This window comes from Lontra canadensis, unplaced genomic scaffold (genome assembly GCF_010015895.1).
Source record: "Lontra canadensis isolate GAN:19392208 unplaced genomic scaffold, GSC_riverotter_1.0 scaffold28, whole genome shotgun sequence".
In the NCBI taxonomy this organism is placed as follows: domain Eukaryota; kingdom Metazoa; phylum Chordata; class Mammalia; order Carnivora; family Mustelidae; genus Lontra; species Lontra canadensis.
This window is the reverse complement of record NW_022631022.1, coordinates 1012282-1134177: the sequence shown is the minus strand read 5'-3', so window position 1 is coordinate 1134177 and position 121896 is coordinate 1012282. Positions and strand designations below refer to the sequence as shown.

Here is a 121896-nt window from a genome sequence, read left to right as displayed (position 1 = left end):
ATGGTGGACAGGTCCCTTCTCAACATTTCGAGAGAATGGGAGAGCAGGAGGAGCCCCACATCTGTCTCCTTTCCTTCAGAGAAAAGAGGTTGGCTCCCCAGGACATGCCCTGACCACAGAATGGGATGACAGCACCTTGGTTGTTTTCAATCACTGTATTTTTTTTTTTTTATTTTAAAAAATATTTACGACAGTAAAGGTCGTACTATGTGACCAGGGTACAGATGCCTTTGATGCATCCCCCTTTCATTTTTACCTCAAAACAAGATTAAGGCATAAATTACTCGCTGGGCACCAGGCGTGCCTGTTGTCCTCAAGGCGCCGTCATTGGTGGTACCACTTGTCCCATGGGCCAGCGGATCAGACATTTGCCACTGAGGTTGCACAGACTCGGGTGTCCCTACACCAGCTTTAGCCAGTGCATTCCAGAGAGACCCCTCAGCAGTGCCGGCCCTTCTCTCTTGCATGGTGGGTGGAAGGGAGGGACGGGAGGCTGTGTGTGTGTGTGCGTGTGTGTGTGTGTACACGCACACGCAGGGAGGTGGGTGACACAGGGAGGGGAGGCTCCGCACCGCTGCCCCTGCTGCCAGGCGGCACATTGGGCCAGGCAGGCTGGAAGACCAAGTGCGGATGCGGGACTCGGAGTGTGTGGTGCTCGGGCTCCGGCTGGGTACTAGGAACAAAAGCAGCTGGCAGGGCAGGGGCTGTGGGGGTGTGGAGAGCCCATTTGCCTCCCCATCTCGGGGTGGGTGCCCCATGTTCTGCGTTCCAGCTACTTGTCCGACACAGTCTCCGCAACCCAGAGTCCTCCTTCATTCCTGGCCCGCAGCTGTCACCATCGAGCCCAGGGGACCCTGGTTTATTCAGGGGCAGCTCCAGGGACCTAGCTCCTGTCTGCAGAAGATGAGAGCGGGACCTGGTGCCTGGGGCAGTGCAGGGGGGTGGGAGGACAGCACAGAATGCAGATCTGCTGCGCCGGTCCCCCCCACCCCCCGGGGTCCTACTGGGACTGGAGGCCTGAAGTGTGCAGAGTAGGTTTGCATGGCAGTCTTCCTCTCCCAGTTTCTTCTGAGGATGGGACAGGCCAGTAGGAATTCCTAGCACCTTAGTGGCAGAGGCGCAAATGCCCCCACAGAGCCTGGCGGAGGCTTTGGTGGGCCATGTGACGGGCCCCTCTAAATCACCAGGGCTCTGTGTTGGAGGTGCCTGGGCCTCCCAGTAGAGTAGTCCCTCCTAAAACTGGCTTGAGTTCCTTTCAGAGGGTGTAGGCTTGGTCTCTCAGGAGATGAGGTCAAGTGCAAAGCGAGCTGGCATCTTCTCCACCCCAGCTCAGCGGGCCCTGGGCCTGGGCCTGCACGCTGCCTGGACCGGCATCCTGGCCCTCATCGACTCGCAGCCTCCTCTGAGACTCACTCCAGCGCTTTGGGGTTGGGGTCCAGGCCAGGCTCCCTCCTGCGCTTGGCACTTTTAAAGAAGCCGAGCTGTGGGCAGCAAAGGTAGAAGAAGTCTCAGGGGTGGGCCCGGTGGGCAAGGCCTGTCTCCCCTCCCTGCTTTCCCTTCATTAACCCTCCCAAGGCTCCTTCCCGAATACCTCAGCTAACACCAAGAACCCCCCAACCCCCAATCCAGCAGGACTCCCTTGGTGGACCACAATGGGCCCCTGAATTGGTGGTGGTGATGGGGGGGGTGTCTACAATGGAGTGCATGAAGCCTGGGTCAGGAGGCTAGAAGTTGTGCTGTATGACCCTGCCCCAGTCAACACCCCTCTCTGGGCCTCCCTTGCCTCATAGAATTCCAGAACCATAATAGGTTCTCCACCTGCTGCTCAAACACAGAGAAGACTTTGGGAGGCTTGTGAGCAGCATGGAGAAATTTTGTTGGAGAAATTTTGTGTTTCTGTGTGCTTGCTTCTTTTTCTGATAAGAGACCTAGCTTTCATCAAGTTCCTAAAGGGACCCACAGAAGGGTCAGAGCCACAGGCTGCAGGTCCCCTGGTGGCACTAGCCAAGCTGTCTGCTGTGGTGAGAGGGGCAGGCTTCGGTAGCAGGCAAGTTCTGGGGAGGAGGCTGGGTGGGTGCCAGCTCTCACGGGGAGGAGAATGTAGGGACCAGCACCAGAGCCCAGAGGTTAGAGCCCCTGGCCTGGGCCCCCCACCTGCTGCTTTCCCCATCACCTGCCCACTGGGACCTCACCTTCCATAGTGCCAGGACCAGCAGGGCCAGCAGCAGGAGGCCCCCCAGGGTGCTGCCTACAATGATCCAGATGGGGATCTGCGAGTCTTCTTGCTTGGAGATCTCGAATGTGATCTGCAAGGGGAGGAGGGCGCCAGGTCCACAGCATGACTGTTCTGGGGCCCCGGCGTGGGGGGCCAACCAGGGGGGGGGCGTGGGGATAGCTAGCGCCCAGGAGGATCTGCTGGAGGGATGGGTGGCACCTGGCCGGCAGAGGCTCCAGAGCACCCCACCCTTGCACAACAGACACGGGAGTTAAGGGACCCAGGTGATCCTACCTCCTCTTTGAGACACTTTCTGCCTTTGGCCTTGGGCCACTCTCCACTCCCCTTGGATTCTCCCACCACGTGGGCTACTTTTTCTTATTTTCTCTGCTGCTTCTTCATCGCCTCCCCAGCTTCTAAATTTTGATGTGCCCTGTGGCTCTATCCTTGGACTTCTGCTTTACCTATAGTCACTTCCTGGTGAGCTCGGGGCCTTCTTCCCCACTTGGCACAGTGGGCCCAGGGCCCTTGGTGCCTTTAGGGGGCCCCAAAACTGTTCTAATTTCTTTTAAAATTAGAAGAAGAAAAAATATAACCTTGCTTGGATTATGTTTGTCTTTATATGGACACTGTCATAAAATAATGATTTACATTACGTTTTTAAGGAGGAAGGGGCTCCGAAGGCAAAAGGGCTCAGGGCCAGAAGAGGGCCTAACTCTTCCCAACGTGGGGCTTTACCATCTCTCCGCTGACTGCTGTCACATTTCTCCCTTCTACCTGGCCTCTCTGGTAAATTCCAGACTCATATCCTCCATCTTCCCAGCCTACTTGGCATCTTTAACAGGTTCCCAAACAGACTCTTGATCCCACTCCTCACCCTCAAACCTCTTCCTTCACTGCCTTCCCACGGAAGCGAAAGGCAGCACTGTCCTTCCTAGCTTTGCTCAGCTAAGAAGCTCCGGGCTCGGCCCTGACTCTTACCTTCACGGCCACATGGACTCCAGCCAAATCTGGCCATTCGACCTTTGAAGCACCACAACTATGGCCAGTCTTCTTCCCTCCAGGGCTACTTCCTTGGACCCAGCACCCTCCTTTTAGCATTGGAAACCATAAGAACCTGCTTACTGCCTCCCAGCCTCCTCATTGCCCTCTGTAGTCTGTTCTCGGCATGGCAGCCGGAGGAAGGCAGACTTACTCTCCTCCACTCTGTGTCTGCAGCTCAGAGTGGAAAGTAAGAGTCCCCGTCCTGGCCCGCAAGGCCCTACACTCTCCAGCTCTGCTCACCTCCCTAGCCCTGTCTCCTCCTCTCCCCATCGCTCTCTCCACTCCAGCCCTCTAGCTACCTGGCCTCCAACAAGTCAAGCACACACTCATTGCAGGGTCTTGGTCTTGCTGTCCCTTCTGCTGGGCTGATAGCGATGAGATACCCCCCTTCTTCACGCTCTCTCTCTGATGTCAGTTTATCTGGGAGGCTCTTCCCAATCTCCTTGTATAAAACAGCACCCTGTCCCCCCAGTCTCCACCCTTTTGTGCCTATTGTTTTTCCGGGCACAGCTTTATCACCACTCGGCATTGATATATTCCCGTGTCTTGCCATCCTGCCCATCTAGAACGTCTGCTCCAGGGGAACAGGGCTTTATCTGTGTTGGTCACTGTTATGTGTTCAGTGGCCGGGACAGAGGAGGCGCTCAGGCAACATGGCAGGGGACTGAATGTGTGACACCACCCCTACCTACCCACCCCCAGTGGCGGCTCAGGGGAGCCCTGGCTTGGCCACCCACTCCCTGTTCAACTTCAAGCCAGTCACGGCCCCCTCTCCGCCTTAACCTGCCACAGCCTCAGTTTCCATATCTAAAAAATAGGAGTGGTCATACCTCACAGCACTTTGAGGAGTGAGCCAGAGTGCATGCCCAGGGTCTGTTACAGTGCCTGGGCCTGAGTCACAGCTCAACAAAGGGCAGGCGAGTGCCTTTTATGTTCTCTTTCAACCCAAGAGGGCTGGGACCTTCCCCTCCCCGCCCCCGGAGCTAGCTCACAGCTAAGCCAACAGGGCCTTCAGTTCTGGGTTGCTGCATTTCTAAGAGAAGTGAGGCATCCGGAGAGGCTCAGAGGGATTTCTGGGGGGAGGTGGGAGTGGAAGGAGAAGGAGAATTCACTTAGAAACTATGGACTAGTGTAGAGAGAGGGGTCGTGTGTGTGTGGGGGGGGGGTGGGCATTGGGGGTGCCTGTACAACGCCTCCTCTCTCGGTTGCCTGCAGAATTCTGACATACCTCTTGAGATTCGGTTCAAGTGGACTGTCTCCAGAAAACTTCTCCCGGACATCCCTTCCTCTGACTGCCCCCCCCAAGCCCAGCACCTGCACTCGCCCCCAGATCAGAGCCATGCTATGTTATCTTCATCCCCCTTGTCTGCTTAAGTCATCTCCGTATCCCCTGGGGGCCCGAGTCATAGGAGGAACACCCACCAAATGTCAGATGAAGGAACAAACTGCTCCTTTGGTGGGTCCCCTGCTCCTGCTCCCCCTCTGCCTGGCAGCCCCCCACCCGGCTTGCGAGTGGTGTTTGTGTGTTTGATTAAGGTCTGGCTTCCTGTCCATGCCTGAATTGGGTCTCCAGCATCCCCCTGGGTGTGGCGCTGGGGGTTCACTTGGCATCTAGTATGAGAACCACTCACAAGGATTGCAGGCCACGGCCGGTGTGGGGATGTGGCCAGTGGAGGGCAGCAGTGTCCCATGTCCCAAGCCCCACTCCAAAGGACTGGGCTTTTCTTCAAGATCCAACTTCTCATTTTCTTAGGAGAGCACTGTATGAAGCCTCACCCTCTTCTGGGGGCCCTGATTCTAGACAGTCTGGACAGTCTGGCCTGTAACATCCAGTTTTAGCCAATTCACAGAGTCCCAGTACAGAGACATCTCGCTTCCCTTGTTCTTCACGAACTTAGTTCACACCAACTTCTAAAGCCTGCTATGTGCATTTCCTTGTATTTGGGGTGAGGATGGATGGGGAAGAGAGGGATGGATGGTCATTCTAGGCTGCTAGCCTGCCTCACTGTTGGTGGATCCAATCAATGAGTTCCCCCACCAAGACCCCCAACCTCTAGAGGTAGGCAGGCGTGAGACCTAGTCCTTTCCTCTAGTGCAGAATACCCACACTCCCCTCCTTCCTCTGATTCCACGGGGCTGCTGTGGTATAGAACCTGGTGCTCTCGAGGTCACTGGGCTAATGCCTACTTTTGGCCCCATCCCTGCTCATGCCCCAACAGCCTGTTTGTCTTGCTTCTCTCCTGTCTTCTGATGCTGCACTAACTGCAGATCGGTCCACCTCTCTCCTGCAGGAACACGCGAGCACAGAGCATAGGAAGCTCTAGGGAGAGGGGCAACCCCTTCCCTAGCTGGTCTGGCTCAGGCTGAGGCCTGCAGGGTTCCCGGGGGCTCACCTGGCGGCTGGGATCCTCCTCGCGGAAGATGAAGGGACTGTGGAACTGCCTCTGCAGGGCTGCATTGACCGTGATCTTCATCAGCTTGTACTTGAGCTGTATAATCAGAGGTCTTGTCAGAAGCCAACCCTTCCCCTGCGGGGAGACACCCCGGCACCCACCACCTTCCCTTGCTTCCTTGGGGTCTAGCTCAGGAGCTCTACTTACTGCTTTTAGGGACCTCAACCACAGGTTCCCCAGCAGATGGAAATTGATCTCCTGGTTGGGGGCCAGCCTCACGTTGCAGTTGATGGAAACTACATCAGAGTTGCTGTGATTCTGAAAGAGGAGGCGGGTCTTGGGGTGAGCGACTGGGCTCCAGGGGAGCAAGGGAGGCATCTGGCCTAGCCACGCCCAAGAATGTGAGCAGGGCCTTGGGCCATCAGACAGATGGCTGAGCCCAAGTTTGGCTCCTGTGAGGGGGGAGGGGCAGAGGATGGGGATGAGAAGAGGTGGGGGGTGGGGGGACACATGGGCTGCGGGTGCCAGGCGATGGCTGGAGGACGAGGTAAGGACGGTATAGCCTATGCTGGTCGAGGTTGTGGGTAATCACGTGTATTCTAGGAGCAGAACTTGGATTTGACCTTAGGGAGCCTATAAATGTCATCGCCGGACAAACAGATTAAAGGAGACCTTGTATGATTACTGTAACAGAGGCAGAGAAAGCATTTTAGGAAATCCAAGTTCTGTTTCCGATAAAAACTCCCAAGGAATTTCCTGAATCTGAATATAGGGTGTTTATATGTGTGTGTGTGTGTGTGTGTGTCTATATATATATATATATATATATATATATATAACTACAGCAAGTATCATATTTAATAATGAAAAACTTAAAAACAATTTAAAAAAAAAATCAAGTTCAAGACAAGACTGTCATCATTTCTATTTCCCGCTGCCCTGGAGGTCCTAGCCAGAGCCAGAAGATGAGAAAAACAGTTTGTAAGGATTGAATGGTAACACTCACACTATTATTGTTTACAGATGATCCCGTTCAACAGAAAACCCAAAGAAATCGTCAAATTATCAGATTTTATTAGGTTAAACTTGTTTGTGTCCCTCTCTTTCAGCCCCTGAAACAATCCCCCCTCCCCAGCCCCCTAGGCCCAGTCTTCAGGAAAGTACACTACACTCAAAATGCTTGGTGTGAGGGGCTCATTTGCGGAAATCAAACCAGAACAACCAATATGTTAGTTTTGGGAAGAACAGTGAAAGCAATCAGAAACTGCTATCTGGAGCAGGGGCAGCCCTGGGAGCAAAAAGCTGGGGACAAGCAGGTGTCTCAGGGAGGGCTTTGGGAGGTGACGTGAGCTGCCCTCCATCCCCAGGGACAGGGAGGACCCAGCTGCTGGGGTCAAAGTCTCCAATACAAGCCAAGGAGGTCCTGGCCTTCAGAGCCTTGCTGGGTCTGGGCTTCCCTTTCCCTTTGCTCATCCGTATCCTGCTGCCCTTTAAGGCAGAGGTGCCAGGCCACGATCCCTGTTCCTTTCCTGGTGGTTGTCTGCTCCCCTCCTCTCTCTCTTGACACCTGTCACAGCCTCGTCCCCTGGCTCCTCTGGCATTCACTCTATGTGTCCTGAGAGATGGTGAGCTCATTAAGAGCAAGAAGTATATTTCTTCATTCTGTTTCCTCTTGGTTTGAGGCTCGAGGCCCAGCCCCTGGGTAAGGAGGACACTCACCAGCTGTGGGGCTCGGGTCAGGTCTTCCTCCGTCGGGGCATGTCGGTACTCAGTGCTGTTTCCCCAGATGTTACAGGACGTGTTCACCTGCACCAGGGCCACACACAACCGGCCTCACCACCAGCTCTGGCCCAATCAGCATCCCAGAGATGCTCCATTCTCCTTCTCTGCCCCGTGAAGGCCCTGCTGGTCTGGGGCCGGGGAGGAGGAGCTGAGGTCTGAGGACTTGGGGACACCCCTAGGGGTAGGTCTGTCGCCTACTGGTCCCCTCCCTTGAGCAGGCTCCCAAGGGCTCTGGTACCTGGTCAGTAAGGAAGTCCTTCAGCATCAGCAGGCGGTTGCCCCCTCTGGTGGCGATGGGGACGGTGATCTTCATCATTACTCCGTGGATGGGGAACAAGCCCAAGTTTTGGATCTGTGACCAGAGAGAGGAGGAGTCAGTACTTCCAGCAGCAGCTGCAGGAGAGGGGAGTGGAGGACGAGGTCCATGGAGGTGAGCCACCCATCAGGTTGGGAATTAGGCCCCTCAAGCCCCTGGCATATATGCTCTGCCAAATCACCGCAGGGGCTGTGTGCACAAATGTGCGTGGAAGCACCCAAGGGTCTGGGCTCCTGGAGGCCAAAGACAAGCCAGTGGGGGCCATGAGGCTGGAAAGCAAGGTCACTTCCATTCCCAGGCTCTCCTGGCTGTGGGGATTTTGTAGCCTAGTGTCGCTGGCCACCCTGGGCTGAGGTCAGGGAGGAGATGGTGAGAGTTGAGTCATTCATTAATGAAGGCTGTAACTGGTGAGCGAGTCCTAGCCGTGACATGGCTGGTGTCAGAGTGGCAGTGACTCCAAGCAGGGTTCCAGAATCAGAGAGGCCGGTCTCTGACCCAGAGCTTCAAGCATCTACCAGCTGGGTTGGCCTCAGGCAGTCGCTAGACCCCTCCTGGAAGAGCCACCTGGATACCAGCATGTCTGATACATGGTTTCCAGCGTCAGCCTGCCCTGAGCTCTCACGCAGGGTTTAGGGGTGGGGGTGGGGCATGGAGCCCACTGGGCAGACTGCTCGAATGCCTCCTCATCCCCCTTCTTGCTCCTTCCTTACACGGGTACAGAGACGAATGCCACATTTCCCAGCCTCCCTAGGTAACTGGCAGTGTGAGGAACTGCCAAGGAGTTTCTTTAGGAGGGAGGGGACTGCTCTTCTCCCCTTCCTCCTTCCTGGGATGAGAGTGTGATGGCCGGAGCTGCAACTGTATTGGGCAATGAGGTGAACTTAAGAGGCTGATAGTGGCATGTCAAGGACGGTGGAGCAGACAGAAGACCCAATCCTGAATGATTTTATGAAGCTGCCAACCCTGGACTTCTTTTATGGAGAGAATAAACTCTGGTCCATTTAGGCCACTTGTATTTAAAAATATTTTTTTAAATATAGGCAACCACACCTAACCTTCAATGATACATCCTCCCAGTCCAGCCCCATTCTTTTCTTCTCTTTTAAGATTTATTTATTTTTATTTGAGTCGGGGGAGAGGGGAAGAGGGAGAGAGAGGATCTTAAGCAGATTCCCCACTGACCACAGAGCCCCGTTTGGGGCTCGATCTCACGACCCTGAGATCATGACCTGAACTGAGATCAAGAGTCAGCTGCTTGGGGCATCTGGGTGGCTCAGTGTGTTAAAGCCTCTGCCTTTGGCTCAGGTCTTGATCCCAGGGTCCTGGGATCGAGCCCCACATGGGGGGGGGTCTCTGCTCAGCAGGGAGCCTGCTTCCCCCCCCTTCTGCCTACTTGTGATCTCTGTCAAATAAATAAATAAAATCTTAAAAAAAAAGTCAGCTGCTTAAGAGACTGAGCCCCAATCTGCACCCCCCATTATTTTCTAGATAAGGACTGAGAGGCCCAGAGAGGGCAAGGAACTTGCCTAAAATCGCACAGTGAGTGGGTAACAGGTCTGGGGCTGAATCCCAGGCACTTGCAATGATTCCAGACTCCTCCCCACCCCAAGGGGAACCCTCAGCTCTTGTCCTTTCCTCTGCCTGGCTCTCTGCCAGCCTTACCTTGAAGACACAGCTGAAGGGAGGCCCAAGGCCATCGTACCTCTCCAGTGAGCTGTTGGGCTTGACCTCATAGTGGCTCAGGCTGCTGCCCCTGCAGGGACAGAGGACAGGGCCGCTGTGAGCTCAGGCAGTGTTGGCTTGCTGAATAAATGCATGACAGAGGGCATGGGCATGTGCCTGGCTCCCCTAGACCACAGGAAAGAGGTTTTCTCTGGTGTCCCTCAGGACGGGGAGGACTGTGTTGGGAAGGGTTCTGAGCCTCAGCAGGAATGCATGCCGAGATCACTCAGCAAAGGCCGCCTCATGTGGGGGATGGGCATGAGCCCAGAGAGCTGGTCATTGGCCATCCCTGCCCTTGGGGGCCATTCCTGGCCTCTCAGCCCAAGGGCACGGCCTCTTTAGAGCATGAACTCGCCCGCTTTGCCCTGTTCCAGTGTCCGACAGTGGCCACGGGAGGGCCTGAGCCTGCTTTCTGTGTGGTTGCAAGTCCGACTTCTCCAACCGCCTAGGGGCTCCCAGGGGACAGGGCTGGCTGGTGGGAGCACTTTGCCCTGTGAGGAGGTGGGTTCTCATACTTTCTCTGTGGAGAGTTGCTGGTCCAAGGTGGTAATGAAAAGCAGATGAACTTTTAGTAGGTTTTATGACTATTTTAAAATCCTCTGAGACCAGGCTCCCGTTATCACCTGCACTGGGGGTGGACATCTCCCATGCGCCCCCCACTCCCCGAGGCAGGAGCTCCCTGGAGGCCAGCTTTGTATCTCCTTCTACCCCTTGCCCAGCATGGCTGAGGGGGCTGCCCTCTCCAAGTCCTCAGGGACAACCCCCAACTCACAGTCCCTCGGTACTGCAGCCTGGCCCCTGTGACCTCTGGTCCTATACGGATCCCCCCCAGAGGGTACCCCGTCTTAGGCCTCACTTCTCTCGGGCCTCCCCCAGCCTGTCCCCCCCATCCCCCGACCTGGTGAAGAGGACATCAGCCTCATATTTGAGGTGGAAGCGCAGGAGGGCCGTGTTGTCTTCCTTGGTGCTCTCCTCCTCATCGCTGTCACTGCAAGGAGAGTCGTGCGGGGCGATCAGGAGCAGGCCAGGGGGCCTTCCACCAGCCGAGCCGGCTCCCCGTGTGGGCTCATTGCAGCCCCTTCAGATGGGCAAAGCAACTAACAGGTGAGGAAAGGAAGGCTCAGAGAGGCTGTGTGAACTTCCCAAGGACACACAGTGTGTAACTATAGCAACTGGGAGAGGGACACTGATTTTTTGTTCTACTCCTTCTCCGGTATTCTTTCTGTCCTGGACTTCTCTCCTCTCCAACATTTTTCCATTTTAAAAGACCTTCCTTCCCTTACTCTGTGAGGATGACCCCTGCTTTGCTATCGTCAGGGGCTGCTGTGAGGCCAGATGATTACATGTACAGTGCTTTGTAATTGAAGGTTTTAAAAACAGCTCCAGAGCAATGGTAAGGGTTTGCTATTTCTCTCCGAGCTGCGCGAGGATGGAGAAGGCAGCAGGTGGGCCCCCGAGGTCGGGACAGGAGCACAGGGGACAGCAGCGAGCAGAGTCTAGCGAGGGCGGAAGGAGCAGGTGAGGCCCAGACCTGCCAGCGGTGAGCCGGATCTCCAGGTGGTGTAGGAAGATGGATTTGCTGAACTCAAAATCCAGCCGGAAAGCCACCTGCGAGGAAGAGGTCCAGTTGCTGGAGCTGGGTGTCTGGGAATTGCAGGTCTGGGCATGGCCAGCCCGCCACTCCCTGCCCCTGCCCTTGTCCCCCCCGGGTGGGGGAGTGAGTGGGTAGCTGTTGCCTGGGGTGCCTGGAGAACCAGGTGTCAGAGTGATGTGAGCTGAGCTCGGGACCTGGGGACACAGCCACAGACAACAGCTCCTCTGATGGGGTTTCTTGGCTAAGGGACCAGCCGTTCTCCCCTTTGACTTCCTTTTTGTTTTCAACTACAGGCAACTAGAAGGCAGCAGGTCCAATTTCAGGATCCTGTGGGAATTCCTGGGTGGGGAACTTGATGGCGGGAAGGGGAGGTGGCCATCCCCATGAACCACAGGGTGCAGGGCTGGAAGCCAGCGGGAGGACTGCCTCAGCGGCCCCTTCTTCCTATGTGCGATAGGGAGAGGCCAGCAGAAGGGTGAAGGCTGCCTCAGGCACCCAGCAGTTCAATAAGGCACCTGCCTCCTGGTCCAGCGGTCCTCCCACCACTCCGATGGTCCGGTCCTGTGCTTCCCTTGGCCTTGGCCCAGGACTGTAGCCTGTGACCTCTGACCCTCCTAGCCACCTCCCCGACTCTGGGGACATTACAGGGGCTTTGCCCAGACCTCATGTTCTTCCCAGATCTGCTTCATGGGGTTTCCCAAGGAGACCTTGGGGCCTCATTCTTGACTTGTGTCCCAGTAGGGAGGCAAGGATTCCCCTTCTCTCCCGCAGCCTTGCAGATCCCGATCCTGGGAACAATCTGTCACTCTCCCTGACTCTTGCCTCAAGCTCCCTTCTGTCTGATTCCAGCTCTACAAGTAGCCTAGTCTCAGTTGGGTCTTTTCTTGTTCCAGAACCTTCAGTGGCTACCCAGTGCCCCGTAGAGATGGACAAATGCTACGTGATCTGGAGTCTGGAATCTGGGGATTCTCCTTCCTGGGGAATTTGCTTCTCCCCTCACACACCCTACCCACTTTCCACTTGTCCTTTTAAGCACAGGATAAGTGCTCACAAAACATTAATTTTTCTCCCAATCTCTCCCTGTGCACATAATAGGTTGAGAGAGGCTGGACTTGGGAAAAGTGTGTTAGGATAAAGGATAAAGGGATAACTGGCCAGGAGGTGGTGGGAGAGTGGTGGGTAGGAGTGGTGGCGTGCCCCTGAGGTGAAGGAGCCTGGATGCTCTCTTGGGGGTGGGCTGGCTAGTTAGGTCCTGTGAGTGTCATTTCCTGGGAGAAAAAAACTAGCATACTTAAAAGCCATGCTCAGGCTTCTCCATCCCTCCCCCACTCTCCCCTCTGTTCATTTCCATTTCCCTTGCCTCCCTAGTGCCTCCCAGTACCCACCCGGTCCCGCCCCCACACTGCCCCCAGCCTCAACCTTGGCCTTGGCCCTGAAGAAGGGGTAGCTGACATTGCAGACTTTCTTGTGGAGTCTCCTCTCCTCGTTCACACACTCGATGCTGCCATCTGAGTCGTCCTGGGGGAGGGTGGGGAGCACCGTGGTCAGCTGTTAGGAGGGCCAGAGACCTGGGCCTGGGGACCACCCATGCACCCCACCAGAGCTGTACCACAGACCTTGGAAGGAAGCTGGGACCCCAGCGGCCCTGGAGACACGGGAGGCAGTGGCTTTGAGGGGGAATCACAGCCCGGCTCCTGGGCCTCTCTGAGCTGGGGCCCTGCTGGGCAAGCACCGGGGTCCCCTCCGCTAGGGTCCTGAGGGAGGGGACTCCCCCACAGCGCTCTACCTTGACATTGCTGGGTGGCTGTGTGTCCTTGTGTGTATCTTTGGGCATGCATATGCACATGTGGACGGAAAGGCATGTCTGTGTAGACTCCACTTGTGTGTGCCCTGTGGCAGGCACAAGGAACAGGTGGGTTTCCTTGGATACACAGGAAGGTCTGTGTGCTTTTGCTTGTGTGTGTATGAAGTGCACATGATCAGACTAACACATCTGTGACTGGCTGGGCGGGAGTGCTTCCTCCTCTAGCGTTCCCCTTGGCTGGATGGTAGGATGGAGGGCAGCCTAGGGAGAGGAGTGCTGGTCTCCCAGCTGTGAGCAGCTCCTGGGCTGGGGCTGGATGGGCGGAGCCAGGTTGTGGGCTATCCCTACACACACACACACACACACACACACACGCGCCCTCCCCACTCCCCCCCCAACCCCCGCTGCATGTGTGGATGCAGCCCTTTCTAGAACACACTGCCCACTTCTCTTTGCCCTCCTCAGTTCTCAAAGTCCTTTTGTGCTACAGACACAAAATCCCACGAAGACTGCCCCCTGGGCTTATGAATAGGCATGGCACTGTAGTGTCTGGACCAGGGAAGTAGTGAAAGGTGGATGTGGGTTTGGGGCCCTGTTTCCCTAAGTACCCCAATTCAGACAGATGCCAAAATCTCTGGGCGGGACAGGACTTGGAAGGAGGGCCATCACATGGGCTGCCCATCTTCACTTGGGGTTGCAGGGGGCTTGGCTGTGGGCCCCAGCCCCGGGCCTGATGGAGGGACTGCCTGGCAGAGACAGAGGGGTCCCGTTTCTGCCCCACCCAGCACTCAGGGCTCTACACGGATGCTCTGAGATCCTTGGGGGCAGAGACTGTCTGAGGGGAGCTGGGACCGCCCCCCCCCACATGACAGTGATGTCCTGGGTTGAGTCAGTGATCCTGTCTCAGGGACTTCTCTGGGCTCGAGCCCTGCAGAGTTCAGGGTCACCACAGGCCAACACTCAGGCCCTGTGAATTCCCTCGGAACGCATGCAGGGCCATGCTGGGGAGCTGTGTGGGGCTGGGGGAGCCCATGTGGCCTTCTGGGGCTTCGGGAAGGCCCTTCAGGCATGTGACATGAGGACAAAGCCCTGCCCTGAAGTGCAGGCCCAGGAACCCCTCTGCCACTTACTAGCTGTGTGGTCCTGGTCAGGCCCCGTCCACCCCTCTGTGCCTCAGTCTCTGGCATAATAGGAAATGTTAAAGTTTGGAATAACCTGTTCCAGTTCTTGCGAAAAGGGCCCTTTTGAGAAAGCCTGAAGGATGAACTGTGGGCAAGGGGCTGTATTAGCTGGTGTGCACCCGTGTGGGGTGTGTGTGGCTGTGCGTGTGTACGCACATGTGTGTGTGTCCCTAATGAGGGCCAAGGACACGGGCTAAAGGACATTCCTCCCCACACTCGGGAAGGGCTCAGACCCCCCTCTCCCAGTGGCTCTCCCCCTGCTGCACGCTGACCTTGCCCGCAATGCTTTCAAAGCATGCTGATGTGGGCGTGGCCCCAGACCAGACCTGGTTGAACCTCTGGGAGAAGCCTGGCCACAGGGATCTGTAAGCTCCCTGGCTGTAACGTGCAGCCCACCAGTCGCCTTGGCTGAATGCTCCCTTCCTGCCTCTGCCCTTAGCCTCAGGCAGGCCAGGCCCCTAATTGAGGTCTTACCTTTTGGATCAAGCTGGCAAACTGCAGGTTTGTTGACTGCGAAATATTTAGGACTGTGCTGTAGGCATTTTCGCCTCTGTTCTCCAGCATGGCCTCCACAGCAACCCGCCGGCGTGTGCTCTCGATGATGAAGACCGTGGTGTCGAAGGACAGCGTGTAGGCAGAGCAGTCTTGCGTGGTCTTGCCCAGGACCCTCTGGCAGTACTCCCTGTGGGACAGAGCCCACACGGGGCTAGGCACATGGAATGGGGAGGGCGGGGCCAGGCCTCCCTGCTCTCCTCAACGTCTTTCCCTTTGGCTTTGGCTACCAGGAAGCTCAGAGCTAAATGAAGAGACTATCTTGATGAGTAGCCTGGATGGCCAGACGGTTTGCTTCTTCATCCTTCTACAGGGTTTGTCTGTGTTATTTCTACTTATTGTATATGTTTTCTAGCTCAGTCATATCACAGTTGGGTAAAGGTAGAGGATGGATTACTTGAAAATAAATTATATAAATTTTAAAGAGGACATTTTTCATTATATTTCCTTGTTACTACTACTTTATTTTTTTTTTCTTCCAGTAGATTGTGGGCACCCTGCTCATCCATCTGCTTTGTCTCCTTAGCTCAAGCAGTCCATCACTGGGCCCACAGGTCACCTAGTTGGGGGCTAGGAGCGTGAGCAACCAGGATCACTGGTCCTAGTCTCCACCTTTCATCTGTTTGGTGGTAAAGACTCCAAAGAAAGGATTCCTTTTCCTAAATGAAGTTTGAGGAGTTTGGATAGATGAGTACTTTTCATTTTGCAAAGGAAGTAACTGAGGCCCAGAGAGGGAAGGGACGTGCCTGAAGTCACACAGGAATTAGAGGCAGAGCCTGGGCTAGACCCAGGCTCCACGTTCTGTGTTTGAGCCATGCTGCCTCCAAGAACGATATGCAGGCAGCACTCAGGGCTTGGGGAGCCCCAGATCTACTCGCAGGGGAAGGAAAGGAGTCAGGGCAGGGGCAGGGAGGAGCCAACTCACATGGCCGTGGGCAGGTCACTGCGGGCATCCAGCAGGAGGTCAGGGACACAGTGCTCGTCCTCATTGCAGCCGTTCCAGAAGGGCACCTGTGCCAGGGAAAGTCAGGGCGGGGTGGCTGGTTGGTTGTCTTTGCTGCCAACGGGCCCTCACCCCCATAGCACGCCGGCTCCCCTCTCCACCACACTAGACATGGGCTTCGTCTTCTCTGCCCTCCTCACAGACGCCACCCCGCTGTTTCTCCTGCTTTTGCACAGGTACTCCCTTCTTTAAAACATGGCTCCAAACTCAGCAGCTCCTGGGTCTCCTTCATGAAGTTCTCAGCTAAGCTCAGAATACCCACACCCACCCAGCAGGTTTTTAAGGATCGTCTGTGTTGCGGGCAAGGTCTTAGGTACTGGCGGTACAGGATGAGGAAGACACAGCTTCCGCTCTCAGCTCGTGGGGAGGAGTGCTGGATAAATAATTATAGTGTGAAATGTGCAAAAAAAAAAAATTAGAAATCTGTGTGTGGAAAAGAGAGGCAGAGGGGAGGAAACAATCATTTTGGCCTGTACATGGTCAGAGAAGCCTTCAGGGAAGAGACAGTAGGTCAGCATTCTGAAGGATGACCACGTTAGCTGGGTGACCAGGGAGATGGAGAAGTCGGGGGGAAGGACGAGCCTGTGCAAAGGTCTGAGGCATGAAGCAGCATGGTGAGTTTGGGAAATGCTGGGTGGTTTAGCATTGCTGCATTTGGGGATGGGGAGGATGGAAAGATGAGTGGAGTCAGTTCTTCTAGGGCCTTGGGCTTTCTTTGCAGGTGACAGGAATCACTGACTGCTGTAGGCAGGGGAGTATCCCGTCAGACCTGCATGCTGAAGGCTCGCTGTGGCCGCTGTGGGTGGATGGACTGGAGGGATCAAGGCTAGAGTCAGGGAGACCACTGAGGAGGCTGCTTCAGTGTTCAGGCAAGAGATGATGATGGTGTTGGGGGATACAGTTGTGGAGAGGAGACAACAAGTTAGGACTGCCAGAGGTGGTGTCCATAGGACCTGGAGTTCATCAGCACTAAGGGGCCAAAGGGCCCAGGACAAGTCCCTTTTTAGTGTCTGGAAGGAGGGCTGCACCATTCATTTATAAACGGAGGGGTGAAGTTGAGTTTGGTTCTTTGGTCCTGTAGTCCTTCCGGGTCCAAGTGCTCAGCGAGCAGGTTAGCGTTCAGGTTGGGAGCCGAGGAGTACAACTGTCCCTCCCAAGGGTACAGCGGAAACCCAGGGGAGGGGAAACCAAGCCCGCACAGATCTGAAATTCATGGACCTTTCTCAAAGGTGAGCCCCTGAGCCTCACCCACATCCACCTGCAGCCCCCAGCTGCCGCATTGCACGGTGGATTTGCAGCTAAAAGCAGAGAGGCAGCAGAGCCATACAAAGGAGGGCGGAGGGAGGCCATCCAGTAGTGGGACGTAGTGGAAAACACTGGTCACCCCCAGGTGCCTCACTGAACCCTAGTACCCACGTTCACCTCGGCGACTTCAAGTCTCCGATAAGATGCCCAGACGCCCACCCAGCCTCCTGCCTACAAAGGGTGCAAACTGTCCTATCACCTTCAGAACATTTCCATCCGATTGATTAAAAGGAATAATTAATGTGATAAGCAGCTGCTACACTCAATTATGTGGAACAGCTCATCCTCCAGGAAGCGAGATACTGCAGGGCTGTACCAGAGCTGGGCGCCGAGCGGACGCTAACTAAAAATTTGCAGAAGAGAGCTCGGCAGAATGTCTCTCATGTGCTAGAAATGGGGAGAGGTTAGAAATCCAGATTAACAAGATTTTTTTCTTTTCTTTTCTTTTTTTTTTTTTTTTAGAAATTTAGCTGCTATCTGAAGCCCTTGATAATAGGACCCAGATTATTCCTCCTTTTTTAATTTTTTTTCTCTTTACACATTCTCTTCAGCCTGCCTCTCTCGCTGCCGTCCCTTGGTCATATCGTCAGCTCTCCCGGAGTGGAAGGTCACTCTTCCCGTCCCCGCTTATCTGAATCTAGTCTATTCCTCAGGGTCTGGCTGAAAGCCGCCCTCTCCGGGAAGTCTTCCTGGCTTGTCCTCTGGTTGCTCAGCGACAGACACCTCCTCTGAGCTCACTCCTGTCTTCGCCCTGGCCTCCAGCCCTAACTGGTAGCCTGCACTGGGATTGTCAGTGTGGGGCGGAGTGAGCCTTCCGCATCCATCTGCAACATGGGCTTCGACTCACTCGTGGATCGCCTGGCAGATTCTGGTTCATTCGCCCTAGTGTCTCTGTAATTACTGCGGCGGGGAGCAGTAGTGACTCACGCACCCGTCACTGACGACGTCTCCATCTCAGCCAGTCCATTCCCCCCCTTCTCGAACTGCATGAGACAGCCTCTCTTATACGTGAGGGGTGCGGAATCAGGAGAAAAGAGGGAAGGCGTGAGGGTCGGGGGCTGGGCAGTGGGGTCTGGGAGGGCAGGGAAGGCGGGGGTGAATGGGAGCAGAGAGGGGATTTCGGAAGACTTGCTGCTCCTCAAGGTTCGGGAATTAGATATTGATTTCATGAATTTCGCCTGCTCTCCTAGCACAGTTCAGGCAGAAATAAACCGTGAATTGCAGGTGGGAGGAGCGTGTGAGTGTTCTATACCAGAAAGTTCCGATGCCACTAGAGCGAGGGATCAGGAACTGTGGTTGAGAGGGACAGACCCAGCTGCAGGGCAGGCTCTGGGTGGCTGACTCCCATGCTCTGGGCCCCAGTGCCTTCACTTGCTCCTGAGGGAAGCAGGTGATCGAGCCCTAAGATCCCTTCTGGTTCTGTGATTCTCCAGGACTGTCCTGGTCTCGCCCTATGCTGGAGATACGGGGGATCCTCGAACAGGAAAGGCCCCGTCCTTTCCCTCAGTGTGTTCCCAGCAGTAGGGGAAGGAGTCCTTTGTACCTGGGGCCCTCTGGATCTGGGCTTCGGGGAGGAGGTGGGGGTGGGGAATGGAGAGCCCAGGTTGTGTGCCCTGTGCTGGGGGATGTACCGAGACTCGGAGGGTGGTGGGCCAGCCATCGTCCAGCACGGGGCCATGGTCGGGATCCTCCAGGGAGTACTCTACCGAGAAGGTCACTGGCTTCACGTAGTCAGCGGTGTCCTGTGTGGGAGGAGATGAGGACAGGGTGAGGGGGCACGGAGCACCTGTTTCTGGGCCAGGACCATGAGAGAAAACTGCTACGTCCCGCAGGCGGGAGGGCAGCCTCCCTGCCAGTCTCAGGGTGAGGCCAGGATGGAGAAGCACGCTGGGTGGCTGGAGGTTCAGCAAGGCCCCGCTCAGCCTTCAAGGCTGGGCACCCATCCCCCGGCGCCTCGGCCTCTGGGGGCCCAGGCAGCCCCCACCCTCCTGTGTGCACAGCCCACTTCTTCTCGCATGGCATTTGAACTATCTCTGTGTGCCGGCCTCCCCATTCTTCAGGAGCTTGGAGGCCTAGCCGCAGCACTGTGACAGGGTTCATGGGTGTACCGAGTCAATGAATGAACAAATGTGTGAGCAAAACTGGGGCTGTTCGGCTGGGTCCAGGTGCGGAGGGTAAAGAAGGGGATGCTTAGAAATGCCTACAAAATCTCCCCCATGGAACCCGAATCCTGATGTGACTGGCTTCTTTGTATCAAGGCAGTGGCTCTCCAACTTGAACTTGTGTCAGAATCCTGAGGGGGGCCCCGGCAACACACTGAGGGCTGAGCCCACCCCCAGAACTCTTGATTTGGTGGGTCTGGTGTGGGGCTTGAAAACATGCATTTCTGGGGCACCTGGGTGGCTCAGTTGGTTGGGCGTCTGCCTTCGGTTCAGGTCATCATTCTGGGGTCCTGGGATTGAGCCCCATGTGGGACTCCCTGCTCAGTGGGAAGTCTGCTTCTCCCTCTTCCTCTGCCCTGCCCCCCATGCTTGTGCCCTCTCTCTTTCTCTCTTACATGAATAAAATCTTTAAAAAAGAAAGAAAGAAAGAAACCACGCATTTCCAACAAGTTCCCATGTGATGGGGCTGCTGCTGCTGGTCTGGGGGACCACACTTTGCGAACCGGTACACGAACACATCAGAGGGGACCCCATATTAACTGACAGGAGGACTTCCCACATCTGTTCATTTTTCTGACTTTTGCCCTTTGAACTAAAGGGGGCAGGAGGGGGCTCTGAGTGCCCCCTGCTTGTGTCTCCAAGGCCAGAGCTGTGGCCTAGGTATCTGGAGTTTCTGGATGGGGCAAACTTCTCATCTCTTCCTTATCCATGAAACCAGGCACCAGGCCCCTGCTGCTTCTCCACCTCTGCCAGGCGGGCCATAGTCGGTTCCTTCTCCTGGCTCGCCCCCACCAGGGGCCTGTCTTACCTCCACTTTAGCCAACGCCTGCTTCCATCCCCTCCAACCACGGCCCCGCTGGCTGACCCCTGTTTCCTCTGTGAGACCTCACCGAGCCCACCTCCTGCCTCAGATCTCACCCCCTGCTAAAGGAATAGTGGGCATCTGAGTGCTGGGGAAGAAGGGAGTTCGGAGAGGGTACCATAGGATACCGTGTCTCAGTAGCCTTTTCTCTGGGGTGTGAGTATGGCGCGGCCAAGGTCCAGGACTCTGCACCCTGGCCGGGCCTCCTGAGGTCTGCTGGGGGCTCGGAACCAGCCTGGTGCCCGCTGAGCTCTCTGGCTCTTCCGTGGCAATTCCTCCTCTAGCTCTGTGGCCCTTCCTGTGGGAGCTTGCTCCCGGCTGGTGGGGCTGCTGTGTGTCAAGCTCACCAGGACATGGAAGTTGATCCGCTCACAGTGTTCCTGGCCCGAGTAGAGCAGGACGGCTCTGTTGGTGTACCGGTCCCCGCCCTCGTCGAGGTGGGCCCGTGGTGCGTATCGCCTCTCATCCATGGTAGCATTGTACTTGATGCCTGCAGGAGGGAGAGGGCGAAAGCAGGAAGGTGGAGCCACGGGGCCATCCGAGACTCCTGGCCCGTCTTCTAAGAGAGCCTCCTGAAAGCCAGCCTCCTCCAGGAAGCCCTCTAGGCTGGTCTGGGAAAACTGCTCTTCTCCCCTCAAGAGGCCTAGTATGGGTGGGAAACTCCCATGCAGAGCGCGAGTGATGCAGTGAGAAAGGAGAAAAAGAAGGAGCCAAAGAGAAGAGAGGCAGAAGCAGGAATGAGTGAAGAGGGGCCTGATTGCGAAGGGAGAGAGAAAGAGGAAGAAATACAGGAGAAAGGAACATGGTGGGAGAGGAGATAGGATGAGGGGCCAGGGCGTTGCCCTCATTTGAGCCCCCGCTGGAGGGCTAGGCCTCCCCAGCTCTCCTTTCCTTCACTTTCCTGGGTTATCCTGTCAGGCCTGGCTCAGAGCCTCCACAAGCCACAGTTCCCTCCCCACGGCTCCTCGAACCCAAGACTCCATTCTGGGATTTAAGGCCTGCAGACTCCTTGCTTTCAATGGGGCTGATCTTTTGCTACAACCAGGAAAGGCTTCGTCCCTTTGCCTGGACCCCGCCAGCCCTCTAGGTGTGCCAGGTTCTGGCATCTTTCTCCTTTTTCAGGTAGAAGGGAAAGAAGACCACAGCCGCCCAGACTGGCCTTTTTCTCTCTCCCACTCCCACCCCCACCCCTCAGGTGGGCCCTGCTCCTTGACTAAAAAAATTTGGAAATTGCAGTTTCCTGCCCCGGGGCCCAGTCTGGTCCCAGAACCTGCAGCCATCACTTCGTGGGGCTGCGTGGGCCCAGGGCTGCCTCCTGGGGTGGAAGGGATGATCTTCAGAAGGACACGTCCTACTGCAGCCAGGAGCCCACTCTGAGCCATTACCAGGGCGACTGGGGGCATGTCTAACTGACCCTCCCTTTTCCTGCTCCCTCTCCTGGATCGGACACTTCCTCTGACTCCAGGCTGCCCAGTATGCTCCACAGCTCCCAGTTCCCTGTTCCGATGGAAACTTTTCTCCCCAACTATTTCCTTCTTCCCCAGGCCTCTCCTTTGTTGGTCACAGCGGCTCACGGCCACCCTCACCCTGGCACGCTGTTCCCTTTTGGCTCCTTGGAATTAGATCAGCAAGTGCGGTCATCAGGGTGCGACCCGGCCCTTAAAGCTCATTTCAGCAGAAGCCCAGGTTTTGAAGCAGAGCAATGCCAAAGTCTGCGGGGAGACTGGGGCTCGGGGCTGGGCAGGGTGGGGGCTGGTTTACCGACTGTGTCTGTTTCGAAATGGGGTGCCAGGAAGACAGGCGTGAAACAGAGGAAGGCGGCCAGGCAGGTGGCATCCCTGCTGCTGCGTTTGCAGTCCCTGTGGAAGATGTTGATCTTGGACGGCTCGAAGTGGAGACTGGCATTGATCTGAACCACCGGACGGGACCTGGAGTGGAAGAACAAGTAGTTGGGGAGTGGGGCGCTCCACTGCCCCGGGGACCCAGAGATGGGGGAGGGGAAAAAGGGGGTCCCGCAGATGGAAATGGAATCTGAAGACCTTTGGGGAAGGGCAGAGAGGGGCCCCAGATATTATACTATAGGGCAAAAAAGTGCCAGGTGGGTGGAGGGCAGCCCCAAAGGCCAGCCCTTCATTATGTCCTCACAGCTGTACTCGGAGCAGACCACACCGACCTCCTTGTGTCTCCCCATTCCATCCCTGGACATTCATTAGAATAATGGGGAGAGTTTCAAAAAATCCCGATGCCCAGTTTGCCCTCCAGGTCAAATCAAATCAGAATTGGCATCCACCTGTCTGAAGGCCGTGCTTCTCAAATTTTAATGTTTGCACATCTCCGGGGCCATGGGGGGGGGGGGGGGGGGGGCGGCGGAAGCAGATCTTTAAAATGCAGACCCTGACCCCATAGGTGGGCACAGATGCTGCATTTCCAGTAAACCCTCAGTGAGACGCTTGTTCTTGGTCCAGGACCACCCTTAGAAGAGCAAGGTGTTAAAGCTCCCTGGGGATTGCAATGTGCAGCCGAAGTCGAGGACCACGCCCTGTCCTAGAGAATCCCCACCTATCCACCCGACACCACCCCATTCAAATTTATTCTTCTATGGGTGTAAGAAAAACAGAATCAGAGAAGGAAGTGTACTGCCACTCCAAACCAGGCTTTTATATAAAAAGAAGCAGGTGTAGTGTGATTTAGAATGTGTCCAAATTTTCACACTGACATCTGTCCTGATGTTTTGCTCCCTGCGTGAGGGGGCTGGTGCCTCCTCCTTGCTCTGTGTGGGGTCTCGGATCTGAGTCTCAGCTCCACTGGTTCCTCAGGGCCCTTGGGCAGGTCCCAAGAGCTCTCTGAGGGGGATGTGGGAATCGAAGGAGGTCAGTGAGGGGGGCCCTTTGACAGTGTAGAGAGCTGTATAAGCATAAAAGCTTCTATCGGTGGTTCTCAAACTTGGCTGCCTAGAAATTCTGGGTTAAGTGGTCAGGGTAAAGCCTGGGCTACAAGCCTTTGCAAATCTCCCCAGTGTGGGACAACATGGGAGGACCTAGAGGGTATGATGCTAAGTGAAATGAGTCAGACAGAGAAAGACAAATACCATATGATTTCACTTATTTGTGAAAAAAATCTAAAATCTAAAAAAACCTAAAAAAATCTAAAACCCGAAATAAATGAATAAACAAACAGAAAGCAGAATCAGACCTATAAACACGGAGAACAAGCCAAAGGTTCCCAGAGGGGAAGGGGTGGGAGGATGGGCAAAAATTGTGACGATGTGTGTGTGTGTGTGTGTGTGTGTGTGGTACCCGCTTCCAGCTGTGGAATGTGGAAATCTGGGAATGGAAGGCACTGCATAAAGGACAGAGTCAGTGATACTGTAACAGCATATGGTGACAGATGGAAGCTACAGTTAACATATAAACCTGTTGAATCACCATGCTCTACGAAACTAACAGAACATGAACATCACCTATACTCAAATAAAAAGAAAGGGGAAAAAAAGGAGAAAAATTTCGCACCCGACTGCAGTGGGGCAGTCTGAGATCCATGGGGTTTGAGCACAGAACCCTTCTGGAGGGTTCTGGCCCACAATTTCATCACACACTAAGGTAGCACTTAGGTTGAGACCTCAAAATCTAGAGCTTGGATGGGTCCTTTGTGCCAAAGTGATTCTTTTGGGGTATGCTTCTTTCCTGTAAAGGACACAGTTTCTGTGTCACCCTACTGACCGGTTAGGCCATGTCTACCTCGTACCCTGGATCCTGGGCAGCTGTCTTGCTTCCTGGCTGTTGGAACCGTCATCGGGAATACCTTTCCCACCCACGCTGCTCTTGCCGCTGTCACCTCCAAAGATCCACGAGCCCCTACATACGCAGCAGACCTTCAGAGCGAGGCCGTGGGCCCAGTGTGTGGTAGCTCAGTGCTGCCTTTAGAGGCCTGGGGACACCACAGGGGATAGAGGGACTCCCCAGACACACTGCTCTCCCTCTTCCCCTACAATGGTCTGTTGCAAGAAGCCAGGGTGTGTCCCGCCTTGCGGGAGATCAAGGGAGCAAGCAGCAGTGTGAAGGTGAGGCCCCGGCTGGCTCAGGGATGCCCCCACTCACACCTCTCCTCTTTTTTCCTCCAGAACCCCTGCCCCCATCTCTGCCTCAGGGCCCAGACTCCTCCCAGAGTGTTACACATGCGCTCCAGTCTTGGGCTCTGTTTTCTAGGGAACCCGGGCTAAGGCATCTCCCAACTGCGCTGTGATGTTTTTGACACTGCAAGCATGTCCACTCCTTCGCTCTCCCTGTGAAGTCGTGGGACACTTTGGTTTCATGCCTTTTTAAAGTCGTATGAAAAATACGACTGTGCTTATATAAACTTACCTGCGGTGGGCAAAGATTAGTAGGGGGGAAGAATTAGCCCCAATGCTAATAGCGGTAATGTTACGCTGATGAAACCCTGAATGATTTTTTCGTTATTTTATCATGTTTCTTTAAGTTATTGGATTTATAATGAAAAATAGCTCATCAACATACATGAAAAGTTAAACAGTTTTTGGCTTAAAAAGTAGCCAACACATCCCATAGTAAAATACAGCGACTTTTAGAAAGCTTTTTTTTTTTTTTAAAGGGCTATAGACTTTAATTGTAAAGAAAACCCCTGCATGCAGATATATGGCAAAGATCTGATGGAATGGTACAGAGATGAGGCCCTGAAAAAGGAAACGAGGAGTCCCGAGGGGTTTAGGGGAAAGAGATCCCTGTATGGCAGGAACATTCTGCCACACTTGGGGAGAAGGAGGATCTGTCCGGCCGAGAAGAATATTCTCAGCCTGACCCTTTAAAGAGCCTGGAAAGCTGAAGCGGAAGAAATGCCCTAACAGCCAGCACTTTTAGGCCAAATTCTAAGAGGGACTTTTGGACACCAGATTGCTCTAAAATCTTAGAATGCTGTTGGGAAGAGGGATTTGCACTCCAAAGCCATGTACGAGTGATTCCACAGAAAGGAAATGTGTCATCACGAGAGGACAAAAACAGGGTGGGTTGGGTTGACAATGATTGAAGAAAGGGACAAAGGTCCTAAAGGCTGTCTCTAAAACCCAGTGTCCATCATGACCCTCAGAAGAGCCCGAGAGCCAAGAGAAGCAGGAGAACCAACCACAAAATGACAGCGTTGCCCAGAGAGCCCACCGCCAGGTCGACGAGCCCATCCTCGTTGAGGTCCAGCTGCCCGTGGATGCTGCAGCCAAAATACTGGAGGCCCAGAGCCAGGTCAGAGGCAGCGATTCTCTGCAGGACATAGGAGGAGAAAGCTGGAGACTGCATTGTTAGCACAGGGTGGGGCAGGGCCACCCTCAGGGAAGCTACGATTGGGAGCATTGGAGAGAGCCCATTTGGAACCATTGGAACCATTGGGAAACTTTCCCAGCCCAAAGTTATCTCCTCTCCTGGTTTGTGATGGCACCGACCCTCCAGTCATCCTTTCAGATTAAGAAATTGTGTCTTAAAAGGGATCATCATTAAGGGTATGTCCGTGTTCCTTGGCAGACCCCCCTCGCATCTCTGACCGTGCTGTCTTACAAGAAAATATGTATGCAAAAATGATGACCTCAAGAGCATGGGACCTGAGATGGGTCCCTCTTGAGGGAAGCAGGGTGCGTGAGGGGCTGTAGGGAGATTCTGGTCCCCAGGGGTTTCATTGTTGCCGGGGAGACAAAGTCAAGCAGGGAGAGGGTGCCCACAGGGGTGATGGTAAAGTCACCCATCCCGAAGACAAAAGCACCCATTTCAAAATCCCGACTTGAGGCAAGTAGAGAGCTAGGACAGACTGGAATCCTTTCCTGCCGAAGGACACAGAAGAGATCCCCGCACGGGATGCCCCAGCCCAGCGGCCAGGACCCCTGGTCTTACCTGCTTCGGCGTCTTCAGGAGGCTGGCTTGGAAGCCGTGGAAGATGTAGATGGCTCCTCTGTGGTTGTCCTCCAGAGGGGCTCCCACCACCACGTCGTTGTAGGAGTCCTGATTGAGGTCCCGAACGGAGGCGATGGAGGAGCCGAATCGGGCATTCTGGTAGTTGCAGGAATCCTTCAGCGTCCCGTTAGAAACAAACCGGTTCTGCAACACCAGGGTGGGACAAGGCTCAGCTTGTCTCCACCCCATTTTCCCCCTGGAGTTCCCCTCTCTGGCTTCCTTAAGCACGGCGACAGAGGAGGGTCCTGCTGTCCCTGGCCTGGCTCTGCGGCGGGCAGGTGCTGGCCTCTCTGGGGTAGCCCTGTTTCCCTCATGGACTCCCAAGTGAAAGCCGGGGTGAGGCGCCCCTCCCCCGCCCCAGTACCTGTCTCAGGTTGTAGACGTACACTCGGCCTTGCTCTCGGCCTTCACTGAAGTACATGGGGGCGCCCACCAGCAGGACATCGGTCATCCCATCGCCGTTGATGTCCACCGAGGTGATCTCACTCCCGTAGTAAGAGCCTATCTAGAGCACAGGGATGGGAAAGTGCAGTGGGCTGGAATGTGCGGGGAGCTGGGGACACTCTTCCCCTCAGAATCAGAGTGAGCAAAGAGGAAGGTCCTCCCCTTCTCATACCCCACTCCCCTTCTCTCCCATGGAACAGACTCACCTGTTTTCACCTGGTCCCACCTTGCCCTCTTTTCTCCTTCTGTCATCCACCCCTCCCCCCTTCTTTCTTTCCATTGGTAAATTGTCTTGATTACCATTTGTTCTGTTTGTGAGCAACAAACTTGTGACAAAAATGAGCAAAATCAGAAAACAGTATGAAGAAGATAAAAGTCACCCATTGTCCCAACATCCTACTGGAACTCCCGTGAACGTCTGAGTGCATTTTTGTCTAGTCTGTTTTGTCCAGGGTGTGTGGGGCTTGTTGGTGTGTGTGTACACGGTTTTACTTGTACAATTGAGGATCGTAATATTTGTATAGCTTGATTTTTTAAATCAAGCAATGGATCATGAACAGTGTCTTCCTGATGTGTTATATTTTTTCCTACAAGCTGATCATCGGTGGTTCTGCGATATTTCAAACCACACACAGGCCACGTGTGCATAATCAATCCTCTAGTGGGACATTTGGCTCGTTTCAATGTTTAATGTTACGAAGAACTTTGGGATTAGCACCTCAGACAGGGAACTGTGGTTTCTTTTTAGCATTGAGCACTCACTAGGCTCCTCTCCCCCCTCGGGTGCCATGCCCCCCACTTCACTGAGGGTGCCAACCACTTGTTCAATCTGAAACCTGAGGGTCCTCCATGGTCCCACTGCCACCTCTCCCACCAGCAGCCCTTCCTGGTGTGCACCAGACTTGTCCTGAGTCTGCTTACTTCCCTCCTCTGAGGCTTCTTCCCCAGGTGAGGCGTCTCCCAAAGGACACCCTGCCTCACCCTCCAGTCCACCCCAGTGGGCAGCCAGAGTGACCTCTAGCAGCTGACTGCACCACTCCCTTGCTCTCAAAGAGGGTGCGGGGGGATGTCCAAATTCTTCAGCCTGACCCTGTTGGACCTGCCTCCATCCCCCATTAGCCTCTGTGTCCCCCCGCCACCCGCCCCAGGCTCCCATACTCTCTCTGGACATTCCCAGTGATTTCTCCAAAGCCCCAGGCCCTGGCTGGGTTCCAGGCTTCCCTCTGTACATACTTCTCTCTTGTCTGCCCTCCTATCCCCTTCTTCCTGCCTAATAATGTCTATCATCCTCAAGTCGCTTCCTGTTAGACTCCCGCCCTGCCCCGCCCTGCCTGAGATGGGTCCCCCTCCTCGATGCTCTCCGCAGCCCCATACCAGCACCTGCTCCCCCCACGGAGAGTGGGCACTGTGCCTGCTGTGTCCCCTCCAGGCCTGGGTATGATCATAATATAATAAATATAATAAATGTTTTTTGGACCAGTGGGTCACTGGGGAAGGATAAAGGAGCCCTTTCCACGGACGAGCCCCATGTGACACACTTTACAGCCTCAGTTGGCTTGTGTGAGTCCCTTGCTACCTTAGGAGAGATCACTGTCCTCATTTCACAGGGAACTGAAGCTCAGTGAATCTGAGTCACTTGGCCAAGGTCAGAGGCTGACTACAGCTGAACTGAGTTGAAACTCCGGTCTGATACCCAAGCCTGTGACACTGCCTCCCCCAGCTGCCTCCTGGCTTGGGGTGCTTTCAGGAGAAATCTATCTGCAAGTATTAAAAGCTTTTAACTGAGGAGTGAGATAGAAACACAGAAAAGAGGAAAACGGAAATCTCAGCCTGGGGGTGGGTGCGGAAAGAGCTATCCCTACCTAAGGTAATTAAGAGGCAGACAGAGAGCAAGTAAGGGAGGAGGGAAGGAGTTCTTTTGTCTAACTATGTGGCCTCAGCTATGTGGGTCACAGAGATTTGGAATCTACTTAATTTAGCTGCCTTCAGCACTGCAGTTTCTCGTTCGGATGTTGGAGGAGGAACCGGGCAGTAAAAATGTCATAAATTCATCAACAAATTCCCTCCAGCTCTCAAGGTCTAGCTTTGGATTCCCAGAAGAGCCTGCCCCAGGCACAGTGTGGGCAAGGAGGCATGGAGGCCCGGGGACAGAGCAGGGTGCTGGTCTGCCAGTGCCCTGGAGACGGGAACAATGGCCTCCTACAGCTGGAGGGATTTAGGTTAGACCCCGTGAGGACCTTGTCCTCACAAGGGCAGTAAAAGGTGCAGGAGACAGGTCTGTTCCTGGCCCTGCAGAGCCAAGGGTGAGCTGAGAGTGGTGGTAAGGGCCTGGCTGGGGCCTAGCTCAGGCCCAGGGGACCACAGATGCTGAGTGCTGCCAGGTGGGGTGTGTGTGTGTATGTGTGTGTGTGTATGTGTGTGTGTGTGTCTGCGTGCGTGCGCACGTGTGCACACATGCACTAGTTTTGAGGTTATCAAGGGTCAGGAGGTAGCATAAGGCAGAGAGCTTCCAGAGAGTCCTGTGTTCTAAATCTGACCCAGCCTTGAATCCACTGTGTAACCTTGGAAAAGCTCTGTGGCTTCTCAGGACCACTGTCTTCCTCAGCTTTTGGAATGTCTTGGATCAGAAACTGTTTTCTGGTCTTTCCCCCTCTAGTGACTCTTATCATAGCTTTGCAACTGGTAGTCATGACCCACGAGACTCAGAGCAACACCTCGCATTTCCCACAGCAGCCTGGGCAGGGTCGTGGTGTTGGCGGCTGTAGCATTCTGCATTGTTCCCATTCCAAGGACAGGAAAGAAGCTGGGGGTGTCCTGGTGACCCCAGGGGGCTTCACTGTGGGTGGGTATGCTGCTGCCCTCCGCTGATGGCAGCGTGAAGGTGTCTGGAGTGACATGCCTGTTCCTCAGGATGCCTGGGGTCCCAGCAGCCCGAGCTGAGAAGCCAGAGCCAGGAGGCTGCCTCTGACCCTGAACTCTGGATGTGAACCCAGAGAAGCTGGCAGGCAGGGGCAGAGGTTTGGCACCAGAGACCTCCATGAAACGGAGGCAAGCAAATTCTCCCAGGATCTCTTTGCTGCAGCAAGGACCAGGGCCTGGCTTTCTGGGGAAGGGACAGTCCAGCTCCAAGGCTGGTAGGAAGGAGGTGTATGCTCCTCCCACCCCCCCAACTGGGAAGAACCTCCGAGGACAAATTGCTGAGCTCCAGAGTCCTCAGCAGCTCCGCCTTTCCCCTGTTCCCATCCGCCACGCCCCTGCCCTCAGACTCCCCCTTCCTTACCTGCTCGCCCCGCAGCGCCTGGTGGATGGTGAGACTTCTGTTGTTGTGCATAGTGAAAAGGATGGCTTTGCCCGTGTGGTTGAACCGGGGTGCTCCAGCCACGTACACCCACCCCTGCCTGGAGGACACGACCGATGTGACTGTGTACCCTGCCGCGGGAGGAAACAGGCTGGTCTCTGCCCCGGGTCCTCGGGGGTACCTGAGGACGGGCCCTCTTGGGGAACGCGTCCAGGTAGCTGAGCAGATGTGAAACCACAGGGTGGAGATTCCTAGGTACCACTGAGAGGGGGCAGCTGGAAAAGGCGGGGCTCAGGATGGCGATTTGGAGGGTAGGCGGATCTCAGGCCCCCTACTCCGGGCTGGAGGGCACCGAGGAAGCCGGGGTGGTGGGGGTGGGGGCTACTAAAAGGCACTGCTGACCCAGAACGTCCATGTCCCCTCCTTCCCCAGAGTCCTGAGTCCCAAGGGCAAGGGGGAGCAGGGAGGAGGGAGATGGTGGGTCTGAGCTGGGCTTTATTACATATTGGGCTGGCTTTGTTTTTTGATCCCCACCAGTTGTCCCTCTCAGGTACCAGCCAGTGTCATCCTCATTCCTGTAACCTCAGCTAAGTGGCTCTTGGGAAATTAGAGCCTTGGCTGCCAGGTATAAGGAGCTGCTCCACGGGGCATCGACAGGGGGTCCCAGGGATGCCTGCAGCCCCAGAACTTTGCAGACCAGAGGAAGGAGCCCTGAGGCTCCTCCCAGTCCCACAGGTATGCTGGGCAAGTGAGAAAGAAATGGAAACCAGGGGCTCTTCTGGAACGGCCACCACTCCAGGTTGTCGGGTTGGCTTTGCCTGATCGCTGTGACTCTGGCTGCACCCGCAGGGCCCAGGAGGCGTGCGAAGCCTAGAGCCCCACTCTCTGCCAGATGACCTCAGATACTGGACCCCAGTTTTTAGATGCCTTTGTTGGTGGTTCCCAGACTGTTTCTGGCAAACGGATGTCTCCTTCTGCCGTGTGCGTGTGCGTGTGCGTGTGTGTATGTGAGGGGGTCACCACTACGGTTCCACAGGTTGCTTACACAGTGGCTGCAGGATGTGTAGACGAGTTGATTCAGTGGCTGGGAGCACAGATGCAGTGGGGGTGAGCTACCCTGGTTCCAGACACAACATTTTTGACTCTTAAAGGTGTATTCTGGGCAATGGGGCTTGAGAGGTCAGCGAAGCAGGATACCGCCTAGGCTGATATGGCTGTGTATTAACATAAAGGTGGGGTCAGCTTGAGGGAGAGTGGCTGAGCTCACTTGCTTGCTTGCTTGCTTGCTTGCTTGCTTTTGTTTTCTCTTTTTGAGGGGGAGGGGTGAGAGAGAATCTTTATGCTCAGCATGGAGCCTGACTCCGGGCTTGATCTCCCAACTCTGAGACCATGACCTGAGCTGAAGTCAAGAACCGGACACTTAACCAATAGGGCCACCCAGGCACCGCACCAAGCCTTCTTTTGAGCCTCCAGTGGCACTAATGAAAATGTTCTTAATTAGCCCTTCGGCTCTGGGCTTCCTCAGAAGGAGGGACAGTGGTGGGGGGAGGGACATGGGGGTCTAATGTCCTGGGAGCAGGCGCCTCTTAAAGCAGCAAGCAGCAAGGGGAACTTCCTGCTTCCCACAGTCTGCTGGCTGTGGCTTCAGTTTCCGTGGGGTTCTTTGGCCAGCAGATAGGGCCATCCTGAAAGCTGGACCGACCTCCCAGAAGGCCTTGACAAGATGATGGGGGAAAACCCACGGCCAGAAGTCCATACAGCTTCCTTGTGTGGAGGAGGAGAGCCTGGCCTCCCGGTCTCCCTCCTCCAAAAACCCTCTCCCTTGGGGCACATAGGAAGGAATCTTCCAGAGAGTCCAGACACTCATGGATGAGCCCCAGAGGGAGGAGGAAGAGAGAAGGCACTCTGTCAGGATTCCCGCCCAAGGCTGTGACTGTGGGTAAGGCAAGATGGTGGGGCCTTACGAGGGCTTTTCGGCCTGGCTCTCCCCCACCAGGGTCTCCTGGGAGGAGGAAGACAGCTCTTGGGAGCCTGGAGAGAGAGGGAATTTTTATCCTGCTGCCTCCTCACTCAGATACCTTCACTATCTCCCTACGCTAGCATGAAAGAGCTCCAGCTCTTCAACCTGGCATCTGAGGCCTCCAGCCACTGCCTGCCCCAGCCTGCCTTCCCTTTCTTGCTGCCCCTCTCCACCCCAACCTCACCACTCTATCCCCTGGGTCCTGAACCCACCCGGCACCTTTCGCATCTCCCTCCTTCTCTTGGACCTTTTTGGTTTTTTCAGTCTCTTCCTGCCTCAGAGCCCTGGTATAGGCCCTAGCACATGCAGCAGGGGCCCGAGTGTCATGATGGCTGGACTACGACCACCGGCAGTGTCTGTCCCACTCACTCGGGCCCAGGGCGCTGGTGCTATGTCCCTGATAGTTAAGGCTTCACGGCCACTGAGCCACTATCGCTTACTTGGTGTCCCCACTTTCAGCCCCTGCTGAGCACAAGGGAGGAGCACGAGCCATCATGACTGGTCTGCGTTAAGTGGTCTCTAGCCTTCGCTCTTCTGACATCTCTTCTGCTGTTTGGGCCTTTGCCAAGACAGGGTTCCAATCTCTCTCTCCTTTTCTGTGCTTGCATCTGAACTCTGGCCCCACTTGCATTATAATTTGTATCTGTGCACCTGTCTCTGCCGCACTGGCTGAGAAGCGGCTGGAAGGCAGAGGTGGGTTCCGGCTTACCAGGGGGCCCGGAGGGCGCTCTACGCAGTTCAGGTAGGGGCCAGACAGTGTTGGGGGACTTCTAGGGACCTATGCCTCTGTATTTCCCCGGGCAAGTCCTGATTCCAGGCTTCTGTCCTGTCGTCAGCTCAGGGTCCCAGAGTTGTGGATTGAAAATGGGGTGACCACCGCATGGACAGTGTCACAGGCAAGGTGGGCGGCTGAAGAGCTGAGTGACAAAGGCAAGGATGACATGGAGCATTAGGGAGAGGACAGACATGTGGACAGATATGCCAACTCCGGGTGGCCCAGGCTCATGAAGGAGTGGGGTCTGAGGAGGCATTAATGATGGGTGACTTCAAAGATGGCCGACTTGGCTCAGAAACAATGGGACCCCCGGCCGTTCATCCCCTGCTCCCCTTTGCTCTGGCTCTGTCCTTTCAGAAAGGAATCTGCCCTGGCAGCCTCAGCATCAAGGGCCAGGCCCATGGTTCTTCCAGAACTGGAGGCGACTGTGTTCAGTGGGTTAGGGCCTCAGAGCTGGGACCTATCACCAATGGCCAACAATTTGTAGCTCTCTCTAATGTCCACTTCTGGAGTGCTTAATGGGTCAAACCCCAGTCAAGGCAGTGAGCTTTAAAGATGCAGAAACCCCTGACCTAGCGTCTAGAAGCATCAGCTGAATTTCAGGTACAGGTGTATTGCTTGTCACTTATTCTACCTGTTTCTTGAGAATCTACTGCGGGCCAGGCACGGTGCTGGGCGAGGTGGATGCCAGGCTGAAGAGGCCATGGCCCCTGACCTGTGCCTGGATAGTCACAGATAGGCCCCTCATCTCATGTGGGGCCAGATCTGCTGAGTCCCTCCTCGCGCGCTCGGGCTCTTACCTAGGTATGCGCCATGGTTCTTGAGTTCCTCTGGGAACTCCTTCAGGTAGGACTCTCGGAGAGGAATGACCTTCCCGCCACTGGTCTCCTTCAGCACGGCTCCGTTCCAGTCATAGGCGCCAACGGCTCCTAGCAGAATCCCGTCCTGACATTGGGGAGGGGACACACATCAGCTCGTGACCCCCGGGGGCCCTTCGCTGCGAAGGGTTTCTACGAATGAAGCAACTGCCAGCCACCTCAGGACCCTTCTCCTGTGTTCATTATTTAACAACTTCCACCAGGATTCTTGACTTTTGAATGAGCCAAGAACCTACCACCTCATCCTTTGCACAAAATGGGTCAAACAGAGGAATGTTCTAGAAATAAACTCCGCCTCTAGGACCCAGCCAGCCTCTGTTCCTCTTTGGGCTTCAAACCCCCTGAAGGAAATCTCCTGTCATTCTCCCTCCTTCTGATGCTCCTTGAAGCTGTGCCCCTGAACTTGGCCTCCTTCCACATTCCTTTGTGGTGTCTGAGTTGCTTTCCTATGTGTAAATCTTACTTCTTCATTTCTTCAGTAAAAATTCACCGAGTGTCTTCTTTGTCCCAGCTACTTGCTTGGTGCTGGGATATTGTCTCTGCCCTTGCAAAGCTCCAAGTACTAAAGAAATGTGCAAATAACCATAATAGTTACAAAGTGTGATAAATGCTGTAGGTAAATAGCACAGGGAGGTTTAGGTTAGATTGAAATGGGAGTCAGGAAAAGCATTGTGAATGCATGACGCTCGCCTGGACACTTGGACAGGGAGGGGACACGTGTGCCAAGGCCCTGAGGCTGGAGAAAGTCTTGAGGCTTTGGTTTTAAGGAACTGGAAGCTGTTTGATGGGGTAGAGCATGGAATGAGGGGCCAGAGTGACTCTGATGAGGCTGGATGGATAAGCCGGGGCCACATCCGTGACAGCCTGTGTTCTGAGGAAGGACACTTGTCTTTAGCTGCAGTGTTTGGATGGGAAGATGGGGGCTCTGGCTCCCTGAGAGGCAGGCTCCCAGTTCCTGACTCGGGTCATCCCAGAGGACTGGGTTCCCTCCCTCTCTGGGCTGCCTCTGCAACCCCGCATTCACCACCCCACCTCCTTAAACAACCCACAGAGCTAGTGGGTCCAGAAAGGCAAACAGCAAGCACTTAGAAGAGGAAGAGCAGTGACTAGGGACAATGAAGGCCCAAGGAGGTGGTGGAATCAGGGAGGGCCACCTTCCTGGATGGCCTTGGCCATTCTGGGCCAGGCAGGTGGTACCCCAACTTTGGACTATGAGAGCACTAGCTGGCAAAGTCACTTCTCCCCACCCCCTCACTGAACCTCCCTGATTCTGGAAGGTTGGCAGGATTTCAGGTTCCCCCACTCCATCTCCCCAAACCTCCAAAGCGATGGTGCCAATGGAAAACATGATTCTGGCCTTGGGACAGTCAGGATTGTGGCAGGGTCACTGGGCCCTGGCCTCACTGGTGGCAGTGGAGGGGGCAGGACCGTGAACCCGAAGCTGACCTTCCATTTCTCATTTCCCAGGGGTCACTTTAAAAGGACTGAAGTTGATCTTAGATAAGGTTTAAAGGGTCGGAATACTCCGGAAGTGGAACTGACTGTTCAGACAGAATGTTTTTACGACTGTAAGTGAGCTGGTCTCTGGAGAGTCTGATATGCTTGGTTGTGTTTAATGTCACACTTTCTAATTAGCTTTTTCCTCCTACTCTATGTGAGCCTCAGCTTGGGAGTGCCTGACATCTGCCAGGCAAGGATTGGGGCTGGGGCCTCAAAGACTTGCTGCCCATGGTCACTGCCAGTGTTCCTTGAACTTGGACCATGCTCCCTTCTTTGCAGAGTGCTTTCTCATCCAGCCACCCACTGTGCGAGGCTGACAGGACAGATATTCATTATCCGCACTTGACAAACGGCATCTGAGCTTCAGAGCAGGAAAACGACTTGCCCGAGGCTACACAGCAAGTTGGGGCAGGGCTAGGATTTGGAGCAGGGAGGTGGGTTGGACAGGGGTGAAAATAGGCAGCTCCTACTCTGCTTCTGGTTTTCCATTGGAGCACCCTCTAAGAGGGTCATGATGCATGGGCCTCCTCTCTCTCTCTCTCCTCCCCCTCTCTTCTGGCTGAGTCCAAGTTTGCTACTGCAGGACCAGGCTTCTTCATGGAGAGGCCTTGGAAGATGAGTTTTTGGCTTTGCAGATAATGGGGGGCCTCTACAGTGGACTGAGGAGGACTGGCTCAGGTGACATGCCTGGGATACCTCTGGGAAGGACTGATACCGACCAGTGGGGCTCAGGGATTCCACTGGCCTTCTGGATTTGGTGGTACTGGGCCAGCTGAGGGCACACAGGCTCTTGCTTTATGCCGTTTTATGCTGGCAGGGGCTGCGGCTTGTGCTCCCAGGTTGCTGGGGTCTGCTGCCCGGAAGAACCTTGCAGAGTACAGTGGACGGGAGGGCAAGTGAAGGCCACTGGACCAAACCTCGCTATGGTACTCTCTTTCCTCAGCTAGGGGAGCCTAGACAATTTGAATTTGGAAAAAATCTGGATGGGCAGGGCCCCCCAAAGGGCCAAAGCCTGGACAGAGGAGCTGGACAGGGAGACCCAGCTAGATCACAAATAGCAGGGCATTCCAAGGAAGAGCCTCATCCCATGCCCCAGGCCCGGCACTGGCGCCCCAATTTATGGCTTCCTTTCCCCTGGGGCTACCTGACTTCCCACCTGATAGGGCCAAGGTGTGCCTGGGTGGCCTTGCCCCTGGACCCTTGGCATAAGCTGCCTTTTCTGGTGCTCTGTGCAGAAATGAGGATGCAGGCATGGTCAAGGCCAAGTCCATGCCCTCCCTATGGACAATTTGTACCTGCATTCACCTGAGCATAGCACCTGCCATCGGACTCTACTAGCTCAGCTCTTAGCTGCTTTCTGACCCAGCCTCTGCAGTAGTCTTGCCTTCCCAGCTGAGTTGAAGGCTCCCTGGGCATGTGACCATATCTCTTCAAACCACGTTCCAGTCAGTCTGCATCCCCAGCCCTGGAAACAGCATAGTCTAGGGCAGTGGTTCCTGAATGGGGGCAGTTTGGCCCCCAGACAATATTTGGCAATACCTGGAAACAGTTTTGGTTGTCAGAGCAGGGGGTTGGAGGTGGTGTTGGGCTCGGTATGGCATCTGGGGGTAGTGGCTGCTGCCTACCATGCACAGGACAGTCCCACAGCCAAGAATGATGGGACCCAGACTGTCCACGGGGCTGAGGCTGAGCATCCCTGGCCTGGTGGCTAGATTATGGAGTCTGGAGCCAGACAGAGCTTCTAGCTGTGTGACCTTGGGGGAGCCTCTCTCTCTCTCCCTCACTCGCTCTTTCTCTCTCTCTCTGTTGCTCTGTCTCCACCACAGCTGTAAGTCGTTTTGTTGTGAGGATTAACATTTTTAATTCCTAGCATGATGCTGGGCAGCCAATAAGGTCTCGGTATGTAGTAGCTCTTCTCTCACTCTTTAATTCATCCATAAAACACCAGGGAGTCAGGAGTAAAGAGGCAGACCTCATGGTCAGGTTGGCACCGCTGGTAGCCCAAGGGGAGGGCCCCGTTGGAGGCCAGGGCAGCCTCGTTGGGGGGGCCCCGCAGGAAGGAGTGGGCAACTGAGGAGATGGGTGGAGTTAGGAAAGGATTTTAAGAAACCCTTACTTGATTTATTAGCAAGACTTGAAATGTACACTTCCAGTTCCAAGCCTCAAGATTCACTTCCAGCAAATATTTTTCAGACATCTGCTCAAAGACTGAGGTTCAGAGAGGTGAAATGATTTGTCTGAGGCCACACAGTCAGCAGTGCTTTCTTCTTGCCCGGTAGTAATGGAATGAGGATACCAGATGCCAGCCATTCTTCTCGGCTTTGGCTAGGTAGGGCAGTGCAGGTAGGTGGGTGGCTGCTGGTGGCCCTGTGCACTGGTGCACGGGCCACCTAGAGGACCCTGAGTGCTGTCCTCCTCCCCAGATTCCTCCATGGCTCCCTAGTGCCTGTGTGCCCATCATCAGAGTGATTGAAGAAGGGCCGAGAGCCCTTCCCAAGGCAAATACGTTGTTAAGAGTATGGATTATACTTCCGCTAACTGCTCGGATTCTGTCCTAAGACGGTGTGTTTTTAAGAAGCCTGAAGAGGAGCCTGAGGAAGGGACGAGTGCCAAGAGGTTTAGATGGGGTTAGGCAAGAGACAGCTGGAAACAGGACCTCAATCCTTCTGTGGAATGAAGCCCTTCACCGGGCCAGAAACCAGGAGCCAGGGTGGCAAGGAGGGGTTCTGGGGAGCAAGAACCTGATAGCTCGGTCTTGATCAGAGTTTCCGGGAACGAGGCCCAGGAGTGGTGTGCTGGGCACCAAGGCACAGCCTGAGGGCCTGGGGCTTAGGAGGACCTCCCAATGAACTGGACATGATTCCTGCCACCAGAAGCCACCTGTGAACAATCTGGAACAGCAAACTGACAGACCTTGGTTCCCACGCCCTGGCCACACAGGATGGAACGCAAGAACACCCCGATTGCCTGCCCTAGTTACGGGGGCATAGAGAAGTTTACAACCTCCAGGTGTCAACCCCTCACATCATTATTATGGATTAGTTTCTTTCATTTTTGATTGAACTAAATGTGCCAAACTAGTTCAGACGTAAAACCTTTAGGAAAGATGACAACCTGAAGGTTTCAGCAGCTCAGAGCCTCCGATAATGGCCAAGGGCCTTTGTGCTCTGGCCCACCACCCCAGGGGCTGCTGCGGGAAGGGCACAGGCGGACAGGGAAGCTGGTCGGGGAGGTGGGAGGCTCTCTGTCCTTGGCCTATTCCAGAATAACTAAGGGCTGTCCTGCTGGGTCATCACGTGTAGGTGAAAGGAAAATAGTCTCTTCCCTTCTCAGGTCAGTCACCAAAGTATTTGTGTAGACAGGATCCATCCTAATAAAAATGCTTCCTTCTGTAAACTTTCCGGGTTGGGGAGAACTATGGACTGCGGGGTAGGAGGTCCGAGTGAAATTCCTCAGCTGAGGGCTTACCTGAGGGCTCAGGTAAGAGGAGCACCCCCCACCCCCAGCCCCACCCCAACGGCAATGATTATTCATAGTCCCTTCCTTCCAGCATAGCTTCCCCTCCCGGCCTGTGGGCATTATAGCTTCAGAGAGTCATGCCCCCTTGGGAGGTATGGATCCCTTTTGTAAGCTTTCTGGCAGACTCCTGCAGCTTCTTCTTGATTACCCAGCTCACCAGGGAGTTCACTACCTCAGCAGGCAGCCACGACTAATAGAAGCCCCTCCAGCTATTAGTGACCTTTGCATTCATTTCCAAATGCTAATGGAGCCATTGGCTTCAAAATTTGTTTTCGAATTTGACCAGAGATCCACAGCTGGTTTTCCTGATGGTAATTTCCCGAATATCTTTTTTTCCTTTTTTGCAAATCGAGACTTGAGTTCCCTGAGTTGACTGTAGCACCCTGGGTTTCCCCAGAGGCTCCTGTGGCCTGGGCCATTGGGTTCTTTGGGTGACCAGGTGACATTTTGGGGTCTCCTACCCTGGGCCTGGAGTCTCTTTTTTTCTAGTTGTTTTCATCCTTTTCCCCTCAAAGGCTATTTCCCTTGCTAGGTAGACAACAGCAGCCCAGGTGATGAATGGTTGGGTCCTTCTTCTGCTCTTTAAGGACATTCTATGGGGTCCTTCCCCTGGGACTAGGGATCGATCTCTTTGACCTAACTAAACAAACAGGTCCAGGGCAGCTGAAGGCTCTTCACACATTCACAGGAAGAAGCTGTCTGAGGCTGTCTGCGGAGCACTTTTGGGGAAGGTGGAGCCTGGTAGCTTGCCCAGGACACAGACTGACTGGGGCTCCAGACCCACTTCCGGCAAAGCTGAAAGCCTGGACTGCCTGTTCTCCACCCCCACAAAGCTCTGACCGACCCTGAGAGCTGTGGAGCTGGACTCGCAGGGACAGGACGGCTGTGGCCAATTATGACGGCATCAGTGACCTGCACTGAGAAACCTCCATGCCCTAAAATAGCCACCCAATGGCCAGTCACAGCGCCAACAGCCCACCATCTTTGTTCTATTCCTTCAGATTTGGGAGGATTTTTTTTTTTTCTTTTTAAGTGTTAAAGCGTCTCAGATTCAAATTTAATCATCTCTTTAAGAGTCCTATCAGATAAAAACTTCCAGATGCCTGTTACTTGAAAACAGGACTCGGGGGCTTTAGAAGAGCCGGGCGTGGGGATGAGGATGGGAAGGGCACCGTGGTCTCTCCAACCAGGGAATGAAAACAAGCTGGACTTGTGGGAGAATCTGCACAGGGCCATGCATGACCTTGACCTAAATAACAGCCTGGCTGGGAGCTCCCGGTCTCCCCTGTGCAGCTGGGAAGCCCACGGATCCTGCAAGGACTCATCTCGCTCGACACACTGAGCTGCCTGGGTCATTTTCCGGACTCATCTCAGTGTTCTTGAATACCTGAACCTCGTCATAACCTCCCCTTCTCTTCAGGTTCCCTGATTGCTGGGCATACACGGTATTCAAAGCAGGAGCCTGCACCTTCCAGGACCCAACGTATGGCCCAGCCCCGGGAAGGCATGGAAAAGATATGCAGATCTGACCACCTAAATTGGACAACTATTTCCCGTTGCCAACCTGGCAGGGCTGTGCGGAGCGTGAAATGGGGCGCAGGAATTTCCTGGAAAATTCTGAAGTGCTGTGTGCATAGAACAGGAGTGTTATTCTTACAGGCAGTTCCATTTAGATCTTGCTATATTCAGGGTGGGCATGAGCCTGTCCAGATTCAGCTCAGGAACAGCGGAGCGTGAGTCAGGTTTCCGCCCTTCTGCCTGCTGCCTGCTGTGCACATGTCCCCTGCCTTACCCCGCTCCGATTTGGGATTTCTGACTCAGATCCCCTTAGAGTCCATAAGCTTTAAGGGAGCAGCTGCTTGGTGTGGGGAGGAAGAGTGTAAGACTGGTGTTTACTGGCTTATGTCACTTCAGGGGGTCCCTCAGACTTCGTGTGACTCAGTTTATTCCTCTGGAGACCGGCACCTAGGAATCCTGCCTGATTTACCTCACAGAGGAGTGGGGGGAGGGCGGGGATCGGTGAGATAATGAAGGCGATGTATAAGCGGAAGGACCAATAGATCTTTTCTGGCAAATGAGGAGGCAGAAATACACTCCCATGGTGCCACCTTGGGAACAGCTAGGACACCGTCTGCCCAACGCATGTCCACTGAGACAGACTCCTGACACGCGGCCCTTCCACCACATGATGCTCCCAGACAGGGCTCCACGGTTTCCAGAACATTCTCACAGACACTGACTCTCTGCCCCTCTGGCGATCCTGTGAGGTTCCAGCCCCATCTTGTCAATCAGATTCAGGGGAGGGGTGTGCCCGGGGAGTGACGGCCTGACGTTCTGGGTCTGTGAAGCAGAGCCTTTGACAGGACATGCTGCTTGTGACCCCACGTGCCCACCTGGGACCTCTGCCAGCTGATGTCGAGTCTGCAGGGGGAACGCATCTGGCACATCTGGACACCTGCCAGCATGGGCGCAGGGCCACGCCCCTGCACGCCCTGGCCGCCACAGGAGCAGGACACTAGGAGCCAATGCTATCAGTTTTGCCGCATTGACTCAATTTTCTCGCAGGGCTCTGCAGACCGATTGGGACCTTTGGTCCTGGAGGAAATGCCCCCAGCGGCCTTGCTCAGGGAGGGGTGGTTCATTACTTGTAGACCACTCCCTGCTGAAAAGGGCTCGAGACAACCTCTTTTAAGTTGAAGACTTTGACTTCCTTCTTGCAGCCACGGCAGACAGAGGTAGAGAGACCCAGAGACACAGAGAGTGGTGAGAGCCTAGGAAAGGTGGGGTGACCACCTAGAGAACTGGTAAGTGTATGGGAGGGTGATTCCAACCCCGACCCACCTCCACCACGTGAGACGAAAAGCCCGTCTGCGACATCTCCAGCCCGAAGGATGTTTCGTTCTTGTTGGTGCCTAAAACAGAGGGACAGAGAGATCTCAGCTCCGCACCTGACCACTTAGCGCCACGCACACCTGCATCTTCAGCCCCAACACCTGGGTCCTGGGGGCCCCTTCAAGGGAGGGCAGAGAGAGCCTGAGGCTGAGTCCAGCCGCACTGCCCTTCTGGGTGGCCCCACAGGCAGGCAGCCTGCAGGGAGAGGCACCTGGAACCTTCCTTTGGCCGCTGGCTTTACTATTAGTAACCCCGTCACTGCTGAAAAGGGTTTGGGACAAGTTATAGGACAGAGCGTGCATGCTATTTGACTGTCAAAATAGGGGAAAGATCAAGGAAAGTGCATGGAAAGAAATAGTCTACATTTTTGGCAAGAAGTGGAAATTCCATTTCTTTCTGTACTTCTCTCATTCTTATTTTTCACCAGCTTTGGTTCCAGATGCTTCTGGATGATTCCCAAATGCTGGCTCGACCCCTGGGAGGGAGACCTGTCACCACCACAGCTTTGCACAAGAAACCCGTGTGTGCTGAAAGCCCCACCCCACAAAAGCCACCCCCCCACAAGCCCAGGGCCCTGGAGTCGATGTTCTCCACACCCAAGGCACCGTTTCTAGAAGAAGTACTCTCATCTGGATATCTAAGTCCTGGGGTGAGTTTCAAAACTCAGGCTCACACTTTCTACCCCTTTATCTTTGTGGATGAGGGCTGCTTTCGTCTCTGGAGCTCATCTTTTCCAATGTGCTCAGGCCCCGGGATGCTGCTTTCTGTTTACAAACCCTCCCACGTGGCCCAGCCCAGTGTTGGGAGGGCCTGCTCTAGCAAGACACTGCAAAAAGGAGAGCCATGCAGACAAAACTGGAGTATAAATAGTAAGGAGAGAGGCAATCAGGAGGAACCCTACTTGACGTGCTTTTGGCGGGAGGCAGCAGGACTCAGGGATTAAGCGTTTTGGGCTATGGAGGCAGGCCCAGCTTTGTCCAAACTAGGCTTGCCCGATAAAATACAGGATGCCCAGTTCAGTTTGAATTTCAGACAACCAGCAGATAATGTCTTAGGGTCAGTCTGCCACAAACATGGTATTTTGTACTTGCTAATTCTGGTGACACTAGGTCAGACCCCGTCTCCTTCCCAAGCCAGGCAAGGTTTGGCAAGTCCCTTGGCTCCTACAGGCTTCAGGATCACCAGTGGTCCCAGGAGGAGAATGCCAGCAAAGCCCCGGTCCCTCATGGAGTAGCATGGATTTATAGGATGGTTTCTGCTAAAGCACTCCGTGTTGTGGGGCTGGATATCTTCCACAGGGTTCACCTGATGTAAGCCCAGGGACTCAGACCCCTCTCAGTAGGCATCGCTCACCTTCCAAGCTGAAGATCCTGTCCCCCAGGGCATCAACAATGTCCTTCAGGGCCGCCTCATCGGTCACGTTGAAGAAGTGCTTGTCATCGGGGTCACTGGCGATATATTTAATCTCATTTAGAAAAGCTTCTGGATTGATCCCCCTGCGGTTGTAGTAGCCTAGGACCTGCCAGGGAACAGGGGCAGGATGACCAACCAAGACGTAGCCCAGACCTCCCCACATGCCTGCGGCCGCTGTCCCTCAAGTGGCCAGGGCCCCCATTTGAGCCACCAGGAGCAGAACTTGGGGTTCCACTTGTAGCTTGAGACAGGCTGTCTTACAGGGGCTACAGAAGGCCCCTGGTCTAAGATAGGGGTCGGGAACCGGGTGGCTAGGGGAGGGTCTTTCCTAGAGTTCTGAAGTTTCAGAACCTCCCTGTCAATGGAGGAAAAAAAAAATCCCCCAAACTCCCTAACTGTTTTGGATGGCCCTGGACAGCGCTGAAGGAAAACTCCCCAGATGCTCTTTAGGAGAAGATGAAACAAGGAGAGGCCCATTGGAGGGTCTGGACAACTTGTTCATGATCTAGAAAATGTCCCTGGGACTCCCCAGGGGTTTGATGGCTAAGCCTCTAGGAGCACGCAGGGTGGGACATGAGGGGCAGGACTCACGGCCACAGCGTATCTGGTCACGTTGTCTCGCTCGCTTTGCTGGATCACCTTCTCCAGGTCTGGGCTGTCATGGGACTCCCCGTCTGTGATGACGATCATGACCTTCTTGGCCCCTTTCCTTCCACCTTTCTGGAAAGCCTCTGAGCTGAAACCAGAGCGCAGGGGGAAGGTCAGAAGAGGGATGTAGGGATGGGGCAGCCCCCAGAGCTCCTCCAGGGGGAAGCCACAGAAGTAGGGGTGAGCCCACTCCCAGGGGGAGCAACCCAAAAGGGCTGGGATCTAGAACCAAAGAAGAAGCTGGGTTGGGATGGCCACACTCCTCGTTCACCAGCTGCTCAGATGGGTCATGTACCTGCTTGTCCTTTTTTTTTTTTTTTTAAGATTTATTTATTTATTAGAGAGAATGCACGAGTGGGAAGGGTACAGGGAGAGGGAGAAAGGATTTCAAGCAGACTCCCTCCTGAGTGCAGAGCCCAATGTGCAGCTTGATCTCAAGAATGTGAGATTCACGACATGAGCCCAAACCGAGTCGGATGCTTAACCGACTGTACCAGGAGTGGGAGCAAAAGGGCAGAGGCAGAGGGAGAAGCAGGCTCCTCACTGAGCAGGAAGCCTGATCCAGGGCTCAATCCCAGGATCCTGGGATCATGACCTGAGCCGGAGGCAGATGCTTAACAGACTGAGCCACCCAGGTACCCTGGATGGGGACCTTTAGACACCTTAAAGGTGTCTAAGTTAGTTGTTCAAAAACCCAGCTGTACATTAGAATCACCTGAGGAGTTTAAAAAAAATGCCAATGTCCAGGCCCCACCTGGGCATGTAATCAGAAGCTCTGGGGCATGGCCTAGGCATCAGTATTTTTCCAAAGATCTAATGATCTAATGTTGAGAAGCTCTTCCTTACACACTGAAAGGGCGATGGACCAGAGTAACTCAACACCCAAACAACATTAATCCGTAAAATACACAGAATGCAGCCTGAACGAAGTACTGACTTTTCCCATGAGGACTATTTCGATTCTATTTTGGGAGCTATTAAATATCAAATTCCATGACAAATACTCCTCTTTCTTGCTTTTTACTTTGTTTTCAGTGCCTGGAGCAGGTGCTTGGCCTGCCTGTTGGGCCCTGCAGCCAGGGGCTGGGGGCCTGGCCCGCTGGCCCACGACACTGTGGACAGGCTCTTGCCGCTGGTGGCCCATCTCAGAAGCAGGAAACCCAGCTCTGGAACCATCCCGGGCTCTCGGTGCCTCTGAGGCCAATCCTCCTTTGTACCGTGACGTTCTGAGTAGGAATGATATGGCCTGGACCCAAAGTCTGGCCCAGCAGGTAGAATTTTCCAGTAAGGATCTGAAGATAAATGTTTCCCATAGACTCTGGTCTAACCCATATGGTCTGACCCATAGAGTTAAGCTCCATGATGCTAAGTTGAAGCCCATCACCAGACGCACTGATGAACCGATGGGCATGATTTAGAGGTTGAGGAATTCATTGAGCCTGGAAGAAGTTAGTTCAGAGCATCTTCAAGCTCCCCGTTAAGAGAGACAGACCCACCATTCTCTCAACTCTATGATATTGTGGTTAGCCTAAAAAAAAAAAAAAGTCAAATTTTAATATGAGCTGTGAACTAAAGGAGGCTAGAGTCACACTTGATGTGACTACAGCAAATTTTGAGCATCAGCTTGACCCAGTGGAGTGAGAACTCTGCCAGTCCCTCAGAGGAGATTCTAGATGTTTCCATCATCTCATGAAAGGGTCAGGCCCAGCCACAAAACTCATGAAAAAAAGTATGGCAGGGGAGAAACAGGTTTTATTATATATGGAGCCAAGAACTTTCAGGTTCATATTTCCATGTAGTGGAATCGTGTGACTATCTGTATGAATCTGCAACGGAGTGAATATTGACATGAATCATCAAATTTAAAATTGTGATTTTCTATTGTGTAAAAAGCCTTGGATTTGTTCCTTTGTAAATCAGATCATAAGTTCCTTGAGAGCAGTGAGAGCTGGATACTCACAACTCACATTCTGGAAGCCAGAGTGATCTATGGACAAGGAGGCCATATCATGTCTCCTTTCTGCTCAAAATCTGCATTGGCTCCCATTTCTCGTGGTCCTAACAATGGCCCACCAACTCATCATAATCTGGCCTGGCCATTCCTCTGCCACTCTTAGCCCTTTCTCCTGCTTGCTCCCCTTAATAGAAAGTGTTGAGTGAACTACGGAGGAATCACATCATTGTGCCCATGGCCTCCAAGCCATCCATGACTACCGGATTCACCTTTATGGGCATATCTGATGACAACACTCTCGAGCCTAAGAGCCCTCAGTGGCCACTCATGGTTGTTTTAGCAACGACATTATCATCTTCACAATCTGGCCCCAATATCCCCAAACCAGAACCCCATTCCATTGTCAAAAGACTCCAGATAGAAACATTCCTTGACATTTCCCCTCTTCTGTCTTTGGCTGGGTGGAATGTCTTCTTTCCACCTCTCCCTGACTGAATTATGGCATCTTCCTAGAACAAGAGAAATGCCAGCCCCTCTTTATTTGACAGACAGAGATCACAAGTAGGCAGAGAGGCAGGTAGAGAGAGGGATAGGAAACAGGCTCCCCGCTGAGCAGAGAGCCAGATGCGGGACTCGATCCCAGGACCCTGAGATCATGACCTGAGCCGAAGGCAGAGGCTTTAACCCACTGAGCCACCCAGGCACCCCAATGCCAGCCCCTCTTAACAATCTCCCCTTAGATCCCAGCCTTTCATCCTCGCTGAGTTAGGCTGGTGCTTGTCAGAGCTCCTGACTGGGCCAGGAGGGGCCACAGATTACCATCTTTGTAAGCCCTCAAGTCCATGGCCCTGATCTTTATAATTTGGCAGGTACACACACACACACACACACACACACACACACACACACACACACACACACAATGTGTTGTGAATAACTGAGTGAGGAGAGCAAACCTTTTACTTTAAGACGCACCCCCTGTAATTTGGGACTTGGCAGGCTGAGATCAGATTTCACACTTCACTTGAGGCCCAGATTTCTTGAGGCCCAGCCGTCTTCATGAGTCATGTCTTGTTCAAACTCCTTGGTGGGTCCCACACTCGTAAATGACCTGGGGTTGGTGGGCTGCAACCCTGTATGAGTCAGTTAGTTCACACCGAGGAAGCGCTTGCCGGTGGGCACTGGCTTCCTCTGTTGCCCCAGCAATTTCACAAGGGCGTGTGGGGTCCTCAGGGACTCATCCCAGTGATGGCAAAATAGCAAAATGGCCCCGTTTCTTGTGAGGATGAGTAAGACTCATCTTTTCACAGAGAGAGGTTCATTTAGGAAAAATGCTAGGGCAAGTTTCATCAGCAAACAGAAGTATGTTAGTGGAGCCATAACTTAGTTATGAAGAGTTAGTTATAAGGTTGGGAAAAGCTTCCTCATTAGACCACATGAAATCTGTGTTCCTGCTAAATTCTGTGAAAAACATCCCCTCATCCTATGTGAGGTGGGATTATACGAAAATGGGCCTGTGGTCCCAAGGGACAGAGCAGAACTTTTACTTGTAGTTGTAGAATTTATACATTAAAACCCATTAGCCTTAGACGGAGTCACCTTTGGGGTTTAGGCCTCAGCTCAAAACATCCTGGGGAATTGCTTCTGAAAGCCCTCCGTGATTTCAGTGGGGGGTGAGCCAGAGTTCTGAGCAAGGGTGGCGTCACCGGAGCGAGCATGGAGCCATCTGTGAGGACGCTGTTAAGAGGGAATGTCCATTGTCATGGTGAGTGGGTTCTGGTATGATTTTTAAGGAGCCAGCCCCGTTAGTCCACCAGGTCGGGAGTTAGGAGATTCAGTGATGTTCCTCATACTCCATTGATGACACAGACTCCACAAAAGATTCTGCCCTCATGGAACCTACCCACTTTTTATGGGGTCTCTGTGGCACAGCGCATTTTCCAAAGTTGGTTGCAGCAATACCTCCCTTTCCAAATGCTCTTCTGTGACGTGACCTTGCTTTTCCTCCATCAAGAGGCAGAATCAAATTCTCTTCCCCCTTGAACCTGGGCTGGTCGTAATGACTTGCTGGATCAATAGAATATGGCAAAATTATATCCAGGACTTTGGGGGCTAGGTCAAGGCAGTCTCAAAGTTCCTGTGGGGGCCTCCTGGAAAACTCTCGGGATGCTCCCTCTCCAAGCCCGGCTGCTACACCACGAGAAAACTGAGCCAGATGGCCACGTGTGGGTGCTCAGGTCGCAAGCACACACTGAGCTCCCAGCCAACAGCCCGAGACAACTGCCAGCCTCGTGAGGGTGCCATTTTGACGTCCAGTCCAGTCAACGCCTCCAATGACAAGAGCCCCAGCTGACACACCAGACTACACCCATAGGAGAGAACCCAGAGAGAACGGATCAGCTGAGCCCAGTTGACCCTGAACGTGGGAGGGATTAATGTCTCAAGGTATGGAATTCCGTGGAGGTTTGTTATACAGCAATGTAGAACTAGAACAGTTATCTAAGATTTAAGTACATTATCATTATTTCTATTTTATTAGGACTTTTTAAAAAATTATTATTTTTTTTTACCGAGCAAATTCGATGCCAAATGCCGTCCGGGTCTCCGTTCCTCCTCTCTGTTCAATGTGGCTGGCAGCTTCCACCACATCTCTTACAGACCTGTAGTCATTGAGGTGAAATTCATGTACGACGTCTTCTCCGTATTGGACAACTCCAACCTGTGAGAGAGGGGAGAGGACTACAGAACACTCTGACCCTGAAAGCTGGGGTGCTGGCGGTGAGGGTCTCCGGATTCATCCCTCTGTCTGTGACTCCTGGGGAGTGTGGAGGGTGAGAAACCTTCCTGAGGGAGAGTCATTGGGAAGGGAAGTTGTTCTGTAGAGTCCTGTAGAGCTCTGGGAATGGAGGGGTGGCTGGGTGAGGAGAATGGAAGGTGCCTCTCCAGAGGGAAGACTGTGAGGTGGGATCGAGCCCCGTTTCGGGCTCCATGCGCATGGAACCATACTTGGGATTCTCTTTCTCTCCTTCTCCTCCTGCCCCTCCTAGCTTGTGCACGCTCTCTCTTTCTTAAAAATTAAAAAAAAAAACCAACAAAGAAAAATAAAGAAAGGCCCAACAGGTTATGTTTCTCGCTTGAGCATAGGATTGAAGCCTAAAATATTAGGAGCAGCATGACTGGAGGCCCATGACATTTTTTCACCAAATGCTGGAACCAAGGTTCCTAAAAACTTGGAAGAGAACCTTTTATCCCTAAGGTTGATAAGGTATAGACAATATTAATAGCCTCAAAACAAACAAACAAACAAACAAACAAAAAAACCCTTTAAAGGCCTATAGTAGGACTAGAATGATAAAATCTTCCTGTCAGACGGGCCCCAAGTTCATCTGGTGCCTTTTTAAGGACAGACTTTCATGCACGATACCCTAAAAATGATCTTCCTGTTATGGGCAAGTCATTACTTCTTGAGAAAACCCACTCCCTTTTTAACAGTTCTGAATGTTATAAAATAATTTCCTAGAGTGACTCGAAATCTGCCACCTTGTACCCTCTATATGTTAGTCCTCACTTGGCCGGCCAAAACAGCACAGAATAAATCTACCCCCTCTTTCGCCAGGCGGTGTTTTGGACATGTGCTGACGGCTATGCCCTCCCTCTTCTGCTTAGTCTTCTTTCAGGATCCGTGTGTCTAATTCTCCCCTGTGTCTCACTCAGCAGGGACCCACTCAACCTTTCCTGCCTTCCTCCTTACTCTCTCTCTAGGAAAGGTCTCTCTTAATAGGGAGAATCAATGCCAAAAGACAGGTTTGACCTGTGAAGCGGAGCCTCCCCTGAAATATTCCCAGAGATGGGCATTCTGAGCTGCAGGGCCTGGGCACTTAAAGCTAGCTGGCAGGTGCAAAGATTCTCCTCCGCGCCCCAGGCCAGCCTATGGGGAGCCCTGGTCAGAGGAGGAGGGAGACACTCACCTGGATCTGCCCAGGGCCAATGTAGAATTTCTTTAGGATGTTGATGAGGAAATGCTGAACCTCCACCCAGGGGTAGATGCTGTTGGAACCGTCGAGGACAATGACGATGTCCATGTAGGTCTGGCACCCTGGGAAGTAGGGACACAGTCATGGCTGCCCACTAACTCTGTGCTTTCAGGCTCTGATTCCCCAGGTGCATGTCCAGGGAACAATAGAAGAAGGACCCTGTCACATGTACAGATTTCCTGGGCTGGGGAGCTGTAATTGTTTGCGCTAGTCGTTTATTTGATTATCATGAATGCTGAGCCCAGGAATTCCTGGCTCTTCTCATCCTCTCTGTGCTGGGCTGTGAACCAAGCTTAAATCCAGCCTACCATCAGCTGGCTAATTCTTCTGAGGCAGCCGTCCTGCCCAGACCAGGAGCTCACAGTCGTTGGTTTTACTGTAATGGGCAGGCTGCGTTTACTGCTTTCAGCCCAAATGAATGAGTTTTATGTTTTAGGAGAACGGTAAAGGGTGATGGCTTAGGATGAGGGATCTGGCATCAGACTGTTTGATTCCTGGTTTTGCCGGGCACTAGTTGTGTGACTGTGGGCAAATCACCTAACATCTCAGTGCCTGTTATCTGTCATGTAAAAACAGGTGCGGTGATAGGAGAGGGTTGCCATGAGGAATCAAGGAGCTGAGGCTTTTAAAGGCTGAGCACAAAGTCAGTGCTCAAAAAATCTTAGCAGATCCTCTTATATTAAAAAATGTTTTATTGAGGCGCCGCTTCCCCCTCTCCAACTCCCTCTGCTGTGTTCCCTCTTTCACTGTGTTTCTCTCTCTGTCAAATAAATAAATAAAATCTTATTAAATAAATAAATAGGGATGCCTGGGTGGCTCAGTTGGTTAAGCGGCTGCCTTCAGCTCAGGTCATGATCCCAGCATCTTGGCCTCCTTGCTCAGCAGGGAGCCTGCTTCTCCCTCTGCCTCTGCCTGCCACTCTGTCTGCCTATGCTCACTCTCTCTCTCTCTCTCTCTGACAAATAAATAAATGAAATCTTTAAAAAAAATACAACTTTTAATTTTTTTTTAAGATTTTATTGATTTGACAGACAGAGATCACAAGTAGACACAGAGGCAGGCAGAGAGAGATGAGGAAGCAGGCTCCCTGCTGAGCAGAGAGCCCAATGTGGGGCTCGATCCCAGGACCCTGGGATCATGACCTGAGCCGAAAGCAGAGGCTTTAACCCACTGAGCCACCTGGGCGCCCCTTCTTTATATGTTTTAATATGAATACTGAGTTAAAATAAAAATAAAATTAAAAAAATAAATATCAATAAAATAAAAATCAACAAAGAAACACTGGTACTATAACAAATGCAAAAAGCTTCCTTTAAAATCTAAGTAACTTATTTCTATTGGTGAGTGGTTGCAGTTACTTTGAAATTGATGGCCCAATATGATAGGATAGATACATACTATATTAGATTATATCATATCGAAATATTGGGTACCTGTTGATTTCTACTGGAGAATCTTCATGCTATTGTAAAGTCTACTTTATGGCAACATGGCAGGAGGCTTCTGAGTGCTAACCATTCCAGTAACTCCTGCATCCTGAAGGGCTGGAGTCAGGGCTCACCAGAGACGAAAGGTGGCGGCTTTGAATTCGGACACTCTCACTCCACCTGCCACTGTGGGCAGCGCATGATGGCCCATTTCTTCTGGGCTCCCAGAGCCGGACAGCTTTGTCCTTTTCCAGTCTGGTTTAGCTTAATGCCTGTGGCCATCTGTGTGGTATGGGCGGCCATGGACTTGACAGAGACAGAAACTCCTTATTTAGGGGGAATTCCTAATCTAGGGGTAGGAACCAGGTTTCTTTGATTTTTAAGCCATCTTTATTATTAGAATGCATTTCTTATTGCTGATTCTTGTGATTTCACCTTTTTTTTTTTTTTTTTTGAAGCATCTTGGGAAGAACTTTGAGTTAGAGCTGGGGTTCCTAAGCAGGATGGAACACACACTCTGGTGAACACACATACACACATTCTCACTCACTCAGGCGTATGCACACCCTGGGGCTTGTTCCAGACCTAGAGTTAGAGCCTCCGGTGGGCAGTGCCCTGGGATCTGAGTCGGATAAACTCCCAGCACACTGACAGGCCGGTAGATGGTCATTTGTTGGCCTGGGGTGAGGTTCCCCATTCACACTTCATGTGACCGGACTTGCCAGCCACAGCTCTGCCTTTCCTTTGGCCACTTTGTGAGCACAGAATCAACACCTCTTCCTTACCCTTAAAAGGACCACTCTGCAGCCCCTGCTGTGCTGATGCTTCCTCCCCACCCTCCCCCAGCCCCCAAGCACCGTCTTTCCATCTCTGATTGGGCCACGTTGTTTGGAGGGAGGCTGCTGCTTGCCAGAGGTGCTAATCCCCTCACCCTCAATAAACTGGGTTAGCAGCTGCTTGGGGGATGGTATTCAGCCCAGAGGAAATAGTGAGGCTCAGAGCCAAGTAGTCTGGGCTTGCAGGAGACAAAGTCTGAACATTATTCCTCCAGATTTTCTTGGCGGATGGGGAGTGAGTGGGAGGTTTTGTGTTCCATGAGGCTCTGGGCAAGTTGGGTAGAGCTTCCTGATATCCAGGAACACCAGTTAGAGGGGACCGTTACCAGGGATATTTCAGAGCCTTCCATGACTAACTGTCGGCCACGCAGCATGGGTCTGCAGATTTGAAGCTACTTACTTTGGAGGGCTGGGGCCACCGTCTTGGAGAACCTGAAGTTGGAGTTGACTCTCGAACACATTCCTGTGGTGTAGTAGGAACTCCCACACTCGTGAGACCAGAGGGGGCTGCAGGCCTGCGAAGCACAGTGAAGACCCCTAGTCAGGTGGTGGGGGGCAGGGGGCATCTCCAGAGGGTCCAGGCCTAACAGCCTTTGGCTGAGCTCAACCTCCATAACCCCGGACAGACATCCTTTATTTGAGGATTGGTACTTGAAGGATTTAGAGAGTTTTCTGGAGTCTAACTGAATTCTTTCTTGCTCTAATGTTTTCTAGTTCCCTTGGTTTCAGATGGAATGGAGAAAAACGAATGGTAGAGTCCTCCTTTGTTGTATTTTTCAAGGGTCCCATTCTCTATCCCATCATCTAGAGTTGTGACTCTCCTTCACTCTTCCTGCCCACCCCACCCACCACACAGCATCACCCATGGGAGTGGACCCTTCAAGGTCACTAGAAGAGCCTCTCTGTCTGAAGAGGTCTCCTGAAGGTCTTTACTGGGAAAACTTCCAGGACTGGGTCCCAACAACATGCCCATCCATTTTACTGGGGAAAGAAAAAAGAATGTTTCTGCTCCTTCTCTGAAATTTGCTACCAAACACATTGATGTCAGCTTCTCATTTAAAGACTGAGTGATGAGTCCCCTCAGGGTCAGGGTCATTAAAAAAAAAAAAAAAGCCTGGCCCCATGCCTCCATTTTTGTCCTGCTGCCAGGAAACCCGGGATTAAATTTTGTGCTGTAATTTCCTTTGGTTTGGAAAAATAATTATTCCATTTCTAATTCCTTTCTTTAATCAGCTTTCTTTTTTCAGCCAGACTTTAAGGGTTTTGTTTTATCTCTGTCCTTTATTGAAGCTCCAGTAAAATTTTTTCTGGAAGTAGAGGGGAGAATAAAGGAGGGTGGATGATGGATGTGCAGTAAATTTTTTCTGGAAGTAGAAGGGAGAATAAAGGAGGATGGATGATGGATGTTAGCTGGAGGGATAGACAGATAGATGATGATGGATGGATGGAGAGATGGATAGATGACGGATGGATAGATGGGTGGGTATAGACTGGATGGATAGTTGGACAGATGATGGATGGATGAGTGGGTGGGTAGAAGGATGGAGGATGGATGGGTGGCTAGACTGATAGATGGTAGCTGGATGGATAGGTGGATAGATGATAGTTGGATGAGTGGGTGAATGAATGACGGAAATGGGATGGATGGATGGATGATGGATAATGGATGATGGATGGGTATAGGAAGGGATGGACGGAAGGATGAGCGAATGGATGGATGAACAGATGAATGGAGAGATAAACAATTGGTTGGGGGATGGGCTGATGAGTGAATGGATGAATGGATGGGTTAATAAGTGAATGAAAGTTGCCATTTGTAAACCAGGGACTTAACCCACCCACAGAAGCCCCAGAGGGTGCGTCACACCCTCCTTCTTGGGCCTTCATCCGCCTCGTGAAGTAGATGAAATCAATTTGGTAGGAACATGATAAGGAGCCTCAGAAGGAAAAGGGAGTAGCAACAAAGCCCCTGACAGGTCTGTGTGTGGACAAGACCCAGTGTCCTGTGTACCCTTGGTTGAGATGGTGAAGGGATGTGGGCTGACCACATCCGAGGTACCTCTGAACTTTCCCTGGCAGACCCACTCTGCTCTCCACAGCCCCTGAGCATCCCACTCATCTTGTTGTTCTGGTGTCTGGTGCTCCACACCCTGAATGTCCCATCTGTTTACAGAAACGTATTGTTGGACAAGAACAGAGAGCGACACAAGCCCTCCCATCTTAAAACGAGTGGGTCATTTTATTGGGCTTTCTGGGGTAATGTTTCTCTGAAATGCTCTTCTGTAGCTGTTTCTAGAACTATCTGTCCCAGCAGGATCCTGTTTTGAATCTCCAGCATTGCCCAACCCATGATGGCAAGGAGCAGCAGTGCCTGCCACGAGGCCACCCACCCTTGCTGACTGTGTGCAAAGTTGGGGAGCACTTGCCTGGGCAGGGTGCAGGGACCTCTGATGACTGGCCTTCCTGCCCCAACATCAGGTTTACACTACTCATTGGCTTATCAGCTCTCCCCCCACCAGAACGGAAGCTCCAGCGGGCAGGTGCTCTGTTGACTGCTGAACCCCGTGGCCGGCATTGGGCTCAGCACATAGCTGCCTCTTCAGCACAGGTACCTTCTCTTCTTTCTTCCCTGCTAAGACCCTTGTCTCTTCTCAAAAAACAAATCAAAAACCTCCCCCAAGAAGCCTTCCCATCTAAACCTGTGCAGTCTGGGGGGCCCGTTGTTCTGTATCTCTTCCCCAAGTTGTCATAAATCCGTGTTCTCTCATTTATGGCTTCCCTTCAGACACTTCCTAGGGTGTGTGGTGTGTCCTGGTTCTTTGAGCGAACCTGGAGCAGAGATTCGGCCCCCTGCCTCAAAAATTTGGCTCTCCAGAAGGAGGGCTGAACCCCCTTCACACTGCTGGCCATCTTGCTTCCTGTTCCTTTCAGGCTGTCCATCCCACATCCCAAGGTATGCACACAAAGAGCTCAGTATGGTCTCTTGCCAGGGCTGTCCCTCTCAAAAGCTGAGGGCATGCTGGCAGAATGGTACAGGCAGGAATCAGAGGCAGAGCTGTTCCCTGAGCGTGTGGACAGAGTGAGAGTGTATAAGGAGAGAGTAACACCCCCTGCCTCTCCTGGCCCCAAGCAGAGGGTCTTGGGGATGGGTAAGAGGGGCAGGGATGTGGAGAGAGGGTGAGGTGGGTGGCTCTTACCAGGAAGCTGTTGTCCTTGGGGTTGGTGGCCAGGCTTAGGCCGAGGCGCATGTTGTCCTTCCGCTCAGACACGTTGGATAGAGTGACCCTTCCTGGGGTGGAAGGAGAAACTTAGCCAGGAGCCCTGTACCCCCCAGCCCAGAGCCTGCTGCTGCTGTCAGCCCCAAGGTGTGCCTGTCCAGGGTCAGGGCCAGAAGGAGCCCTCCCTGATTCTCCCTGCCCCTCTGGAGCCCTTGTTCGCCTGCACGTCCAGGCAGCCCTTCATGCTATCCTAAGGTCTTGCCCAGACATGGTCCTATTATTTCCTCACAATTCCCTGTGAGATGAAGAAACTGAGTCTCAGAGAGGCCAAGCAACCTGCTCAAGGTCACACAGTAAGCACTCGCTGAGCATTGCCCAGTCCAGCGTTTCCCTCCAGACATCTGACCGGTCCCTAGCATTCCTCATGTGTCCCGTCCTGCCTCTTCCAGAGCACCCGACTTAGGCTGGCTTCCTCTGGGCAGCGTGCCCTCCACATTTTCCTTCAAGCCAGTCTGCCATCAAAACTTAGCAGTCCATGTCCTCCTCGTGACCTATCTGTTCATCTGATAAATGGACATGCGATAACCGATTCTCTCACGGGGCAGCAAGAGCTCTCTACAGATGTGTGAGGTCTTGCAAGAATGTCGTTCTGTGGTGGGCTGCCAAGAGAGCTGATTAGGAGCCGGACTACCAGCAGCCAACTGAGTGTTGGGACTGGGCTGGGGCACATTAGAATTGCTCAAAAAATTCTGTGAAGGTCTGACGAAATCATCGCACCAGGCTGCTGAAGGGAAGGAGACAAGCTTGACCTCCCCAGTGCTGATGTGTCGATGGATGTGTGTTGGGGTGTACACATGTGTGTGGGCATGTGGCAGGGGGTAGAGTTTTGGGGGGAAGTGAGCTGGGCATTTCTTTAAATGGAGAGCAGGTCAATCTTCCCGTACTGTGAAGCGCGAGCAGATGCCTTCCCTGTCAACTTCCAAGGACTTGGGTGACCTCCACTGAGAACAGTTCGCATTTAGCTTTGGTGGAGGCTGTCAGTTTGACGAGGGGGGCCTGGAGCTGGGCATTAGCAGAGGCTGGAGCTTCGACGCCTCACTGTGCTGTGGGCAGGGGGTGGGGCAGCTGCGTTGGCTGTTTTTTCTTTCTGGGTTCCCTCAGTTGGTAGTAAGACTCCTTTTGAAATCCAGCCCCTCTTGGCTGGAGATTGTGAGTGACTGGGATTGTTTTGTTTTGTCTGTCCAGAGAAGCCGGAGAGAAAAGAACAGTAATAACCCTGTGTTTTCATAATGCCTATATCATTTACAACGTACTACCCACATTGCCCTCCCAGGACCCCCTCTTGGTCTTGGGAGGCCCAGGAGTCAACATTTCCATTTCACAGATGAGAAAATGGAGATGCAGAGAAGGTTAGTGACTTCTTCTAGGAGGTCAATTGCTGGTAGATGAGAGAGTGGGGACTTTAGTCCAGGCTATGCACCATTCCTTCCCAAGCTGTCCTGTCTGATGGCAGGGCAGTGGTGGCAGTGGGGTGGCAGAGAGAAATCTGGAGAGGAAGCTCTAAGCAAGCCCTGACTGGGCAACCTCCACCCTTCAGCAGCTTGGGGAGTTCTGCCCTCCGCTGTGTCAGGGTCACGCCCCCACCCCACCCCACCTCACCTCACCTCACCCCACCTTACCTCACCTCACCTCACCTCACCTTACCCCACCCCACCTCACTCCACCACAGCTCACTTCACCTCACCTCACCTCACCCCATCTAACCTCACCTCACTTCCCCTCAGCTCACCTCACCCATCTAACCTCACCTCAGCTTACCTCACCTCACCTCACCTCACCTCACCATGCACCATCTAATTCCCCCTGGTCTCAGTCACCAAAGTCCTTAGTCAGACTGCTGACCTGGAAGTAGATGAGCATGGTAGGGGAGACTCGAGCTCACACCCTGTTGTGTACAGGCCTTGTGGACTTGGGGTAATCATTACCCTCTTTTTGATTCAGTCTGCCCCTCTGTGAGCAGGAGAGACTAGTATCTTTCTTGGTTGGTCTGTTTTCTTTCTTTTTTTTTTTTTTTTAAGATTTTATTTATTTATTTGACAGACGGAGATCACAAGTAGGCAGAGGCAGGCAGAGAGAGAGGAGGAAGCAGGCTCCCTGCTGAGCAGAGAGCCCGATGCGGGGCTCAATTCCAGAACCCTGGGATCACGAGCTGAACCAAAGACAGAGGCTTTAACCCACTGAGCCACCCAGGTGCCCCTTGGTTGGTCTGTTTGAGGACTGTGGGGCACAAGTGCTTCCTCACATGGAGTCTGCCTTCCAGAATCACATCCTCTGCCTGAGCCTCTGCCCTTCATGAAACCCCTGACTTCAACCAGGTGTCGGGAAGATAGCACCAGTGACAGGCTTTTTCACACTGAGTTGTGAATTTCTGCCACCCATTTAGCCTTCCCTGGAGAGAGAAGAAAGAACATTCCTGGCTTGGCGAGGCTCACAGCCTGGAAAAGCCATAGGAAAACCCAGGAGTCAGGTTTCCCAGCCTTGCGTTTTCCACTGTGGGGATAAACCGACAGATGGTCTTCCTGCCCTACACTTTCTCCTCAGTGGGAGGGAAAGAAACACTCTTCAAATGAAGGGCTTCCTGATCAGTTCTTTTCCTCTGCCCTGACTCACTTTGCTGCCCACTACCTCCCAGCATATGCCCCAGTTCGGGAATGTTTTCCAGGGTCTGAGGGCTTCATGGCTCTCACTGCCAGCAGGCGCTCCTCCTCCTTTGGAAGGAAATAGGATCCACACTGGAAATCAGAGCAGTAGAGGAAATTAAATGATGAGTTCACATGTCTATGTCCCCACCTGGATCAGGAGCTTCTCTCAGTGGCCTTAGTCCTGAGCCCAGTGCTTATACCTGCCGCCCGCTTCCTTGCTCCCTCTGAACCAGCTACATGGCCCCTCTTTCTGCCCTCCAACAGAGTAAGCTCATTCCCACCTCAGGGCCTTTGCATGTGCTCTCCCACTGCCTGGCATGCTCTGGCCCCACCTGACTCCTTGCCATCAGACTTTTGCTTGAATGTTACCTACTTAAAGAGGCCTCCCCTGACCACCTTGCTAAAGTACAATCTGCTCCCCACTTCCTCCCCACCCAGTCTCTCTTCTCATAGCACTGGGGTTGATCACACAACATTTACCCTCACCTATAGCATTATGCCTGTCTATCTCTACCTGCTTTCTAGTTTATCTGCTTGCTTACTGTCCTCTCCCAGCAGAGCCCTTGGCTTCTTGTGCCCTGCTGTATCCCCCAGCACTAGGATAGTGCCTGGCACATACTAGGCTCTTAGTTAAGTTTGGGAACCTATTAGACCTGGAATGGATCCTAGGGTCTTCGAGTCCACCCTCCTCACTTCACACATGAGTGAACAGAGGCTCAGAGAGAGGATGTGAGCTCCCTATGGACACACAGCAAAGAAACTGTCCAGCTGGAAGAAGACACCCAGCTTGACTTGTTCCAGAAGACTGTGCCTTCAGGGTGGTGATGACTGGGTTCTGTGAGCCACCAATGAGGCTCCCACCTCCCCCTAGACTGTTTCCTTACTGAAGTCTGGGCCCCGGCTGTGCTGGGATTTGAACTTCCCACCCACAGTGCTGACGCAGATGTGGACAGCGGGAGTGTCCATGTGATGGGACAGCTGGCCGCCCTGGGGATCTGGGTTCTTGGGCTTTCTCTTTGATGCCGACCTTTCCGTTCATCTGCTTATCTCTTGAAGCTCTGCTGCCTCCCCAACCAGGCTCCGCCAGCTTCATCTCTCCAGGGAGCCCCACCACGCGGCTGCTGGAGGGCAGAGGTGGCCTTCCTAGAAGGCAGGGAGGCCAAGGGTCCTGGCTCTGGGGCAAGGCTGAGACAGCAGCATCCCAGCCCAAATGGAGATTTCGCTCCCTTTGGAAAGCACGTGATGGCCCAGCCATGGTCGGGTGTTTAGCACAAGGTGGAAGTGTGTCAGACGGTTAGCGTGTACGTTTTCACAGATGCCCAGGTATGTGCACACACACACTTGCACCCACAGATTCTGCGGAGCTCTTGGGTGAGGACAGGGCCTTTATTTCCAGAAAGGCCGTGCTGCTCACTGACTGCGGGGTGGCAGTGGGCTGCCTGGATTGGAACCCCGGCCTCACTACTGCTTAGCTAGTGACTCTCGACAGGTCCCCTCACCTCTCCCTGCTGCCATTCCCTCCTTTGTTACCTAAAATCTTGAATGGTCGTGGAGGGGATTAAATGAGTCAAAATCTCTAAAAATGCTTAAACTAGTGCCTGGCACATGGCTAACATTATAAAAGATATATGAATATTAGCCATTGTTATTGCTTCAAAACTGGAAAGAAGACAGGGAATGTTTTTTTCCTGCTGGGAGAGAAAGCCTCACATTCACGGGCAGTGGAGGAATTGGAAAGAGCAACAGAGGCCGAGGTTTGAATCCTGGCTGGCCCCAGACAAGCTGGTGTGACTCTGGGAAAGTGGCTTCCTCTCTCTGGCCTCGGCTTGCTCATCTGTCGAATGGGGGCAGCGACCCCAGGGTGGCTGGGAGAAGCCAGCATGACTGTGGGCACAGATGCACTTTAAAGCAGGTCCTGCCCTAGATGGCGGTTGGCCTCACTGTGGGGAGACCAGAGGCTCACGTTACCCAGGTTGAGCTTGGTGCAGTTCCCGTGGGTCACCGGACACTTGTACACATCTCCTGTCTTCTGGTGGCCATTGGTTTCCAATGGAGCACCCACGACCAGCCTGGGAAGGAAAAGAAGACATGTAAAGATGTTGGAGGAGGGGCTTCTTGGCTTCTTCCTGGCAGAGGATGGAACAGGGAGGGTGGTACTGAGGGGAAGATGGGGTAAGGAAGGCAGGAGGAAATCCTGAGGGGCAGCTGTGTGCAGACCTTCCAGCTCAGACATTTGTTTCCCAGAGAGAGGGATGCCGGGCATTCGGTATGAAGTCATGGGGCCTGTGACCTACTCCAGGCCCTTGCCAGGATCTAGAGATACAGAGATGAAGACTATATGGGCCCTGCTGCAAACGAGATGGAAGTTAGTCCCTGGGAGAAGAGAGCAGGGCAGACATCATGGAGGAGGTGTGCTTGGGCTGGGTCTTAACGGATGTTTATGAGTTTGTCAAATAAAGGGACGGTGGTAATGGTGGTCATTCAGGCAGAGGAATGATGGTTTTGGAGCCAGAGTCTTGGCCAAGTGTTATGACTTGTGGAGGGCCTCATTCCTCACCATACGTGACAGTCTTTCCGCTGGGGACCCAAGGACTGGGGCATGGTGCCTAGTGGTCACTCATGGCTGCCTCCAGAGCCATGAGTGAATGACTAAATCTTTGCACAAGGTGGGCAAGGCCCTCAGCTGGGGCTTCTGCCTTGAGCTTATGCCTTTGTGACCTTACTTGGAAAGAGGGTCTTAGCAGTTATAATAAGGGATCTTGAAACGAAGTTATTCTAGATAACACAGGTGGCCCTAAGTCCAATGACTGGGTGTCCTCGTAGGCTAAACACAGAAGAGACCCAGAGAGAGATGAAGACCGTGTACAGATGGAAGCAGAGCTAGGAGGGACTCAGCCACAAAACAAGGAATGCTGAGCCAAATGGAAGTTAAGAGAGGCAAGGAAAGAGTCTCTCCTAGATCCTGCAGGGGAACACAGCCTGGCCCACACTTTGATTTTAGATGCCTGGAACCCTCTGGGCCTCCAGTGCTGCTCTCAGCCAGCGACCACCTCCTCTGCTCAGGCCTGACTCAAGAATGAAGCCCTGGCAGGGACAGAAGGTGCCAGAGCTCACAGCGCCCTAGAGGCCTCCCAGGCCCTAAGGCACAGGCAGCAGACAACAGTGGAGCTTGGGGAGCAGGGACAGGGGAGACAGTGGGACATAAAGACCTCTCTGGATGCCTGCTTTCCCCATAGCTCCCCATCCCTGGTGACACTGCCCAAAGAAGCCATCGTGTCTTCTGACTTCTGATGGCTGAGAGGGGACAGACTTGGAGGTTCAGGCTACCTGGGACTCCAGTGGCTTCCTGTGGTCCAATTCCCCCGGACCCAACTCTGGTCCACTTCTCACTGCTGTCAGGGAAGCACAATAGGTCTGAAGGAGAAGGTTAACAGAGCTCTGTTTGAAATTAGAGTTTATGAAATAAGAGCTGAGCTTTCTCCCCTGGGAACCAGATAATGACAGATTCTAAATATATCCTCTAATTAAGCCTGCCTATTTTTGACCAGCAGGAATTAATTGGACCCATAAAATCTGTTTGTCTAGACGACGTGATTTTTGGCTACTTAATTCTGTGAGTGATTGTGTGGTCAAGGCTGTTGCATTCTTTCTAGCAAGGGGGTTGGGGAGAGAGAGGGAGAGACAGAGATACACAGAGAGACAGAGAGGGAGGGAAGGAAGGAAAGAGAGAGGTAGAGAGTGAGTGAGGGAGGGAGAGAGAGAGAGAGACAGGGAGGGAGTGAAGGAAAGAGAGCCAGGGATGGAGGGATGAAAGAAGGAGGGAGGGAGGAAACGAAGGATGGAGAGAGAGAGGGAAGGATGGCCAGAGGGAGAGAGAAACAGAGAGAAAGAGAGAGGGAGGGAGAGCAGGAGGGAGGGAGCTATCTATCAGTAAGTGAGGCCTGGGCTCTGGGTTTGCTTTTCTGGCTGCTCCAGTTTTCAAGGTCAACCTGATATGTGACTCAGACTTCCCTCCAGGGCCCCACCACCTGATAGTGAGTGCTTGCTGGAAAGAGTGACTTTGAGGAATACCTCGGAGGGCGCCTCCGGGAGAACTAGGCTCAGCACACTCTACATCAGAAAACCCAGGGCCATCTGCTAGACAAGCTATCTCCATGTGTCTTCTAGAAAACACCCCAGCATCCTGACAAGGCAGATCCTCACAACTCTGCCCATTTTATGGATTGGAACTTTGAGGCCTCTGTTGGGGGCCTATTGGGTAAAGCTCCCAGTACAGGGAGAGGCCTTTGGGTTGAGATTGTAGGGGCTCATCTGGACTCTAGCTTGCTGTGTGGTCTTGAAGGTCATTGAACTTTCCAGACCATGGTTTTCTTGGCTGTGAAATGGGGTTAACAATCCCCATACTATCTCTGTGCGAAGTCACAGATGTCAAAAGTCCTCAAGAAATAGAGGTGCTACATTGAAGTAACCTATGCAGAAAGACTAAGGTCATGGGCCAACCCCTACATCGCATGTCCATTCTCCAGACCTCATTTCCCTGGAGGGACACTGGCATCTCAAGAGGTGATGGGACAGGGTATACTGTCCCCATATTACAGATGCAGAAGATGAGACCCCCAGGAGGGAGGCTGACCCAGACCCCCCAGTTTGTCTATGGCAGAGCTGGGACCAATTCTCCTGGGACAGCTTTGTCTGTGTTGTCCCAAATATTTCTTTGCCATGCAGTGAGGGCCTGGGTCAGCCTTCTTTACCACTCTCGAGGCTTGGCGTTACGTGTGCCTGTCAGGCTTGAGGTTTTGAGGATATGATTCAATCTCACTGTGAGGGGGTAACTGCCCAAGCCCAGGGAAAATGTTTGCGTCACCACCGAGACCAGCCAAATGGCTTCTGGGTCTGGCAGCCCTGGCCGTCCCCTTATATAGCCATCTGCAGCCTCGGGCCTGCTGTGTCTCTGGGGGCAGGACACCAATCCCTGTGGTGTGGGCACCAGACGGGAAGACAAACCCCAAAGGTCATGGCGAGCATCGGGCCCTTTCCATACGCAGTGTGCTGTGACTCATTGGCTGTGGGCTCCCAGCATTCTTCTGGGAGCCGGGCTGCTGCAGATGGGAGAACTGGAGGCAGGCTTCGGCCCCAGCCCTGGCAGACACCTCCCTGGTGGCTGTCCTCTAGAGAAGCAGGGCCTTGCCAAGGGAGGAGCTCCCCAGAAAGAGGGCCACCTGAGGAAGGCAGGTGTGGTGGCCCCGCTGGGGGTGGGGCTCCTTGGCTCCCAGCAGGTCACAGGCTAAGACGGGGCCCTGGCTCTGTAACTCACACCCTCTCCAACAGGGCCCCCTGGGAGCTCATCCTGACCTCCCCTTATCCTTGGCTCCATCCTTCAAGGCAATTTCAATCTCTGAACCTTTTCAAATGCATGTTCCTATCAGAAAAAAAGGTAACATGTACCTCCAGTGTGTATAAATTTACATGTCAATTACACCTGTGTGAAACTGTTAGTCTGTATCTTAAAGATCAGTAATGTTTTTTTTTTCAGATAAAATATAAATTTAAACAGAACTTGAATTATTTTATTTCTGTGCCCCAAGTATACTGTCCTGCCCATGCCCGGTGGTGTGCACATCCTACCCCGGACACCATCGTTCCAGCAAAATTTTCATTTGAGTTCGGCAAAATTCCCACCTACTCCAGGAAGCCCTCCCTGATTACCCCCAGGCTTTCTCACATGAACTAGTATGTAATCCCTGCTGCCTGCTGCAGGAGGGATTTCAGTGTCATAATTCCTTGAGGGCTGACATGTCCTCGTCTGGCCTTGCTGCCAGGACTAGCACTGGGTGGTGGCCTGGAAGGCCCTCAGTAAAGAGGTATCTATCGGCTGATCTGACATTCTGGCTGATGGTCCAGAGCTGCAGTAGCAGTTTCAGGAGCTTTCAGCTTTGCCTCTGACCTAAGAGGAGCCCCAAGTTCAGTGCCCAGAAAAAGTGTTACTGAGAAATGGAGTATTTTCTGTGCAAAGGAGTGACCCACCTTCCATTTAGTCAGTGTTGCTTGCTTCCTTGGTTCCCATGTCTCTCTTCCCACAGTCCTCATTTTTGCTCGGGGATCCAGGGAATCTAGCTCCATTCCCAGTTCTAAGGACTGAGCACATACCTCAGGCAAGGCCAAGTTTATCCCCTGCTGCAGTGATTAAGTCAGTGTCATCCTTATCAGAGTGAATCTCAGGACTTCTGCTTGGGACTCAGGGACCAAAGTAGTTCCTTTTCTCCAGATGCCATATGTAGATGTAAGCCATGGAACTGCCAGCAGCCACCTTGTGGCAATGAGAGTTGTGAGCTGATGCATGGAAAGGAGGAGGGCTGAGAGAAGCATTAAGAGAAGGGGCTGAAGTCCTGATGATACTGTAAGCCCCTGGATCAAACTCTACCTGAAGCTAGGTTTGCTGCTGGACTTTTCAGATATATAAGCAATAACTACTTTTTACCATATAAGCCTGTTTGGGTTGAGTTTGCAGATATTTGTAACCACAGACATCTAACTACAGTGTGTAAGGCCAAAAAACCCACATAGTTAAAATTACCCATAGAAATTCCATATATTGCCATGCTATAAGAGGAACCTGACATCCAAGACCAATGAGAGAGGAGCAGATTCCTACCCCTCAGTTCATGCTCCATCTGGGGCATATCCTTACTTTGTCATGGTTGGTGGGTGGATTCACAGACACCATGTATATTATTTCTCTGGTGGTTTAGCTGAATGCTTAAAACCGTTCCCTGACCCACTCTTGTTGGAACAGAAATTCTTTTGTTCTATGTGCATCACACTTACAACAACTACTTAGATAGGGAGACCCGCACTCCAGGTGTTTCTGGTTACCTGGTAACTGGCCTGGCAGGCCATCAGACCTGAGAGGAAACCAAGAGGTTCCTTGGGTCAGCCTCACGACCTAACAGTGAGTCATCAGAAGCCAGATCAGGGAAGTTCTGTATCTGAGGTCTCAGAGCAGACAGTGGCAGAGCTGGACTGGTATATGGCATCCTGGTTCCCAGGGCAATGGTCCCCCAAAGCATGGAGGGTGGAAAGCATGGGGACAAGGGCTGGGGCTCTAGGTGCAGCTCAGCCTTTTACTGGCTGGGTCTGGGGAGGTAGGTGTGAACAGCTTAGCTCCCCAACAGATGGAGTCAGCAGAAACCATGGGCACAAAAAGGCCATCAGAGGCTTGGGAAAAGAAAGAGGAAACTTCCGAAACTGCATGGGCATGCCCTTGGAGGAGGTGCTGAGCCCCGAGGTCAGAAGAGACGGCTGAGGAAAAAGGCAGGATGGAGGTTTCATCTTCTCCCCGGGCAGCCTCTTTGCCTCTCTCTACAAGACCTGGCCCTCGCATCCTAGGACATCTGACTATCACCGACTATTTTTTTCATTTTAATGAATCCCTTTTGGTGTCGTTGAATTACACTTGATTTTGATCACCAGAACAGCTCTGAGACTGTAAGAACAGTTTGTATCTGAGGCTCAGAAGGTGAGGTGACAAGCCTGTGGGGAGACACTGAGACTCCAAGTCCAGTGCTCTTTCTACCATTGTGAAAGAGTGGCCAGCATGGAGTTCAGAAGGCCCAGCATGGAGAGGGGCTGCCCACCCTGGAGCCAAATGAGCCAGTCCCCCAGGGGCCCTGTGTCCCCTTCTCTCCCAATCACCCCATTCCCTCCCTCACCTGTTCCTCTCTCCCAACACCCTTCCTCCACTCAAACCCACCCAGCTCCTTTGTTCCATTTCTTTCTTGGCTCCATTTTCCTTCCTTGAAATCAGATAGGGGCATCAGGGAGGGGGGTCCACTTAAGGAGCAGAGAGCTCAGGGGAACAAAGGAGAGACTATTCCTTCAGTGAGGTTTTTCCTCTCCCTCTCTCTCCATGGAAAATGTAATCTCTTGCAGCCAACATGAATAGGGTGGCTAATGTGTTTAAGATGGGGCTGGGAAAGTGCTGAGCGCAGCAAACCCTGTGCTGAGGGTGGGGTGTGGAGGGAGAGCCCGCTGGACACCTGCTGGTCTTCCTGGTTTGGTCGGAGGGGCTTGTGGCTCAAAGACCTGACAAGATCTGAACCTCTGGGGGCCAGGAAGATGAAGACCCCTCTGTTTGCCAGCATATCCCTAACTCCCCCTGCTCCTGTGCAACCCCCATCAGAGGTGGGACTCCTTTGTGTGCATTTGAAACACACACATGTACTGTGATGATTAATTTTATTATGTGCCAACTTGACGGGACTATGGGGAGTCCAGATCTTTGGTCAGACATTATTCTGGGTGTATCTGTGAGTGTGTTCTGGGATGAGATGAACATTCAAATCTAAAGACTGAGTAAAGAAGATTGTCCTCCTTCATGTGGGTGGGCCTAGTTCAAACAGTTGAAGGCCTGAAGACAACAAGAGGGCTGACCCTAGTGCCAGTAACAGAGACTCCTTCCTAACAGACTGCCTTGGAACTGGGACATTGCTTTTTCTTCTTTTCAGTCTCAAATGGAAACTTCAGCTCTCCTAGGTCTCCAGCCGGCTGGCCTTCACCCTGTAACTACCCCATCATCTCCTTGGAGCCTCTAGCTTGCTGATGTACCTTGCAGATCTCGGGACTCGCCAGCCTCCATAGTCATGTGAACCAACTCCTTGTAATCTCTTTATAGATATGTGTATGTACACACACACACACATACACACATCCTATGGGTTCTGTTTCTCTGGGGAACCCCAATACAGCTACATAATGCTTGTTATATTCCAAGGGTTTTACATGAATCTGATGCTGTCAGTGATCCACACCTTCATTCATTCAATGAATCGTGAGCGTTTATTGAGCTCCTGCTAATGCGCCAAACGCTGGGGGCACAACAATGCACATGAGGTCATCCTGCCTTTGGGAGCTCTCCAGAGGAGCTCACCCAGTGACACGGGCAGGTTAATAGGTCATGACAACACCGCGGTGGTTCTCACAGTGGTGCCCAGACCAGCAGCATCAGCCTCCCTGGGTGCTGGTTAGAAATGCAACATCTTGCCCCCCCCCAGGCCCCGCCCACCCAAACTCACAGAATCGAAACTAAAAGGGGAAGCCAGCATCTGCGTATTAATAAGCCCTCCAGGGGATGTTGACCCATGTAATCATAATACACAGGGTAACCTGCGACCCTGGCTGGGCTCAAAGCCCCAAATCCATTCTAGTAAAACCCACCCTCTTCACTCTGCCGGCAGAAGCTCTGTATTGGCTCCCTGATGCTCACCTGCTCGTCCCCCCCGCTTTTTTTTTTAAGGTTTTATTTATTTATTCGACAGACAGAGATCACAAGTAGGCAGAGGCAGGCAGAGAGAGAGGAGAAAGCAGGCTCTCTGAGGAACAGAGAGCCTGATCGTCCCCCCTTTTTATCAGGGTGGCTCTGAATGTGGCACAACTGGGTCTGTCACTTAGGGCTCAGCTCCAAGGTCACTTCCCCCAAGAAGCCTTTCCTGACCACCTGCCCCTCCTGTCTCACCACCATGCCTTAACTCTCTTTAGCGCTTCCCCCTCTCTGAAGACGCCGTTGTTTTTTTGTTGTTGTTTTTGTTTTTGTTTTTAAGATTTATTTACTTATTCGAGAGAGAGAGAGCAAGCATGAGTGAAAGAAAGGGGCAGAGGGAGAGAGAGAGAGATAGAGAGATAGAGAGAGAGAATCTCGATCAGACTCTGGGCTTAGCATGGAGCCTGATATGGGGTTCGATCTCACGACAATGAGATCAGGACCTGAGCCCCAACCAAGAGTCGGGCGTTCAACCAACTGAGCTACCTAGGTGTCCTTGAAGATGCTTCCCCTTCCATTCATCATCATCTTCTTTTTTTTTTTTTTTTTTTTGACAGAGAGAGCACAAGCAGGGGGAGCGGTAGGCAGAGGGAGAAGCAGACACCCTGCTGATCAGGGAGCCCCCTGTTCATCATCCTTATCTCCCAGTAAAATGTGAGATGCAAGGGGGTGAGGACCTTGTTGGCCAGGTTTGCATCTCTAGACACCCCAGCACCCACGAGAGTGCCTGGCACAGGTCAGGTCCCCAAAATACAATTGTCAGATGAGTTAGTCAATCACCTGGCTCAGTGGAATGACTGTGATCCCATGGCTGCAATTTGGGACGGCCGACTAGAGGCCCTCTTTGGTCTCCCAAAACCTGTTAATCCAGCCGGGAGAGTGGAACAAGCTCTACTGGAGGAAACAACACCTGAGATAAGGCTGTTAACTGCCCTGGGCTTCAGTGTTCTCTACTGAATGGGACTGAACACACCTGGGCTACTGGGGTTTTGAGGGTGGTGGGTCCCAGACATTGCTGGTCATCAGAGTCACCTGGGGAGTTACCCATGCAGGTTCCTAGGCCTCACCTCCAGAAGGTTCTTGTTCAACCAGGTAGGGGACAGGGCCCAGGAATCTATTCTTAGAAGCTCCCAAGTGTTCAGGCAGGAAGCAGATGTGAGGTCTTGCAGACATGTGTAAAAGCACGTGCGTCCCAGGAATTTTTTACTACATCTGGGGATCATGACCATGGCACCCTTCTTACCTGACCCAGAATGGTCCAGGAATTTTTTTTTTTTAATTTGTTTTGTTTCTTTTGGTCACAAGAAAACACATAAGAAACACCTACTTTAACACATGAGTGATAAATGCTTGTTGTCTGAAGTTCATAGTGAAGAACTGTGCAAAGTATCATATGCAAGGCCTCCCCCTTCCTCTTCACCCAGCTCTCTATAGATAGCCACCGCTAGCAATATGGGTGCAGAAAACCTTCTAGGTATTTATAGAGCAAATTTGGAAAATGGAATATTCTACATATACGGTTATGTAGTGAACTATTTTCACTTAATTATTGCAGTTGAACAATTTTCCATGTCAATATATATTAATGTCACACTTAGACCTGGTCCCTGGCCCCTTGCCCTGGGGCCCACTCTGACCCTTCTCTGATTGTGCCCCCTCCCACGGGGTGAAGAGTCCTAGGGGTCAAAGGGACAGAACACCTAGAGCCGATGACCCCCCCAGCCTGGGGGCCGGGATTCCGAAATCTCCTGTCCAAACAGTTCAGGACAGGCCTCTTCCGTGGATCTGTCTTTCCCATGGTGGATCCTACCACCGACAGGGCTAGCAGAAGAATGGCTGCTCGATGGGGGTATGGACAGAGCTTGGAGGTGCGGCCTTTCATAGCCTTAATGAATAAACAAGGCTCCGCAGGCCTAGCTACGTGGGGCAGTGTAGTCAGTGGGGACAAAACTCATGCCTGTTACTGTGCAGGCGGGTCCTGGAGCCGGCCCCCATCGTCTCGGGCACAGAGCCTGCCTGACAAGCATCATCACAGCTGCTGACTTCATTCACAAGCTTGGCTTTCTGCTTTGTTCCTGGAAACTTCTGGGTCCACCTCAGCTTACATCCAAACAGCATTTTTTCCTAAGTTGCAGCAGAGGGAAGAGTGAGGGAAGGTGACCGCAAAGGACAATCTCAGCCCACTGGAAGGGAAAACAAGAACCTGACCCACTGACCGTGAAGAACGGAGTGGCCCCCTGTGCCATTTAGCTCAGTGCCCCTCCCCTTCACACACCCAGCTGCCAGTCTCTCGGGGCCACTTGTCCTAGTTTTCACCAGACCGGGAGCTCTCCTTCCTACCTCTGTGTGTGCGGTCCCCTAATTCCACACTCTTGAGCCTGCCTCCTTCCATCCACTTGTCAGTGCCTCTTCTTCCAGGATGCCCTCCTTGATCTCTCAGCTGAAAGCTCTCTCTCACTGCCTATGAAGATTTGTTTTTACCCCTCCTGTCTGTTTTTTCTCTCCTTTAGATAATTTGCCTCGAGAGAGCAGAGAGTGAGACCCCAGTCCACCTTTAAGTCTCCCCTTCGATGCTGGTCAAAGTACCTTGAACACGGTCTAGTCTTCATAATTGCTTGTTGAGTGAATATGCAGATGGACAGTTGGAAGACACCGCTCATTTGGCAAAGAAGAGCTGAATCTTCACTCTGCTTCTTAGGGTGCAGGTAGCCAGGACCCCTTCTGCAGCTGGGACACTGACTTTGTAATGCCCTTGACCTGGTTCTCTCCAGGAGGGTGACTGTGGGTTGGTCTCCATTTGAAGAGGGGAGCATAAGGATCCCCCCTTCTCTTTTCAAAATGTCCAATAAACCTGCTTGTTTTTCTAAGCTGCACTCAAGGTTGCTTTCTCCCCCCAGTTCTAGAACAACTCATTCCTCGGAAAATGAAATGTAAACACGTGGATAGTTTGGGGAGATGTTGCTCAGTGGAACGTATGGTTTCAATGTCGTGACAGCTCCTCAGTTCAAACTTGGCCATGGAAGCCGCCATTCTCTGTCCTGTGTAGGCCTGCTTCCTCGGGGTCATGGTCAGGCTGGTGATACCCAAAATGTGACCAGCATACCCAGCCCTGGCTCACGGCACTGCCCCGCAGGCCAGGGGAGGCAATCGCACAAGCACTTATGAGAATCTGGCTGAAGAAGAAATGTCAGAGGCTCTGGGTAGAGGCCGAGGTGCAGATGGGCTACTCCTTAGTCCTACTGAGTCTGCGGCCGTTTCTGCCAGCAGGATTTGGGGAGTGGAGCAAAAGGGGAGAAGAGGCAAAACAACAGATGCCGTTTTTTAGTTTGGGGCTTGTTGTCATGTTTATGGTTAATTCCGATCTGCTCCCAGGCAGGCTTAGTGACCTGGGGGGAAGCCCCTGCCTCTCTGGGCCTGTGTCCTGAAATGACAGCTTGGGCAGATTCAGTGCAAAGAAGGAGTCACTGAACCCATCGTATGAGCTGGGCACTGAGGATGGAAAGCCAAATGGAGCCTAGTCCACACCCTTAATTGGGAGCACGTGGAGACACAAGCCCCTGGTGATTTCAGGGCAGAGGATAGTGCTATCTATCCGAGGGGCCCTGGATGTGGTGGGGATTCAGAGGAAGGGCACTAGCTCAGCCATCTGGGGAGCCTTTTTGGAGCAGGCAGCTGCTAGATAGAGCCTTGCAAGGTGACTAGCCCTCCACGAGGAGGAGTGATCGCCGAGTCCTGATGGGGCCAGGCTGTGCGCGTGCTTCTACTGCACCTGCTGTGGCAAAGGCTCCCATGGGCCAGGGATGGACGCAGAGAGACAGACAAGTGCCTGCCTTCACAGAGCTCAGAGTGAGGTCATTCTCAGCTGTGCTCATGCCATTCATCCCCCTTCTTCCTCCCCACCAGCATCTCCTCAACACCCCAAATTCCCACCCTTCTCCCCTCGCTTGTTCAGAGAACTCTACCTAACGTGACCTGAACTGTGCACAGATGCTTAGAAGCCTACCTGCTGAAGACCATTGCATTTTCCTCCTGATCAGATTAACCCCCTGCCCCTCCCCCCACTTTCCAGAGTCTCTAAATTCTTGCACCTGGCCATGCCTTTGGGTTCAGGAATTGAGGGTCACTCTCAGAGTAAGCCTGGAAAGGAGCTAACCCACGAACCCACGAGAACTCACAGACCCCCTAAATCAGTGGTTCCGGAAACTTGGCTGGGCATCCAACTTGTGTGGGCATGTTTAGAGTATGGATTCCTACCTCCACAGATTCCGATTTGGCAAGTCTTGGACTGGGCTAAGGAATCTGTATTCTTTTCAATACTTTCGCAGGCAATTCTGTTCTGCCAGCTTGAGGAACCCCTGGATTATATTATGAGGTGATTACTAGGCTTTGAGATAATGGAAAACAGGATAATAGGAACTGGGGACAGGATGCCCGGTCATAAAACTGTTAATAAACACTACTTAACAAACATGGACTTTGAAAACACTTTGTATGAACAAGCAAATAAACTAATGCACACACAAATGACGGGGCAGTTGATCATGTGTCTGAGCTTGTGTTAGGTGTTTCCTTGGACATTAACCCAAGTCACCCAGCTGGCTACTGGGCAGCTCCGTGGCCTCATTCTCTCTGGCTCTGGGCACAGGAGGGCGGGACACACAGGCACCAGCCCTGAGTTGCATCAGGGAATTACTGGCTATGCAAAATCCTTCGAAGTACTTTCTGTCTGGTTCAGAGCTCAGATTTATTTCCCTCCTCTCCCTTCTGGATTGTGAGTAATGGCTCTTCTTACAGCATTATTATTGAAGAAGCCATAAGGAAGCACAGAGGCAGCAGACTCCTTGAACCACTGGATGGATAGAATCTGTCATTACATCAACCCCATCATCCTCCCTCTTGGCTTACAAAATCCCTGGCTCAGTGGTTGGGGAGAAGCAAAGAGGACCTGATGCTATGAAGTAGGCACCCGGCATGGGACCAGACCCCTGTCCAGCCCCCACCTGCTGCCTGCCTGACTCCCTTTCTGCCGCCCCCCCCCCATACTTCAGTCTCTCCCAACTCCCATGTGGAGTCACTGTCTCCAGCCTCTTTACCACCAGAATGTCCAGCTTAGGGCTGCTCTGAGATTTAGGTAGGTCATAGCCTGACTTCTAGAACCACCTCCCTTCCTCCCTCTTTGGGTCTGTGCCAGGCAAAGACAAATCAAAGGCGAGCCCTACCCTTGGGGGTCCTTTGCCACTTTTCTTAACTGGCTTTGTCTATGACTCTCCACGTCTGTCTACTTTATTGGCTCAGGGTGACTCATCACAGCTAAACCAGGAATAAGTGATTCAAGAGGGAAAGTGGAAAGGATTTAGAGATTCCACAGAAGGCAAGGGAAACCTTGTCAAGATGGTCTTGAGTCAACGGCAAGTGTTTGCCATTGGCTGTATGTCTGAGGGATGCAGCCGTGTGAAAGAGAAGAGCCATTGGAAAGAGTTTGAAATCCCGAAGAGCCCTTAATTCTTCACAAAGTAGTCAGGAAAAGCTAGAAGGAGGTATTCTATCCAAGCCTGGAGAAAGCAAGGGTTAGGTTAAGCCGTGGGCCATCACAGTTGAGGTTAGTGAGAAAAAGCATGTACAGCCCACTGATTTGGTTTTATAATTGAATATAACTTTAAGGCATGTTTATTCCAGTTATGGTTTTCAATAAGGAGCTCAGTCTTTCACATTTTGTAGCCGGACGGCATGGAGGCACAGGTTGTTAGCCCTGAGCTATAACATCAGTGGGAAGCCTAGATGATTGACGAAAGGAACCCCTACTGGCCGGCCTTGCTCCCCCTATCGTCAGTTATGAGAATTGCAGATAAAGGGCTAAGCCGCCATTAATAACTAGTCTTGAAAATTCATTCAATCCTATGAAATTATAGAAAGCCATTCTCAAGATGGAGTGAATTTCAGCATCAGTTTGTTCTCCACGTCATATGAGGAGCCCTCCTTCCCTGTCCTGCGCTGGACCCAGGAAGGACGCTGCGGGTCCTTGAAAGAGCATGCTGGCAGAGGCGGAAGAGCCAGGTGGAAGAGACCATAGGCACCTGGGGTGTGTGTGGGGGTGGGGGTGTTGGGGCGGGGGTGGTGGTGGAGAAGATGCTGAGTTCGCAAATCCCTCTGGCTTCCCTGAACTGCCCAAATCAAATTTATTTGCTTTCATGGAGGTTAGTAACCTGGAGACATTCCTTGCAACGTTTCCACTTACACTCAAAGCATGCAATGGTTGGCTCTCTGCCTTTCTGTGCTCAACACTAAGGTTGTTCCGGGACCCCAAGGGCTTCAGGTTGACCAGCTGTGTGTGCGTGTGTGTGTGCGTGTGTGTGTGCTCGTGCATGCGTGTGCACGTTGCGGGGGTAACCTGAGCTTTAGCTGACATACTCTTCAAGTCCTGGGACTTCCCTGTGTGGTTGTGGCCTTAAAAAGAAAAAAAAAAAAAAGAAGCAGACGGTGAAGGAGAAAGAAAGGAGAGAGGGAGAGAGAAAAAGGCAAGAACGGAAGCAGTATCTGCAGATGCGAGATGCCTGGAAAACCTTCGAGGGCCTAGTCTCTCCTGCGCACATGGCCCCAGAGTTCCCGCTGCGGGCTCTCCCGGGCAGCTCAGAGCCTGCTCTGTGTCTCTGAGGGCCTGAAGGCACCTCGGGCTCCGGTCTGGAAGGACAGCTGTCTGGATTTCCACTGCTCCTGCCCACCCCGGCTCACGCTCTTCCGGGGCGTGCGCTGCCTGCAAGGGTCGGCTGGGGGCCTGGGCCCTGGGCCAATGTTTCCCCACCAGCACAGTTTTTCTCTCTCTCCTCCTCTCTCTGGTGCGTTGGGTGGTTTCATCCTGCCCTGGGCTTTGCTTCTGTAGTGATTTATCCTTTAACCAGAATGACTCATGGTACCAGATTTTATTTGTTCCAAGAGAAAATAGCAGAGGGCACTTCTGCCCTGTGGTCTTGGGAGGCTGTTCTGGGGGCCTGAGCCAGGAGAAGAGCTTAGGCTGCCCCACAGTGCGATTTTACAGCAGCAAAGGCTGAAGCTGCCTCAGGACTGACTGCCCATAAGGGCACCAAGGAGGAGGAGGGACAGGCTTGGAGAAGACCCGCCATTCTACCCAAGCAACAGTCGCTCAGGCTCTTTTCCCTGAAATCTCTCCCCGGACACCATATTCTTTTATGGAGCATAGACCAGCGCAGGGAAACATAACTCCAGCAAAATCTGCTCACAGTAGACACTTCCTACACCATCTCCTATTTCACCTTCAGGAAAGCCCTTTTGGGCTCTGGCATCATTGTGCCCATTTCACAGATGAAGAAAATGTGGTCCAGAAAGTGGCTGTAAGGTGCTCCGTTCCCCTGGCTTGGAAAGTGGCTGAGCGGAGATCAGAACCCAGGTCCATGTGGCTCCAAAGCTTAGACGTCTCCTTAGTAAAAAGCCCCCTCAGTGTGCCTTCATTTATGTGCCCAGGCAGGACACCTGTGCCAACCATGAGACCTGCCACAGCCTCAAGGGAAGGGGCCACCGATGAGAGGCTGGAAATCGGCCGGGTCTGGGACAGGAGAGAATGGCAGGGCCAGAGGCACCCCAGGCTTAGGCTTGACACCTGGTGTTCGTGGATACATTCCAGTCCACTCCCAATTCTATCATGAGTGGGACTTACCTAAGAATGTCCATTTAGACTGTCCATGCTATGAAAGAATCAACACCTTACCCCAATTAGAACTTAGGTGAAATAGGTATCACCTAGTAAGGAGCAGGGTGAGAAATCCGGAAACTAGCAAGAGGAAATGAGCAAAGAGAAGAAAAAAGAATATCCAAAGGAAAGAGAAAGCAGAGGAAGGGCTCAGAGAGACAGGAGGATGCCCAGGGATGACAGTGAGGTGTGAGCAGGTCTTTCTCAAGTCTCACCCCTAGCTGACTGTGGCTCCCCAAGTCCCCAAGTCCCCATTTCCCCACACATGGGGGCACCTACATGGTTCCGGTCATTTAGTGTCTGCCTGTTGTCATCAGCTTAAGATACCGGGAACAGAAATCTCTAGTCTGTGGTTCTCAGAGTGTGGTCCCCAGACTGACAGCACCAGCCGCCCCTGGGGACTTGCTGGATAAGTGCATTCTCAGGTCCCACCCCAGACCTAGTGACTGAAATTCTGGACCTGGCACCCAGGGATCCCATGTAATGAGCCTTACAGGGACTCTGACGCCCCCTGAGTTTTGAGAACCACTTGATCTAGAGTAGGAACTAAAGACTTCACAGACATTGCACGGAGTCCTTTGGAGAGCTCTTGACTGACTCTGTGTGCCTAAGTTCACATCATGGGCATTTCCATCCATTGCAAGGGCTCTCTGGTCCTGTACGGGTTTGCCCAGTGCTGTATGCTCCCCAGCTGGGCCCCACCACTACTTCCCGGAGGGACACTCGGGATAACCCCACCCCCTCTGTGTTGCAGTTCTCCTCTCCTCTGCCCTCTGGGACACTGCACCCCCTTTTGCCTGTACCTCTGATTGTTCTCTCTCCCTCCTCCCCACTCATACCCATAGGCATCCGACAGTGCTTTCCCAAGGCCCCTCCTTCTCTCTGATCGCTCCTCTTAGAATGTAGTTCTCCCAAACACATCTGAATCTTGGCTCTGATCTCCCCGCCCAGTTGAAGGTCTCTGGCCCCTGCTGCCAGTTGACGACCTGCACCCGATGACCCTTGGATACTTCAAACCAGTGGGACCAAAGCTTAGCTCATGTTCCCCCAAAGTTGGTCTCCTGTTGCCGAGTTTGGCTTTTCTGCCTTTTTGTTGGCTTCCCAGTCAGCAAGATTTGCCCTCAGTCACCTTTCATACTGTTTCAACTGCCTCCTTCTTGCCCTAACTCACTCGACTCCAACCACACACATTGTTCCTTGAACATTCCAAGCATCTTCCTACCTCAGGGCCTTTGCATTTGCCATTCCCTCCACCTAGAAGAGTCTTTTCTCAGGTATCCATGATTGTCCCAGTCTCCCTTTCCTTCAGATGGCTATCACCCGAGCACTGAGGACTTTCTTGGTGACCTGCATAAGGTGGCAGCACTCACCTCCCCCTGCCCCCCCCCCCCACTTATAAGCCCTCTTACCTTGCCTAATGTATCTCTGTTGCCCAGATCACCATTGGACAGACAATGGGCAAACTAACAACCTGTCTTGTCCCACTAGAAGAAGAGCTCCCTCAGGGTTGGGACTTTGCAGTTTTGCTCACCATTGAATTCCCAGGACCTAACACCAGGCTCACAAGGATGAATGAATGAACTGTTGACACTCACAAAGCAGGCCCCTTCCTCAAGTCCCAGGCCTTATACCCTCCACTCGCCTAGACTTCCATCGACCTCCCACCAGCCTCCTCACCTCCAGGCTCTCCTTCCCTCAATTCCCTCCTCTATACAGTAGCCAAATTGAGCACCCTAGAAATTACAGCTCTGATGAACCACTCTCCTGCTCTAAAACCTCCACTGGCTCCCCATTGCCTCCCAGATACAGTCCCCTTCTCTGGTGTTCTCCTCATCCTCCCAGCCTGTGACCTCCCTGCTTGGCTTTTTGCACCTTCTCCTCTAGCCACATGGGAAGTGTCCTTTCTCTAAACGTGGCCTCTTCTTTTCCATCTCTGTACAAATATCCATGCTAGTCCCTCCAGTTCTCTCACCCATGTGCATTCTGCCCATGGAAATCCTACCCATCTGAAAGCCCCCTCTTCCACAGCCTTTCCTGATTCCCTCCACTTACTGAATTAGAACTTTCTCCATCACATGGGTTCTCACCATCCTTTTTGTGTGCCCTCTCTTGGTATTTATCATGGGGTATTCGGGTTCTATGAGCATACACCCTCCCTTCCTGGCTGGGCTCAGCGCATTTATGTGAATCTGCTAGTGTTGGGCCCTAGGGACACCATTGCCTTGGTTCTTGTGAGGCCAGCAGTGGGGCCAGTGGGGAGGGGCACCTTGAAGGAAGACTGTAGGTTCCAGCTGGCCTCCGGGCTGGGGCTGCTTCTGTTCTGGACCCCCTTGGGCCTAATGAGATCTGGGTTCCAGACCTGGCTCAGAGCCTTACTAATTATGTCCTCTCTCTCTTGCATTTCAGATCCTCCACCTGTAAAATGGGGACAAGACAACTTCTCTCACAAGTTGCTCATGTCCCTAACTTGCACCCCAGGGAACTTGCCATGCCCTCTTGTTCTTAAAGCCCAAAGGGGTTTAAGTTCCAAAGGGGCCCCTTTGTGGAGCCCACTAGGGCTGTCTGGCTCCTGCTTCCCACTGCCCTTGATGGGAGAGTGCCAAATGCCCTGCCTTGCTGAGAGCTGAGGCTTCTCTCTCCAAGGGGTGAGAGCTTCAGTGACAAACTGAAAGCCCATGAGACCTAGTTCTGTTTCTCTTCAGCACAAGGAGGCTTCCTGCTCCTGGGAACTGAAGACTTTAAAAACCAACTGATTTAATGACTTCAATGTACATGCATTAGAGTCATATGGATTAAATTTCTCTGGAAATACACAGGGGCTTTAAAAGCAGGCTCAGAGAATACTCAGCACAAGAGGAATTTGTTTTCTTTTTTCCTTTTTGTGTGTCTGTGCATGTTGTTATTGTTGCTAAAACCGAGGCATGCGGGAAACTGTTCAAGATGTTTGATAAATTGTGTCCACCAGCTTTGACCAGTTTGAGCCTGGAATTGGGGGCGCCATGGGCAGGAGGTGAAGGGCTCAGAAAATAAAGTGGCATCCCCACCAAGTCTGTCCCCTCATCCTCCAACTGTTTCCATAAGGCTCGGTTGCCCTTGACATTTAAGGAGGCCCACAGCCTGGTAAATGGGGGCCCGGCCTCATAGGCGCCTGTGGTGGATGATAGCTGGGGGAGGGGCCTTCGATGTGGCAGGGTTGGGAGTTGGGTCTTTGGGCAGGGGCTGGGGAGTGATGTGGTTCCACACTGGCACGTCTGTCCCTCCGGCAGAGATGGTAATCCTCAGGAGTCCCCCTCCCCCTGCTAGAGTCTCCTGGGGGAGCTCTTTAAAACACAGATTCTGTGGCCTCACGACAGGCCCAGGAGATGTGGGCCTGGGATCCAAGTCCATACCCAGGAGTCAGGAAGAGCCTGGGTCAGAGGGAGACGCTCAACCAAGTCGCAGAGGCCCAATCTCAGGTTTGGCCTCTTGCTGGCTGTAAGGAATTCAATCCCCCATTTCCTGCTCTGCACGTTCACATTTGAGGTGTTCATTCTTTGACCTTGCCTAGCACTGAGATAGGTATGCTCATATCCATTTTACACACCTGCTAATAGAGGTGCAGGGAAACAGAGAGAGCTTCTCCCAAGACCTCCCTCCAAGCCACCATCTTTGGACGGCAAGCCTTTGCTTGCACTTGTCTTCCCTTTGAGGTGTCTCCTGGCAGGGAGTTGAACCAACACAGACCCCTGGGGCCGTCCCCGTGCATCATTTCCAGCCAGCATCCCCCAAATTACACTGGCATCAACCTCTTTCCCTATGATCAACATCCCCAGGGGCTTAGGTCTGAATACAACTCTTGAGATGCTGCCTACAGGACAGGAAAAATGGGGGCCAGAGAGGAAGCAAGGAAGTAAGATGAGCAGGGGTATCCCTGCAGTGAGGACAGGGATTCCTGAAGGGTCCTGTGGGCCCCAGATCGTTCTGCATGAGCTGCGGCTCCCTGGGACTCTGAGGCCTCTCTCTGGCTCTCCCAGCCCATGAGCTATGGCAGAAAACAAGCTAAGGTCAAGTGGCTCCAGTGCAATACCACTCCCCTCCCATGATGTACTCAGATCAGCAAACAGGACCAGGAGTTGAATCTATCCTACATTACTGCTCATCTAGGCCCATCCTCTAAGACCTCACTCAAATGCCCCTCTTCTATGAAGCCCTCCCAGAGACCCCAGGCATGCAGATTTCTCCTTTCGAACTCTGGCTGGGTTTCTTCTATGAGCAAGATGCTGTGCTGGGAGATGATGATGGTGTCCAAGAGGGGAGATATGCCACGGGCCTAAGCGACTCCAGCATAAGGTAGGAAGTGATATTGTCACCAGAAGAGAGGGCTTGGGAAGGGTCAGACCATCTTAGGCTAGGAGAAGGATCTGGAGAGCCTCATGGAGAAAGTGGCCTCACAAAGAGAAATATAATGAACACCAGCTTGTATTTTGTCTTGTATAATTTAATTATTTCAGGGGTATTAGTGTGGCCTCCTCAAATGGTCTGTGAATTATTTGAGAGTGAAACCATGTCTTACTCATACTAATATTTTGCAGAGTCTAGTAAAGTTTATTAACAGAAGCTTAATAAACAAATATGAGTCAAAACAATTTCAATCTTGCTAAAGCCAGTTTTATTTCATCCTTAACCCTTCATCCCGTGTAAAAAGTTTGAATGTTATGCCTCTTACGTTTGGGCAGGGTGAGAGAGGTTTAAATCATTAATTTAGTTTTTCAAAGCATGTTCTTTTGAGCATCTACTAATTGCCAAGGACTGTACCCCTCATTTTAGGAAAAAAGGTGATCACTATTCAGCTTGATAAACATGATAAAAAATGAAATACAAACCTTATGGGGCAACTCATCCAGTGATGGGAAGGGAAGGTCGGAGAAGTGAAATCTCAGTTGGTAAAAGAATAGGAAAGAAGACTTTCAGTTGTAGCCATAAACTAACTGCAAAAGCTACATAAAACACACGGAACAATTATTTTCAGGCACTGGACAGCAATCAACGCCGAGGTCAGTACTTGAGAAAAGGGAACCCCAGCAGCTAATGCCACATTCAGTCTAGCCCTCTCCATGAAGGCATTTTCCTTATTTTGGCACGAGAATGGAATCCAGAGAGCAGCAGTCTTGCTGGATGGAGGGAACAGTGATTGGAGTTGGGGCTGAAACTAGGATCTGGTGGGGGCAGGCAGAGGGAGAGAGCCACAGAGAAAGAGCCCCCAAAATTCTGCTAAAAATTTCCCTCAGGATCCTTGGCTGGCTTCTAAGTTGTGTATGCATAGTGGGAGACTCTAGAAAATCTGTGAGAGAAGAGCCCTTGGGGAAGAGATATTAGAGACTGTCTAGTGCTTGGGATATGTTGGGGTACATGCTCAGTCTGAATGGAGAAACTTTAATGAATACTACAGGCTTTCAGTTGAGATCCCAGAAAATCCATGCCCTAGGAATAAAGACCACAGCCCCGAAGTAAGGACAAAACAAGATGATATCTGCCCTAACCAAGGCCTAGGCCAAGCCACAGTAAGATCAAGCCATAGTAAGATCTAGGTGATTTCCTCAGTATTTTAATTGCCTATCAGAACAAAATGTGTACTTCTTTAAAAGAAGGTAACATAACCTAGAGCCTCTACTGTGTACCATTCACAATATTCACCACAGAATAAAATACAAAAATTACTGAACAGGGAAAGAATCAGGAAAAAAAATGACCAATAATCATGAGATGAAATAGTCACTAGAAGCAAACCCGAAGATGCTTCAGATATTGGCATTAGCCACAGACTTCAAAATCACTATAATTAGTATATAAAGTAAAATAAAACAGAGTAAACAATAAGCAAATGGGAGAGATAGATAGTAACTATTGGTTCTAGGATGCCTACTCCCTGTGTTGTTTTCATTCCCATTTTTCAGATGAGAAGATTGAGGGCCAGCTATGGAATGCTTGAGGTTTCACAGTCAGGGGCAGACCCTGGGCAGCCGGGACAGGAAATCAAGTCACTGGATGTGGGGGTATCTGCACATGTGACAGCCATGCTGGGCAACTGGTGGAGGGGACAGGTGTGGGGAGGTCTAGGGTTGGCTGGGGTGGCAGCTCTCACTCACCACTTCTTGCCGTCGATGTCATGCTGCTGCACCGTGTAGCCGAAGAAGGCAGCCCTGGAGCCAGCAATGATTCGAGGTTTCCTGGTGTCTATGTTGAAGGTGTCTGTGAACCCTGGGATGGGGAGAAGAGGGTAATCAGGCAGGCAGAGGTGTGGGCCCCAATGGCTTGATGGGCCCCACTGGCAGGTCTTGGCTATAGGAGGAGTATATTCCCCTCTCCTTGGGGAGTCCCCATATGAAATGGTTAAGGTAGTCCCCGCTTGGAGGAGCCCATGGTCTGATGGGAGAAGGCCCAGCCCTGGCCCTGCAAGAGCCATAATCTGATAGGGGAGGTATAAAATGTATTCCCAGGTAGACCAGGTGTGACTAGGAAGACCTGGTCCCTCCCGCTGAGGATTCCTGGTCCCATGGTGGGGGCAGAGACAAGACTACTTCTTTCCTCCTCTACCACTCCTACCTCCAATTCTGCTTCTTCTAGCTTTTGCTATCTTCTTCCATTTTGTTTTCTATTTTCCCTCCTTTCTCCTCCTCCTCTCCCTCTTATTCTTTCCTATCTGGTCTCCTCTCATCTCTGCCTGTTAAAGAGTCAAAGAACTGACTTCCCACCTGTCCCCCAAGCCTGGGGTCCTAATGGTCATGGCTCCAACTCTGTCAGTTCACCACTGCCTTCTGAATCAATTTGCAAAGCTCTGCCTGGCTTTAGTTGGGGACACTGTTTGGCTGGGGCAGTCAATGCAAAGCAGAGGAAGAGTTCCATAACCCTTTCACCCTGGCCTCTACCGTCTTCTCTGTTTGGTTAGGTCACACATCAGTGAACTGATTCTATCTGCTGGAGAGCCTTGGTGTTGAGCCTTTGGTATTCTTGTACCAAATCACAACAAACAACAACTCACATCTGCATGGTAACTTGGGTTTCTGGGTCTCCTCATATCAGCCATTATTTTCCCTTAAGGAACCTTGGGAAAATAAGCAAGCATCATCTATATTTGGCAGAGGGGTTTCGGCCCCAGAGAGGTGGAGGAGGCTTGTCCAAGGATGCACAGCAAGTCAGTGGTAGCATCAGGAGCTAGCACCTTAGATGCCTGCTCTTTGACTCCTTCTCTCCATGAGGCATTTTCTGGGCATGTCTGGCCTCCTTACCTATTATCATTAACAGGTCCCAAACTTGGGACCCATGGGCTTTAAGGGGTAGGATCCTACCATCAGATCAAACTTTCAGATTAGAGAAGTACAACCAATAGAATAGAATAGAATAAACAGAATGTCATTGTCACCCCTTTCATGCGTAGGGCACTTTATGCCTTTCAAAGAACGTCTATATATATGTTACCCTTTGACCTCCATGATAGTCTTGTGATGTGGGTAGCAAAGAAGCCCCCTAGACAAGGACTCCGAATGTGAGGCTTGCACCTTGAGTGTCCCATTGTCCTTCCCGTGGACACTGAACCCCTGGGCTGAGTGTTTGAGGGTGATACCCAGGAGCACCTACTTGAATAAGACCTATTGCATGGGAGCAAGTAGTTTCTTCTACACTTTCTTTTTTGCTCTGAAAATGGATACAGTTTCATCATTAGAGTCATTGAATTACAGTCCCAGAGGGAAAACTGGAATGCCTTAGAGTAGGGATATTAGATATATCTAATGTCAATTGATTATTAGTGCTGCCTAGAGCACTGAGTTAAGAAAGATTCTGCGCTGAGCAGGCAAGACTACTATGATCTGTGAGCAGTGCCCGCTGGGGATAAGGACCATGGCAGCAAGTTGCTATGTAGCTGCCAATCCTGTTTTCACGATTCTTAATCTGCCACATGAATTTAGTGTCATGGCCCAGAGTGGGGGTGGGAGAAGAGGAGTACTTAACCCTTTAGTGCCTTCTTTATAAGGCCCAGACCATGAACGGGCTTCTCAGAAAGGTTAGCAGTGCGCAGCCTCAGGGAAGAGGCTCCTTGTCTGGTGAGCACAGGGGGATCAAGGAGCACCAATTCTTGGCCAGTAAGGGCATGTCATGGAGGAGAGAGGGACACTAGTGTCCCCTGTGCAGAGCTGAGAGGTGGCTATGGACGGGTCAAAGAAGTGGAGTTCTTCAGATGAGGAACTGCAAATCGGTCCCATAAATGAACACACTTACACACATGCACACACCCGTGCACACCATAGACCTGTGTGCACACACACAGGCTCGCACACACAGATGTAACACACAAGTCTGTGTGCGTGCACACGTACACACACACTTTTATATGCACAGGTCACACACAGTCCCTGATTGTGTGCAACACTTTACCTGGCTCTCTGTGCCCCCTGCAGACACCCCGTGTCTGTCCCTGGTCCTCTTGTTTCTGGATCTGACCTCAGCAGCAGGGGGTGGCCCGGAGTAAGAGGAAGGCGCATTCTGGCTCTTGGGACCCACCCACCTGGAGGGTGAGGGTCAGGGAAAACAAGGCCAAAAACTGTGTCTTTTAGGTCTTCCCGCTGTCAGTGCTTCTTGTGTGAACATGGCCAGAGGGATCCTTCCAAGATCTGTGAGGTCCGGTCAGTCTTCAGTCCCTTCCCATCCACCAGGTTCCCACCCCACACAGTCAGGGCCAGACTCCTTACCCACAAGGCTCTGTGTCACCACCCCCACCCCTGTGCTGTTCCCTCTGCCCCTTATTCCCTGTCCTCCTCCTCCATCCTCCTGCTCCAGTCTTGCTTTGTCAGACCACCTCTGCTCAGTGTCTTTGCCCTGGCTGTTCCCTCTGCCTGGAAGGTTCCTCTCCCGGTTAGCCACATGGCTCATCCTTTAAGTCACTGGTGTCACTGTTTTAGCTCCTTTTTGTCCACCAGCAGACCACCCCGTCACTCTCGATCCCCCTTCTCCATTCCTCCTGATAGCACTGATCACATAATATATATTTGTCTGTTTCTTGTCACCTGGCTGGTAGTTGATAATATTCTTAGGTTCTCGTTAGTGGCATGAAACACTGCTTTGCCCTCACTGCTCATACTTAGGGCCTGAATAGAGACCTAGCCCTTGGCACATAGTCATAGGGACCGACTGATTGGATGGTTGGAGACCAGGAGGCACACGGAGCTGGGGCGCCCTCTCCCTTTCATGAGGAAAAGGAGAAAGAAAAGTCTATTCACTGAGCACTGAGATGTTCCAGGCACGATTCTAGGTATCTAATCATCAATTTTACATTCATTAGTTAAATCTCACACCAACCCTGTAAGACAGGTACTATACCTCTGGGAGGTTAAATAATTTGCCCTAAATGAGAGCAAGTCTAAGACCAAAGAGCTCTGGGCCCTGGGGTGATTGATGTGTTACCCCTGGGGGACCAGCCTTTCATGAGAAGGACCCACTAGGGAGGAGGGAATATTCTTTTCAGAGAAGGGGATCTTCCCTGACCTCTGTCCTCAGATGGTAGCAGGCTTTGTCTTTGGGGTCTGCTGGGAGAAGCACACGGAGAGAAGGCAGGCCTCCCTGTGCTCCTTCCCTCACTTGGGGGTCTGTCTGGGACCAGCTCAGTCTCCCCTCAACCCCCACCCTCAACCTCCTGGGGACAGGATTAGTGAAGTGGGCCACAGGGAAGAGGACAAAAGCCCTCAGGGTCAGGGCATTAAGTGACAAGGTGCTGGGATTTTCTTTTGGCCAAATGGAGTCAGAGAATGGATTTCCTAAATGTGATGTCAAGTCCGACGCCCCGACCTTGGCTCCCAGCAAGATCTCTGGCGTGCTCTTCTGATGGCAGACGGCTTCCATGCTTGGGGAATGTACCCTTCTTTGAGATTTATGGACTCCGAGTACCAGTAAAACCAAACAGTTGTTTTTGATGGGAACTGATAGGCCGACTGGAGCAACAACAGGAGCCTGGCTTGCCACCCCTCCGCCCTGGGTATTGATGATGGAGGGGGGAGATCCACAATGTTTGGGCTGCTCTCCTGGGGACCAGGGCCAAAGTGACATCGGCTGCTGCTCCGTTTTTCAGAAGCATATCTGTCTTTTTAAAAAAGCACCAGTCAGTCCCAAGAAGGGATGGAAGACACAGCCCTGAGCTTGAGCACCCCTCCAGGCTAAGGGGAAGGCCACTGTCCAGCTACCAGGTGGGGCAGTCATTGTCCCAAATGCCGCGAGGCACGCTGGCCAACACATGTCCACAGCTACTGTTGGCCAACAGCTCCCCGGGGAATGCTCACTCTAGCCTAGGGGGCGGCTGCCGCAAGTCCATTTTCATTGCTCCCCGCCACTGCCCAGCCCTGTCCCGAATCCTCCAGACTCCTCTTGTGTGAGTTTTCCTCTGGCTCCCTGCAGGGCAGTCCCCAGGGGCCCCTTTCTGAGCCCCAGACACCCTTGCTTCCTCCCGCCTCGGGACCTTTGCCCCTGCCGCTTCTTCTGCTTGAGCCTCTCTGAGGAAATGGATTTCTCACCTTCTGAGAATCTGTGCTAAGAACCAGTACTTGCTGGCTTCGTCCTGCCTTAGTTTACCTCCCGGCCCTCTGACTTAGGTACTCACAGTCCCCTCCACTTAGATTATGATAACAACACGGATAGCATTCACTAGGTACCAAACACTCTTCTAAATTTATTTCATCCTCCCAATACCCTTTTGAAGTAAGCACATTATATTCTCATTTTACAGGTGAAGAAACTGAGGCACTGGTTGGAAACCAGCAGGGGTCACACAGCTAGGAATGGCAGGGAGGCACTCCAGCCCCTTGCCACCTGCCTCCATCAAACCTCCTCTCCCCTGTCAGCCCCCTGCCCCCTCACTTGAATTCCTCACCCTCAGTGCTCTCACCCAGGCTTGACCCCTCCCACCCCCTGCTTCTTAAACCCTCCCCAGTCCTAGGTCCCAAGCCCTAAATCCTGCTCACTAGAGAGCTGATCAGTGAACCCCTGAGCTTAACATGTAGAATATGAGGGACCAGCTGTGCCAGAAGGAGGCAGCCAGAGTTCCAAGGACCTTGAAAGCACCAGACTAGCAGTGACAGCAAGAAGAAGCCCCCTAGGATACCCTGAGGATGAAGGCCTCACAGCAGCTCTTCGTGTGCCCAGACCCAGCCTCTGCTCACTCCGCGGTCCCTGCTCAGGGCTGCAGTTGCACCTGTGTAAGCAAACGCTTTCATTTTCCTTGGATGTTATGAGCTTGGATGGGGGAGAGGGAGTGGAAATGTGACCCGAACTCTCTCAGATTGTCTCCCTCTTCTCAATTTTACATGGGCCCCAAGAATCTTCACTTCAGTTTGTTTAAAAGCCAATCACACAGATAGAGGCAGCGGGGTGTGGGGTGGAGGAGAGGGGTGCGGCGCAGCATGGTGTGGCGGCAGAAAGACCCAGAAACTAAAAGAAATGATAAAGTGGACTTCTGGCCACTGGGGAAGACGATATAACATATTTCCAAAGTGAGACAGAAATGAGGTTTCAATGTCTGGCTGTTTTGCCCCATCTGCATGGCTGTCCCCTCTGCCTGGCCTGGGCAAATCACAAAAGTTTGGTGATTCTCACTCTGCTACCAGTCACCTTTCCCTTCTGCACCACGGCCATTGTTCCAAAGACAAGGCATCGAAGAAGACAATGCCAGGTTTGGGGGCAGGGCTGGCAAGTCCCCAGGGCGCCCCCTAGTCTAGGCCCCTGCTATAGGGGCCAATGAGATCTAAAAGAAGGGCTAGGAGGAGGGAGCATGTGGTCCCCTCATCAGAGAAGCTTCTTGCCCATTGAGGGAAGAAGGCCTGCACTAGAGAGAAGGTAGGCCCAGCCCGAGGTGTCCTCTGGCTCTGGGGAGAAGCCGGGACCCTGCGCCCCGGGGTCCCGTTGCCCTCCAAGAAACCTAGTAACTACACATTCCCTCAGGAAGCCCTCAGGAGGGTGGGGATCTGGGCTCTGACCTTGGGAGCCCCTGGCAGGTGGGGAAAGTGTGCAGTCCTTCCCCTGTGGGTAGCTATTTGAACAACAGGGCAATCGCACTGTCCTGCAAGCTTCTCTTGGGCAGCAGCTTGGCCCATACACCCACTGGTGTGGGTGTCGCGTGAATCTTTGTTAAGTGTGGGGTTAAACCTATACCCTGAGCAGAATGGATTTGCTACATCGTATCCCAGTGCCAAGACTCTGAGCCACAGAAGAACAAGGACTGTGTTCCACTTATCTCTTCATTCCTAACAAAGGCTTTGGGACCCAGTAAGTGCTCAGTAAAATGTGTGGAACGGAAGTGGACCATTTAGCTCTGCCTAACAATAATACAAAACAGACACTGTGGAGCGTTCCTGCTGGCCTTGGGGCTGGGCCATAGGAGGCAGAAATTAAAGTGAGCCGGCTCCTAGCTGAGGTCTTACGAGGCTTTGTTTCTGTTTGTTCACTTGTACTTCTGCCATGGATGTCTGAAGTATTTCACTCAGGCTAACTCACTGACGCCAGGAAAAGGATGAAGGATATCAGGAGCTGAGCTGCCCTAGCCAACCCTGGCTGAGATCAGCCATCCCTGGATGTATGAACAAGCCCAGGGAGACCAGAAGAGCTACTCGGTTGAGCTCAGTTTAGGTTCGCTGGTGTCAGACATATGAACTACATGATTACTGGGCGTCACTCAGATTTTGGCGGTTCTTTGTTATGCGGCATCATTGAAGCGACTGGTAACTGATTTGGTCTGGATCTTAAAGGATGGACAGTCAGGGAGGGGAAGGAACGGTTTCATAGCGTGATTGACAAAGACACGGGAGAGGGAAGCTGGGGGTGGTCTGTGGGGGACTCGTGATCTCGAGGGTAGCAGTCTGATCATTCCCTTCGCAAGGGCTCACGGGGAAGACTGGAGTGAAGCCGGGCTGGACCGGGTCCTCGCCTGTCAGGGAGCAGTGTGGCCCGGCCAGCAGGTCATGACCTAAGTCATGCACCCAGCCTTAGAACAGTGCCGCCATACCTAGTCAGGGCACAGAATGGCAGATGCAGGGGCAGCAGACAGAGAGACCCTGAGCATCGAGGCATCTGGGTTCTAGGTAGGGTCTATGCAGCCAACAAACTCTCCACAGCACAAGGGCCCTCCTGTACCTCATTTTCTTTCCTCCAGGGCTCCTGACCCACTATCCACCCCTCCCAGACAACTGAACACTGGGTCGAAGGAGTAGCAAATTTGTTACCAGGGATGCGAAATGTATTTGGATTTTATTTTTCTGAGCAAGCAGGGATCTTAGAGATAACGTCTCTAAGTCTAGCAGTCTCCCAACTTTACTTTTTTGCAGTGAAACCCAGCTTTTTTTTAACACAATCAACACGTGAAATGCAGACACAAGAGGTTGAGGTTGAGGTTAGGGTGAGGGACAAGGAGTACCTCTTCACCCCCAGTGAGCGTCCTAATTCCTTGGAACCCTGGGGTATCCTGGAACATAGTTTGAGAACCACTTGATCAGGTTTAAGACTCTGATTGTCATAGGTGAAAGAGCAAAGGCTAGGAGAGGGGTTGGGATTTGTGCAAGGTCACTGGCTTTTCCTCACGCCCATCTTTATTCACTGCCAGGCCTTCTGCATGACTTTTCTCTTCAGTCCTTCAATTCAGTAAAAGTGTATTTGGGTCTGTGAGGGTGTAGGTTCCACGCTTAGTAGCAGGGACACAAAGTTGACAAGACAAGACTTGTGGTCTTCAGAGTCAACAGTCATGTGGGCGACCCAATGGACATGTGTGCTTGTCAGCAGAGCCCAAAGTGAGGCCCAGAGAAAGTTGGACCAGGCCGGTGTGATCTGGGTTCTAATCCCAGCATTGTCACTCACTTGGAACATGTGTCCGTGGACAGTCCCTACGCCTCTGTGGGCCTCAGTTTCCCCATCTGTAAAACGAGAGGGTTCTGCTCCCTGCCCTCTAAGGCCCCATCCCTGCACACGTCAGTAAGTTTCTCTTGGGCAAAAGCACAGCCAGCTTCCAGCTGTCGGCACGCGAGCATCTGTCTTGAGGCTTTGCAAACAATTTAGAATCGGAGGCCCGGCAGTGTGGAGGAATGCAAACTCATCTCAATGTTGGCCAGAGCCAAACACATGTAGGGAGGGAACTCTCCAGGCAAAAATGATGATATTTTGCATTCCCGAGCCAAAGGGAAGGACGGAAGAGAACTATCATGGAGCACTCCGGAGTGTGCAGGCCCAGCTCCCTCTCCTTGCCTGAACCCTGGAGACCAGGCCTCAGGGCCTCTCTTCCTTGGCTGCGGCTACCGGCCCGCCCAGCTGCCAGAGGGGTGGCCTTGGTGGGGGTCCAGGCCATGTGGTCACCTTTCCAGGAAAGCGCAGCCCTGCCCCATCATGGGACTGTGCTGCTGAAACCCCAGGGAGGAGATCGGGAGTCTGCGGCAGGGGACACCGTGGCTGCCTCTGGAATTCTCTTACTTCAGAATTGTGGATGCCGGGCTTTGGGCACTAGCTCCCTGAGTTACACGGCTACGTGGCCTTGGAATGACTGATGCTTCTCTCTCCCCAGGATCTTCTAGGAATGGAAGTAATGAGCCCAGTGAAGGCACTGGGGAGAACTGGCTGGAGGACCCCCACCGAGGTCAAAAGCCAGAGGAGGGGCTCCTGACAATTCAGAAAAAGCAACCTGGTAATATAGTGCCCACCTCCTGCGAGCTAGGCCTGCCCTGGTAAGCAGAAGGAGGCCAGAGAGCAGGAGCCCTGGGTTCTTCCCTGGCTTCTGCCACCCACTGGCTGAACCTTGAACAAGGCATTTCTCTCTGGACCTCAGTTTCCCCTTATCAAAAATGAGGACGCTGGACTGGGTAGCCTAAGAACCTTGACAGTCGGGATGTTCTGAGTCTGTGTGGCCCTTTGCCTCTGGATTCACTTCCAAATCCATCTCCTATTGGAGGGGAGAGGCGGCAGATGAGCACTGGGCACCCCCAGAGGGCAAGCTGATAGTCACTGCCCCCCCAAGTCCCTGCCAGTTTGGCTTCTGGGACTGGGGCCATTGCCTCTCCCCTGTAGCACTTGGGTCCCCCTCACCTTCAAGCCACTTCTGGAAGGGAGCTGGAGCCCCCTCCCACCTGCCCTCCGTGGCTCAGCACTCAGCTGGGTGACCCCCTGCTACAGTTGGGGGCTGTGATGGGGTGGGGGTGGGCCACAGGCCTGGGGATTCCAAACCAGGAATCCCTGACTGACAGGCCCTGACGGCCCTCTGGAGCTTTCAAGCAAACCTGCCCCAACTTGGGTCTTTCCTCTGACTGAAGACCAGCCTGTTTCCACCTCCTCCAACCAGCTCCTCAGTGCCTTGCTTCTTACAGAATGACTGCCTTTCAAGAGGCACTTCAGGTCTCTCTGCTAACAGGTCATTATCCCACTGCCTTTTCCTCAGAAAGAAGTCCTATGGAGCCCACCCTCTGTCCTATCCCTCTAACCATGAGTGTCACCAGCCAAGCACCGTCCTTCCTCTTCCTTCCCTCTGTTGAAGAAGCAGGAGGGAACCTATCTCTGGACGGAATCTCAAATCTCAGCCCCCCAACCTCAATCCTCATGTGGTGCAGTGGCATGGGGCCCACTGAGGGAGCCTGATGCAATGATTTCACCCGACAGCTCAGAAGAAGGCGCAGATTCAGCGGACGCAGACACCATCCCTCTGAAGGGCCATCCCTCTCCTCACACTGGTAGAGAAGAGAGGGAGAGGCCTTCGTGTGGAGGCTTCCATGGCCTTCCACACAGAACAAGCACACCTCTCATGTCTTGGGGGACTCTCTCAGGGCAGTGATCTCATCTGGGAACCAGCATGTCCCCAGCCTGTGTTCCCTGCTGCTTCTGTCAGCGAGCCACTCTGGGCAAGCCAGCAGCCATCTCCTGGGTAGCTGCGGCCACCTGCCCCCTGTCCCAGGAGGAAGGGCCCCAGGTCAATGTGTACGTTCATGTCTTTTAGGATGTTACATGTATGAAAAAAGAGCACATTGGAATCAGACCACTTCCTCTTGGGTACAGTGAGGGGGTCTAGACATTGTCCCTGGGTGAGTTCTGGGTTCCCCTTGAATCTTGTGTCCTGAAAAGCCTTCCTATGTATACAAAGGTAGATAAAATCTTCCTTATTCATGATCTCATTGGGTCCAGACTGCTTCTAACACACTGTCTACCCAGAAGGAACTCTATGGATCTCACCTGCCTACCTCTGTCCCCTATTCCAGTCTCCTTGTCTCATCTAAAAGCTCAGACATTCTCTGTCCTGTTCCCGTAGGGTCCTAATGCTTGCTGATGTGTGACTTAGCACAAATCAGAAGCAATCAGACATGGGCTGGGTGGCTGTATGGGGTCCTGAGGGCCCCTGGCCACTGGGGGTTACCGAGGAGAGCCAACACTTACACAGGGCTGGGGGTGGGGGATGCTGTGGGCTCAAAGAGATACACTTGCATAAGCATCCTGCGAGAGGGTGGGGAGAAGGAGCCTGTGCTGGCAAAAGCCAGAGCTGTCCTTTTTATTTTTTTGAGAAATAGGGAGTTTGCCAATGTGCTGGTTAAGCAGATGTCAAGCTCATGGAAAACAGGCCTAAAAATTGAAAACAGCAAACACCGAACTGAAATTTGCTGTAATTAACATTGTTTTTGCTCCCAGCCTTGGACAGCCATCTCTTGCCCTCAGGGGATCACCTCCTTCAGGAATAAGACTCACAATTTCATGAAAGCCAGTGCATTTTTCTGCCTTACATCATTTACTCCTTTTTCTAGCCAGGGAAAGTGATCCAAATGGACTGCTTTCCTTAAGATTTTCAAAAGCAGCTGTGAAGGAGATACAGAAACACACCGATATCGGTGTTATGAATCTCTGTGTTGCAAGTTCATTTCAAGCACAACAAAGGCTAGATCAACTAACCCCCTCCCCTCAGTACACCCGCTGCAAGCTGCCTGGGGGACCACAGTCAAGAGATATGAACCCAATATACACCTGTAGGACCCAGCCGAGGGAGTGGGCCTTGGGCCACTGCCTTTCTCCACTCACCCCAAAGCGGCTCGCTCAGGCTCTTCTGAACCCTAGATCACACCCAGCCCAGCCCAGCCCTGCCCTCTGCACCCCATGTTTAATGCCCAGCTGCCGCATTTTCATTTGAATGTCTCCTGGCATTTCACTTCATGTGACCAAAAAGTTGCCTTAGGTTTTCCCTCCCCAATAGGCTTTCCCCAAAGACTCCCCATTTCACGACCTGGAGTTACCAGCCACCTGACTGCTCAAGTCAAAGACTTGGAAGTCAGTCCCCAGGCAGCAAATCCTACAGGCTCCGCCCCCTCGATTTCCTAGAATGGGACCCCTTCTTGTCTATTTCTTCCTATGCCACCCACACCGAGTCATTCTCATTCTTGTGTGCCTGGACCTTTTCGAGAGCCTTCCATTCGGTCCCTCACTTCTACCTGCGCTCAGCTCCAAGCTACGCTCTTCACAGCAACGAGAGTGATCCTGGCACTTTCCTGCTAAAAACCTTCCAGGGTCCTCCCACAGCATTCAGGGTGATTCCAGACCCTTCCCCAGGGCTCACCAGGCCCTGCAGGTTCTGTCTGTTCCGGCATCACCATCTTCTTCACTTTCTACTTCCAGCCATACTGACTTCCTCCCTGCTCCTCAAACCCACAGAGTTCTTTCCACCTCGGGGCCTTTGTACGTGCTGTTCCTTTGGTCAGGAACATTATTCTCCATGATCTTTGCTCAGCCAGCTCCTTCTAACTTCCAGTTTTAATGTCCCAGCCTCAGAGAAATCTTCCCTTGCCATGCCATGGAGAACCCTTATTCTCCCTCACAGCATCTTCCTTATGTCTTTTACAAATAAAGATAATTACAGTTGGTTATAAGAGCTATTTGCTCACTTGGACATGGTTCCCTCTGCCCTTAGAGTTTCATTTCTACAGGGAAAGGGACCAGTGGTGTTCTGGGGAGACCACGCTCATGGAGCTGAATGTGTGCAGTCTTCCCTTTCAGTGATGTCACGGTGGTTTTTAACAGACCACAGCGGGAGGATTTACACCATGATATTTGGCAAATGCTACAAATAGGGACTCTTCCCATCTCCTTCCAAGAGCCAGAACGAGTTGTTAAACATTTATCAGCACTCTCCTGGAAGGGACTGTATCTGTCTGTCTCCCTACCTCATCCTCAGCATCTGGAAAAATGCCTAGCACATAATAAATACTCAATATGCATTTGTTGAAAGAGATGGGGAGGGGGGGAATGAATAAAAGCATTCAGGCCTCCAAGAGTCTCATACGCTAACTTGCCAACAAGGAATAGAAGGGGAATGCGAGCCTTGGATCCTCAGAGAGGGAGAGAACTTCAGAGTACTGAATCTGACTCCAGCAGCTCTGGTTCTAATCCCAGTATAGCTTTTAACTTCTTTTACATCTTGGACGGGTTTCTTCTTCTTCCTGACTCTGCTCTCTTATCTGTAAAAGGCACACACTGGACTAGCTGCTCTATTAATGTACACTGATAACACTTGACCCCCTCCTGTCCCCCAGTCACTGCACTGCACTACACAACTGCAGAGGGTGCTGTTTCTATTGTAGTTGATCAAGTTATGTAGTGCACAGTCTGCACAGCTGTACGTGGCGGCCCTGCCCACTCTGGTCCTGGCCACTGGCCATTTCAAAGGAAGCCGAATTGGACACTGAGTTCCTCCCTTTCCTGACATACTAACCAGCTCAAAGAGCTCAGACAGTTCGGTTTTGGTTTTCCAGTTCCTAAGATTATGTCCTGCTTGTCATAGGGGTGTGGATCAAGAGCCCTGCACATCCAGGGTTAGCCCCAGCCCAAGGAGTGTTTGGGCAAAGTAAGAGAAAGACAAGGCTTAGGATATGCAATTTGTGGCAGGGCCTTCCCTCGGAAGAGAGGAAGCAGAGCAGTGGGACCCAGAGAACTGTTCTGCCTGTCTGCCCCTGGTCTTTGAATACGAACTAAAAAAAGGAATTGTGGGGGCCTTCCCTCCCAAGCCTGCAGGGCCTGTCCTACAGTGGACACACCCACACCCATCTGAAAAGCTCTCTGGCTGCACAGAGCTCAACATAGACCCAAGCAGAACCCAAGTTAAGCTGGATGCTATTGGCTAGGCTTGATGGGGGTGGAGGGTACCAGGGAGTGGAAGTGTTTGGCTCTGGGAAGCTTATGCAGAAGCCCTCTCTTTGGGTTTTTGTGTATGTCCATTCCTTATGGTTCCCAAACTCCCTACTGTTTATTGTCCCTTTAAGGTCCTTAGAAGAGTCAAGGGCTCATGACTCCATCTGCCTTTGCTAGAAAGCAAAGGTTTGCCTTGTGGGGTGGTGGGCTTCCTGTCCCTGGAGGGATGCAAGCCAAGGATGGCCGCTTGTCTGGGATATTCAGGCTCTATATTTCCTCTCAGGCAGATACTTGGTACTGAGGCCTTGTAAGAGGCCCCTGGGGCCTAGGACTGCTCATGGACATGCAGCAGGGGAAGGGCCAACCATGCAGTGGGTCCCCCCACACTCTAGATGAACTTCTTTTGAAAGAGAGTCCCCATGGTCAACTTTCTCATGTTACACGTGGCCTTTATAGTCCAAGTTGAGCTTCTGGCTCAGGACTGTTCACAGAAGCAAGAGCTGTTAGAATCGTGGAGGCCAAACACTTCAGAAGTGATTGGATGGAAGTCTTAAGAGGATACATGGCTCCCTCAAGTTTAGTACAGGAGCCTGAACTCGACCTAGAGATCATCATCAGTAAGCCAAGGCTTCTTCATGACCTCCGACTCAGAGGGGTAGTGAGAGATGTAATTCAGCCCTGGGCTTTGGTTTCCACATCTGTAAGATTCAGGGTTGGTTCAGACTGGCCTGCTTGGGTCAAGTCATTGCTGGTTTCAAGCAGCCTCTCCTAAAAAAATCAGTAAGGAGCATGATAGGGCTCATATCCTGTCACCCAGGAGCTCCTCTATGTGAATTGGTTTGCAGCTGTTTTCCTGCCCAGCAGGCTGAGCAGAACCACAGTTGGAAGAAGGGGGGGCTGCTGGCTGGGGTGAGATGCCTGAGCCAGTGTCCCAGCCTTAAGCAGGATGTGTGTTGGCACTGGGTAGCAGGGTGGTGTGATGCTACACAGAGGGGGACAGAGTAAGAGAGAAGCCAATGAACAGTGTCCACTGCCCAAGGGGCCAGGATAAGGGAGGTGTTGCTGATAAGATAGAGAAGCCCACAGAAATATGATCATCACTTCGGCAGTGGTCCAGGAGGGCTTCCTGAAAGAGGAGGTCTCTCTTGGGCTGCTAAAGCCCAGGAGAGCAACAAGCTCCTCTTCATTTTAACCTACATCTACTAAGGGCACTTATTATGGAAAGGATTGGGGGTTTGCTCTTCTCTTGTGGGGGCCAAAGATTTATTTGGACTGTCCTCCCTGTGGTTTCTTACTTCCCCCACCACATCCCACCCCTCCTGCCCCCATCCCAACTCCAGGCCAACCCTTGCTCCGCAAAGCTTTGATCTGGGCTCTAGGTCCACATAAAGCTCCCTTCGCCTTCAGGAGTGGGGCACCCTGGGCAGACCACTCTTCCCAGGCCCACCCCCATCAGCAGTGGGAACCAGGCCAGAGGGGCCACTGCCAAGTCAGGCAGCTCTGCAAAAGCCCCAGGGTGGGCTGAGCATGAGGGAAAATGGCCACCCCTGTGCCTGGACACCTACCAGCTTCTCTAGACTCCTCCTAGTGAATACCAGAGGGGAGCTGGCCCTTGAAGAGACCTCGACCAAGGCAAATCACGCCACACATGAATGGAGTTCAGGTCTGTCTCATAAAATCCCCCAGTCCAACTTGACCCCGTCTCAGCAGATACAAGGGTGTCTGTCTTTCCTGAGCGCTGCACAGTGTAAGCCAGTGGCCCCTAAACCATGGCGTCGTGGGCGGAAAAATTTTACATGGGACAAGAGTGAAATTTGAAACTCAACGACTCATGTGTTTCTTTAATGGATAATAAAAAATGGCAAGCCAATGAAAGCTTAGGTTTCATGGAGATTTTTGCTTTGGATTGGGGTAAATAAAATGAAGCTGATTGAAAGTCAATTTAAAGAAAATTATTAAGTGAAAACCATCAGCGTGTTGCACAGGTAAGGCCAAAGTCATGTGGGAGGTACATGAAAAGCAGGAAGGGAGTGGGCTTTGAGATGATCAAACCTGGATTTGGATCTGGGTTCTCTTGTTCAATGGCGGGTTTGTGGCCTTGGGCGAGTCACATAAACCTCTTGGGATTGCGGTCATTGGAGTTGGACAGCCTGGGTTCGAGCCAGGCTATGACTTTATTCTCTGGGTGATCTTGGGTAAGCTACTTAACTTTTACAGGCTTCCTTTTTCTCATCTTTAAAATGAGGGACACGACACCCCTCTTACAGGACTATAGAGACAATGAGTCCTTAAAATGAAGTCTGATTCATGGAAGCCCTCAATGAATGTTAGCAAGTATTATTATTGCTAAATGTAATAAAGGAACATTTACTGAGCTCCTCATCCCTGCCAGACATTTTGGGGTAATCAGCATCATTCCTAATTTTTCATACTCATCCTACATGGTAAGCATTACAATTTCCATGATACAATCTAAAGAGAAGTGACTTGCCCAAGGTCACACACTTCATAAGTGTCGGGGCCAGGAATCACACCCCAAGTCACTGCAACATGCTACTCATGTGAACCGCGTTGACTCAGGCTCAGTCTTTCCACCCTTACAATGGGTTTCACATGCTCTCCCAAGCCCCCCCAGGGCACATTGTGGTCTGGTAGTACCCAGGGATTGGAGCATAACCTGAGGCCTACCGTTCAGTCCCTGCCATCTTCTCTGGGCACTGCCAGCCCCTCCTTGGGTACTAAATGATATGGTTGTGTCCCGCGGTACGTGGACAATGTCTGAATCACCAACCTTCTGTGGGGAACGAAGCATTTTGAACTTGTCCTCCACCCGCCTTGTTTCCTGGGAAGTCCCTTTATATACATAGGTTTGCACTGTGTAAAATCAAGCCCTTTCCCACGTCTCCTCGTGTCCTGCCTGAGTCACAGTAATAATAATACTGAATAGCACAGGACCAGCTGGGCCAACCTGGGCTGCCTACTATGAACTGCTCTGTTCCTTCCAGGCCCTCCTCTCTTCAAGAGACCCTCTTCCACCACCTTGTCCTGCCCATCTGAAACTGCCACTAACTTCTTGTCTGGAAAGAAAGCCTTTAACATAATAGCAAATGGCTTTGGAAACCTCAAGACTGTGCGCAAGCCCATCTAGGGGACTGGCCTTATAAGAAAGGGGATCGTAACCTCAGAGGGGATTAATGAATAGGGTTTCAGGCTATTGCAGGCCTGGATGAGTTTTCATTGATTCATTGATTCATTCCACAACTATTTATGGCTTGCCTGCTCTGGCTAGGTCTGCTCTGGACCCCGGGGGCCCAGAAGCCAACACAGCATACGAGAATCCTTGCTCTCACGATTACGTTCTGTTGGAGGAGACAGACAATGAACAGGGTGAGTAAATAAATCGGTGACGATGCTAAAGAATGAGAAATAAGCTCAGGGAAGCAGAGGCTGGGCGGGTGTTGATGTCCATGTTTGCATGCAGTGGAGGTCGGAAGTTTCATTGGCCCGGCCGGGAAAGGCCTCCAGGAGTGGGTGATGCTGGGGTAAGGGCCTGAAGGAAGTGACAGAAGCTCTTTGGAGAAGAGCATTCCAGGCAGAAGGAAGAGCAAGTGCAGAGCCCAGGATGCTCGGCTTGGAGAACCTTCCAGAGACTGTGTGGGTGGGGCAGAAGGAGCACGTGGAGGAGGAGCCAAAGATGAGGTCAGAAAGGCAGGGAAGCCGGATCACAAGGGGCCTCTTACTCAGAGGAAGAAGGGAGCCCTGGAGGGCTTGGAGCAGAGGGCGGACGTGACATGATCTGACCTACATTCTAGCAGCATCCCTCTGCCGACGAGGGGGAAGGGCCTCAAGGGACAAGGGCAGATGCTGGGAGACCAGTTAGGTGGTTGTTGCCATGAGCCATACGAGCCTTTCTGGGTGTCCTGCAGTAGCCTCCTGACCCCCGCCCGCCCTCTGGTCCCTAGTCCTCCAGGACGAGCGAGTAGAGATGAGTAGGCAGAGGGCAGACCAGAGTTTTCCTGGCAAGGATGATGTGGGACCTGGGAACTCCTGGGCTGGGGTGTGGCAGGGGAGAGCGAGTTTTAAGATGAGCTAGAACACAGGCAGCAGCACGCCGAAAAGAGAGAGAAGAGCAGGAACATTCTTGGTGACCATTAGGATGCATTTGGGACTGTCGCTGGGGCCCCTTGCCGAGCCTGCCAGCGTCTCTGCCCCTGGCTGGCCTCACCGTCAGCAGCAAGCACATTCCACAGCTGACGCTTGGCTTGTGGTCTGGCCTGGCCTTCTTCCTTGGTTTCTTCTGCTCTGAAAGGCTTTAAAAAAAAAATAAAAATCTGGGTTCTCTTTAAGTTTGGGGCATGAATCACTGCTTCTGGGCCTGGGAAGGGGATGGGAGGTGGGAGGCCCCATCTGCGGGTGACCCCTCTCACGTAGGCCTGTGTCTCACCAAGCACATTTATGTGATAAGCTCCCACTCAAAGCCCTTGGTCTCGGACTCACTCTCAAGCTCCCGGCCAACCTTTCCAGCCGGCCTGGGGCTGCCTCCACCTGCCCCCAAAGCCCCACCAAGTCGACATGTCTCAAACAGACTTGACTTCTCTCCCTCCAGCCTCTTCTTCTCAGGCTAGTGGCACCAGCTGTTGGCCTCCCTGACACCTTGCCTCCCCTGGTGACTAGGCCCTGCTCCATTCTGTGCCTCCCAGGCTCACGCCTCTTCTTGCGTCTCACCCCCTTTTCCGTCAGGCTCTGGTGTCCCCTGTCCCTTGCCTGGGTCACTACTATGACATCTTATCATTCTACCCACTTCCAGTATTTGTTCTCTTCTCCCCCTCATGACTTCTCAAAACACAGATTAGAACATGCCGCTACCCTCCCTCAAAAACCTTCAGTGGCTCCCTAGCTGCTAAATCCAATGCCTTAGCTGGCCTTCAGGTCCTCTCTCAGGGTCCCAGCCTTCTTGCGGTTCCTTGTGTCTCACCCTCCAGCGTCCTGTTGACCAACGTCAGGCCCTTTGCCCAGATCCACTCGCTACCCTTCCTGCATTTGCAACCTCTTGCTCAACTCTCAAATCCCAGGGTCTTTTATCTGTAGCTGGAATAGCCTTTAGTGCGTCTTCCCTTATGTTATTTACCCGAAGATCCTATCCCTCCCACTCAACCATAAGCCCACAGGAGGACAGGTCACATCTCTTGTCTTTTGCCCACTAGAGCACCTAGCATGGGGCCTGACTCATACGGGCTCCTGTGTTAGGACCTCCTGGGCTGGGGGCATGTGCAGAGAAATGCAACACATCCGTCTTGCCCTTAGATAGCTTTCTGTTTACTTGGAGAGACAGTGCTTACATATTTAATACATATTAATTGAGTGTCGACGGTGGCACCTGGGAGAGCTGGGGACACAGGGTCTGGTCGGGGAGGTGGTCTCAGCTGTTAGTCCAGTGCAGGAAGATGTTCAAGCAGTCACAGGACTGTGTGATGCGTGGAGAGCAGGGGTCTGGATATCAGACGGGCCTCCAAGGTCGGACTGTGGGGATGAGGTGAGGCTTCCGGGAGGAACTGGTGTCCAAGTGGAGACCTGAAGAATGAGTGGGAGGCAGCCAGGAGAAAGGAGGACGTGGGATGTGAACTAAGGAACAACCTGAGTGCAGGTCAGAAAGAGCTGGTGTGTCTGAAACACAAGGAAGCCCAGTCTGCTGGGGGTGCTAGAGGGCCGTGTGGGTGATCCTCAAGGTGAGTCCTTAGCACAGGCCAAGGCCAGCTTTTCAGGGTCTGCTTAGCTCTCTTACAGTCTGTACTCAACCTAATGGCAATAGGGAGCCATTGAAGGTTGAAAGCAGGGGAGTGACCACACTGCCTCGTGTTTTAGCTTTACTCTGGCTGCTATTGAGAAAGGTCTGATGGATGGGGACAAGAGAGACAAAGACACCCAAGCTGGGCTGGGGCCTCAGGGAGGACCCAGTGCCCTACTATTCTGCTACCAGGTCTCTCTTCCTGATGGAGCATCTTTTCCCACCCCACCTGGGCTTCACTTTGGCTGTGTGCTATCTGGAAAGGCTGGTTTCTTGGGTGTGCGACCTGTGCAACTGCTCAGGGTCTTACACTCAGAAGGGCCCTTGCTTGGTTTAATGTTCCTCTTTGGCCATCCTGGAATTCTTAATCTTTTTAAACAAGGAGTGCTGCATTTTCATTTTATGCTGGGTTCTATAGGTTATGTAACTGGTCCTGCATGTGTGGAAAATGGTGTGAATAAACTCAGAGAAGAGCCCTGTCTACAAGTTATTTATGGGATGTTATGATTGCTACCAGTTGCTGAATCTGAGGGGCCATTAGCTCCAGGGAAAGACCAATTCTGGTAGAGGAAGAGAAGATGGACACTGCTTTGTGACCTTTCTGGCAGGAGGAGGGGGCAGTGGTCTGAGGGTCTGGGGGTGGCCAGGCTGAGAGGGAGAACTATGGAAACTGGGGACACAACCAAAGGTCTATAGAGAATGACTTCAATGATCTTATCCCACTTGCCTACCAGAGATGTAGAAATTCTACCATTAGAACTTTATTCCTTTGGCTGAAGCATTTCTTGCTCCTTAAATTAGGTATGGCAGATTAGATTCCTAAGCTCATCTTTGGCCAGAAGACCTACCCCTGAGTCCCCATGTAACCTTGGGAAAACCTTTAATAGCCTCAGTTTCTCCATCTATCTAATGGAAATAGCCCCCTTGGCAGGGCCTCTAAGCTTCACCTGGCCCCCCACTCACTCAGAGAATGAACATATGGTACTGCTTATCAGGATCTGAACCCACTTCATCATTTTCTTTTCAAGACCTTCCTCAGGCACAGTCTTCCCAATCTGTAAAGAAATAGGCCCAGAAAATCTGCAGGGTCAGGATTTCTGGTAGCCTAGCCCCACTGGGTGATGCTACTGGAGGAAGAAAGCCGTCAGCCCCAGCTGTAGAGGCAGGAGCCCCTTCTCTGTGTCATCCTGTTGGAATCCTGGAGTATGTTCCTATAGCAACTTGCCTAACTCACCCCACATGCCACGTGGAAAAACCTCTGTCTGCTTTAGCATATCACCCAAGCCGCAGACTGGTTTAGTGGGCTGAGCGGCTAGACCATGTGAAGGCAGGTCCCCTGCCTCATCTCTGTGGTCTGCTGGCTAGGCTCTGAGCCTGACATCCCACCATGAGCCCTTGGTTCCTTTAGCTCAAGGAACAGCCCAGTTCCAGTGCGAATCCCTTCAGGTAGGACACATGAAGTTGTCATCGCTCATCAGGGCTCTTTAGCCTGAACTAACTCCTTGTTAACAGTCTGGGGCTCAGAGCAGATTGTGATCAGGTGAAAAGGAGCAGAGACTTGCTCAGCCTGGACCCCGAGGATGGACTAGAGAGAGAGTCCGGGGGCAGGTAGAGTGGTCCAGAGTATAGGGCACTTGGGAGGCAGCTGGCAGAGCCTCTCTTGGCCCCAAGCTGTGAGGCAAGGGAGAGCGGCCCCCACCTCCCGAGGCCCCATGTGAGTGCCGCTTCTCACCTAGCCAGCATCTTGACTGAGAAATCAGTGGCTAGCTGAGTTCGAAGAAGGGAGTTGTCACTTGTGAGCTGGTGCCCCTGTGCGGGTGGCCATTTGAGCGCTGATCTCATTTTCGCAGAGGACAGCTCCTTCAGCAAGAGTGTCTTACTCATCTTTCAATGCTCTCCCGGCCCATTTCCCAAAGAAATATCATGAATGGATTAAGTCAGAGCTGCGGCTTAGGGATCAGGCAATCCCGACACTACCTCTTACTCTATCGGCATGACCTTTGTGAACCATTGATTCCTCCCGTGTAACCCGGTGACCACAGTAGTGACCTCATGCGGCAGTAGCCAGGCCTAACTGAGATGCAGGAAAGGGCTTCACACTGCGGCTGGTATCTGTCAAATAATAAACGATGGGAAGGGTAAGAACTGGTCCTGGAAGCTGAGGGCTTCCTGGATCCTGGATGCTATTGTAAGCATGGATGGGAATGGACCACAAAGAGATTATCTAACGTCTGGCATACAGCAGCGGGTGAAGTCATTGTTCTCCCCATTTTACAGATGAAAAAAAATGAGGCCCAGAGGGGCTTATCCAGGGTCACCCAAGGAGAAAGGATTTGGATCTGGGCTGTTGGGCTCCTGGGCCCTTCGTGTAGTGATTGTTCTTGCTGCTCAGGAAGCATGCAGGTGAAAAAAGAAATGAGGGGTGGAGACAGGGAGGCAGTGTGACTCCCCCACCAATTTTCCCTCCATGTGGGACTTTATTCATGCTGTGATTCAGATCATAAGACACAGTATGAAAGCCCTCTGTGGAATGTTTTGGGAGCTTATTCACTTTGGGTTTACGAGATCACCAACTGCAGGCTCTCTCCTCTCTTTTCCTTCTGGGCTTTCAGCTAAGAATTGGTACAGTTAGGATTTACACGATGGGGGTTGGGTATGGTCCCCACCTGGACCACAGCTCCCTCTAGCAAGCCTTCCATACCGAGGGCATGTGGGTGTCTTCGGAGCTCTCAATTGTTTGGGTGAAGATGGTTTCAAATGGCTGTCCATCCTTGATGGTAGCCCACAGTTGGGTGGTAGTGTGTGTGGGGTGGGGATAGGGGCGTGAAGTAATGGGGGTCAGCAGAAATACCATTTTGAAATGCGTTGGTGCATGTTAAAGTTTGTTTTGTAGCTGACCTTCTCTGAGTCCGCTGGATGCCATGACATCCTCCAACAGGATAAAGACCATATATGACAAACCATAGCCAACCTCATGCTCAACAGTGAAAAGCTTTTCCTCTAAGATTTGAAATGAGACAAGAATGACCAACTTTGCCACCCTTATCCAACATAGTATCCAAAATCCTAGCTAGAGTAATCAGACAAGAAAAAGAAATAAAAGGTCTCCCAACTGATAAAAAAGAAGTAAAACCATCACTCTTGGCAAATGACAGGATATATATAGAAACCCTAAAGAGTCCCCTCAAAAACCACAAAAACTAGTAGAGCTAATAAATGAATATAGCAAGCTTGCAGGATATAAAATATATAGAAATCTGTTACATTTGCATACATTAGTAATGAGCTAGCAGAAAGAGAAATTAAGAACACAATCTCTTTTGTAATTGTGTCAAATAGAATAAAACACCTAATAAATTTACCCAAGGAGGTAAAAGAACTCTACTCTGACAACTGTAAGACATTGATGAAAGACACTGAAGATTGAGGCACCTGGGTGTTTCATTCTGTTGAGCATCCTACTCTTGATTTTGGCTCAGGTCATGACCTCTGGGTGGTGAGATCGAGCACTGTGCTGGACTCCACTCTGGGCATGGAGCCTGTTTAAAATTCACTCTCTCACACTGTTAGTGGGAATGCAAACTGCTGTAGACACTCTGGAAAACATATAAAGTTTCCTCAAAAAGTTAAAAACAGAACTATCCTATAACCCAGTAATTGCATTACTAGGTATTTATCCAAAGGATACAAAAATAATGATTCAAAGGGACACATTCACAACAATGTGTATAGCAGCACTATCTACAATAGCCAAAATATGGAAAGAGCCTAGCTGTCTTTCAATAGGTGAATGGATAAAGAAGATGTGGTTTAGATATGCAATGGAATATTACTCAGCCATGAAAAAGAATGAAATTGTGCCATTTGCAACGACATGGATGGAACTAGGGGGTACTATGCTAAGCAAAATAAGTCAGAGAAAGACAAATACTATATGATTTCACTCATATGTGGAATTTAAAAAACAAAAGAGATGAACATAGGGTAAGGGAAGGAAAAATAAGAGATAGAAATAGAGACAGAGGTAAACCATAAGGGACTCTTAACTATAGGAAACAAACTAAGGGCTTCTGGAGGGGAAGTGGCTAGGAGGATGGGGTAACTAGGTGATGGGCATTAAGGAGGGCATTGGATGCAGTGAGCACTGGGTGTTTTATGCAACTGATGAATCATTAAATTCTACCCCTGAAACTGATAATACACTATATGTTAACTAAAGTGAACTTAAATAAAAAATAATAAATTAAAAAAGATTGTTTCTCCCTCTCTCCCTCCTCCCTGCTCTCTCTCTCTCTCAAAAGAAAAAAAGAAAAAAAAAAAGAAAGAGCAAGAGAGAGAGATTGCAGATGACACAATAAATGAAAAATATAGTATATTCATAGATTGGGAGAATTAATATTGTTAAAATGCCCATACTACTCAAAGCAATCTACAGATCCAATGTAATCTCTATGAAAATACCAATAGCATTACTCACAGAACTAGAATAATCCTAAAATTTGTGTGGAGCCACAAAAGTCTCAAATAGCCCAACAATCTTGAGAGGGAAGAACAAAGCTGGAGGTATCACAATCCTGGATTTCAAACTATACCACAAAGCTGTAATAATCAAAACCATGTAGCACTGGCACAAAGATAGACACATAGATCAGTGGGACAGAACAGGGAGCCCAGAAATAAACCCACATTTATATGGTCACTTAATCTATGAGAAAGGAGCAAGAACATCCAATAGGAAAAAGACAGTTTCTTCAATAAATGCTGTTGGGACAACCGGACAGCTACATGGAAGGAAGGAAGGTAGGCAAGAAAGAAAAGAAAGAAAGAGGGAAAGGAAGGAAGGAAAAGAAAGAAAAGAAAAAGAGAAAGAAAAAAGAAGGAGAGAGAGAACGTGGGAGAGGGGAAGGAAGGAAGGCAGGGGGAGAGAGGAAATGCACGATTTTCTTACACCATATACAAAACAAACTTAAAACAGACGATAGGCCTAAATGTAAGACCTGAAACCATAAAACTCCTAAAGGAAAATGGGCAGTAAACTCCTGTACCTTGGTCTTAGCGATATTTGGGGGAGGGGCAGTCTGTCTCCAGATGGAAGGACAACAGAAACAAAAATAAACAATTGGGACGACATCAAACTAAAAATTTTAGCACAGTGAAGTAAACACCCACAAAATGAAAACCATCAACACCTACTAAATGGGAGAAAATATTTGCGAATGATATATCCGACAAGGGGTTAATACCCAAAATACATATGAAGTCGTACAACTCAACACTAAAAAAAAAAATGAACAATCTGATTTTTAAATAGGCAGATCTACTGAATAGACCCTTTTCCAAAGAGGACATCCAGATGGCCAACAGACACACGAAGAGATGTTCACCATCACGCCTCATCGGGGAAATGCAATTCCAAACCACACTGAGCAATCACCTTACACCTGTCAGAACGGCTAGAATCAAAAAGACAAAAAGTAACAAGTGTTGGAGAGGATGTGGAGAAAAAGGGAACCCCCATGCACTGATGGTGGGAATGCAAACTGGGGCAGCCACTGCGGGAGACAGTATGGAGGTTCCTCAAAAAGTGAAAAATAGAGCTTCTCTATGATCCGGCAATTCTACTGTTGGGTGTTTACTCCCCTGAAATGAAAACACTAATATGAAAAGACAAATGTCCTCCCATGTCCATTGCAGCATTATTTACAGTAGCCAAAATATGGAAGCCACCTAAATGTCCACTGAATGGATAAAGAAGATGTGGCATACATACACAATGGAGTATTACTCAACCATAAAAAGCAATGACATCTTGCCATTCACAACAACATGGATAATACCTGCAGGGTGTTGGGCTAAAGGGAAATAAGTCAGACGGAGACAAATACCTTATGGTTTCGTTCACAGGTGGAATCTAAAAAAACAAAGCAAAAGAACAAACAAAACAAAATGGAAATAGACTCAGAAATACAGAGAATAAACTGGTTTGCTAGGGGGGAAGGGGGTGGAGGGATGGACCGAGGAGGTAAAAGGGATTAAGAGGTACAAACTTCCAGTTATAAAAATAAATAAGTCATGGAGATGAAAAGTACAGCACAGGGAACATAATAATATTGTCACCACTTTATATGATGACAGATGGTAGCTGCACTTATCCTGGTGAGCGTTTTGTAACGTATATAAACATTGAATCACTATGTTGTAGCCTGGAATTAATATAATATTGCATACCAATTTTGCTTTTATTTAGGAAAAAAAAAACAAAACACTACCATTAAAAACAACAACAAAAAAAAGAGTCAAGCCAGCTGAGAAGAAAGTTTTGTCCTAAGCAATGAGAGGAGAGGACGGAAGGGAAGTTCCCTGCTGCTGGAGGAAGCTTCCACTACAGGAGGGGAGAGAAAGAGCTGCAGAGAGGTCATAAAGAAGGTGAGTCACCGTCTGAATGCCTTACGGCCCATGGCCCTGTGTGTGTGGGTGAGGACAAGGAGAACGGCCAGGAGATAGCCCATCTCTGGGGGTCCAGGGTGGGGTGGATGGGCTATGGGGTATAAGTAGAAAGAAAGTGAGACTCTACTCCTATCCCCTCAGAGCCCTATGTGGAAGGGCTTCCATGTGGAAGGATCTAGAAGCTCTTCAGCTGGTGATGGTAGTGGAGAGGCTTGCCTGACAAGCTCCCAGCAGGGAGGGACAGGCTTCATCTCTTGCTCTGCTCTTCCAAAGCTGGAGAGTAGGGCTTGGATCCTTTTAGTCTTTGCACATTCCTGCTGCCTAGTCCTGTGTTTTTTCCAGACAAGGCTTTCCTGCTGGAAATGAAATGGCGTGGTTTTTCTCTGCTCCACAAAATGCCACAAGGCACTCACACTAAGATCACACTGACTCCATGGCAAATCAATCAATCAATCAATCAATGAATCAATCCATCCCTGAACTCCCATGATGATCAAGACTTTGGGCCAGGTCTTTGGGAGAAGAGCGGGGAAAGTGTGGGTTTCCTGGACCCTTGGCATGTATGCCTCCTCTGAGCCTCCAACCCCAGCCCTTCCTTTACACTTCTCTTTGGGACTGGGGCTTGGCAGTTTCATCTCTGTGCACCCTCCCATCCCTTACTGAATGGTCAGTATCTTGAATCCTACTGTTGCTGATGATGATGGAAAACAGAGACAACCTCCTTGAATACATAATGTGTGCTGGGACTTTCCAAGCCCTTTATTTACACTTACTCATTTAATCTTTGGCTAACTCTGTAAGTTCTATTATTTTCATCCCCATTTTGCAGGTGAGAAAGCTGAGGCACAGAACCACTTAGTAGTTTGCCAAGAGCACAGAGTCCTAACTGGCAGAGCCCAGACCCAGTCCAGGCTGTGAGACCCCAGCACCTTCACCCGCACACTGTGCCTAATCTCCCTGTGTGCCTTTATGGGGCTTGGCAGATTACAGATGCTCCGTGAAGACTGAGGTTTTAAAAAGAATCATCATGCATTCAGGCACCTGGGGGCCTCAGTCGCTGAAGCATCCCATTCTTGGTTTCAGCTCAGGTCATGATCTCAGGATCCTGAGATGAACCCCTGTGTGGAGCTCTGTGCTCAGCACGGAGTCTGCTTTTTCTCCTCCTCTCCCTCTGCCCCTCCCCGCCACTCACACACACATTCTCTCTCTCTAAAATAGATAAATAAATCTTAAGAAAAGAATCATCACTCATCAACCCTTACTAGAGATGTGTTATTATAGAAACTTCTTATCAATGGATCTGCTATCTCTGGATGTCAGCTATAGAAGTCTTTGGCCTTGTCTATTTCTTTTTTTCTCTGGCTTTCTTGGTAGCTTTGCCCACCCATCAGCCTGCCCAGCTTGTAGCAGAAGCTCTGGCAAGACAGAGGCTCTGAACTCATAATGGTTTCAGTGCAGACTCCCTCCCAACTTGGCCTGTGATAGGTCCCCTGTTCCCCTGCTCAGCCAAACTGTGCCGTCACCAGCAGGCATGCTTCCTGGTAATTCTCACATTGGATCCACGTGATACACAACTGGGAGATGGACATCAATCTTGCTCCAGAGCCACGGGAATGGATTCATCGACCCTACGACCTTTCCAATTTTCGGAGTCCAAACTAGGGTCACCCTTGTGGTTTATAATATCCACCTTTTTGTTCTTTGATTAGTCCCTGGAAATAACACTCTAACTTACTAACCAACCGACTTTAAGGCCTCTCCACACTCTTTCAAGACCCTGTTAAAATGATACCTCCTCCTTCAGGAAGCCTTCCTTGCAAATGCAAGTGAAATTGAATTTCTTGTTTGAACCGTGGCTCTTAGTCTCTCTGTGCCGTTCACTCCCTTTTCCCTCTGTTTAACTTCGCCTGGCCTTGCCTCATTCCCAGCGCCAGGCAGGGCCCAGATCACACACATACTTCATCCCCACCCCCAGTTTCTTGCAAGCAGATGCCGTTCCAACATTGATTGATATGTTTAATGAATCCCATATTTTAAGAACCCAAACTGACCAGACAGAACTCAAGGGCGGTTTTCTCCATTTAAAGGGAATTCTGAGTCACAAATTCTGTCCCTGTCCTTCACCCCACTCCCCCAGCGCACACCCCCCTCCCTCACCACCGTGCCTGCTTGACTAACAACAACAGGAACAACCATTGCTTCTGTCCTGTTGTGCACCCAGCCCGGAGTTAAGGGCTTTTCTGACAGTGCCTCACTCAATTATCTGGAGAACTTTATGAACTCAGTCTGAATTTCCATCTCCATTCCACAGAGAAGGAAACCTGTGGAGAGATTGCATAATGTACTCAAGGTTGTACGGCTAGTGGGCAGCAGAGCCAGAATGGAAAACACGTTCTGACTGCAAAGACTTCCCCCTGAGTCCCCTGAGGTTCGGACTGAGTCTAGCCACTCCATCTCAGGGTCTGGTGGGATGGGTCCTCCTCTCTGGAGTCACACAGGGGCACACTCCCTTTTCCTACGGAGGGATCCTCTTGTGATCAGAAGACAGTTCCTGGAGTTCTCTTCCCTCCTAAGTGACATAGAATGGGCTTCACCTCCCCGCAGCTGGTTTCTAGATGAACACTGGCCTGGTGGCAGCTCTTCCTTTGTCCTCCAGAACACCCCTTTCCCCCAACAACTTAAAGCGTTAACGTTTACTCTGTGGCTCTAGGATCTGGACTGAACTCCATCAGCCAGAGACTTTTTCAACTACAGCCCCTCCCAGAAGCTCTGCTATAGACCGATGGGGGCGGGGGGTGCACTTGTTTTCGAGGTACCTCCGGACAGTGGTGAGTGAGCCGGGGCTGGGGTGTCTCCACCTGTGCTTCCTGACGGCTCCTCTCTCGCTGCCTCCATATCTGACCACCGGTCCCGGCCCCAGCCCCAGCCCGGAACCCATGCGGAAGGGAAGGCGAGACCCGGGGGCCAGTACCCGCGGCTGGCGCTGGTCCCCACCGGGACACTCGGCTGCGCAAACGAGAGGCCCCGAAAGCTGTCGCCGCCGGTAGAACGGCGCTACAGGTACGGGTCTGGCCGGGGCGCCGGGAGTGGAGAAGCGCAGGCTGGTTGCCCCAGTGCAGAGAGCCTAGGGTTGGCCTCTCGCTGCGGGTCGTGCGCCCTGCGGGACAGAGGTCCCCGCCGCGCCCCGACACCTGGATTGCATTAGGCGGGCGGCGCGCCTCTCAGCGAAGGCGGTTTCTCCAGATTATTGAATAACTGCATAATTCCAAGCGCGGGTTGCCCAGTCCCTACCCTAAGCCTCAAGTAACTTTTCCCGGGCCCTGGCTGCGGAGCTGCCCCCATCTCCTTTGGCCTCGCCGGCGACCTCTCGCCACCGCCTGGGGCCGCCGCCCTAGGGCTTCGTCCGTCCCCGGACCGAGGGATTCTGGGCAGCTCGCGGCGCCCAGGTCCCCCAGCCCTTCCGGGCCTCCGTGTCTTGCTCTCCGAACTTCAGGCGGCTCCCTCCGCGGGCAGGAGGGCGGCAGAGGCGGCGCTTGCTCCGCGCCTCGCGTCCCCTCCCAGCGCGGGCCACGCGCCCTCCGCGCTCCCGGGACGCTCGAGTGTACCCGGCGGGGCGCCTGGAGTGGCCAGCGTGTCCCGCGGGGCCGCCAGCCCTCCGCGCTCCTCTTCCGCCCTTCCCCAACTCTTCCCCAACTCTGCCCCCACACGCCAAACTCTGGGCTCCAAGCCGTCCGGCCGCGCCTCCCTCTTTTGCGGAGCTTGGCGGAGCCGCTAGACTGCAGCCACTTTCCGGGGGACCCCCGTCCCCCACCCCGGCGGCCAAGCTCCGACCCTGGGAGGGGCTCCCATGGGCACGCGGAGGCAAGGGGGCAACGTACCTGGCCACAGGCTGAGCGCCCAGGCCACCAGGAGGCCCCTGGGCAGGTCCATGGCGCGCTGCGCGGCGGCGGGGGCCGGGTGCGGGGCGACCCGGCAGCGAGCCCGAGCGGCAGCCTCCTCGCGGGTGCCCCGAGCCTGCACTGCGCGCCGCGCGCCCGGCTCCCTGACAGCCGCCGCTCCTGCGGAGGAAGTGGGAGGGCTCGCGCCGCGGGGAGGGGCGCGCGGACACGCTCGCGCCGGGCTCCAGGCCAGTCTCGGCCCTTCTGCCACCTGGGCCGGCGGCGTGCCGCGCCCGGGCGCCGTCCCGGTACCCCAGCCCCGCGCCCCCACCCCACCTCTGCCGGGGAGAGCTGGTGCGGCGCCGCCCTCCACGCTCCGCTACCAAATTCCACGTCGCTGCAGGAAGAGTGGCTTATATTCCCATTTCCCAGAGGGAAGAGCTTCACAAAGCTCCGAGGGGTTAATCTCAGGTGACCGAGGGACACCGGGCCACGACTCGGGCCTCCGTGGGCCCAGGCGAGCAGATGTCCCTCCAAGTCAATTCTGAAACGTCCCCCTGCGGGCCCGCCGCGGGGAGCTTGGAATGTAAAGGGCCCAGTGCTTCTTTTGACCTGCACTCTGGCTGCTTCCTACCTGAGGCACCCCAACGCAACCAGGAGGAACCCGTGCCTACATCTGTAACAGAGAAGCTCTTCTTTGGAACGCAGCTGCCTTCCTTCCCAAGTAGTTCTAACCCGGACAGTTAAATCCCATGCACGTTTGCTGCACGAACTTTAAAGTAGGACCTGGACCCCAACCGGTGAATGCGGAGGCTGGCCTGTCCCGCAAGGGAGAGAACTGAGGCAGAGAGTGGGATGGCCCAGGTCGTGAAAGCTAGAGCAGGCACCCCGCCTCACCTCCTCCGGAAAGCCTTCCTTCACCACCTCCCGAACCCAGATCCGCACCAGGGTACGTGTCCATTCTCTCTCTCTCCCCCCCTTCACTGAACTTCTTAGTAGAGAAGCTATGCCTCAGTTGGTAGAAGCATTAACTTTTCTCTCCTTGTCCAGACTGAAAACTCCGTTAAGGTAGAAATCCCTGTTTGGTTCACCGCTGAGCATCCAGGAATACATAGTAGGTGGGTGGATGGTTGGATGAATTGGTGAACCAGCACAGGTGATGTGAGGGGAGGCTCAGAGGGTAGAACTTCCGGTCTGGGAGGGACTGGAAGGGCTTCCCAGAGGAGTTGCCCTTCAGGCTGGGTCCTGGAGGATGAGGTGGGTTTTGAGAAGGTCCAGCTTCGTGCAAGTGTAGTAATGAATGTTGCGCCCAAACTGCTCCTTTCTAGCTATGCTGGTTGTTGTTTGGGCAACCTCACCTCTCCTGCTGGTTGGCAGACTTTGGGGAAAGCTGATTCCATCTCTGGAAGGGGTATGCTCATGTGTACTGGGGGGAGGCACGTGGTTTAGGCCGAAGTGAATCAATGTATTGCCATCCCCTGGCCGAAGTTGAAGAAAGGGAAATGTGAGAAGAAAAAGGAAGAAGGTTTTCTTTTCTAGGAAATAAGCTTTCTTGCTCTTCTGATTCTCCTGGAATGAGTGAAGTAAGGAACAATGAACTAACTAACTCGCTCCTCCCTTCTCCTATTCTCACGTGCCCTCCCAGGCTGAGACAAAGACTACTGTAGGCCCCGAAGCTCAGAGGGGTGGGGAAAGGAAATCTGGGCTTGGGGTGAGGCAGACAGATGCTGGATGGCAGAATGGAGTGCCCAAGTCCAGGAGGGTCTTGTTGCGCCCATGAATCAAGCCACCCCCTCAGCCTGTTCCCCTGAAGACTTTCTAGTCCTATGACCAATGAGGCCCCTTTATTGTTTGAGCTGGTTTGAGTCAGGATGCTTTGAACTTAGAGCATCTTAACTGGGAACAGCGATCTAAGGAGCTCCAAACTACATCCTTGCCTCACACAAATCCAGACTTTCTCTGGTGGTTCTCAAACTCCACATATTATGGGGGTTGCCCAAAGCACCAAACACTGCTCGCTGAAGGGGCTGGAGTAACAATTTGGCTGTTCTTCCAGTCATTAGCTCTCATTGTCCTCATCAGGGGCATGGGAGTCTTGAATAGAATATGTGTGCCTTTCTGTAATCTGGCAAGGTGGGGGAGTGGAGGGAGAGGTGTGCCTTCCCTCTTTCAGCATGCAAAACACATGAGAGGGGCTCACACTGGAGGAGCAAGGGGTGGAGCTGAGAAGACAAGACACAACCTCATATTTATGGATGTGATCGTTATTTATTATTTAATCACTTATTTTAATAACATATTCGTTAATGACCATTACACTTTGTGAAAATCACACAGGGCAGCAGTGCATGGGGGAGAATGCGTGACCCACAGTCTGGCTGGAGAAGCTCAGAGAATTGGATGAAGGGCTTTGTGGAAGCCGGGATTTGAGTTGAGCAATGATAAGAATAATACTAATCCTTCGTGGGTATATAGCATATTTATTTTTCTGGAGATAACTCACATACCATGAAATTTGCCACACAATTCAGCAAGTTTTAGTTTATTTGCAACATTGTGCAACTATTACCACTAATTTTGTTGTCATGACCCCCCTACCAAAGAAACTCTAGTCATCAGCAGTTACTCCCCATTCTGTCACCCAAGTCCCTGGCAACCACAGATCTACTTTTATGTCTGGGTGGATTTGTCTATTCTAAACATGGAATCCTATCATACATAGTCTTTGGTGTCTGACTTCTTTCATTTAGCGTAACGTATCTGAGGTTCCTCCCTCCAGCAGCAAGGATCAGTACCTCATTCCTTTTTATTGCTAAGTAACATTCTGTTGCATGGATACACTGAATTTTATTTATCCACTCATCAGGTGAAAGATATTTGCATGTTTCTACCTTTTGGCTATTGGAATGATGCGGCTATGAGCACTTGTGTACAAGTTTTTGTGTGAACATATGTTTTCAGTTCTCTTGGATATATACCTGGGAATGGAATTCTGAGTAGTGTGGTAACTCTATGCTTAATCATTGGAAGAATGAACCACCTGTGGCTGCACTGTTTTACATTCCTAACCATGATGTATGAGGGGGTACATGGTGTTTTACCAATTTTGAAATCCCTTTGACACCTATGTTCCAACTTAATGCTTACAAGAGTCCTGCAAGGAATTATATTCACTTTTATAGATAAAAACACTGTACTGGTGAGGATTATTTCAGTTGCAAGAAACAGAAACTCTACACAAACAAACTCAAGCAGAAAAGGCAGCTTATGAGCTGATGTAGGCAGGAAGTGCTGCAGGTATGGCTGGATCAAGAGTCTTAAGTGAAACTCTCATCTTTTTCTCTCTGTCTTCTCTTACATTTGCTTCACTCTGCTTTCCTTTCCTGCAGCAGACAGTATTTCTCTGCCTGCTAGGAAAATGTAGCCGACAGACCCAAGCTTACACTTCATAGATTCTAAAGGGAGAAAGACAGCTTTCCCTACTAGATGCAGCAGGAAAGTCCAGGATTTTGATTCATATCTACTCCAGAACCAATCAGTAGCTGGGCAATAGGGTCCTATAATTGGCTGAGTCTGGGGCACATGCCCAGCCCTGAGGAGTTGGAAGAGAAGGGCTTTGACTGACAGCCCCACCAAGACCACATATTGTAGGAAAACAGTCCCCTAAAAGGAAACAGAAAAAAGGGGACGACAAAGTATGCCAGACAGAGAGGTTTCCTGGGTTGCTGGACTTCAGTGTCAAAATCGGAACCATCCCTGGCCAACTGGGACAGATTGGTTCCCTATCTCTGTCTCTTGAACCTTCTGCCACTTTTTCTTCAATTTTCCTCTCCAAGATTCTCCTCCCCCCTCCCCTGCCAGGTATCTATCCCCTACTTTCTGGTTATTTCTCCCCACCCTTCTGTTTTCTGCCCCCACGTGCCTCCAGTGCAACTGCTCACCATGTTAGCATGAGGGAGGGTCCACCTTGGGGGGGGGCACCCTGGCTCCTGGGCTCCTCTCTGCCCCCTTAGGCCCCCCTTATAGATCTTCCCTCTTCCTGTGCCTTGTCTGTTGATTGGTGCTTAGGAAATGCAGACTCTCTTTTTATTTTTATTTTTTATTTTATTTTTTAAAGATTTTATTTATTTATTTGAGAGAGAGGCAGTGAGAGAGAGCATGAGCGAGGAGAAGGTCAGAGGGAGAAGCAGACTCCCCATGGAGCTGGGAGCCCGATGCGGGACTCGATCCCGGGACTCCGGGATCATGACCTGAGCCGAAGGCAGTCGTCCAACCAACTGAGCCACCCAGGCGTCCCCAGACTCTCTTTTTAAATTAAGATAAACTTCAGCAAACTTACAGTCCCTGGGAAGGCACATCATCTGCCAAAAAAAAAAAAAGAGAGAGAGAGAGAGAGAGATAACAAATTCCACTGCAAAAAACAAAGTAGAAGAAAGCTACAGGATTGCTTTCGTTATCTGCTGTTTGAATGACACATGTCACTGTTCCAGACCAATAATGGGGATGATGGGAAGGTGATTGTGTCACGCACAAATGGCCTTATGTTTCAGTTTGTCATGCAGGTCTCATCCTTGCCAAAAGAGTGAAGGAGGTTAGCTTTGAATAAATGTGTTTACCCCAGTAGCTGATGTTTGCCCCAGCTGGTTTCCACTTGAAGTAGAAAGTTCAATCATCCTAAATGTTGGAGTGGGGGGGTGGGTGTTCCCATCTTCCAAACGTTGTGCTGAGCCGAGGGTTAGGGACTGGGATTCCTACTGGGACCAAGCCCTGTACACAACCTATACCAAATCCAGGAAGTTATTTTCTGATTTCCATTTCTCAAACCACAAGTATGTACAGTATTTCACAGTAAAGATATCAAAGGGAAGGAGTAATGGCCACAACACAAACAGAAACACAAGATAGATGAAGAAACATCCTTTTGAAGAAAAATATGCCAGAGGGTGCGGGAGAATAAAAATTGCTTTGAAAGTCTCGAGGTAGCAGTCAAATCCTAATGGAAAAGCTATTTCTGATTCAGCTTAGATGAGAGAAACCCTTGACCACGGACCAGACAGGAAGGGCGACATCAGGGTTAAACCTCGCAGCGAGAACACTGCAAAGGACACCTGCTTTCAATGAGCACTCAATACAGACTAACGGAACTCCTTTAGCCATCCGCACACGGGTGGCTGTCTAGGACCTTCATCCCAGCCCCGGCTCTGCTGAGAGGTCAGGGAGAGGCCATGAAGGTTAAGGGTCTGGATGGAATGCTCTAGGGTAAAGATGGGCTCTCAGGAGAGTCTCAGACAAGGACATGGAGCAGAGAAAGGGATTCTCAACTGTGGCACAGACCAGGTGCAAGGGTGCCGCTTGTCCAGGTAGTGGGAGCTGGGCCATTCGATAAGCAAATTCTAGCGGGTATGATCGGGCCAAACACGCAGGTACACACACACGTGCATGGTCGCACGCATGCACATACATCCGTGCCGGCATAAATACACTCTTCCCATCCAGCACCGTCCGAATCCATGTAAAGGAAGAGACACATTACTCCAAGAAAACCTCAAATGTACAGATTACCCTGTGCATTTTGGAGAGAGCATTTTGGAACAGTGTTGGTTCCTCATCGTTCTTTCTCCCACTTTCAGGTGAAATCTGAGTTACAAGTCAGGGCATCCTTGGCTCAAATGCCAGGGACAGAGCTCCTGAAGGATGACCTTTGGCTCTAAAAAGGCCCAGATAAAGCTTTTACATTTTTAGCCTTTACTTTGGGGGCAGATCAAATTCTAGGGCAGGGAGTGGTAAATCCTAGGGATTTGGGAGGAAGGTAGGTTAAAAGATAAAGTGTAGAAATAATTTTGGTACCATTGTGGGGTACAGAGGTACCCCACATTTGATAACAAGAAGGCTTCAGAGGTTTTTGAGTGAGATTGGGGAAGGGCAGGGAGATCTGTATCCAAACAAGTCTGGGGGACAGAAGCCTGTGGCCTTTGGCACATTCAGGAAGGCTCTGTGAAGGAAGGGCCAACACTCCCAGACCATCTTTCGGATATCCTCCCTTCATGCTCCCCCAATACTTTGTGAGCTTTCTCACAATGTCTGGGCTTCCATAAAGATGCTGTCTTTTCCTCCTCGGCTTTGGTGGGTACCTTTCCTTGTGCTCAGCACTGAACCTTGCATTCCTCCCAGCCCTGCCTACTGGATCTAACCTGTGCCCTCAGTGCCCTTCAGAGCCTGTTTAATGGGACTTACTCCTGCCTTCCCTATTGTGTTTCCTGTCTCTCTCTGAAACAAACCACGTGCTCTTGTCTGGTGGCTAGTACTCAGCACGCCCAGTACGTGAATACCAGGACCAGCTACCGTCACTGAGCATCCCTGACCGCGGACCAGATTCTGGACCGAGTGTCCTGCACCGTCTCGTCCCATCCTTCTGTTCCCGCCACTTGGGCAGCTTTGCAAGCAACTATCAGTATTTTCGAGTATTCCTTTGGCCCTTGTCATTCCAGTGAATGCCATATCCTGAGGTTTCCAGCTGCGACCCACAGGGGGTTCTCTGTGTTCCCTGACTCTGGAGCTCTGTCAGCAGGCTGGGAGTGTTGGCGAATCAGTGGGAGCAGCCCCAACCAATGACGGATGAGTACCCCAGTTCCCACAGTCTTTACTAGGGGCTGAATGCTTGTCTCCCCCTCCCCAGATTCCTATGTTGAATCCTAATCCCTAAGTATTAAGATGTGGGGGCCTTTGGAGCAGGATGTGAAGGTGGAGCCCTCATGAATGGGATTAGCGTGCTTACTAAAAAAGACTGTGAGAATCCCCCTGCCTCTCCTGCCATCTGAGGATATGACTAGAAGAGGCTGTCTGCAGACCAGAAAGCAGGACGCAGGAGACACCGAATCTGCTGGCTCCTTGATCTTGGACTTCTCAGCCTCCAGAGCTCTGAGAAACACATCCCTCTTGTTCATAAGTCACCCAGTCTGTGGTATTTTTGACAGAGCTCACCGAACAGACGAAGACATCCCTCCTGAGGGATCACTCTGAGGAATATTCCACGGTGTCCCAGGGAGCCGGGCGGAACTGAGCCCTGTTTGCCCTCCGTGGCCATCTGCTCACTGCTGCACCCTGTAAGGGCTTCCCTCCCTTCTCTCTCTTGTCATTCCCTTGACATTGCTCTCTGGGATCACCTTCCCACGGCCCCACCCCCACCCCAGAACACTTGCACTTAAATTCTCCTATCAGGGTCTTCTGCCAGGTTTAGAGGAGTAAAGACAACTGGATCCAAGTTTTGTAGCTAGAAAGTGGCAGACTAAGCCTGGAACCCAGGGGACACGGGAGGGACACTGAGAGTAGCCCCGAACCTTGCCGCCAACTATCGGACCTCCAGACTTTCTCACATTTGTCCAAACACCTGGGATGCCTGGGAATGCTGGAAATTCTGCTGTCTGAGTTTCTGGCTCCAGGAGCACTCTTTGAAAAAGAAAATTCCACCTGGGAAGTTGATGAACCTGTTCAATGAATATCAGCCCTTCATTCCCCAAGGTCCTGAACGGGAGCTTTAAGAGGGACAAGAAAGGGATCTGCAGCAAATGTGGATCAGGAGAACCAGCCCTCGGGCAACTGGAGGCCGCAGCAGCAGAAAGCAGCCCCTCAGGAAGGCTGCTGAGAGGGTGGGGGAAAAGCATGTCCTGTTTCCCCATTTAGCTTAGAGCCATCCTAGGCCTCGGCTAATGGCCTCCGCCTGGAAGGGCACGCAGAGGTTTCTGAACATCACAAGTTGTATATCTGATCTTGAAAGTCCAAGAGAAGAGATAGGGGAGCACAACCAAAACAAACCATAAAAAAAGAAAATGTTCTTGACAATATAACCAGTGACGAACCTTCTATCTGTCTACCTCTGTCTCCAGCCAGCCTCGCTAAACCCAGAGACTAGAATTTTAAAGGGCTGCTACCTCCCTCTACCTCCCCTTCTGCCACAGGCATGAGGGGCTGGCCTCGTCCCTGCAATCACATACCTGCCAGGCTGGGTCAGCCACCAGTGGGGGCTTTCTCGGAGACTGCTCGTCTACATGTATTTCTGGAAAGAGGACAGACCTCCATCCTGCCAGGGAAGGCTGTCCCCAGACTTTTCCAGCTGCTGCTGCTCATTCTAAAGCATGTACTGGAAATAAACATCTCCCAGGCAATTTGCAGCTGGGGGCAGAGGCTAAGTGATGGTGTTTGCAGATGTGGGGAGAGGGATGGGGAGTGGAGATGTTTTAGTTGACTTTTGGGTAGCAAATGCTTCTGTGAGCCTTTTTTTTTTTTTCTCTGCTGAGCATTAGTGAGCAAAATGTGGGTGCAAAATCTGGACTTAAAGGCCTCTTAACCCCACCAGCCCTCCGTGTAGGCCAAAAGTTAAGCATCAAGTATAGGATTATTACAAGGAAAGGGTTTGGTTTGTGTTTGTGTTTGCAGAGCTTCAGACAGACCCTGTAAATGTCTGGGGAACCTGACATTGCTCATGAGGCTGTAAAGTGCAGGAAGTGTAGTTACACATGCAGGCTCAGGGCCCAGAGAGACTAGATTAGGATCCCAGCCTGGCCTGGCATCAGGTGGGTGACCATTTCAAGTGGAAACGATGAAACAAGCTCCAATAAGTCACTTACCGAGTGCCAGACACAGTTCTCAGCAATTGACGTGTATCATCTCGTTGAATAATCCCGACAGCTCTCCGAAGTTGGGGCTATCATTGTTCCCATTTTACAGATGAGAAAACTAAGGCATGAGGAGGAGCATAACCTGCTCAAGGACACTCAACTGGTGTGGTGGAGCCTGGAGATGACCTTACATGATCTGGCTGGATCCCTCTGCCTCTTGGGTTGTCGTGAGGCAGGGCTGAACCAGGGCCTATAAAGGGTTTGGCGCAGTGCCTGCCACATGGCAAGCTCACAATAAATGTTAGTTTTTATTATTAACAACATATGAAACAGCGTAAAACAGACTAGTCAAGCCATCCGCACCATTTGAGATTGTTAACAATGCCTGACATTTGTTTAGCTCCATATGTAATTCAAAGGACTTTCTCCGATTAGGTCTCTGAGAACCTTCCTTGAAGGCCCTGTGAGAGTGGTGGGGGCAGTTTCGAGTGGGCATGTTTACTGGATGAACAAGGACATGGAGGCCCAAGGTCAGCAATGTACATAAGGTCTCACACTAGCCCTCTGGTCATACCATCCTTCAGCAAGCCTGTGTTGATATCCCAGAGCCTGAATTACACACCAGCGGGCTGAAAAAAATGCCAAACTATCATCAGCATGTGGTCCTTTAGTATGTTTCACTCAGAATGCATTTACAGAAACATTTTCATACCCAGCTGTGTAAACTGTGATACAACAGTAACAATTTATTGTTTGTTTATCCTCTAACTTTATAATTAGAATCTGAAGGGATTACAATAAAAAAAAAATCCCAGCAATAGAAGACCAAGAGTCAAACAATGGAACAAATATTTGTATAACATTTTCCATTTTATGAACAGGTATGATCTCATATCAACCTCCTGACAGTCCACCACTGGACATAACCGTGCCATAAAACTTGGGCTGAGCAGAGCTCCTGTAACAGAGAGTCTCATGGCCATGTCCAAATCTTCTACTCCGGTAAAATTTTGCTTGTGTATTTTGTCAGTTACAGAGAGGGTAGTGTTAATATTTCCCGCTATGTTTCACCAAGACTCGAGCTAGAATGCTTGGTTTTAAATCGCAGCCCTGACACATGAATTCTGTGACTTTGGGCAAGTGCCTTAAGCTCTTGGTTTTTTAGAATTCTAACCTATAAGAAAGCATACCTGTCTCCTGTGACTGTTGTGAAGATTGAATGAGTTCACACATGTCCAGTGTTTGGAAAAGTGCCTGGCACAGAGTAAGTGTTATTCGCTTACAGTAAAACCAAAAATCATCTCCCAGGAAGTCTGCAGAATCATACATCTCTCTTTTATAGTTCTGTCCATTTTTGCATTATACATTTTGAAGCTAGGTCTCCAGGTGTGTGCAAATGTAGAATTGTCCTATCTTCCTACTGACTTGAGCCTTTTCTTGTGACAAAATGTCTATCTTTAGTTATGCCTTTTGACAACATCTACTTTTTGATCTTAACATGATTACACTGGCTTTCTTTTGGTTAGTGTATGCATGGAATATTTTTCCATTTATTTGCTTTCAACTTTTTATATCTTTGTATTTTACACATATCTCATGTAAGCAGCATTTAGTTGTTTTAAAATTTAATCTGTTAAGCTTTCACTGGAGCACTTAGTCCATTTACATTTAATTTTCACTATATTTGAGTTTAAATCTACCATCTTAGTATTTTCTATTTGTCCTGCCCGAAGTGTGTGCTCCTTTTTTTCTCTCTTTTTTTACTTTCTTTTGGATAGATCATTTGTAATTATTCTTTCCCCCACTTTGTTAGGTGGAAAGTAATAAATCAATTTGCTAGGTGTTAATGATTCCCTAGAGATTCCAGCATGCATCTTTAATTTATGAAAGTCTAATATGAAAAAGTGCTTTTATCTTCTCCCAGACAATGCAAGAACTTCAGAGCATTTGCACTGCAGTTGCTACCTTCATGATTATACACAATTGTTTTTGTTTATTTTAATTCTCTCCATATTTTAAAAATCATGATACTTTGTTATTTTCTTACAGCCTGTCAATATTTGGATTTGTCCACATATTTGCCATTTTTGTTGCTTTTCTTGCATCTTTGACTTTTCATATGGGATCATTTTCCTTCTGCCAGAAGAATGCCATTTAGCATTTCCTTTAGGACTGGATTTTCTGGTGTTAAATTCTCTCAGTTCTTGTTTGTATGAAAATGATTATTTCACTTTTATTCCTGAAGGATGTTTTCTCTGGGCATTATATTTTTTCTTTTATCACATTGAAATGATCATTCCATTGTCTTCTGATTCTTGTTATTTCTGATGAGAAGTCAATTCTCAGTTTAATCATTGTTCCTTTGAAGGTAAAATGTCTAATTTCCCTATAGATGCCTTTAAGATTTGTTTTTCTTTTGGTTTTAAGAAATTTTGCTGTGATGTAGATTTCTTTTTGTTTATCCTACTGAGATTAATTTGGCCTTTTTAAAAAACTGTTAATTCAAGACTTTTATCAGTTTGGGGAAACTTTAGCCCTTACTGCTTCAAATATTGTGTCTGTCCCATTTTATCTCTCCTCTACCACTGGGACATTTATTAGAATTTATCATGTATCTGTCATAGACTGAATGTTTGTATTGCCTCAAGAGTATATGTTGAGATCCCAACCCCAATATGTCAGTATTAGGAGGTGGGGCCTTTGGGAGTGATTAGGTCATGACAACGGTGACCTCATGAATAGGATTTATGTCCTTATAAAAGACACTTCATGTGTGCTTCTGCCACATGAGGACATGGTGAGAGGTGGCAAGGAAGCAGGCCTTCACCAGACCAATCTGTTGGCATCTTGATCTTGGACTTCCCAGCTGTGAGAAATAAATGTTTTCTGTTTAAGCCACCTAGTCTGTGGTATTTTTGTTATAGCAGCCTGAATGGACTAGGACAGGATTCTTTATGCTTCTCATCTTTGTATTTTTCAATTATTTTTTTCTTTCTAAGTTTCATTCTAGATATATATATATATATATATATATATATATATATATATATATTTGCCTTATCTTCCAATTTATTAGGTCTGCTCCAGCTTATTCAAACCTATTCTTTAAGTTCTTAATTTGGGTTATTTAATTTTTTATTTTGAGAATTTCTATTTGGTTCTTTACAATTCTCTTTTAAAATGTTAAATCTTGTCTTTTATCTTCCCAAATATAGGAAACGTCATTACTTTAAACTCTGGGTCTGATCAACCAGAGTCATTATGGTCTGCTTCTATTGTATGTTATTTCTCCTGATCTTCTTGTATGATGTCTTAGCTCTCATGGGACTGGCTATCCTTGATTGTGAATAGGTCAATGGGCTGGGAAATTATGAAAATAAATTGAGAGCTTGAATTTTATCTTCCAGAAAGGATTATTTGCTTCTGTTAGGCTCCCAAGGTCATTTAGATCACTCAAATACTTGGGTCCCCAAATGTCTAGGAGCTGTATTTCAGTCTATGTGAGGGCTGGTTTACTAGTAGTTCACCTTTACTCTTAGGGTATAGCCCTTCTGGGTTTAAAATGT

The 121896-nt window shown here is 51.6% G+C and overlaps 1 protein-coding gene across 1 annotated transcript; it reads right to left on the bottom strand.

The window, feature by feature from the left end:
• Positions 1–935: 935 nt before the first annotated feature.
• On the bottom strand, positions 936–109862 carry ITGA11 (integrin subunit alpha 11). Its single transcript, XM_032864605.1, has 30 exons — positions 109716–109862; positions 80585–80696; positions 59410–59510; positions 54719–54810; positions 51922–52036; positions 49193–49320; positions 47795–47943; positions 43214–43358; positions 42563–42728; positions 41159–41229; positions 33221–33365; positions 29608–29756; positions 26248–26388; positions 25824–26027; positions 25072–25202; positions 21697–21863; positions 20283–20425; positions 18543–18653; positions 15529–15614; positions 14526–14733; positions 12486–12584; positions 11004–11080; positions 10371–10460; positions 9413–9503; positions 7673–7786; positions 7372–7458; positions 5860–5970; positions 5653–5748; positions 2193–2306; positions 936–1481 (listed from the first exon to the last, which is right to left on the bottom strand). Exons 1-30 carry the CDS (start codon positions 109765–109767, stop codon positions 1410–1412), a joined length of 3567 nt encoding a protein of 1188 aa, XP_032720496.1. The 5' UTR covers positions 109768–109862; the 3' UTR covers positions 936–1409.
• Positions 109863–121896: the final 12034 nt, after the last annotated feature.

Bases quoted from the DNA above. Each gene is read 5' to 3' on its own strand.
- ITGA11 (XM_032864605.1), bottom strand. From the start codon at position 109,767: ATGGACCTGCCCAGGGGCCTCCTGGTGGCCTGGGCGCTCAGCCTGTGG. The intron at 49,321-51,921 runs GTAAGTAGCTTC...CCTACTTCCCAG, and splicing joins GGTGGCCCCAGCCCTCCAAA to GGTGCCAGACCTACATGGAC. The intron at 14,734-15,528 runs GTGAGTTGGCTC...TCTGTCCCACAG, and splicing joins AGTGACCTGCCCACGGCCAT to GGAGTACTGCCAGAGGGTCC.